The 104,406-nt window shown below is 45.6% G+C and overlaps 1 protein-coding gene across 3 annotated transcripts; it reads left to right on the top strand.

Moving 5' to 3' along the window:
- Positions 1–12,518: 12,518 nt before the first annotated feature.
- On the top strand, positions 12,519–61,092 carry ARFGEF2 (ADP ribosylation factor guanine nucleotide exchange factor 2). Of its 3 annotated transcripts, none has more exons than XM_056548869.1 (39): positions 12,521–12,876; positions 18,626–18,656; positions 18,755–18,878; positions 21,813–21,959; positions 24,545–24,724; positions 25,304–25,469; positions 25,762–26,304; positions 26,456–26,574; positions 27,743–27,870; positions 28,250–28,484; positions 29,095–29,194; positions 36,203–36,342; positions 37,111–37,219; positions 42,162–42,357; positions 42,447–42,558; positions 43,747–43,952; positions 44,044–44,128; positions 44,208–44,379; positions 44,599–44,750; positions 44,824–44,952; positions 45,127–45,285; positions 45,392–45,539; positions 45,621–45,720; positions 45,853–45,893; positions 45,986–46,155; positions 46,749–46,900; positions 46,975–47,147; positions 47,224–47,384; positions 47,585–47,715; positions 47,988–48,117; positions 49,297–49,432; positions 54,609–54,747; positions 54,822–54,876; positions 55,332–55,446; positions 56,818–56,957; positions 57,085–57,253; positions 57,824–57,962; positions 58,086–58,203; positions 58,637–59,351. In XM_056548869.1, the coding sequence occupies exons 1-39, from the start codon at positions 12,744–12,746 to the stop codon at positions 58,688–58,690; spliced, it is 5,637 nt and encodes a 1,878-aa protein (XP_056404844.1). In that variant the 5' UTR covers positions 12,521–12,743; the 3' UTR covers positions 58,691–59,351. The 3 variants fall into 3 exon arrangements, with proteins under 3 accessions (XP_056404845.1, XP_056404844.1, XP_056404843.1); XM_056548868.1 differs by lacking the exon at positions 58,637–59,351 and adding an exon at positions 59,408–61,092 and having other exon boundaries at positions 12,523–12,876; XM_056548870.1 differs by lacking the exons at positions 57,824–57,962; positions 58,086–58,203; positions 58,637–59,351 and having other exon boundaries at positions 12,519–12,876; positions 56,921–56,957; positions 57,085–57,220.
- Positions 61,093–104,406: the final 43,314 nt, after the last annotated feature.

A 104,406-nucleotide genomic window follows, 5' to 3' on the forward strand; every position in this document is an offset into this window, starting at 1 on the left:
AAGAAATCCAAAGTCACTCAACAATATACAAATGAAGACAAACAGGTACCCACACTCACCGCGAGGAAACAGCAAACCGACTCTCCTGGACTCTAGGAAATTCCCGGCATCAGGGCGCTCAGAGTGGAGGCGACTGCCGGCAAAGTTTCGCGCAGGACGCGCTTCTTCCGGCCTCGTATACGAGTCCAGGAGAGTCGGTTTGCTGTTTCCTCGCGGTGAGTGCGGATACCTGTTTGTCTTAATTTGTATATAGGTACAAAATAGTACACTCCTTAGATGTACGTATGTGGAATGCACGTATGAGGGGAGAAAAATGCGCTACAGTACACTTAAAAAAGTATTTGAGTACAACACCAGCCGGTGAGTACTGTTGCCTGGACACTAGATTGACCACTAGATTGCAGTGGTGCTTTAAAATTACAACTACTGTGTACTTTTTACGTTCCTCTAATCAATTTCTTTCAAGTCTGTTACACAGACTATTAGGAATGGACTTCTGGGTATGTATTATACCGTCTACAGACTAGTATAACCAGCAGACCATTTGTTATGGAACAGAGTTGCGCCAAAAACGTATTCCTCCCTCCTCTCCTAACGTTTCTCCAGCTGAGCCAGTTTGTTCAAACGTATGAGGCAACACACAGCTCTCTGCCCCTCTCTATAATACAACGCTGTAGACCAGCGGTACTCAACTGGCGGACAACGGTCCAGATCCGGACCGCGGCAGCCAGTCATCCGGACAAACAGAAGGAGGAGGCAGCCGCTGTCCTGGCATTCATATTACAAATGAATAGCTGAGCACCGCCAGAGCAAAGGAACGCTCTGCTCCCTGCGCCACTGCGCTTCTCCTATGATGCAGGTGGCGCGATTAGCGCTGCCTGCATCATCTTCTCTGGCCAGGCCTGAGAAGAAGAGGCCAGAGCAGCGGAGCAACGCGGGACCTGAGAAGCAGCAGGACCGGCCCGTCCGCAGGGCTACCCATCTGCGCCCGGTGCCATAAAAGTGGAAGTAAGTATGCAGGGGTCTTGGGGTTGGGGGGGTGGTGGTGTTAGGGCAGAAGGGGATAAAGGGGTCTGGGGGGGGCATAGAAGTAAAAATAAGAATGATTCAGGGGTCTTATGGGGTGGGGGAGTGTTAGGGCAGAAGGGGATAAAGAGGTCTGGGGGGTGTAAAAGTGAAAATAAGACTGATGCAGGGGTCTTGGGGGGGGGGTGTTAGGGCAGAAGGGGATAAAGGGGTCTGAGGGGGCATAAAAGTGAAAATAAGAATGATGCATGGGGTCTTGGGGGTTGTTAGGGTAGAAGGAGATAACTGGGTCTGTGGGCATAAAAGTGTCAAGAAGAATTATGCTGGGGTCTTGGGGGTAGGGGGTATTAGGGCAGAAGGGGATGGCGTGGTCTGGGGCAAAAAAGTGAAAATAAGAATGATGCAGGAGTCTTGGGGGGGGTGTTAGGGCAGAAGGGGATAAAGGGGACTGAGGGGGCATAAAAGTGAAAATAAGAATGATGCATGGGGTCTTGGGGGTTGTTAGGGTAGAAGGGTATAACTGGGTCTGGGGTGCAGAAAAGTGTAAAGAAGAATGATGCAGGGGTCTGGTGGGACTTAAGGCCCATCCACATTGATGACATTCCTCCGGTGGAAATCTGCTTGCAGCAGTGTCCAAATGTTTTCAATGGTTTTCTGCTGCTCAGTGCAACTGTGGAATGCCACAGTGGAATTCCCCCAGCAGAATGGACGTACACCCAAATAACGAACATGTTCTCTAGGTGGACGTTCATTCTACTGGTGGAATTCCACCGGACTGCAATGTCATCTATAGAGATGGCGCACATCCATGCAGGGGTCTGCAGGAGGAGGGGAAAATTGGTCTGGGGGGAGTACAGGGTGGGATTCTGACAAACAGAGGAAACAGTGTCTGGCAGTATTATTTTAGGGGGTCATAATGTCTGCAGGGTTATAATGATTATTGTTGTCATAAAGAGGATGAGGATCTACTAACAAAGTAACCAATGATGTCCAGGCGTCAGAGTCTGCAGAGAAGATGGAGCTGAAAGAAGATAAAGACCAGAGGAAGAAGAAAAGGAAAGACAACAGAGAAGATGTCTCCTGTGAGTCATTATACAATTGTGTATGCTGCCTGACGGTGTCCATCAGAGCTGGAGTCACTTGTAATTTCTACAGAGATGATGGGTGACAATGTACCCCAATCTGTGTTACAAAACTACAACTCCCATAATGCCTGAAGCTTTTCAGGCATGATGGGAGTTGTAGCTTTGCAACTGCTGGAGAGCCACTTAAACCGAGGTGATTTTAGAGTATGCAGCCTATTTTATTTTAATGGGTGTCTGACTTTTGTGACACCCACCATAAAAACAATGGGCTGCATAGTCTAATATGCCCGGGCCTATTTTTGCTTCCAGTCCGGCCCTGGAAGTATATTTATTACAGGAATTTCCTAACCTTTATCTCTACAGTTATTTTAAAACTACAGCTCCCATCATGCCTTTCTGTCTGAATGATGGCAGTTGTAGTTATGCAACAGCTGGAGAGTTCACATGGGCGGGGGGGGGGGGGGGGGGGGGGACCTCATTCATTGTTTTAAGGGACACAGAGGTATAATTCACTTCAGGGCAAGTGGCAATATAATATTTGGGGGCCCAGCATGTGGTAGTTTTATACTAGGGCACAGTGTGAGGCAGCATTATATTAACCCCTTAAGGACTTAGCCCTTTTTCACCTTAAGGACGTTTTTTGCAATTCTGACCACTGTCACTTTAAACATTAATAACTCTGGAATGCTTTTAGTTATCATTCTGATTCTGAGACTGTTTTTTTCGTGACATATTCTACTTTAACATAGTGGTAACATTTTGTCGTAACTTGCATCCTTTCTTGGTGAAAAATCCCAAAATTTGATGAAAAATTTATGTCTACTTTATGTTTGCATCATAAAATTGACGTGTTTTTACTTTTGGAAGACACCAGAGGGCTTCAAAGTTCAGCAGCAATTTTCCAATTTTTCACAAAATTTTGAAACTCGCTTTTTTTCAGGGACCAGTTCAGGTTTGAAGTGGATTTGAAGGGTCTTCATATTAGAAATACCCCATAAATGACCCCATTATAAAAACTACCCCCCCCCAAAGTATTCAAAATGACATTCAGTCAGCGTTTTAACCCTTTAGGTGTTTCACAGGAATAGCAGCAAAGTGAAGGAGAAAATTCACAATCTTCATTTTTTACACTCGCATGTTCATACTTATATTTGTAGCCCAATTTCTCTCGAGTAAGGACATACCTCATATGTCTATGTTAAGTGTTCGGCGGGCGCAGTAGAGGGTTCAGAAGGGAAGGAGCGACAAGGGGATTTTGGAGAGTACGTTTTTCTGAAATGGTTTTTGGGGGGCATGTTGCATTTAGGAAGCTTCTATGGTGCCAGAACAGCAAAAAAAACACATGGCATACCATTTTGGAAACGAGACCCCTTGAGGAACGTAACAAGGAATAAAGTGAGCCTTAATACCCCACAGGTGTTTCACGACTTTTGCATACGTAAAAAAAAAAATAAAAAAAAATTCACAAAAATGTGTTTCCCCCCCAAATTTCTAATTTTTGCAAGGGTTAATAGCAGAAAATACCCCCAAAATTTGTAACCCCATCTCTTCTGAGTATGGAGGTACCCCATAAGTTGGCCTGAAGTGCACTACGGGCGAACTACAATGCTCAGAAGAGAAGGAGTCATATTTGGCTTTTTGAGACCAAATTTTGCTCAGGGGGCATGTCGCATTTAGGAAGCCCCTATGGTGCCAGGACAGCAAAAAAAAAAAACACATGGCATACCATTTTGGAAACTAGACCCCTCGGTGAACGTAACAAGCACTACATATACACATACCCCTACACAGCCCCCCTCCCCTCCCCAATAAAAATGAAAAACGTCTGGTACGCCACTGTTTCCAAAACGGAGCCTCCAGCTGTTGCAAAACAACAACTCCCAGTATTGCCTGACAGCCGTTGACTGTCCAAGCATGCTGGGAGTTTTACAACAGTTGGAGGCACCCTGTTTGGGAATCACTGGCGTAGAATACCCCTATGTCCACCCCTATGCAATCCCTAATTTAGGCCTCAAATGCTCCGCTGCAGGTCAGTCCCTCGCCGCGGCTGTCGCTCCTGGGGCCCCGATCCCAACAGGGACGCCGGGGATCGGGGTCCCCAGCACCCGGGGTCTTCTTCCCGCGCCCGCTCACGCCCTCCGGAAGAGGGGCGGAGCGGGTTGCGGGAGTGACACCCGCAGCAGGTGCCCTGATTGGTCGGTCGGTAAACCGGCCGACGAATCAGGGCGATCGTGAGGTGGCACCAGTGCCACCTCACCCCTGCTGGCTCTGGCTGCAGAGACAGCCCCCGATCAGCCAGTAATTCCGGGTCACCGGGTCACTGGAGACCCGATTGACCCGGAATCGCCGCAGATCGCTGGACTGAATTGTCCAGCGATCTACGGCCATCGCCGACATGGGGGGGCATAATGACCCCCCTGGGCGATATGCCGGGATGCCTGCTGAACGATTTCAGCAGGCTTCCGGCTCCGGTCTCCAACCGGCTAGCGGTGGGGACCGGAATTCCCACGGGCGTATGGATACGCCCTGCATCCTTAAGGACTCGGAATGCAGGGCGTATCCATACGCCCTGCGTCCTGAAGAAGTTAAGGTGCACAATTTGTGGCAGTATTATACTCAGGAGCATGGTGTGTGGCAGTATTATACTCAGGGGCATGGTGTGTGGCAGTATTTTACTCAGGAACATGGTGTGTGGCAGTCTTATACTCAGGGGCATGGTGTGTGGCAGTCTTATACTCAGGGACACGATGTGTGGCAGTATTATACTCAGGGGCATGGTGTGTGGCAGTCTTATACTCAGGGGCATGGTGTGTGGCAGTCTTATACTCAGGGACACGATGTGTGGCAGTATTATACTCAGGGGCATGGTGTGTGGCAGTCTTATACTCAGGGGCATGGTATGTGGCAGTCTTATACTCAGGGACACGATGTGTGGCAGTATTATACTCAGGGGCATGGTGTGTGGCAGTATTATACTCAGGGGCATGGTGTGTGGCAGTATTATACTCAGGGACACGATGTGTGGCAGTATTATACTCAGGAGCATGGTGTGTGGCAGTATTATACTCAGGGGCATGGTGTGTGGCAGTATTATACTCAGGGACACGGTGTGTGGCAGTATTATACTCAGGGGCATGGTGTGTGGCAGTATTATACTCAGGGACGGGTGTGTGGCAGTATTATACTCAGGGACGGGTGTGTGGCAGTATTATATCAGGAGCATAGTGTTTGACAGCATTCTATTTAGGTATACAGCATGTGGCAGTATTATATTCAGGGTCATAGTGTGCGACAGTATTATACCAGGAGCACAGTATGTGGCAGTTATATATTTAGGGGCACAGTGTGTGGCAGTATTATACAAGGGATACAGTGTGTGGCAGTTATATATTCAGGGGCACAGTATGTGGCAGTATTATTCCAGTGGCACAGTGTGTGTCAGTTATATATTCAGAGGCACAGTATGTGGCAGTATTATACCAGGAGCACAGTGTGTGGCACTGTGGCACTGTGGCCGCTAGGTGTGAACCAGGTCTTAGGGTTTTGCTCAGACCTTCACTGGATGGCAGACCTGGAAAAGCGGACCCCTACTAAAAGTAGTTGAGTACCCCTGCTGTAGACAGTGACTGGGAGGTTAATCGCTGCAGTAAGAATTCTTTTCTGTGAAAAACGCACTGCTCTCTGTCTACCAGAACGCTGACGTGACTAGGAGGTGAAACGCTGCTGGAAAAAGCTTTTCTGTGTAACACAGAGCGCAGTCCTTTCTATCTGCAGTGAAAGGATAAAGTGACTGTCCGGAATATGGCTGGATTATATAGGGCTATGACATCACAGGGGTGACTGGCTGCTGATAGGCTGCATCCTGCATGTGATTCAGGGTCATCCTGCCTACCCTAAATGGAGTTTAGTTACAAATAAAATTTTTCATGAAATTCGTAACAAATTTGGATTTGTCAGATTTGATTTGCTCATTTCTAACAGTAATATTAAAGAAAAGACAAGAAACTGGATGAAAGCATAAACTAGTCAAAATTGGTGAATGAGTTGGATACGATCTATGATTAGAAGCTTCTATATGATTTTTAAAGGAAAACGGTCATCCTGTTCACCCACACTAAACCCAATACATGTGGTTATAATGTGGGTAAACAGGAGACCAATGCGGGGTCTCTGACTGATATACATACCTGCAGTCTGGCGCCCGGTCCCTCTGAAGATCGCTTCTATCTGCACTGAATTGCGCGCTGGAGACGGGCCTGCCAGCTGAATTTGAATATTCATGGTCGCTGGTCACGTGAGATAGAAGAGGATCTTCATAGGGACCGGGCGCCGGACTGCAGGTACGTATATCAGTCAGAGTTCCTGTATTGGTCTCCTGTTTACCTGCACTATAACCCGGTGTATTGGGTTTAGTGTGGGTTGACAGGATGACCATTTTCCTTTAAGTATAAATTCATATAAAAAATCGTGAAATGTGAATGCAGCCTAAGTTAAATCCTTTAAAACCATAAAATAAATGCCAAAAAAACAAAGGACTGCAGTTCGTAGTGTGAACTACAATATGCTTTCAAATAAAAAACAATAGGATGTGCATTGCACATGTTTTTTTAAGCTTATTTTGGTATGTAATATGCACCAAATATGCTCCAAAAAACAACACGAGAACATACACTTAGGCTATATTCACACAATGGCATTTCCGTGTGGAATTTCTATGCGGAGTTCTCCTGCGCTGTTCACATAGCAGAATTTCCGTGCTGGGAACATCTGGCGCGGAAATTCAAATTCGGGTGTCGTAGAAAATGTTCGTAGAAAGTCTACTTTTTCTGAGGACTCCGTATGGAAATGCATAGCTGTCTATGAGACAACACATTTCCGGGCGGTCCTAGCGCCTGCATGTTCTTCCGGCACTCAGCTGTTTTCAGTGCGGACATTCCCCCGTGTGAACATAGCGTTACTGTGATCAGCAGACAATATCACAGAAAGGTTTAGATATAGCAGCTTAGCATACAGTATCACATGACAGGATCAGATACGGCTCTTAGCAGAGAATTCTCATCCAACATCCTAAATTTTGCATGTACTTATCCACATGTACCAACCAAAGTTTATCCCAATGCCATCACCTGTCTACAGTAAAAGGTACAAATTATCTAATCAACCAAAAAAACAGAGGTCCTAACCCCCTCCCCCCCCCCCCCCCCCCCCCCCCAAGTTATATGGTATCAAACCACAGGTGTACACAGTGTAGGGGGCATCTTATCTTAATCAGTGGCGTAGCTATAGAGGTCGCAAAGGTCGCCATTGCGACCGGGCCCCTTAGCACAGGGGGCTAGCACTATACTATACTACAGCCGCAGGTCAGGCCCTGAGGTCCCAGGCCTAAAGGGGTGGCTTGCCGCCGGGGACGCTGTGCCAGGCCCGGCGCCAGCCTCAAACCCCCGCCCCTCCCTTCCCCCGCCGAGGTCCCGGGCCTGAAGGGGAGGCTTGTGGCAGCGGCGCTTCCAGTACCAGGCCCGGCGTGACACTAGCCTCAACTCCCCCCCCCCCTCTACCACAACCCCTAAACACTTGTTGCCGAGACATACACCCTCTCCTCCCCTCACCGTATGCAGCGCAGGCACTGCAGACACGCTCCTAATGCCTGCAGCAACGGCCTAGGAGTGAGCGCAGAGGAGGGTCCGGATCACCAGCAGGTCTCCTCGCTGAACTTCATGGCTGCCGCAGGTGAGTGAGGAGGGGTTAATTTAATTTTGGATCTGGAGGAGCGGCGGGGGGCTTAATTTGGGGTCCGGTGGAGCGGCAGGGGTGGCCAGGTGGTCGTGTTGCTGGGGCTTAATTTTGGGTCCCGAGGCAGAGTGTGAATGTATGATGTGTGTGTATGTACTATATGTATGGTGAATGTATGATGTGTGTGTGTATGTACTGTATGTATGGTGTATGTATGATGTGTGTGTATGTACTGTATGTATGGTGTATGTATGATGTGTGTATGTACTGTATGTATGGTGAAGGTATGATGTGTGTGTATGTACTGTATATATGGTGTATGTATGATGTGTGTGTATGTACTGTATGTATGGTATATGTATGATGTGTGTATGTACTGTATGTATGGAGAATGTATGATGTGTGTGTATGTACTGTATGTATGGTCTATGTATGATGTGTGTGTATGTACTGTATGTATGGTGTATGTATGATGTGTGTGTATGTACTGTATGTATGGTGTATGTATGATGTGTGTATGTACTGTGTATATGATGTATGAATGATGTGTGTGTATGTACTGTATGTATGGTGCATGTATGTATATACTGTATGTATGATGTGTGTATGTACTGTATGTATGATGTATGTATGATGTGTGTATGTACTGTATGTATGGTGTATGTATGATGTGTGTGTATGTACTGTATGTATGATGTATGTATGATGTGTGTGTATGTACTGTATGTATGATGTGTGTGTATGTACTGTATGTATGGTGTATGTATGATGTGTGTATGAATGATGTGTGTAAGCAACATGTATGTATGATGTGTGGAGATGTGTGTAAGCTAGAAGGATGTATGTATGACGTGTGGAGATGTATTATGCGGGGATCTGGAGGCGGCGGGTGTGTATATGATGTGTGTATGTATGATGTGTGTATGTATGATGTGTGTGTATGTATTATGCATGTGGGGGGAGGCGGCGTGTGTATGATGTGTGTGTATGTACTGTATGTATGATGTGTGTGTATGTACTGTATATATGATGTATGAATGATGTGTGTGTATGTACTGTATGTATGATGTATGAATGATGTGTGTGTATGAATGGTGTGTGTATGAATGATAGATGTGTGTAAGCAAGATGTATGTATGATGTGTGGAGATGTGTGTAAGGTAGAAGGATGTTTGTATGATGTGTGGAAATGTATTATGTGGGGATATCTGGAGGCAGCAGGTGCATGTATGATATGTGTTTATGTATAATGTATGTGTGTGTATGATGTGCATATATATGTATGTATTATGCATGTGTATATGTGGGAGGGGCGGGGGGAGGGGTGGAGGAGGCGGCGGGCGTGTGTTTGTATGATGTGTGTATGTTTGATAGATGTTTGTAAGCTAGATGTGTGATAGCTAGATACATCTGTCATACACGCAAATATCATAACCTTACTTCTACCATACATACACGAGTCTCATACACATCTATCATACATAAATACATATACTGTTCATCAATGTGGGGGGACAGGAGGTGATTGGGTATGGGTCAGACTTTGGGGTCTGGAGAGTTTGGCAGGGGAGCCTAGAGCACAATTCTGGGGTCTGCGGAGGGGACAGAGGAGTCTGGAGAGGATTTAGAGGTCTAGGGAGGGAAGAAGAGGAGCAAGTAGGAAGACTTCTGGGTCTTGGAGGAAAGTGGGGTTTGGACAGAGGAGCCAGGAGGAGGACAGAGGGGTATAGAGGAGGACAGGTGTGATTCAGCTAAACTGAGAAGAAACAGTGTGGAACAGTATTAGTATTATTATTATGGAGGGATTATTATATTTGGAAGGTAGTGTGTGGCAGGGTTATATTCAGAGGGTACAGCATATAGTATGGTTATTTTTGAGGGTTTATATTCAGGGGCACAGTGTGTGGAAGTATTATATTCAGGGGTACAGTGGGTGGCAGTATTACATTCATGGGCACCGTGTGGCAGTATTATATTCAGAGGGTATGGTGTGTGGTAGTATTATATTCAGAGAGCGCAGTGTGTGGCAGGATTATATTCAGGGGTAACAGTAGGTGGCAATATTTTATTCAGGGGGAACAGGAGGTGGCAATTTTATATTCAGGGGGAACAGTAGGTTGCAGTATTATATTCAGGGGTACAGTGGGTGGCAGTATTATATGCAGGAGGTACAGTGTATGGTAGTTTTATATTCAGGGGATACAGTATGTGGCAGTATTATATTCAGGGGATACAGTGTGTGGCAGTATTAAATTCAGGGGATACAGTGTGTGGCAGTATTATATTCAGGGGATACAGTGTGTGGCAGTATTATATTCAGGGGATACAGTGTGTGGCAGTATTATATTCAGGGGATACAGTGTGTGGCAGTATTACATTAAGGGGGTACAGTAGATGGCAGTATTATATTCAGGGGGTGCAGTGGGTGGCAGTATTATATTCAAGGGGTACAGTGGATGGTAGTTTTATATTCAGGGGATAAAGTGTGTGGCAGTATTATATTAAGGGGGGTACAGTATTTAGCAATAATAATGATTATTGTCTTCATGCAGAGGATGAGGATCTATTGACAAAGTGAGAACCTATGATGTCCGGGTGTCAGACTCTGCAGAGAAGATGGAGCTGGAAGACGTCTTGACATCTGGGCCAGATGAAGAAGAAAAGAAAAAGACAACAGAGAAGACATCACTCAGGTCACTGATATCATTGTGTATTCTCCTGACTGTCCCATCAGAGCTGTAATCACTTGTTGCTGATGATATTCCCTAATCTGTGGCTCTCCATCTGTTGCAAAACTACAACTCCCATAATGCCTGAGGCTCTCCAGACATGATGGGAGTTATAGCTTTATAACAGCTGGAGAGCAACTGGAACCAAGGTGATAGGTGGGGGTTCCAGCAGTTGGACCCCCAGTAGAAAAATGGGCTGCTTATTCTTAAATGCCTGGGCATATGTTTTGTCTGTCCGGCTCTGCCTGTTAGTCACTTATATTGTTCTGTATTCTCCTGACTGTGTCTCATCAGTGCTGTAGTCACTGATATCTTTGAGCAGCCGAGTAAGGGGTCACCCGGGATTGGCGAAGCGGGTCATCAGGTAATAGGGGGGCCCTGAGCAAATTTTTGCACTGGGGCCCTGTGGTTTCTAGCTACGCCCCTGATCTTAATGTTGGGGGTAGAATGCATAATTTGTGGCTATTTCACTCCACTTTTCAAGCTTGCACTTTTAATTGCGCAAAATGTATAATGTTGCCGCGTGATGTTTGATGAATTTGCACATTTTTTTAAATTAACTTTTTGTAGATTTTTACCCACTCAATGAGGGATGCACACATTTTGGAACTTTTAAGAAAGTCAACTTTAAAAAAGTATACTGAATGTACCTAAATTGCAGTAAACTCAAACCACGCACCTTTTACGCCAAAGCTCTACCCCCTTTTGTCAGGGGAGGTGCAGAAGTGTCTTAAACACAGAAAAGTGGCACATTTCGAGCAAAATGTGGCTTGCATAAAAATGTGCGACCTTTTGTACGCCAAAATACTAGCATACCTTGATGACTTCCCCTCCATTGTCTCTAGACGAGCGAAGTTTGACCACATGATGTGAAGTGACTAGAAACTGTCATAACAAACGATAAATTATTCCCAGATCTTAGTGTCAAATCACATGACGTGTTAAGCCACAAGTCCTTTCTTTTTTGCTTTCTTTTTTGCTTTTTTTAACCACATAATAATAATAATAATCATGTGTCTGATAACTCAATACAGAAATAACCCCAACAATAATATATAGCACATAAATCACTGGATAATATCTCATAACCCCTCACATATAATATACAGTAACATAGAGATAATCATCTTATCATAATAATTATTACTACATTAGTGTCTTCCAAACAGTGTGTCTCCAGCTGTTGCAAAACTACAACTCCCAGCATGCTCAGACAGCCTTTGGCTGTCAGAGCATGCTGGGAATTGTAGTTTTGCAACAGCTGGAGACACACTGTTTGCAAAACACGGCCCTAGATAACACCTGATATCCCCATTAAGGGTGGGTTCACACCACGATTTTACTATACGGTTTCATTAAAAAAAACGGATGCAACCGTACAGAAAACCGTGTCCATAGACTTCCCATTCAAAACCGTAAGCACCATAATGTATACGGTTGTCTCCGTTTTTCAAACCATACGGCTTTTTCCTTTTTTTCGGACAGAAAACCGTATACCTTTTTTTTTTTTTTTTTTTTTAACATGGGAGTCAATGGGAACCGTACAGAACCGTATGTGCGTACGGTTCCATTCTGTTTTCACCATACGGTTTTTGGCTTTGCTCAGTTTTTTTTCTTGGAATTTCAATCAAACAAGTAAAACTTTATTCATAATGGAGTGAAACGTTAAAAACGTATATGTTTTTTTCTTAAGTGCAACATCATTTTTCAAACCATATATAGCGTTTTCAACCGTATACAGATAAAAATCTGTCAACTTTTTGATACAGTTTAGTCAGGTTTTGAGGAATCCGTTTTTTTTAAAATCAAAAACCTGATACAAAACTGTATTGCAAAAACGTGCCACCCTAAGAAACTAACTTGAGCGCTGAGATTTTCCCGTCCTCTCAGTTACTTCGCTTTTCCACTAGGTGGCAGAAGGTGATGACACAGGAAAGGACACGCCCATCCCGGAAGAAATCTGCGCTGTCAGTTGACCCCGCCCCCTCTGACCGCAGAGCTGTCACTTTTCAGACTCCACCTTCTTACAGGACTGTAGCCCCGCCTCCTTCCCTAGACCTTTGGTTGCCAGCCTGGAAGGGGGTGGAGCTGGAGCTTGTCATGTGATGATCTGAAAGATGGCGGCGCTGTGCTGAGTATCCCGGTGCGGGCAGAGTGACAACGGGCCCGGGACATGCAGGAGGCGGGGGAGGGAGATAAGACGAAGAGCATGTTCCTGTCCCGGGCGCTGGAGAAGATCCTGGCCGACAGGGACGTGCGCAAAAGCCAGAACTCTCCACTGCGCACGGCATGCCAGGTGGCCCTAGGTGAGAGACGGGCCCGGGGACATGAATGGGTGGATGACGTATGGCAGACGTGTGATAGACGTATAAATGGGGGGGACGCGTGACGGACGTATGACTGGGGGGACACGTTCAATAGATGTGTGACAGCAGGAGGGGGATGTATGACATGTATGCAAGGGGAGGAGGAGGGGACGTGTGACAGATGTATGTCAGCAGGAGGGGGACTTATGACATGTATGCAAGGGGAGGAGGAGGGATGTGTGACATGTATGCAAGGGTAGGAGGGGGGACGTGTGACAGATGTATGTCAGCAGGAGGGGGACTTATGACATGTATGCAAGGGGAGGAGGAGGGATGTGTGACATGTATGCAAGGGTAGGAGGGGGGACGTGTGACAGATGTATGTCAGCAGGAGGGGGGACGTGTGACTGATGTATGATAGCAAGAGGGGGACATATGACATGTATGAAAGGGGAGGAGGGGGACGTGTGCCAATCCTATGGGGGGGAGATGTGTGATAGATGTGCGAGATGAGGAGGGCGGTACCTGTCTCAGGTGTATGTCAGCAGGAGGGGGACGTGTGACATGTATGCAAGGGTAGGAGGGGGGACGTGTGACCGATGTATGTCAGCAGGAGGGGGACGTATGACATTATGGGGGGGGGGACTTGTGACAAATGTATGTCAGCAGGAGGGGGATGTGTGACATGTATGTAAGGGGAGGAGGGGGACGTGTGACAGATGTATGACAGCAGGAGGGAGACTTATGACATGTATCCAAGGGTACGAGGGGGGACGTGTGACATGTATGCAAGGGTAGGAGGGGGGACGTGTGACAGATGTATGTCGGTAGGACGTGTGACAGATGTATGTCAGCAGGAGTGGGACGTATGACATGTATGTAAGGGTAGGAGGGGGGAACGTGTGACATGTGCAAGAGAAGGAGGATGGGGGGGATGTGTGACAGTTGTATGGGTGGATGTTTGACAGATGTGCGGAAGGGGGGATGAGTTGCACATATGCAAGCAGAGAAGGAAGGATGTGTGACAGATGTATGAGAGGAGCAGGATATTGTGTGACATGTATGAGAGGAGCAGAGGGATGTGTGACAGATGTATCAGAGGAGCAGGATGTTGTGTGACAGATGTATGAGAGGAGGAGGGGGATGTGTTACTGATGTATGAGAGGTGCAGGGGGATGTGTGACTGCTGTATGAGAGGAGCGGGGGGATGTGTGACTGATGTATGAGAGGAGGAGGGGGATGTGTGACTGATGTATGAGAGGAGGAGGGGGATGTGTGACTGATGTATGAGAGGAGCAGGGGGGGTGTGACTGATGTATGAGAGGAGCAGGGGGGGTGTGACTGATGTATGAGAGGAGGAGGGGGATGTGTGACAGATGTATGAGAGGAGGAGGGGGATGTGTGACAGATGTGTGACAGATGTATGAGAGGAGCAGAGGGATGTGTGACAGATGTATGAGAGGAGCAGAGGGATGTGTGACAGATGTATGAGAGGAGCAGAGGGATGTGTGACTGATGTATGAGAGGAGCAGGGGGATGTGTGACTGATGTATGAGAGGAGCAGAGGGATGTGTGACAGATGTATGAGAGGAGCAGGATGTTGTGTGACAGATGTATGAGAGGAGGAGGGGGATGTGTGACAGATGTATGAGAGGAGGAGGGGGATGTGTGACAGATGTATGAGAGGAGGAGGGGGATGTGTGACTGATGTATGAGAGGAGCAGAGGGATGTGTGACAGATGTATGAGAGGAGGAGGGGGATGTGTGACAGATGTATGAGAGGAGGAGGGGGATGTGTGACAGATGTATGAGAGGAGCAGGGGGATGTGTGACTGATGTATGAGAGGAGCAGAGGGATGTGTGACAGATGTATGAGAGGAGGAGGGGGATGTGTGACTGATGTATGAGAGGAGCAGGGGGATGTGTGACTGATGTATGAGAGGAGCAGAGGGATGTGTGACAGATGTATGAGAGGAGCAGGATGTTGTGTGACAGATGTATGAGAGGAGCAGAGGGATGTGTGACAGATGTATGAGAGGAGGAGGGGGATGTGTGACAGATGTATGAGAGGAGGAGGGGGATGTGTGACAGATGTATGAGAGGAGCAGGGGGATGTGTGACTGATGTATGAGAGGAGCAGAGGGATGTGTGACAGATGTATGAGAGGAGGAGGGGGATGTGTGACTGATGTATGAGAGGAGCAGGGGGATGTGTGACTGATGTATGAGAGGAGTAGAGGGATGTGTGACAGATGCACAAGAGGTGGAGGGGGATGTGTGACAGATGTATGAGAGGTGGAGGGGGATGTGTGACTGATGTATGAGAGGAGCAGAGGGATGTGTGACAGATGTATGAGAGGAGGAGGGGGATGTGTGACTGCTGTATGAGAGGAGCAGGGGGATGTGTGACAGATGTATGAGAGGAGCAGGGGGATGTGTGACTGATGTATGAGAGGAGCAGGGGGATGTGTGACAGATGTATGAGAGGAGCAGGGGGATGTGTGACTGATGTATGAGAGGAGCAGGGGGATGTGTGACAGATGTATGAGAGGAGCAGGGGGATGTGTGACTGATGTATGAGAGGAGGAGGGGGATGTGTGACAGATGTATGAGAGGAGCAGGGGGATGTGTGACAGATGTATGAGAGGTGGAGGGGGATGTGTGACAGATGTATGAGAGGAGCAGGGGGATGTGTAACAGATGTATGAGAGGAGGAGGGGGATGTGTAACAGATGTATGAGAGGAGGAGGGGGATGTGTGACTGATGTATGAGAGGAGCAGGGGATGTGTGACAGATGTATGAGAGGAGGAGGGGGGATGTGTGACAGATGCACGAGCTGGAGGGGGGACATGTTACGGGTGTGTGAAAGGAGGACATAGGAGACATAATCGAGGGTGGGATGTTGGAATGACATTTGAGAGGAGGTCGAAACTTCTTTCTTAGGTTCTCTGAATTCTATTCCATTCTCCACACACTGTAGGGGCTTCTGCTTTCCCATTTTGCTGATGGACTTTTCTGCCGCTGTCCTTCCCCCTATAATCCTTGGAATAAAATAGTCACCATCTACATATATGTAAATTAACGTCTGGGCAACTCTTGCTAATTTCCAAGCTCTGATATTGTTTTGTTGGACATATGTGGTAATAGTGCCCTCTAGTGTGTGTGGCGTGTACCATCCACAGTCCTGTGACCGTAGCAATTGCTGTCATCAGTGGAGTCAGCTTTCAGTTATTGAAGTAGCCCCTCATAGAGTCTTGGGAAGGGCAGCGATAGAGCCTGTCAGACAGGATTATCTGGAGAATCCTGAACGTCTCTTATCTGCTGTTTGAACATTGTGACAGCCCACACGCTCAGTCTCAGTCAATGATGTCACAGGACAGTGAGCGTATAGCAGGTTGTTGTCAGAAAATAACCACATGCTCCATCTAGTCTGCCTTTATATTGTATCCTTTGTATTTTAGGTTGGATATACAGGTGAAACTCAAATAATTAGAATATTGGGCCAAAGTCCATTGTATTTCATTTAAGGGGTACTCCACTGCTCAGCGTTTGGAACAAAGCGCTGATAATTCATTCCCAAGGGGGAGGGGCCCAACCGGTATTGCGGTATGGGAAAAATTCATATAGTGCAGCCCAAAAATGTCGGTATTCGGTATGAACCGGTATACCTCCCAGCACTAATGTGGACTGGGAAGATCGCCTGACTTCATTACATTATTATCACAAATAAATGGTAGGGGTCTCCTGCTGCTCTACAGTATTATTATATGTGGGCAGTGGAGATCTCCTGACTCTTCTACATTATTATCACCCATGAACGTTGAAGAGCCCCCACAAACCTACATAATTATCATACGTGAATCCCCCTGGCCCTCTACTTTATTACTACATGTGGACGGTGGAGATCTCCAGACTTCTACATTGTTATCACACATGAGTGGTACAGACTAATGGTGGAGATCTTATAGCCCCCCTACATTATCACAAGTGGACGGTAGGGATCAACCTATATGGATTTTTAGGGCCAATACCAATAATCTGTGGCCTTTCAGGCCAATAGCCGATAACTTATACCGATTTTCCGGTATAAGTTATCGGCTATTTCTCCATAATTTTTAAATCAATGAACTGCAGCGGCTTCGGCTTTTGCGGGGCCAGAGACCGCCACCACCCGCTTCTCTCCTCCTGCCTGTCCTGGGGTCCTCCTGAGTCCCCCCCCCCCCCCCATCCTCTGGCCAGAGACCACCGCCGCCCGCTTCTCTCCCCCTGCCTGTCCTGGGGTCCTCCTGAGTCCAACCCCCCCCCCCCATCCTCTGGCCAGAGACCACCGCCGCCCACTTCTCTCCCCCTGCCGGTTCTTAGTCCAACCACCGCCGCTGCCCCATTGCCTCCCCCATCCCCGGTTTTATAATTACCTGTTCCTGAGGCCAGGGGTCCGCGCTACTTCTGGCTCCGGCGGCGTCCTGAGCTGTCACTGTGCGCACTGACGGTGACGTCGCATTGAGGACGTCACTCGTCATTGCACAGTGTAACACAGGACGCCGCAGGAGCCAGAAGTAGCGCGGACCCCTGGCCTCAGGAACAGGTAATTATAAAACCGGGGATGGAGGAGGCAATGTGGCAGGTTGGGGGGGGGGGGGGGTGCGGTGTTTGGGGGGGGGGGGGGGGTCGGGGCATTATCGGATTATCGGCAAGGTAATTGCCGATACCGATAACGTCCAAAATTGTGAATATCAGCCGATAATTTCGGTCAAACCGATAATCGGTCAATCCCTAGTGGACGGTATAGAACTTCCACCTTCTCTACGCTATACCGGTCGGGCCCCTCCCCCACCCTCCGAGTCAATAAAAAAAATGTAACTTACCTGGGGGTGGTCCGGCCCATCCATCCTTCCTGTAGTGTCCGGCTCCATTCCGGGTGGAGGGTGAACCGGTCCGGGCTGTCCTTCTCCGGGGGTCATCTTCTCCACTCCGGGCAGGCTACGCTGTGACATCAGGTGCGTCGCTGCGCACGGGCGTCACTGCGCAGCGGCGTCTATGCAGCGTACTAGGCCGGAGCCTGACCGGAGTGGAGAAGATGACCCCGGAGAAGAAGGACAGCCCGGACCGGTTCACCCTCCACCCGGAACGCCTCCGGACACCACAGGAAGGATGGATGGCCCGGACCACCCTGACAGGTAGGGGGAGAGAAGCGGGTGGTGGTGGTGGCGGTGGTGGTGGTGGCGGCGGCGGCCTATGGCACCGCAAAAGCCACTGCAGTGCATTGATTTAAAGCGCCGCTTTAAATCATTGATCTGCAGCGGTGTCGAGGGGGGATAAATAGCCGATAACTTATACCGCAATATCGGTATAAATTAGCGGCTTTCGGCCCTAACCTCCACCGATTATCGGTATCGGCCCTAAAAAAACAATATCGGTCGATCCCTAGTATAGACCAGTGGTCTCCATCCTGTGGACCTCCAGATGTTGCAAAACTACAACTCCCAGCATGCTGGGAGTTGTAGTTTTGCAACATCTGGAGGTCCGCTGGTTGGAGACCACTGGTATAGACGATGGTGTAAGGTAAGTGGGTGGATAACCCTAAGGCCAGTAGCTGTATGACGTCTCTCTGCTCCATGTGTTGTTTTCAGCCTGTATAGTCACATTGTGGACAGAGCTAGAACGGGCTTTGTACATATTACGGTATGGTGTCTGATCTGGGTCCTTGTTGCATTCTTTTCATTGTGTATTTTAATTTTCTGTTTTGCAGATGAACTTAAAGCTGAACTTGACCAGCAGAAGTAAGTGTAATCTGTACGGTATCTGCCATGTCCTTCCATGAAGCATTTTTTTCATTTATAATAAGCCTCTTTTTTTTTTTTCTTCCCTTTTGCCATAGAGATGGATCTGCACCGCCATCTAAACCTAAATTCATTGAAGCCGACAAGTATTTCCTTCCCTTTGAGTTGGCATGCCAGTTAAAGTCTGCTCGAGTGGTCAGCACCTCCCTCGATTGCCTGCAGGTACCTATGACCACACACAGGGTAGGAGTACAAGTATCAGCTTGACTAGCTAGCTGGTGCAGGCACAGATCTTGCCTCCTTGTTAAGCGGGATAAACATTAGGTCATATTCAGTCGAACCCATTGATTTTGGCAGAATTGGCTGATCATCTGATGTCCATAGTGACCTCTCAATTGTCCCCAACAGTAGTTTTAGTGGATAGAAAACAAACAAAGAAAGTCCTCCAAGGACAGACGGGTAATCAAGTGCTGATAAACTCAGGTAAGAACTATAGATTTATTTCTTGAGGAAGCAATCGAATGAGTGTGAAACATGTTGCATTATGGGAAATAAATCTATAGTTCTTACCTGAGTTTATCAGCGCTTGATTACCCCTTCTGTCTTTGGAGTATTTTGTTTGTTGCATGTTGTTTGTGGAGGGGAAGGCTGCAGCAGACTCACCTGTATACGTATTCCAAAGTTGTGCTTGGGGTGCAGAACGCTTTCTGGTAAGTTAAAGGAGTAGTCCAGTGGTGACTCAGTGGTGAGCAACTTATCCCCTATCCTAAGGATAGGGGATAAGTTGCAGATCGCGGGGGGTCCGACCGCTGGGGCCCCCTGCGATCTCCTGTACAGAGCCCCGACAGCCCGCGGGAAGGGGGTGTGTCGACCTCCGCACGAGGCGGCGGCCGACACGCCCCCTCAATACAACTCTATGGCAGACCCGAAGCGCTGCCTTCGGCAATCTCCGGCTCTGCCATAGAGATGTATTGAGGGGGCGTGTCGGCCGCCACTTCGTGCCGGGGTCGACACCCGCTATCTGGGCTGAGAGCCGGGGCCCCGTACAGAGAGATCGCAGGGGGCCCCAGCGGTCGGACCCCCCGCAATCTCAAACTTATCCCCTATCCTTAGGATAGGGGATAAGTTTTTCAACACTGGATATCTCCTTTAAGGCAAGGAGTAGTGGTGGTCCGGCACTTGCAGGACCAGGGCAGTATGTGTAAGCAAGGATAGGTGTGAATGCAGGTGAGGCAAAATGTGGACCTCGGTGGTGCATCTCAGCAGAAGTAAACGTAATGCAGCAAAGAAAAGTCAAAAACGAGGTTGCACTCACCATTCACTGGTTTATTCAACACGGTACAGGCATAGATGAGCGGAGGCAGGGGCACACCGGGACAAGTTGGCAAGTTGTTTTGCGCTGTTTTGTGCTTCTTTTAGCTGGAGTGTGACGTTCAAAATTCACGCCGCTCTTAAAAAGGCGTCGGGAACTGACGTCAGCACTAGCTGTCATGTACCTGCTGACGGGAACGGCAGTCATCTGACCTGAATCGGGAGCAGGTAAGAAGCAGCGGACTGCATTTGAAACAGGGAATGATCAACGTAATACATGTGAACAACAAGAAAAATACAAGGAACATAAAATAGGTAATAATAAATCGGAAGGGAAGTAAACCGCAGAGTAGGAATGGGAAACAAAAGTTTATGTATATATATCATTAAAGAAAAGGATCAAGTTCAATCCGTTCATTGAGTCTCAGGGGACCGGTAGCATCCAATTCCACGATCCAGTATGCTTCCCTTCTTAACAGATAGGAATGCCAGTCCTTGCCTTTCGGGGAGGACAGCCATAGTACAAAAAACATCAGTTGGATCTAAATGGCTTACAGATTTTAGCCCTACTGGTAACCACCCATGCAGGTCATGCTGTTTTTGTCCTCATAACTTAGCTGCCAACTCTTTCTCATTAGGGAGTCATCTATTTTTAGTTAGGGACCTAATTACTTGTCGCACATCCTTCGTTTTGTATGCCATCATTTGCTCTTGTGGCTTCTTCTATGTGGTCAAAACAATTCGACCGTTATTTATTCGTTTTCGGGAACATGTCCGTTCCATTCGCACCGGAATCGGTGCCCCGCGACTGGTTGCCCACATGAAGGATGTCCACAATAGCAATGTTAATCATATGAAATTTACCGGACTTGAAAGAGTTAAATCCTCCCCGAAAGGCAAGGACTGGCACTCCTATCTGTTAACAAGGGAAGCATACTGGATCGTGGAATTGGATGCTACCGGTCCCCTGGGACTCCATGACCGGATTGAACTTGCTCCTTTTCTTTAATGATATATTTACATAGACTTTTGTTTCCCATTCCTACTCTGCGGTTTACTTCCCTTCCGATTTATTATTACCTGTTTTATGTTCCTTGTGTTTTTCTTGTTGTTCACATGTATTACGTTGATCATTTCCTGTTTCTAATGCAGTCCGCTGCTTCTTACCTGCTCCCGATTCAGGTCACATGGCCGCCGTTCCCGTCAGCAGGTACATGACAGCTAGTGCTGACGTCAGTTCCCGTCGCCTGTTTAAGAGCGGCGCGAATTTTGAACGTCACACTCCGGCTAGAAGAAGCGCAAACCAGCGCGAAACAACTTGACAACTTGTCCCGGTGTGCCCCTGCCTCCGCTCATCTATGCCTGTGTCGTGTTGAATAAACCAGTGGATGGTGAGTGCAACCTCGTTTTGGACTTTTCTTTGCTGCTTTCTGGTAAGTGATATTCCACCTGCGCTTACCGTTGTCTGTAAGGCATGGCACGAAGGAGCACTGTTTTTTCTGTTGATTTAGGGGATGGAAAGGTAAGGTTTGTTGGATTACAGGATGGTTGATCTTTTTGTTCATGGTGAGGTAAGATGCCACCAGAAAAGACTGGAGGAGACAAATGTGTTTTTAAGGTGTCTAGCAGCAGCTTTCTCCTCTATTTAGCCTACGTACACACTTAGCTGAGTCAAGTGTGCACTTGTACGGATGATTTTGGAAAGCGAGCTTTTGGCTGACTAAACATTTACCTCACTACTACCTTGGATGTATGGCCACCTTTAGGCCAGCAGTAGGATAGAAGTTTTCCTGGTGTTGATGTAAGTAGCGTTCTGCAGTGACATGTTGTTTTTTTGTCTATTAGAAACTAATTGCATATGGGCATATAACTGGAAATGCTCCAGATAAGGGTATTGCCGGGAAACGTCTCATTGATCGCATAGTGGACACCATCTGCAATTGTTTCCAGGGCCCCCAGACAGATGAGGGGGTACAGCTCCAAATCATCAAGGTGAGCATTCATCCTGTGTATGGATAACCCAAAATTAAACAGGATCAGCCAATCTATTGAAGCTCTGATTCCTTAAAGGGGTACTCCACTGGAAAACATTATTATTATTTTTTTTATCAACTGGTGCCAGAAAGTTAAACAGATTTGTAAATGACCTATTTAAACATCTTTACCCTTCCAATACTTATCATCTGCTGTATGTTCCAGAGGAAGTTCTTTTCATTTTGAATTTACTTTCTGTCTGACCACAGTGCTCTCTGCTGACACCTCTTTCCATTTTAGGAGTAGGAAAAAAAATCTCCATAGCAAACCTATCCTGCTCCAGACAGTTCCTAAACTGGACAGAGGTGTCTGCAGAGAGCAAACGTCCTGAAAGGGTTAAGATTTTTAAATAGAAGTAAATTACAAATCTTTTTAACTTTCCGGTACCAAGTGATTTAAAAAAAAAAAAAAAAAAAATATATATATATATATATATATATATATATATATATTTTATTTTCCAGGGGAGTACTCTGTTAAGCCCTTAAGGACTCAGCCCATTTGGGCCTTAAGGACTCTTGGTTGTATGGCACAACCAAAAAATTACTATTTGTTTGGGGAAATTGAAAAGAAAGCCGAAATTTTGCTAATTTTGGAATGTTTCGTTTTCACGCTCTGTACATTTTATGGTAAAATAGACATGTGTTCTTTATTCTGTGGGTCAGTACGATTAAAACGATACCCATGATTACATACTTTTCTATTATTGTACCGCTTTTAAAAAATCTAAAACTTTTTTACCCAAATTAGTACGTTTAAAATCCCTCTATTTTGACGACCTATAACTTTTTCATTTTTCCATATAAGCGGCGGTATGAGGGCTTTTTTTTTCTTGCGCCGTGATCTGCACTTTTTATTGATACCACATTTGCATATATAAAACTTTTAATACTATTATTATTATTATTATTACCGTACATGATCATTAACATTATATTTTGATAGTTTGCACATTTCCGCACGCGGCGATACAAAATATGTTTATACTTTTTTTTTTTTTTACACTTTTTGGGGGTAAAATGGGAAAAAGGGACACATACATTTTTATTGGGGGAGGGGATTTTTCAAATTTTTTCCTTTTATTATTTCCTTTTTTTTTTTTCTTCACGATTTTTATGTCCCCAAAGGGGACTATTGATAGCTAATACTGTTCAGTGGTATGCATAGGGCATAGCACTGATCATTATTATTGGCTAGCGTCTGCTCAATCTCAGACCAGAGCAGAAGACCCCGGGAGATGGCCGGAGACTGGTGAGGGGACCTCCATCCACCATTATGGATGATCTGATCCTTGCGGCAGTGCTTCGGGAGATCCGATAATCCATTTTTCTGACCGCAAATGCCATTATCTGTATTGAGCGATCGCTGATGTCCTGCCGCACATGACGTGAGCACCACCCCGGTGAGTGTGGTCATGTACAGGACGTAAATGTACTGGTGCGTTAAGTACCACCACACCAGGGCATACATTTACATCATGCGTCGGTAAGGGGCCTTTAAGTGAAAGCACCCCTTATTCCAGTGCTTCTTTTTAAAGAGATATTCTGGCCATAGACATCTCAATACCCTATCCAAAGGACAGGGGACAAGCCCATTCTATGCTGGGCGGCTGCTCCAGTCTCGGAAACCTTTGTGTTTCCGGGATTGGAGATGTCTATGGCCGGAATTTCCCTTTTTAAGGTAGTTTTTATCCTGCTTTTCAGGTGTTGTTGTGATTTTTCCAAGCTCCCATTGATTTTAGGTTGTCAGAACGGAACTGCTCTGAAAAGTGTGCTCAGTTTCTTTTTTTCAACTGTTTGGTGAAAATAATGCTCTTTTCAACACTCTCCACTGAAATTTTTTTTGGGAGAAGCGGGGGTAGTACATAACAGTGTAGCTTTAGAGATAGCAGCAGAGAGGGGAAGGGGGTTTCACACCAGCTTAGATTATGGAAAGAAAAGAGAGAATCCTAGGAGAACAGCTCGCAAACTGGAGAGAGAGGAACGGATACAAGGCTTTGTGCAAGTAAATAGAAAGCGCTTACAGAGCAGGCGCAAGAAGCAGAAGTAAGAAAAAGTTTTAATAGAGACCTATTAAGGAAACAGCATGCAATATCTGTATATCAGCTCACTTGAGGGTCGCCTCAGCGATCAACCCAGTGGAGCTCAGAGAGACATGGAAACCGTCTTCTACAGTATTTTAGAAGAGAAGGGAAACCCATCACTGCTACGAGTACAGTCAGCTCCTTTAGTCCAAAATGATGAAAACTATTTTAATAAAAAACAAGCTAATTCACACCAACACATTTCATGCGTGCATTCAGCTCTGTCTTATGGTTCAAGTTAAACTTGACCCATGAGACAGTTTCCTTTTCTTGTGATAAGTACAAAACAGTAATAAAAATGCTTTTCAAAGGTGTCGGACTGTCGGTAGCCATTAAAGCCACAGGCTGAAAGGCTTTATAGAGGGTATCCACCCCAAAATAGTAATAGGTGTGCAAGAACTAGCTGGGACGATTAAGAATACCTTGCACTTGATAACATTTGGTGTTGTGTCTTATCCAGGCTCTCCTGACTGTGGTCACCTCTCCGTATGTAGAGATCCATGAGGCCACCGTCCTCCAGACTGTCCGAACATGTTACAACATATACCTGGCAAGCAAAAACCTGGTGAACCAGACCACTGCCAAGGCAACCCTGACTCAGATGCTGAACGTTATCTTCACGCGCATGGAAGCTCAAACAGTAAGGGAGGAATATGTTCATCTGTATCTGCCATACTGTACTGATGGTACACAATGTAGTACTACATACGGATCACTTGAGTGAAATAACTGTCCCCTCTGGATAAAGTATATGGGTTCTGGACAGAAAATCCCCTCCCCCTATTGGGCATGTGAAATAAGTTGTGACATTTTTCTGGATGTACAGAAATGCTGTGCAATAGATCCAGTCCTCAGGCTGATACCGAGTCCAGGAGAGAAGGTGAATGTTCTCACATCTGATCCCCCGTCAGCAACAAAGATCAGCATGACACCGCTGCTGTACAGAGATGTGAGATTCATGTGTTCTTGTCACAGTTTTGGGTGCACACATTGCAGCCTGATATTTGTATGACTTGTATTAACTGAAAGTCCTTAACCTTTCACCATTTTTCCATTTACTGTATCTTTTTTAATAATAATAAAAAAAAAACACCCATAAAAGTGTTTTTTATTTAGTTTTTTTTACAAAACTACTTTCCTATAAAACAAATCCTGTTTCCACTGCTCCTGTCCGGATATATAAAGGGCTAGCTCTAAGGGTTTAATTTTTTTATCATAGACCCAAGAACATAGAGATTACACAAGACAGCAGATGCTTCGTTCCCCTGCGGCTTACAAACTACCTGGATCTCCAGGGACAACATCAAGGAGAGGCAGCTATCAACAGAGTGCCCCCGCCACACCAACCATTCTCAGCAATGGCAGCCAGCACAGAGAAGATGCAGGTGAGAAGAAGCTTCTTTAAAAGAGCCAGAAAACCATTAACTAGTGTTCTGGACGGCTCTATCAATGCTTTAGCCGGTCTCGTGTTCTGTTGCCTATTGTAAGGATAGACACCACTGTCTGAGCTGTGTTTTATTTGGGAGGGGAGTGGGGGCCCCCAGAGACTGAATAAGGTTCCCCAAGAAGCACAAGGTAGTAATGGGGTAAGAACGACAGATCGACAGGAAGCCAAAGTCTGTAATAAAGTAAAAGTGAAAGCTCCAGTTGTGATGTGAATTTCTTTTACTAATCTAGTGGTGAAGGAGCCATTGCAGGTGGACGGGGCACAGAAGGAGCCATTGCAGGTGGACGGGGCACAGAAGGAGCCATTGCAGGTGGACGGGGCACAGAAGGAGCCATTGCAGGTGGACGGGGCACAGAAGGAGCCATTGCAGGTGGACGGGGCACAGAAGGAGCCATTGCAGGTGGACGGGGCACAGAAGGAGCCATTGCAGGTGGACGGGGCACAGAACGAGCCATTGCAGGTGGACGGGGCACAGAAGGAGCTATCGCTGGTGGAAAGGATGCCGGAGGTGCCGTCACAGGTGGAAAGGATGCCGGAGGGGCCATCACAGGTGGACAGGATGCCAGAGGCCCCATCACAGAAGGATAAAGCGCAGGAGGCCCCAGCACAGGTGGACAGGGCGCAGGAAACTCCAGCACAGGTGGACAGGGCGCAGGAAACTCCAGCACAGATGGACAAGTCAAAGGAAATGCTGTTACAGGTGGATGGGGCACGGGAAGAGCCAGCACAGATCCATGGGGCCCAGGAGGGGCCAGCTGAACCTTATGTTACAGGTATGAGGTTGATAATTTCTTTGAATACTTTGTGGGATGTTTTCTCATGTAAAACCACATACTTCGCATAACTGTGACAGCTCTTAATGACTGTGACCATGAAGAAGAAATGCCAGGATTATACTTTGAACTTTCTGATTCCCCACCACAGGGGCTGAAGAGAAGGTTCCGGAAAGTGACTCTGAAGCTGCAGATCTTCCATCCTCTGAGAATATCCACACCAATGGAATAGGAGATGATGGGCAGTCAGTGTCTTCCACAGATAATCTGGTAAGTGCCCCCCCCCCCCCACCCTCCTGGACTTGGGCAGAGTGCTGCAAAGTGCTGTTAGCTTGGATCTAGGACTTCAGTACTGATTAGTTGTTTATTTTTTCGATTAATCAGATAAATATAATATCTAAAACAAAAATTACAACTTGACTGGATTTTTTAAGCATACTCCTTTTCAATAGATTATGATCTATCTTTTCTTTGTGGCTAGTGACCAATATATATCTATCAGGACACATTGGGGCCCCTAACATTGAATTGATCTCTTCTGTTACATATACATTGCATAATATATACTACTGTCTACTAGACCACTTCCACATAAGGTGAATATAGTGTTAGAAGCACTACATGTCTCCACATATTTGTACAGTAATCAGAATAATGGAATATGAAGATATATATCTCAATATATATTCATTCACATTGGGTTTATATATACACACATCACACATGTGTATGCTTTAGAGCAGTGGTCTTCAACCTGCGGACTTCCAGATGTTGCAAAACTACAACTCCCAGCATGCCCGGACAGCCATTGGCTGTCCGGGCATGCTGGGAGTTGTAGTTTTGCAACATCTGGAGGTCCGCAGGTTGAAGACCACTGCTTTAGAGTGTAGATCAAATTCAGCATAAGGGGACTCCGGTATATTCCATCTGCCATATATTGGCCACACATAGAAATATGTGCATTTTAATTCACTAACAAGTTGTATTCCTAACATCCTATATATTAAATACCCCTAGAGTGAGTGTGGTCACAGTGCAACAGTCCTAGTGTGTTTGTCATCATCCCCGCTCTCTTACTGTTGTACGCAGCCACAATGCTCATGTATCTGGTGACAGCCGGAGTAAGGACACTAGAGGAACGGGTCCTTTGCTGCTGCAGCCATTCCTATAATGTGTAGCTTGTATCCTGCTGCGGCCTGCTCTAGTGACTCCCTTCAGTACTGCAGCAGCCTCCTGCTTCCAGATTGCGCTTGAGGCCCCTAGGATTTGTAGCCTGCTTCCAACGCAAGAGTTGCTGCTTGCTACAGGGGATTACATGTGGGGGACCTCTGCTGAATCTGGCAACAATTTAATGAATAATATGAATTAATCATTGCAGCCCTACCTAGTTCTGAACATCCTGGACCCAGTGTAATGTTATCTGTTTTCTTCCATTTAGGAGTCTGAATCCGGTCAGCATTCTGGTTCTAGATTCACCCACATCCTACAGAAAGATGCTTTTCTGGTTTTCCGCTCACTCTGTAAACTATCCATGAAGCCCCTGGGTGATGGACCTCCAGACCCAAAGTGAGTGCACCCCACCATGTGAAACAGTTCAGTGTTCTTTGTTACATCGCATTCTGAGACCATGAGAATAGTTATATATAGAATCACAGTTTCAGATTGTGTCCTGCTCCACTCTCCTACATGTTATCATGGACCTCTGGCACAAGTTCAGGTGGAGATTTTATACTAGTGGGGGAGTCATATCCATAGTCATGTGGGTTTTATCACTGTGTAAGCAGTTGTGCAGCCCCCTCAGGACCTGGACATGTCCCTGCAGATTTTTGTATAGTCTGTTCTCTGGTCCACTGGATTATGACTTCCCTTTACACCCATCTATCTTGTGTAATGCCTGAGTCTGACATATTCATAGATTTCACCTATGACTTCCCTTATTTTGCAGGTCCCATGAGCTTCGATCGAAGATCCTCTCCCTCCAGCTCTTGCTGTCAGTATTGCAGAGTGCTGGCCCCATTTTTAGGACCCATGAAATGTTTATTAATGCCATCAAGCAATACCTCTGTGTAGCCCTATCAAAAAATGGGGTGTCCTCTGTTCCTGATGTCTTTGAACTCTCCTTGGCCATTTTCCTCAGCCTACTGTCTAACTTTAAGATGCATCTTAAGATGCAGGTGGAGGTAAGCATAGGTCGCAGGTGCCTTAAAGGGGTACTCCGGCGCTTAGACATCTTATCCCCTATCCAAAGGATAGGGGATAAGATGCCTGATCGTGGGGGTCCCGCCATTGGGGACCCCCGTGATCTTGCACGCCGCACCCCTTTATAATCGGTCTCCGGAGCGTGTTCGCTCTGGGTCTGATTACTGTCGATCACAGGGCCGGAGCGTGGTGACGTCAAGGCTCCGCCCTGTGTAACGTCATGCTCCGCCCCCTCAATGCAAGCCTATGGGAGGGGGCGTGACAGCCGCCACACCCCCTCCCATAGGCTTGCATTGATGGGCGGAGCGTGACGTCACACGGGGGGGGGGGGGCGTGACGTCACACGCCGTCGGCCCTGTGGTCACCGGTAATCAGACCCGGAGCAAACACGCTACGGAGACCGATTATAAAGGGGTGCGGCGTGCAAGATCACGGGGGTCCCCAGCGGTGGGACCCCCGCGGTCAGGCATCTTATCCCCTTATCTCCTTTGGATAGGGGATAAGATGTCTAAGCACCGGAGTACCCCTTTAAAGAAAGGGGGCTGATCTGTCAAATTTTTTACATTTTATCTTTTTCTTTTATCTTGAAAGGTGTTTTTTAAAGAAATATTTCTGAACATATTAGAAACTTCATCAAGTTCTTTTGAGCACAAGTGGATGGTGATACAGACCCTTACAAGGATCTGTGCAGGTAAGAGGTAGATGGTGGTACCCACCCTGTGACTTATAATGGGATCCATCAAGTTATGTCACAGTGTCATGCAATAGTACTGCAATCTGCTTTATTATTTCTGTTAAATCTGACGAAAGGACCATCGGAGACTAATAGTAATGGGAGTTCAGCTTTGGGCTATGTTCGCAAATAATTTTTTTCCGCTGTCTTTTGTACTGAAAAACTGCAGTCTATTCCCTGTTATTGAGTTCAGTAAAACCATTTTTTTGGAGGATAAAAAGACAGGACCAAAAACTGTGTGTGAACATGGCCATACACAGATATCACATTGTTAATGGGCACCATGTAATGCTCCACTCCTGGCGTGGTGGTGCTCTTGGGTTACCCAAAATTGACAGCTGATGATGCTGGCCTTGTGGTCCGCTCATCTTTTGGGGACCCTTTTAACAGAAAAGGGCTAAAATGGGAACTACCCATGTTGTCTCACTGTAAAGAAAAAAAATCTGATGATTTTCAGTAATGCCTAGGATGATATTGTCGATGATCAAGAATGACTGATAAATTGGTGTGTTCATTAATGATGGTGGTGGTGATGATGATGAAGCAGCAGTGGGTGGTAGTATGTCCACTAGTGAAGTTTATGTTAATGATTATTGATGATGATGATGATGATGATGAAGCAATGTGACGAATGATGATGTGTGCTGTTGTGTTCACTAGTGATGATGATGAGGGAGCTTGTGATCCCACTGTGTAAACCATATCTGGAACACTGTGTACAGTTCTGGATACCTCACCTACAAAAGAAGATTGATAAAATATACTGGTTGGATCGTCAGATTGCTGTAAAACTCTGCATGCAGTTAGGTCTCAGGTAGAAATGTACATTTTTACAGAGATGGTGTGCATACACACACAGTCTTGCCATGTTTTAAAGGGGTACTCCGGTGCTTAAGCATCTTATCCCCTATCCAAAGGATAGGGGATAAGATGCCTGATCGCGGGAGTCCCGCAGCTGGGGACCCCCGGGATCATGCACGCGGCACCCCGTTTGTAATCAGTGCCCGGAGCGTGTTCGCTCCGGGACTGATTACCGGCGACCGCAGGGCCGGCGGCGTGTGACGTCACGCTCCGCCCCTCAATGCAAGCCGACGGGAGGGGGCGTGACAGCTATCACGCCCCCTCCCGTAGGCTTGCATTGAGGGGCAGAGCGTGACCTCACACGGGGGCGGAGGCGTGATGTCACACGCTGCCCGCCCTGCGGTCGACCATAATCGGACCCGGAGCGAACACGCTTTGGATAGGGGATAAGATGTTTAAGCACCGGAGTACCCCTTTAAATATTTTTTTAAAAATTACACAAAGTATCAAAAAGAATACTTTATTTAAGGGGTACTCCTGTGGAAAACAAATGTTTTCAAATTGACACAAGACAGAAAGTTATACAGATTTGTAAATTACTTCTATATAAAAATCTTAATCCTTCCAATACTTGTCAGCTGCTGTATGCTCCACAGGAAGTTGTTTGACCGCAGTGCTCTCTGCTGCCACCTCTGTCCGTGTCAGGAACTGTCCAGAGCAGGAGCAAATCCCCATAGCAAACCTCTCATGTTCTGGACAGTTCCTGACATGGACAGAGCAGGGGTGTGGAAATTAAATAAAAAAACTACTTGTCCTCTGGACTAAAACGGAGCAAAATCTACTTGTCCCTCATGACGATCCACTTGTCCGGCCAATTTTCGCTTTTACACTCTTGTTTTTTCCTTCTCGCCCTATAATAGCAATAACTAACTACTATAATGATACCTTTTCATTTTTCCATAACGTGCTCTGAAACAAACCAAAAAATATATTGGTGAAGTGAAATTAAAATAGTAAAAGATAATTTTGCTAATTTGGTAGTTTTCTTTTCTATGCCATTTACCTTGTGGTTGAGATAACATGTTATTTTGATACTTTAGGTCGCCAGATTACAGCAATACGAGTTTCCGTCATGTTTTACTCATTAAAAAAAAATTCTGACCTCTGTAGCTTTTTTTTTTTTCCCGCATACCAGGCTGTATGAGGGCTAATTTTTTTGTATTGGTACCATTTTGGTATTGATCTGACTTTTTAATCGCTTTTAACTTTTTTTCTGCAATATTATAAAAATTGCAATTCTGTGTTGAATTAAAAAAAAAATTTTTTTACATTTATGTAATTTACCGTTCAGGATACATAATGTTATATTTTAATAATTTGTACAATTACGCACTCAGCAATACCAATATATTTATACACTCTACAACAGATAATACCCGGCACTGCTACTTCACTAAATTCTATCCCGCTAGGCTTCTCTGGTGCAATAACCTTTCCGGTGCTCACATGCGACAGTCCATGACATATTCCATGAAAGAAAGGAGCACTCACCAGGTCTCAAGGAACAGCCACTAGAGGGGCCTGACGAAGCGCTGATTGTCGCCCAACCCACTCCCCCACCCCTCTGCATCCGTCCGCTCTCCTGCACATGTGTGAATGCTGCCAAGCAAATATGATATAAAGAAGTTTGCTGTTCCTTGAGACCTGGTGAGTGCTCCTTTCTTACGTTTTCTTTCATGGAATGTGCCAAATATGTTTATTTTTATTATGTTTTTATATAGAAAAGGGGGTGATTTGAACTTTTAATATGGAAGGGGTTAATGTGTGTCTTTTAAACATTTATTAAAATATTTTTTTACACTTTATTACCGTATATACTTGAGTATAAGCCGACCCGAATATAAGCAGAGGCCCCTAATTTTACCCCAAAAACACAGGAAAAGTTATTGACTCGACTATAAGCCTAGGGTAGGAAATACATCATCCCCCCCATGTCATCATCCAGACCCCCGTCATCATCATCACCGCCTGTCAATCCCTTCATCAGTGGTCTTCAACCTGCAGAACTCCAGATGTGCTGCAGGGACTGTCTGGTGGGGATGGTTAGTCGTTGCAGGCTGTCCATTTTCACCGGGGGGGGCCTCCTCTCCGCGATTCGGCGCCGGAGTAGTGACGTTGCCTTGACGACGACGCACAGGGATGTTCATGCGAAAAGTCCCTGTGCGTCGTTGTCAAGGCAGCGTCACACACCAGGCCTTAAGCGCGGAGAAAAGGCCCCCCCCCCCCCAGTGAAAATGGACAGCCCGCAATGACTAACCATCCCCACCGGACGGTCCCTGCAGCATAGATTGCCCGGACCAGCTCACCCTAACTTCCCACCGAGGGGAGGTGAGTGCAAAACAAAAGGGGGGGGGGGGCTGGATGATGACGAAGGCCGCAGTGGTCTTCAACCTGTGGACCTCCCAGAGGTTTCAAAACTACAACACCTAGCATGCCTGTCCAGGTTTGCTGGGAGTTGTAATTTTGCAACATCTGGAGGTCCGCAGGTTGAAGACCACTGATGAGGGATTGACAGGCGGAGAGTTCACTCGAGTATAAGCTGAGGGGGGGGGGGGGGGGGGGGGCATTTTCAGCACGAAAAATCGTGCTGAAAAACTCGGCTTATACTCGAGTATATACGGTAGTCCCTTAGGGGACTTTAAGGAGGATTCATTAGATTCTTCATACAGATTAATGGAACTCAATAGAACTCCATTGATCTGTGTGCTCTGCGATCCATTGATAGAACCTGGCTGGACTTGGCTCTATCAATGACAGATTCACAGACACCAGGGAAGCAGAGGTAAGCCCTCCCACTACCTCTATAGTGGATCAACCCCACTAGTCCACAGCGGCGATCTAAAGGCATAATAGCCGGCATGCTGGCTACTAGCGGCGGCCCCAAGCTACTGAAATCAGCTGGGGGGCTGCAGAGTATGGAGCGGGCAGGAATCCTGAGCCCGCTCCATACACCCCTCTGAGTGCCGCCATGCTTGTCGGGGGCTTTCAGGTCCGGCCCTGCTTGCCCGAAGCAGGGCTAAGGACCTTTAGAAATTCACCTGCCTGACGCCCGGAACTGCATGTCTCGGGCGATAGGAATTCCACATCCCTGACAGAAGTGTCAGCAGAGAGCACTGTGATCAGACTGGAAAGAACTATACATCTTCCTCTGTAGTATACAGCAGCTCATGAGTACAGGAAGCATTAAGCTTTTTAAACTGAAGTAATTTACAAATCTATTTTAACTTTTTGGCACCAGTTTATCTGAAAATATCTTTTTCACCAGAGTACCCCTTTAAATATATACAGAAATACATAATGGATTAAAATGGTAACACCCTACCTACCCTATATGGGTACACCTGTTACGTCCAGCGCTCCGGCCAGACATGCTGGCCATGAGCACTTTCCTTCTCTGCCCTCCTCAGCCAGCGGGGCCGGGATTCACATTGTGGGACTCGCCCACATGCGAATCCCATCCCGTCACTCACCTCCACTCTCTGCTGTCCCTTCCATCCTCTCGCAGTGCCGGCGCACGCACGCGCTCTGGAGCTTTCAGATTTAAAAGGCCAGTGCGCCCGTAATTATGACAGACACCTGCATCTTTTCTATAAGTATCTGCACCTCCTACTAACCCCTGCCAGATCTTTTGTTTGCCTCAGTGCCTTAGAGAAAGCGTTTTTGTCCTTGCTATACCGTGGTCCAGACCCTTCCATTCCGTGACCTGACCTTGCTCCTATGCCGCCGGCCTATTGACCTTTTGCTACGTCCTTACCTCACACCTGTGCCGCCTGTCCTGACCTTCTGCTATCCAGACCATGAGTTGCTGTATCCCTCCTGTGCCTCGAATCTCAAGTCGTGCCAGGGGTAGCGACCTGGGTGCTGCCTGCCGCAGCAAGTCCTTCCCGCTTTGTGGCGGGCTCTAGTGAAAACCAGCGCCACCTTAGACTCCGCTCCCTGGCACGGCCCACATCATCTACCACACAGGTGCAGGGGATCCACTACTACCCAGAGTGCTACAGCCTACTACCGTGAGTCTTACAACACCTAAGGAAGGAGGAACAAAAAAATCTGAGGGATAGACAATAAGCTACTCGCAGATTGTAATGGCGAACAAATGTAGAAGTGGGCTAGTTTAACATGAATGCAAGGTAAACATAAGTCCAGCCAGCACAAGGTATAATGAACCACCAAGAAGGCAAACTACCAAATATCTGCCATGTAAGAATCCTCCCCAAAAGGTGTGTGTAACCCAACACGCATTCCGCTCCTTCTGAGCTTCATCAGGCAGACTATAAGGTATAATGTGAGGTGACAGTGGTGGTGGTGGTGGTGGTAAGAAAGCATTGTATGTGTGGTGATCCTATTCAGAATGTAATAGCATATGAAGAGGCATGTGACCATATATCATTACTCGTCCTCCTTAACTGGCCCAGTTTCTAGCACACAGGGATGGGTGATGTAAAGTCATAAGATTAAAGAAAATCCCTCCAAGAAGGTAAAATAATTAAAATGTGAATACTGGGAAATCTCTAACCATTTATTTCAGGGGACCAAGACAATCAATTTAGTGTGTTGGGGATAGGTGTGTCTGTTGAATGTACTGATGATGATGATGCAGCATTATGAGGGGATATTACTGTTGATGATGATGATGATGATGAAGCAACATTGTGAAGTGATATCTCTGTTGATGATGAGGATTGGTCTATTGAATGTGATGAAGCATAATAAAGTCACTGTATATACTCGAGTATAAGCCGTCCCGAATATAAGCCGAGGCCCCTAATTTCACCCAAAAACCCAGGAACCCGACTATAAGCCTAGGGTGGGAAATACATCATCCCCCTCATGTCATCATCTAGACCCCCGTCATTAACCCCCTCCCTGTCCTTATCACCCCCGTCATTATCGCCCTCGTCAACATCACCGTGTCATCATCCCCCCCCCCCTTTAATCATCACCGCCTGTCAATCCCTTCTCAGTGGTCTTCAACTTGCGGACCTCAGTGGTCTTCAACCTGCGGATCTGGAGGTCCGCAGGTTTAAGACCACTGTGGCCTTCGTTATCATCCAGACCCCCCTTTTGTTTTCTACTCACCTCCCCTCGGTGGGAAGGAAGGGTGAGCTGGTCCGGGCCGTCCATATTAAACCACCTATGCTGCAGGGACTGTCCGGTAAGGAGGGTTAGATCGTTCCGGGCTGTCCATCTTCACCGGGAGGCCCTCTTCTCCGCTCCGGGCCGGCCCTAGACTAGTGACGTTGCCTTGACGACAACGTGCACAGCAGACGTCCGTGACGCCCCTGCGCATGAAAGTCCCTGCGCGGTGGCGTCAATGCAGCATCACTAGTTTGGGGCCGGCCTGGAGCGGAGAAGAGGGCCTCCCAGTGAAGATGGACAGCCCGCAAAGACTAACCCTCCCCACCGGACGGTCCCTGCAGCATAGGTGGTTGAATATGGACGACCCAGACCAGATCACCCTTCCTTCCCACCGAGGGGAGGGGAGTAGAAAACAAAAGGGGGGTCTGGATGATGACAAAGGCCTCAGTGGTCTTCAACCTGCGGACCTCCAGATGTTTCAAAACTACAACTCCCAGCATGCCCGGACAGCAGTGGTCTTCAACCTGCGGACCTCCAGATGTTTCAAAACTACAACTCCCAGCATGCCCGGACAGCCGATGGCTGTCCGGGCATGCTGGGAGTTGTAGTTTTGCAACATCTGGAGGTCCGCAGGTTAAGGACCACTGAGAAGGTATTGACAGGCGGAGATGGACGGCTGGGACAATCCCCTTTACAGCTAAAGCCAGAAACGTTTTTTTGTTCACTCGAGTGTTATCCGAGGGGGGCGTTTTCAGCACGAAAAACTGTGCTGAAAAACTTGGCTTATACTCAAGTATATACGGTATGTTTCTATTAGTTTTGGTAATGCATTGTGGGGTGGTGTTTCCATTGAGGAGGATGGTGATAATAAATCGGAGGTGATGTGTCCATAGATGATGATGATGATGATGATGATGATACTTATTATGATGGGAAAGCAGTGTGAGGTGATGTGTGTCTATTGTTAATGATGAAGATAAAGCAATGTAGGCGAACATGTTAATTAACGGTGTTATTCTTCCCCAGATGCTCAGTGCGTGGTGGACATCTACGTAAACTATGACTGTGACTTAAATGCTGCTAATATATTTGAACGACTTGTGAATGACTTGTCTAAAATCGCTCAGGGAAGGAGTGGCCACGAGCTGGGAATGACACCTCTACAGGTGAGCGGGGTGATGGGCCATTTGGGGGCTGATGAAAGGGGCATGGGCTGATAACACCTGCCTGGAGCCAGTCTTCTGTACTCTGTCGATCTCCTCCTTTTGTATCACATGTTTGGTTAATTTTTTGTTGCACGCAGTTCTGCTGCAGCGTTTTAATGTACCCCTAGTGTGACCAGCCCATAGACCAGTGTTTAACAACCAGGGTGCCTCCAGCTGTTGCAGAGCTACAACTCCCAGCATGGCCGGACAGCCAAAGGCTGTCCGGCCATGCTGGGAGTTGTAGTTTTGCAACAGCTGGAGGCACCCTGGTTGGGAAACACTGCCATAGACACTGCACTATGATTTGTTGGATCTGGTATTATGTATTGAAGGAATGATAACCATCACAGTCGAGAGATTATAACTGTACAGGGGAGCCGCAGATACCAATGACATATATACAAGGTTCTCAGCACTGGAGATATGTGACATAATGGAGTATTACAATCAGCTTCTCAAAGCACTGAAATGGCTGAAGGGAGCAATAGGTTGTATTTACCTGCCCATAATAATGTTTAGATGTCTGATAACAGAATACAATAGTTTGTACTTGCCCAGCACATGGGGTGAGAGATGAGAAATAGTATAGTCTGTGGGCAGCTGTGGTGGACCAAAGGGTCTGTAAATTGTGGTATGCTCATTGTGGTATTCTAAGGGGCCTGAATCTGTAGTGCATTTATTGTGATCATCCAGGGACACTGTAATCCAACACACTTACTGTCTTTGCAGGAGCTCAGTCTCAGGAAGAAAGGTCTGGACTGCCTGGTGTCCATCCTGAAGTGTATGGTGGAGTGGAGCAAGGACCTGTATGTCAACCCCAACCATCAGTCCAGCCTAGGTAAGGTGCCACTTCCCCTTCCTCCCTAAGGATGGTGTAAAGCTAGACATACACTTTTGACATATGGTAGTTGAATTTAACGGATTTCTGAGGAATCAATCTTTAAATGTGTTTAGAGGCCTATTGACTCTCCCCTGACTGCAGATGTTAGTTGAGAGAAGGATTGGACATTTTTTTATTTAAAGGGGTTATCCAGGAAAAAAACTTTTTTTTATATATATATATCAACTGGCTTCAGAAAGTTAAACAGATTTGTAAATTACTTCTATTAAAAAATCTTAATCCTTTCAGTACTTATGAGCTTCTGAAGTTGAGGTTGTTCTTTTTTGTCTAAGTGATCTCTGATGACACGTGTCTCGGGAAACACCCAGTTTAGAAGCAAATCCCCATAGTAAATATCTTCTTAACTGGGCGTTTCCCAAGACACGTGTCATCAGAGAGAACTTAGACAGAAAAGAACAGAAGCTCATAAGTACTGAAAGGATTAAGATTTTTTAATAGAAGTAATTTACAAATCTGTTTAACTTTCTGGAGCCAGTTGATATGTATAAAACAAGTTTTTTCCTGGAATACCCCTTTAATCTGCATGATCCTTTTGTTCTTAGGAAGATAAGAGGCCACCACAAGAACCGTCTAGCGCACCCTCTCTCCATACAGAAAACGTGCAATTTTGGCTGACCATAGCATTCATGTGTATGGGAGGATGAGGAAAGAAATCTGTCAGCAGAATGAGCATCCAGCTGACATCTATCTTATGTGTGTGGCTGTAATGCTAACCTACCAGAAGTATTGCTGCAATTTAATATGTTTCATCCCAGCTCAGCTGCATCCTCTTATCAGCTCTCAGGCCAATCCCCACCAAATTATACACTTTATGTTCCTCTTTGTGTCCCTCTTCCCCATTTATAGTGTACTGCTTAAAAATCCCAAGGAGACAGGCTGAAACTTTATCACATAGGGATACACTGAGATTCTATAGTGTGAGCTAGAGAACTGAAGTTCTATGTCACTGGTCTATCAAAAGGAGACAGGCTGAAGCTGCATCTCATAGGAATACACCAAGACAGTAGGGCAGGGGTTCTTAACTGTTTTTAATAAGGGTCTGCTTATGCATGTCTGCCATCTAGTGAAGGTCCAAGCTGAACGCTAAGGCCTGGTTCACCTAGCGGCCATAATGCCATGCAAGAGAAAGGCACTGCTTGTTGTAGAACATAATTTTCCATAGTAATAAGCCACAGGGTTTAAATGAATGACTGAAGTGTGGAACATGTAAATCTGCTGTTCCCTGTATGACCTGAGTGTTTTCACGTACTGTGCTCCTAAATATAATTCAGTGGTCCCTCAAGTTACAATGGTCGTCCTGGAACCAATTAATATTGTATGTTGAGACCATAACTCTATGGAAACCTGGTAATTGGTTCTGAAGCCATCAAAATGTCATCCAAAAATAGGAAAAAGTGAGGATTGAACAAAAATAAGTAGATAACTAATATAGATAAAGCAAATCCTTATATATAAAAGTAATAAAGATCTGCTGGGAGCTGTAAATCACTGTCTATGTAGAGGACAGGAGCTTCTTCAGGGTCCTGTATAGTACAAGCAATGTCCTAAAAAAGTAAAATGGAGCCGCCCTTACTTCAAAGGAGCAGCTAACTGTGGCACAGGTAAATAGTACAGAACATGTAATACCTCCCTGTACTGTAGGGGGCGCTACCAGAAATGAATTCAGTGCATACGCTTCAGTAATTCAGGTGTTTTACCAGTGAATGCCCATTCTGATTGGTCAGTTCTTCCAGCCATTGACACGTTTTGCAGATCTGGACTGGACCTTAGCATTATATGTTGAGTCTGGTTTCAAGTTACAATGGTACTGAAAAGACCATTGTCTGTTGAAACTATTGTATGTTGAGGAATCACTGTACTGCTGCACACTGTGCCCCTGGTATAATACTGCAATATGCTATGCCCCCATATATAATATTGCCAAACACTGTGCCTTGAACTGAATAATTGTACCTCTGTGTCCCTTAAAACAATAAATGATGCCACTATGCCCCCACATGAACTGTGCCGCTATGCCCCCTATGAACTGTGCACTCACGGGAGACAATGGGGGAACGTAGGAAGGTGAGCTAAAGTTTTTGTTTTTGCAGCCTGGGCACAGGGGAAGGTAAAAGTTTTCCACCATATTTCTCCTTTATATCATTTCCTGTGTCTCTCCAGCTGATGAAAACAACAACTCTCATCATGCAAAGATAGAAAGTCATGATTGGAGCTGTATTTCTGCAACAACTGGAGAGTCATAGGTGGCGGTACACAAGACTTCACCTGAGGATGCTGGCGGTCTGGATGACTGGCAGACGCCATCCGCCAGTTGAGTTCCACTGCTCTAGGGTATGGGTTAGGGGATATAGGTTCCCAATCACTGAGTTGCCCGCTACCTCTTGATAACGCTACGTCGTAGCGAAACATGTTGAGGGGGGCAGAGTGGATATTTTAAACATGGCAGCGCTCCTGCTCCTAAGCATTAACCCTGTATGACCTGCAGGCATACAGGATAGCTGCACTCACAAGCAAGGAGGAAATTAGCAGAGAAGTCTGCTCTGGAAATTCAATAATCAAAAGGATAATTTGGAGCAAACAGCGCTGTTTGATTTTAATATAACATGTGTAGAAACCAATAAAGCTTATGGGAATTTTAATCACAACAAGTAGTATATGGGAAATTAGGGTTTTTTTGGATTCCCAAAGGGGAATCTATTGGAAATAAACATATAAATTTAACCCTCCATATGCTGGTCTTACCAGGTATGCCCAATCACTGATGGTCTCATCACAGATCTAATCTGCAGGAAGTGACAGAAGTTCCTTCTGCCTTTGCAAAGCCAGAGAAGTCAATGGATATGAAGGCTGTTATGAGAGAGCCATATCTGTGGTGAAGAAGAAATTAAGATGACAAACATGTAAATGACCCTTCATATTGTGCCTGAGGGCAGTAGGTGCATGTTGTTGAGATTAAGCAAAGCTATATTCCCTCCCCGCTATCATGTGACTCAGTGTTACAAGGTCTCAGGTGCAAGTCAACATTTACGTCAATTGCCGACTCCTGCTGTATGAAGCGTTCTCAGGAGCTGAGCGCTCTTCATTACCTGGTGGTTTCTGGTTGCTATCAGCAACCGGGAGCCCCCAGCTGATACCTGTCATTAACCTTTTAGACGCTGCAATCAAAGTTGATTTTGGCATCTAAAATGGGAAAAATCAATCTGCGGTAGCTTAGTGGAGCTGATCGGGCACCTGTGGCAAAATTGCGAGGTCCTGATCAGCTGAGGCCTTACCTGCCTCCTCGCCATCCGGTCAGCACTGCAATGCTCCAGAAAGCCATGACAAACTGGAGCAATGAAATGCCAATGACACTGATCGATGCTGTTCTATGGAGCAGCAATATTCAGTGTTTGCAGTCCAAAGATTGCAAACCATTTCCCTTTTTTTTTCAAATAAAATATTGTAAAAAAAAAAAAAAAACAATATGTGGTATCGTCATGTGTGTAAATGTCCAAAGTATTAAAATATAAAGTTAAATATACTACACAGTCAATGGCATACACATAATAACAATGCCATAGTCCCAAATTTTAGGTCACTTCATATACCATAAAAAATTTATAAAAACCGATCAAAAAGTCCCATCAAAACGATAAAACTACAGAACACATCGCAAAAAATTAGCTCTCCTACATCACAGTATATGGAAAAATAAAAAAGTTATAGGGATCAGAAGAGGCCAATTTTAAGCAAGTATAAATAAATAAATATAAATATGGTTATCATTGTAATCATATGGAACCACAGGATAAAGATTTTTTACTGAAAAGTACACTGCTTAGAAATGGAAGCCCCCAAAAGTTACATAATAATGTTTTTTCGGTTGTTTTTTTTTTTTTTTGTTTTTTTTTTCAATTTTGCTCCACAAATAATTTTGTTTTTGTTTTGCAGTAGATTTTGTTATGAAATGATTGATGTCATTACAAATTACAATTGGTGGCGCAAAATACAAACCCACATCTGTAGGTAGAAAATTGAAAGTGATATTATTATTAGAAGGGGTGGAGGAAAAAAGTTGGAAAATTTAAATTGACCCGGTTCTTAGGGGGTTAAATTTGGTGTTATCGCTCACACTTTCAAATACTGGTCATTTTAAGGTCAACTTGGCACCTCATTGCAAAGAACTATATGAGGATCTGAAAAAATAAATTGTTGCTCTACATAAATATGGCCTAGGCTATAAGAAAATTAATAAGAGCCTAAAACTGAGCTGCAACACGGTGGGCAAAATAATACAGCTGTTTCACATGAAAGGTTCCACTCAGAACAAGCATGTGCTAAGCATCAATTCCAGAGGCTGTCTTTGGGAAACAGACATATGCGTGCTGCCAGTATTGCTGCAGAGGTTTAAGGGGTGGGAGTGTGCAATAACATTAAAAGGGTTATCCAGGAATAGAAAAACTGAGGGAATTTCTTCTAAAACGCTCCCTGTCTGTCTCCAGGTTGTGTGTGGTATTACAACTTGGCTCCATTCACTTACATGGTACTAAGCTGCAGAACCACACCCAACCTGGAGACAGACATGGAGTGGTTTTGGAAATAAATTACCTCTGTTTTTCAATTCCTGGATAACCCTTTTAAGTTCAGGGACAATCCTTTTTTTTTTTTTTTTTTTTTTTTTTTTTTTTTTTTCCTGGCCAGTTTTATTTTTTAATTTTTTTTTAAATGATTCTGTTGAATCATAGTTCAAAAGCAAAGTCTGATGTGTTAATTTCATAACATTTTTATTCATTTTGTCAGTTTCAAATTATTTCGGGAAGAATTGTGGGTTTTTCTGTCTTTAACAGAAGCGTACCAACAATTTAATCCATGTTTGTGTATGTAATTTCTTCTATTACAGGTCAAGAGAAATCCTCTGATTTTGAAGGTGGAGAAAATAAAACCCCAGAAATCTTGGGGCACAGAAGCAGCCCAAGCTCTCTGGACTCCACTGCCTCCTCTGGCATCAGTAGCGCACCGTCCTCCGTCCCTGACGACCCGGAACAGTTTGAAGTGATCAAACAACAGAAGGAGATTATCGAGCATGGCATTGAGCTGTGAGCAGATGGGCGGGCTCATGGATGCAATGGGGGGAGTCCCATTTGCCCTTTGCAAGTTCTAAGCTCTTTTTTTAATTTTTTTATAGATTTAACAAGAAACCAAAGAGAGGAATCCAGTATCTGCAGGAACAGGGCATGCTGGGGACCACCCCACAGGACATTGCACAGCTCCTGCACCAGGAGGAGCGCCTGGACTTTGTAAGTGGCATATCTGTTCATTGTATTGTACAAAGTTATTAAATGAAGCCTATCAGTTTAGATATGGGACCCTCCCCGAAGGCAGCAAAATATAGCAACAGACATGCTGTTTCCAGGGGGTCTGTCGCTTATTCCAATACATAGACCATTGTTGGAGACCTTGTTAAGGACAAAGTGCACACCTGGCACTACAGCAGAAGAGTCACCAGTATTCATGAGGGGCTGCTGACCCCACCCACTAATGATTGCCACTTATGCATAGAAAACAGTGTGTCTGTCGCTTTATGCTGCACTCATCGTCAGGAGTAAAACAGTTCAGACATTCTTCTTTTATTTTCAGCTCGTGCAGTGTAGAGGTCACACTGAGATTCTGACACTGAGTAAAGGGAGCAGTACTGCACACTTTATAAGGAATATAATCTGATATTTGTAGGAGACAACTTCTCCATTCCCCCAGGCATTCACTGTAGGCACATTGAGGGGCATTTATCAAATGTCAACTTGCTTTTTGGTCACTTTAGACCAAAAAAAGTTACCGGTAAAGTGGCGTCCATGCTCCAAATTTATCAAATGGCGCACGGATGATGATGCCCTGGTTAAATTTTGCAGAGCAGTGGCAGGCTGTGCCACAATTGTATTAAAATGTCGCACAGACTTCAATACAATTGTCGCATGGAGTGCTATAGGGCAGGGTTGAAATGCCCTTTGATTTCTCTATCGGCTCCATTGGGGGACACAGACCGTGAGCGTATGCTGCTGTCTCTAAGGAGGGCAGGGTGACCACTGCACAAATTGATCTAAGTCAGATCACTTTGTGGTCATAAAAATGTAATATTTTAAATGAAATGTCGCATGAAAAGTCACACGGGATCAGCCTGCAACTTTTCCTGCGACAAATTTAGACAAAAAAGCCATCTAAATTGTTTGATAAATTCCCCTCATATAGTTCCATATGTTCATCCCATAATATTTCTAGAATGTGTAGTAACCTCAAGATCAATGGTGGACCAGTAACAGGGTTCTACCACACTGCTGACAAGGACAATAATGTTCTCCTTGGATATTACATCTGCATAGCTGGATAGAAGATTTCTTGTGCAGAGAAGATCTGTAATGATGCTGTAGCACTTATAACTATTTCCTGCCGGTTCTTTTCTTAGCTTAGTGCTTTCCTTCTTTTTGACTTAGACGATGATCGGAGAGTTTTTGGGAGAAAACAACCGCTTTAACAGAGAAACGATGTACGCTTATGTAGACCAGCTGGACTTTTGTGACACAGACTTTGTGTCTGCTCTGCGACTCTTCTTGGAAGGCTTTCGTCTGCCTGGAGAAGCTCAGAAAATTGACCGTCTCATGGAGAAGTTTGCAGCCAGATACCTGGAATGTAATCAGGGGTAAGATATGCAAGGATATATATATACTGCTCGGTTGTGTCATGTGACAGGGTGCTGGTACTAGCTGAGCCCATGTGTTCTCTCGTCGCAGACAGACATTGTTTGCCAGCGCTGACACAGCCTATGTCCTCGCCTATTCCATCATCATGCTGACTACAGATCTGCACAGTCCTCAGGTGATTATTACCTACAGGAATGCAGGGAATATGTCCTCTGGTGTGACCACTGAAGTGACAATCTTATTTTTATTAACAGGTGAAGAATAAAATGACAAAGGAGCAATATATTAAAATGAACCGTGGTATCAATGATAGCAAGGACCTTCCTGAGGAATATCTTTCCAATATTTTTGATGAGATTGAAGATAAGAAGATTGCAATGAAAGAGACGAAGGAGCATACCATTGCTAACAAATCCACAAAACAAGGTTAGTGATGAATATATGTGCTGAGTATATGTCAGTAATGGGGGCGGGGCGGTGACAACCTCTCAAACATGATATACAGTCTAGTTGTCATCAGTAATAGATGTATAGCTGTTACTATAGTATAAGGTGTGTGATTCTCATGTTTGTTCCCGATGTCATTATATTTATATCAGTGATGTCATACAGGGGATGTGGGGGATATCTTGTTCTCATTCTCAGGTGCTGCTAGTGAAAAGGAACGTCGGTTGCTGTACAACATGGAAATGGAGCAGATGGCGAAAACTGCCAAGGCTCTTATGGAGGCTGTGTGCCATGCCAAGGCACCATTTACCAGTGCCACCCACCTGGAGCATGTCAGGCCCATGTTTAAGGTAAGTAAAGATTTTATTCATGTGCGCAGGACAGGTCAGGATTCTCTTTTTTTATGTCTGGAATTCTCTGCAGCTTGTGTGGACGCCACTCCTGGCTGCTTACAGCATTGGTCTCCAGGATTGTGATGATAATGAAGTGACCAACCTTTGTTTGGAAGGGATCCGCTGTGCTATCAGGATATCGTGTATCTTTGGCATGCAGGTCAGTTGTCTCTAGGGGCTATATTGCTCTTAAGTTCTTTGTTCTCTCCATTATAGCCTCTGCCTGGCACTATGCCTTTAGTTATAGCCAGGTTATCACCATGCCTGTTTGCTAGTGGGCATTGTGGACTTCAGCTTTTCTTACATCTGACTTGATTTCACTTTATCCGGGCAGCTGGAAAGAGATGCATATGTCCAGGCTCTGGCTCGTTTCTCTCTGCTGACGGCCAGCTCTAGCATCACAGAAATGAAGCAGAAGAACATTGACACCATCAAAACTCTCATCACCGTGGCTCATACTGATGGCAACTACCTGGCTAATTCATGGCATGAGGTTAGTGGTGCCCCTCTCATAGAAGAAGCCTTGCATGACCACATAGCACACAACCTGCTCCTCATGGTGTACAGCCATGCTTAGAGATTTGTGTGCACTGTTATAGGTTCTGAAGTGCATCAGTCAGCTAGAACTGGCCCAGCTCATCGGTACAGGTGTAAAAACGTGCTATATCTCAGCAAGTGGCCGAGAACGGGAAGGTATTATTAAAAGCCACACCAGTGGAGGAGAGGAGTTCATGAGCCTTGGACTTGGTGAGTTTCCCTTGGTGAGGGTTCCCGGGTGAGAGGGAGGCTTTCTGTCACAATGGTATTCTTATAGCTGCTCTTTTCTAGGCACATTGGTCGGCAGTGGAGTTGATAAGAAACAAATGGCCAGCTTCCAGGAGTCTGTTGGAGAGACAAGCTCACAGAGTGTAGTGGTCGCTGTAGACAGGTGAGGATACATTTGATCTCCTGTACACCCACAATATTAGTGCCAGGGGTTCAGAATAGTTTTTTATCTCCTAATTTAAGTATTGGACACATTTGTTTCAGTAGTAATAATAGGACTTGCTTGGTTTTGCAGGATCTTTACTGGCTCCACACGGCTGGATGGCTATGCCATTGGTATGTATGAGCACTCAAAGTATAGGAGTCTCCGCTGAGGGTTTCGATCAGCATGCTGTGACAGCGCTGCTCTTGCCTCCTTTGTCTTTCAGTTGACTTTGTGCGCTGGTTGTGTGCGGTGTCTATGGATGAACTGGCCTCCATCCACCAGCCTCGCATGTTCAGCCTCCAGAAGATAGTGGAAATCTCATACTATAACATGAACCGCATTCGACTTCAGTGGTCAAGGATATGGCAAGTGATTGGCGACCATTTCAACAAGGTGGTTATAGTTGTTACTCTGTGTTCTGTACCGTGGAGGAGGGGGGAGCTGTATTAGATTATATGTTTGGGATGTTTGATGAAGTAGTGGGAGTTATGGGTTTAAAGGGGTACTCCACTGCCCCAGCATTCAGAACATTTTGTTCCGAATGCTGGATGTGGGCTGCAGGGGTCGTGACGTATTGACCACACCCCTTGTGATGTCATGTCATGCCCCTCAATGCAAGTCTATGGGAGTGGGCGTGGCCAATACATTCTGAATGCTGGGGCAGTGGAGTACCCCTTTAAGGCTTGCAATAGCCACGTCATCACTATCCAATGTTGTCATTTGTGGGGTGTCATAAAAGCTACATATGTGTGTGATCTCCTTAGATATCATGTGACTACTCCACCCAGGTCCCCTGTATGTGGTTCATGGACTGCTTAGTGATGAGGTCACCTCATGCCTGGTGATGCTAGTAGCCATATTTTGTACATGCAGAGGATTGAAGAACATGATGTGCTGCCTGGATCCTAATCATTTTATATTTGGAGCTTGTGATGCTATATTTCTAAGTCCCAGTGAATGATCCATGGTTTGTTTCTCTCTGACAGGTTGGCTGCAATCCTAATGAAGATGTTGCCATATTTGCTGTGGATTCTCTTAGGCAGTTATCCATGAAGTTTCTGGAAAAAGATGAGTTGGCTAATTTTCGCTTTCAGAAGGATTTCTTGCGGCCTTTTGAGCACATTATGAAGAAAAACAGGTGACTGTTTCAGGTGTCATTGCATCCTTTGGTTGTGCTCTGGGCTGTAAGTCTAATCTCTTTTCGGTCTCTAGGTCCCCCACTATTCGGGACATGGTGATCCGCTGCCTGGCACAGATGGTGAACATGCAGGCTGGGAACATCCGTTCTGGCTGGAAGAACATATTTGCAGTATTTTATCAGGCGGCTTCGGACACCAATGGAAACCTTGTGGAGCTAACATTCCAGACTGTGAACCACATTGTCAGTAAGTCAAGAGTCTTGTTTTGGTACGTATCTGCCTGATGGCTGTGGGCTTGTAATAAGTCTGTCTTTCTTCTCAGCCAATGTTTTTCAGCAACACTTCCCAGCAGCCATTGACTCTTTCCAGGATGCAGTGAAGTGTCTGTCAGAGTTTGCTTGTAACTCTGCTTTCCCAGACACCAGCATGGAGGCCATTAGACTTATCCGTTACTGTGCGAAGTATGTCTCCGACAAGCCTCAGGTGGGTGGTGTTTGGCACTGATCTCTGTTTTTGCACCATGCTCTGTTGAGGGTCCTCTGCACGAGGGTCCCACCACTGAATACATCACTGACTTAATATTATGTATTTGTGGTCTGTAGATGCTGATATATTATCCTTTTCCAGAGAGATAATTCATAAACTTATCCAGTTAATGTTTATGGGATATTTATCTTTTACAGGCACTGAGGGAGTATACTAGCGATGACATGAATGTGGCCCCCGGGGACAGGGTCTGGGTCCGTGGCTGGTTTCCTATTTTGTTTGAGCTTTCCTGCATCATCAATAGGTGTAAACTGGATGTACGAACAAGGTACTATATGACGGCCTCTTGGTGTCTGCATTTTAGAGAAATAACTCTCTTCAGTGTAAGCACCCCTGCCGAAATCTTCTAATGTCTCAGCTTACTCTAGATATTGGGAACAAATACAGTTTTGATAACATTTTCTGAGAAGTTCAGCTATAAGAAAGTAATATTGTAGGAGATCTTGTAGAAATTATCCTTTTTTCTTTACATGGTTTTAAGCTGTAATGTTCTTTCGTATGTTTTTACTTTTGTTAACTTCATTCTTGCTCCTTTTGCAGAGGCCTCACCGTCATGTTTGAGATTATGAAAAGTTATGGGCACACCTTCGAAAACCACTGGTGGCATGACCTGTTCCGCATTGTTTTCCGAATATTTGACAATATGAAACTTCCAGAGCAGCAAACAGAGGTGAGAAGACGACAAACCAGATCTGTTCATCCACTGTAGTTTTAATATTACTGGGCCTCCTGTACTTAGGAGCATGGCATGTGCCCCCTATATTACCAGAAGCAGCTCAATAGGACAGTGAAATCCTGATCATCCAAAGTATGGCAAAACTAGTCCCGGTTTCTGGTTCTTCCTTAAGACAGGTGTTATGGCCCTAAAGCCCATGGTAACATCTACACTATAGGGTGTACAGTACTGGAGCCTGAAGACATCACATTTTTTTTACAATGGTGCACAGACATTGTCATTCAGACATCATACTAGCACTTCATGTATGTGTGTATAAACTCAAAAAGGATGCAGGAAGTACTTATACGCCCTGGCTGCCTGGTATTTGGTGCACCGTATGTACTGAATCTCTACCAGATACTGAAGCGAGCGCAGGAGCCAGTGACTCGCCGCTAATGGCAGACATCAGGAATTATGTTGATGTCCACTATTAACCTCTCAGATACCATGATCAATACGGATTACGAAATCTAAAGTATTAGGGGGCTTTAAGAGACTTATTGAACCACCCGTGGTGTGAGAGCGGGATTCCTAAGAAATTTACAGGGGGTCAGAATAGAGCAATTTTAAACTTAAACTTATTTTGTTAAAAAAGCTTGTGTTGTTTTAAAAGTAGTTCAATACAAAAGCATGTAACCATGTATATGATTTTAATAATATTAACACACGGAATAAAGAGAATATGTCAGCTTTACCATAAAGTGCATTATGTAAAAACAAACCACAACCCACCCCCACCCCTCCATGTTGCAAAATTGCAGGTTTTTTTTTTTTTTTTTCAGTTTCCCACCACAAATACTATTATTTTTGGTTGCACCTTTCTGTTAATGCTAAAATCAAAGGTGTCATTACAAAGTACAATTGGTCGCACAGAAAAACCTCAAAGAAGCGAAAGTCCTGATATGGGTCTGTGGATAAAAAAATTAAGTGTTATGGCTCTTAAAAGCAGAGAAGGAAAAAATTAAAATTGTCTGTGTCCTCATATAGATGTGCAGTTTGGTATTTCTGATAATGATGTACATTGAGGATTTAAGGCTGCAGGACTGTGAATATCCCTTTGGTCCTGTTGTGGTGAATCTGCAGCTATAGTGTGAGTCTTTGTGGTGAACCTAATTCTTTTTTTCTTGGTAGAAATCGGAGTGGATGACCACAACGTGTAACCATGCTCTCTACGCTATTTGTGATGTCTTTACCCAATTCTATGAGGCCTTGAACAGTGTTCTGCTCTCGGATATCTTTACCCAGCTACACTGGTGTGTGAAACAAGGTGCGAGCTGCGTCCTCTGATGTCTAGTATATGTCATTTATATATAGAGGAAGGTTTTGTGCAGGTGTAATGAAAATTGCTCGTTCGGCTTCATTGAGTGACACAGACCTTGGGTATATGCTTCTGCCACTAGGAGGCTGACTCTAGGCAACAAAAGAAAGTCGGCCCCTCCCAGCAGGATATACCCCGCCTACAGACTCCTAGCTATCAGTTTTAGCTTAGTGTCCGTAGGAGGCCGACACACCTCTGAAGTTCTCCAGACCTGGTCTCTTATTTTCTTATTTTTTAGTTTAGGGACGTGTATATAGATTTTTTTTTCTCCCTTCATTTCTCTCTTTTTAGGTGGGGTCTCTGGAGCATAGCACTCACTGTTCCGCCATTTGCGAAGAAGGGGCACAGTGATCAAGTTATGCACTGTCAAACCCTTCCCGCCACCGGTCAGCGCCTGGGGTTGCACCTTTGGGTCCTACCTACCCTGCTCCTCTCGCTGTCTCAGCCCGGCACGATGCAGGTGTATAATAGCTAACTGAAGACTTCAGTATGTAAGCTTTCCCTGGACAAGGTGAGTATTTCCTTCTCTTTTCCTTCTCCCTCCCCCTCTCTTTTTTCCTAGGAATCTATCTTTTATTCAGGATTATCAACCTGTAGTTCCCCTGTTTTGGGCCCACTCCTTTTTATTCATTCTAGGTACAGTTCCTGCTTGGCCATTCTGAAGCCAGGGGACAGAAGCAGTGGTGCAGAGGGCATTGTTACTGTGTTTATTCACTGGGGCATTTTTAAAGCCTTACAGTTTTCAGGCGGCTGCGCTATGTGCGCACGGCTGTCATTTTTCTTTCGCTTCGGCTGCCTCCACGTGTGAGGCGACCGGAGTGTCGGGGTCCTTAATTGAGGCCGCAGCTGCGGTCTAATCGCGGCACTTAGCTCCACCCACTCCCCGCCAGCCAGCATTTCGGCGCAGGCGCAGTTTCCCTATTCTCAGGACCTGATTGCGAAATGGACATCCTCCGGTTTCCCATTTGTCGAAAACAACTACTCTACTTTTGGTGGATGTAGCATCCTTTAAGGACCCGGCGGACAAGAGGATTGAAAATCTGGCTAAATTCGCCTTTGAAGCGGCGGGTTCATCTTTGACTTCGCTTCTGCTTGGGTGTCCAAAGCCCTTTCTGTCTGGGTTTCCCAGCTCCGCCAGGGCATTTTGTCCTGGGCACCTACGGAAGATTTGGCGGATCTTGCACTTCAACTCTCCAACGCCGCTTCAAAGAAATCTCTCACTGAGCTTCCTTTCTCTGGGACCTGATTCTTCGGGGAAACGCCTGGATGAGATTATCTCCGAGGCTACTGGAGGTAAGAGCGCCTTATTGCCGCAGAAGAAGTCTCGCCGTACTGATTACGGATAGCTTTTTTTGATCCCGCCATCCGCGCTCTCCTTCCTTGGCGGTAGCTTTTCGGATCGTGCTTCGGACCCTTCTTGCTCAGGGAGTGATCGTCCCAGTTCCTCCCAAGAAGCGTTTTTCGGGGTTCTATTCCAATCTGTTCGTCATCTTCAAGAAAGGGGGTTCCGTCTGCCTGATCCTGGATATGTAGCTCCTCAATCTTCACCTATTCCTGCGTCATTTCCATTTGGAGCCTCTCCGTTCTGTGGTGGCATCCATGGATTAAGGGGATTTTCTTTCCTTGGTGGATATCAGAGACTCTTACCTTCACATCCCCATTTTTCCGGCGCATCAGCGCTATATCCGCTTCGCAGTTCCGGAGGGCCATTTTCAGTTTGTGGCCCTTCCTTTTGGCCTGGCCAGAGCCCCAAGGGTCTTCACCAAGGTCCTGGCGGCAGTGATCGCCATTCTGCGAGCCTGGGGTGTGTCCTTGATCTCCTACCTTGACGACCTCCTTGTCAAGGCTCCAACCAGGGCCCAGAATCAAGAGTCTCCGTCCCACTCTTCAGACCTTGTCCCGTTTCAGCTAGGTGTTCAATAAGGACAAGTCCAATCTGATTCCTACCCAGTCTCTCTGATCTTTTTGGGACTCCAGTTCGACACAGCAATCGCCCGGATTCGGCTTCTGCCGGACAAGCGCCGCGCTCTGTCATCAGGAGTTCGTCTTCTCCGTCGTCCAGTTTCCATTCTGTTGTGCATTGAAGCCCTGGATCAGATGGTGACGGCCATGGAAGCTGTTCCTTTCGTCCAGTTTCATTGTTGACCTCTTTAGATTTCTCTTCTGTCCTGGTGGGACAAGTCTCCACTATACCTCGATAGCAGGATTATTCTTCCCCCAGGACTTGCCAGTCCCTCCTGTGGTGGCTTTGGTCTCCTTTGACAGGGGCGATCTTTTCTGCCCCTCCACTGGCAGGTCATCACGACGGATGCCAGTCTCAGCGGTTGGGGGGGTAGTCTTCAGAGATTGGACGGTCCAGGGCAGATGGTCCTCTCAGGAAGCCCTCCTCCCCATCAATATCCTGGAATTTCTGGCAATTTATCTTTGCCTCCTCCATTGGAAGCGCCTTCTCCGGGACAGTCCTGTTCGTGTCCAGTCGGACAACTCCACGGCTGTGGCACATGTCAATCACCAGGTTGGCACTTGCAGTCCCGCAGTGATGACCGAGGTCTCCAGGATCCTTCTCTGGGCAGAAATCAGGGTTACCTCCATCTTGGCGATTCACATTCCGAGGGTAGAAAATTGGGAGGCGGACTTTCTCAGTCGCTCCTCGGCCGACCCCGGCGAGTGGTCTCTCTTTATCCAGAGGTGTTTGAGGAGACCTGCAACCTCTGGGGCACTCCTTACGTAGACCTCTTTGTGTCCAGCCACAACCAGAAAGTTCCTCACTTCGTTGCAAAGTCCCGAGATCCTCTGGCCTAGCCATAGACGCCCTAGTAATCCCCTGGTCGCACTTCGTCCTTCCCTTTCTCTTCCCTCCTTTTCCTATTCTTGCCCCGGGTCCTGAGGAAGCTCAAAGTGGCTCAGAACTGGCCCAGGCGAGCATGGTACGCCGATGTTGTTCACCTAGTGGACAACGTATCACTGTGCCTCCCAGATCATCCCGACCAGCTCTGTCAGGGTCCCCTTTGCCATCCCAATTTACTGTCGCTATATTTGACGGTGTGGCGGTTGAGACTGCGGTTCTGAGGGCCAGGGAGTTTTCTCCCCAGGTGATCCACACAATAATGAAGGCGCGCAAGCCTTCCTACAAATATTTATCACTGTACTTGGCGGTCCTACTTTTGGTGGTGTGAAGCTCACTCATTCTCCCCAGTTTTGTTCTCCCTTCCACGCCTTCTTTCCTTTTTACAGTCTGGGCTGGAACAATGCTTGGCTCTCAGTTCCCTTGAGGGTCAGATGTCTTCTCTCTCCATTCTCTTACAGAGTCCCCTTGCGTCCGACCCTCACATCCGCACTTTTCTGCAGGGTTTTGCTCATGTGGCTCCACCATACAGATCCCCTGGTTCTCAGTGCCTTGCAGGGTATTCCCTTCGAACCACTCTGGGATGTTTCTCTTCGTATCCTTTCCTGGAAGGTGGCCTTCCTCATTGCGGTCACTTCCATTAGGAGAGTTTCGGAGTTGGCGGCTCTATACTGCCGTACCCCCTACCTGGTTTTACACCAGGACTACGTTGTTTTCCGTCCAGTCTCGTCCTTTTTGCCTAAGGTGGTCTCCGCCTTTCACCTAAATGAGGATTTCGTCGTTCCGTCCTTTTTGTCCAGCTCCGTCCCATCCCAGAGAACGGTTGCTTCATAGTCTTGATGTGGTACGGGCCGTTCAGATTTACCTTTTGGTCACTTCATCCTTTTGCCAGTGTGACTCTGTGCTTATGGAGGGTCGTCGTAAAGGATTTCCTGCTTCAAAGGCGACCATTTCGCATTGGATCCGTTCTCCCATCTCGGAAGCTTACCGCTGCAAAGGGAAGACTCCTCCTTTCCGGGTCTCAGCTCATTCCATTCGTTCCGTCGGGGCCTCCTGGGCTCTCCGCAACAGGGCTTCGGCCTTGCAAGTCTGTAAGGCGGCCACCTGGTCGTCCTTGCACACGTTTACAAAATTTTACCAAGTGCATACCTTTGCATCTGCTGATGCTGGTTTGGGTCGCAAGGTGTTGCAGGCAGCTGTGGCCCAGCCTTCCACCTGAGTTGCTTGAGTTTTCTCCCACCCCGGGGACTGCTTTGGTACGTCCCACAGTCTCTGTGTCCTGCAATGGAGTTGAACGAGAACAGTATATTTTTGTGCTTACCGTAAAATCTCCATTGGGGGAAACAGCACCCACCCATTTGTTCTGGTGTCCTTGGTTCGGTTGCCTGTCCGAGGGTTGGTTCTGGTAATTTTTGTCTGTGGTTTCCTTGGACATTTGCTGTTTTTTCTTTCCCTGTCGGTCCACTCCTACTGCTTTTGGGTCTGAACTGATAGCTCAGAGTCTGTAGGCGAGGTATGTCCTGCTGGGAGGGGCCGACTTTCTTTTGTTGCCTAGTTTTAGCCTCCTAGTGGAGCAGCATATACCCATGGTCTTTGTGTCCCCCAATGGATCCTCTGAGAAAGAGATTTTACGGTAAGCACAAAATCTACTTTTTGGTGCCTGCCATCTACATACAGAACATGAAGGAGAGGGGGTTCGGTGATCGCATGCAGAGAGGTAGCCATGTAATACTGGTGTTGTAATACAGGCGTCTGCCATCTGTATACAGAACATAGAGATCGGTAATCGCAGACTATGAGGTGCCTATGTAATAATACTGGTGTAAGAACACAGGCGCCTGCCATATACAGAACATGGGGTTTGGTGATCACCAAGAGAGGATTTGAGCAGTCTTTAGCCAGAGCTTAGTTGTTCCAGGTACAAAGCGTGGGACTGTTTCAAGTTATGGCTTCATTCACACTGCAGTTGTGACACTGCAGTGCAATACACAGGGTAGAATAGCGGGAGACGGGTAGAATAGCGGGAGAGAAAATACATCATGCAACGACTTTTTCTCCCGCTACTCCCATTAAAAAACAACGGTGCCCAATGGACTCCATAATAGTAAATGGGATCTGTTGGGACCCGTTGTTGCCCGTTGTGCCCCGTCCGATAAACGGACGTTAAAGCCTAGCGGGCAGGAGGCCTAAGATGATGGGAGATGGTTGGGCTCTCTGCTGACTCCTCACATGGAGCACATATTCACAGGTCCTTGGTTTTCTGTCTCCCATTCTTTTCAGATAATGAGCAGCTGGCAAGGTCTGGCACCAATTGTCTAGAGAACCTTGTCATTCTAAATGGAGAGAAATTTAGTCCTGAGGTTTGGGATCAGACATGTCACTGTATGCTGGACATCTTCAGGACCACTATACCCAGTGTGTAAGTTTCGCCAGTCATCTGCATGTTGTACTGGACAGTGTGACATAATTATAACATCTAATTTTTCTCTCTAGACTATTAACTTGGCGACCATCTGGGATTGAAGACGATGCGGTGGAGAAGCGCTATGTGAGTTTAACACATTGGTGGTTATTTACTAAAGTGATCCTGACAGTTTATCGAGTTTTATGCCCAAATTGTGTTGCATACTTCGTGTGCCAGAATTTGTAACAAAAAAAATCCAACAAACCCAACCAATTCTCCACTTTTCTCTGAAATCCTGAAAAGGGGGCGTTACCGCTGGGGGAAAGGGGCGTGGCATTTTCAAAAACTCCCAACATATTTACTAATGTTTCCACAAAAAATGTGGTGGATTAGGTCTCTGAAAAACCCAACAGCTCAAAGCAGTTGTAATAAAATGCAAAACGTAAGGAAATATTAGTAAATACCATGGGGAAATGTCTGTTGGGGAAAAAAAAACATAAAGAAAACTACATTCACCTCTTTGGGGCCATTAAGTGGTATCTCTCAGGTGGTATTGTTTTTTTTTGTTTTTTTTTATTCTCTTCCTTTTGTCTTCACAGGATCTGGATATAGATCGTCAGTCAGTGAGCAGTCAGGACAGGAATCCCTCAGAGAGGGCTTACAGCCAACTATCTAATACTACTGAGGAGAATTGGAGAGGGAAGTCCAATGAGAGTAAGTTTTCTCTGTTCTCCCCTCCCAGTATAACATGCACAGTCCATTCTCTTTCTAAGGATTAATAAACTGTGCACAGTCAGCCCAGTCCGTCTGGAGTAACATACAGTGCATAATCCATACTCTCTCTCACTGGAGAAATATACAGTGCATTGTCTCTATTCAGCCACAGTAACATGCATTGCATAGTCTATGATTTTATTTATCAGGATATAACAAAAAACCATTTGGTCCTTAAAAACTCTTAAAATTAGGTAAATATGCTTTAAGATGAACAACAGATTCCACCGTGCCATTATGTAACAAAAATGAAGCGAGAATTGAAAATGTTAACCCCACAAATCAGTATTTTGATTCATAATCAGTTATTGTTTCCTGTATCAGCCTCTCATCGTTCTGGATAAATTTTGCCAACTCTTTACATCTTTGGTTCAGTTCATTGAGATTTGTGGGCATTGGTTTATGCATTCTGGTGAACACATTTGAGGAATATAACACCCTTTCCCTCTGGACTAACATAGGGTTGACAGTCCTCTCTCTTTTTCCAAAATAACATACAATGTGCAGTCTAGTCTTTCGCTCTTAAGTAGCATACAGTCAACCTTAATAGTAGGCAGGGGCGTAGCTAGAAACCACAGGGCCCCGATGCGGAAAATTGTCCTGGGCCACCCTACCCATACATCCCCCCTTGCGACCTGCTTTCCCAATCCCTGACGACCCCCTTACTCGGCCTCAGACGCACAAAGATATCAGTGACTACAGCACAGATGGGACACAGTCAGGAGAATACACAGTGACTTAGGTGACTTATAAACAGGGCCGGACTGGGACCAGAAAGGGGCACAAAGATGATGGTCGCTTCCTCAAAAGATGGAGAAATGGATATTACTGCACTTGGTGAAGCATACTCAGAATGACAATATAGAAAAATTCTACCAATGAGGCAAAGATAAATAAAATATAACTTTTACTAGATTCACATAAAAGTACAAAGTACACGTTTTACAAAACAATAACTGGGCTCAATGATAACAAGTATTCCTGGTATGGAGGGAGTGTAGGGTAGAGGTGAGTACCTAACAATGACTAACCCCTGCTTAACAGCATACTAGTCTCAACCTAAGTGTGGATTGGGGTAAGGGAATGGCTATGTGATTATTACTGCTAGGATGAATATAAACACATAAGCCCTCAGTCTCCTCATTATTTCACCGGGACCTGTTGCTGCAGCATAATAGTATAGCCCCAGTGTATATGGGGCCCGGTTGCGGTTGCGACCCCTATAGCTGCGCCACTGATAGTAGGTGGTGCTGAATCTGCGCCTGTTCCTGTATAGTTCCTGGCTGACTGTCACTTTGTATCTCTGCTCAGGGCTCGCTGACCAGAAGTTGTTTGCTGGGCTCCTCATAAAGTGTGTTGTGCAGCTTGAACTCATCCAGACCATCGATAATATTGTCTTTTTTCCAACTACCAGCAAGAAAGAGGATGCTGAACATCTAGCTGCGGCACAGGTCAGACCCCATCTTACTATGTGATGTAGGTTTCTGGACTGTGGGGTTAGGCTATATGTGATAGCAGTCTGAGTGGATATAGCAGTGCTATTTGTCAGGCTGTAGTTATACTATGTTATTTATACAGAGGGACACGCTGGACCATGACTTCCATGCTGAATATGAAGACCAGGGAATGTATAAGTACATGTCCACGCCGCATCTCTTCAAGCTGCTGGACTGTCTCCAGGAATCGCACTCATTTGCAAAAGCCTTTAATTCTAACAATGAGCAGAGGACGGCGCTATGGAGGGCAGGTAGAGTGAAGTGTTCATTCTTTACTTGATGTGTGTGACTAGAGCTCCTGATCTCATAATCCTGACACCCTCCTGAGCACTATCCTAAATAGGAAAAAGCAGTCTGACACCTGGCATAAGCAGCCATTTAATTTCTCACTTCTGTCACTTTGCTTCCTTGGCAGTCAATCTATGATAGTGCCCGTCTGTCTTCTTACTGAAATGCTTACCCTACTCTCTGTCCATAAATGGAATAAGATTTAGTATCTGTGATGAACTGGATATTTGTTCATCCAGGACATGTCAGAAGGGGCTGAGCCTTAACCTTGTTTATATCCAATGAGTCTACCAGGGTTTTTTGGTTTTCGCATGTCAGAATTCAAGGAATGCTGGGACGTTGAATACAGATGATATAGATTTCCCTGTGGGATTTAAAAAAAATAAAAACTTATATGCAGTAGCTCCTCCCTATTGGTTCTTTGCACTCCATGAGATTTGGAGTCAAGGGGATATTGTGGCAGAAGTGCCTCTGTATGTGTATCAGAGTTCTCTGCCCTTTACTATAACAAGTTTTTGTTTTCTGTTCAATAGGATTTAAAGGAAAATCCAAGCCTAATCTTCTGAAGCAAGAAACCAGTAGCCTCGCCTGCTGCTTACGTATCCTGTTCCGCATGTACACAGATGAGCGTCGCAGAGACTCCTGGGAGGTTATAGAGCAGCGGCTGCTTAAGTAAGATACTTCTGACAACCCAAATGTCCTATCACATGCCAGAGTTGATAGAGTTGACCCCACAACTAGAATTCTTAAGGATGGATATCTTTCACTCATGTGTCTTTCTCTCTGTTATTACAGTGTGTGCAATGAGGCTCTGGCCTATTTTATTAATGTAAATTCTGAGAGCCATCGAGAGGCTTGGACCAGTCTACTGCTGTTACTGCTGACCAAAACCCTTAAAGTTAGTGATGAGAAGGTATGTTGTTCTCTTATCATAAGCTTTCTCCTTTGATAATGCATACTCTACTTTCTTTAGCAGAGAAAAGTTACAGAAACCATCCCATAATGGAGTTTTGTAGTGTTACACACCTGGTGTGAAACTGTAGATACGGGTTAGAAGGTGGCAGAGATATAGCATTGGTGTTCCTGATCATTAACTGCAATTGGTCAGCCTGTCACATGATGTGCATGGTTTTTATTGGTTGACAGATGTTCTTAAGGCCATATTTAATTCTACAGAGATGGACCCCCAACCTATTTTACTTGAACAGCAACTACATATTTAACAAACTTTAGTAAAAATGAATGTAAGAAACTTTGTAATACACCTTATTAGAGTAGTATGTGTCTTTATCCACTTACAAGGCTCCTTTCCTCCTAAATGCATCATTCACTCTCTGAAATTGCAGATATGTCTCCAGACAGAGCAGCCCACTGTGGAATCAGGTTACAGCTGCCCATAGAAGTCAATAAAGAGAGGAGGGTGAGGAGGCAGCAGCTGCAGTGAGACAGACAGGCACAGAGAAGTTGCTGAAAGCTCTAGTGTTAAATCTACCCCAGTGCTGGCTTCATAGTGTGTACTGCTCTTTATTGTACTTCATGCTGTTGTTGCTTCTGCAGGTCTGTTACAGAGATAAAGGGGAGCAGGACCTCTCTTCTGTGTATATTGAAACATCAAAGCAGCTAGTCTACACCCACTAGCTTAGGAACAATTGAAGATTAGAGATGGAGCATATAGAGAACATTGCCATGTATAAATTATACAATTCTATTATATATAACCTATATAGGAATGCCATTTATAGGTTATATAATAGAAATAGTGGTACTCCTCATGTACATATTATATAGGACACTGTATCTTGAGAAGTAACCTAATATGCAGTTATGCTTTTATAGCATTGCTATAATTTTAGCAAACTTCATTTGAATAGTAGGGGACCAGGTGCCAAAACCCAATAGTAGGGGACCAAGTGCTCTTAGCTCAGTGCTTAGCCAGTTTGTTTCACTTTTTTAGAGGGCGTTGTGAATGGTGTCCAGATTTCTAGACAATTTAAGACTACTATTGGAATCTGTGTGTCTGTAGCACTGTCTGTAAGAAGTTATTGTCTGTAGTGCTGTGTTTATTAGAGTGCTGGATGATGCCGGCCATGTTCTGATGTGTTTCTTTCTCTCTATAGTTCCGGGCTCATGCCTCAAGGTATTATCCACACTTGTGTGAGGTCATGCAGTTTGACCTGATCCCAGAGCTGCGTGCTGTCCTGAGGAAGTTCTTCTTACGCATCGGGATTGTATTCCGGATCTGGATCGCAGAAGAGCAGATGAGCGGAGGACATACATCTTCCTAATTGTTGGTCCAGGGGGGCGCTGTTGCTGGCTGCCGCTCTTCCTGTTTCAGCTCTGTGCGGGTTGACTGTATCCTCTGCACACTCTGAGCCTGCTACTTTTAGAAGGATGAGACAAATGTCTTGTATATTTTTATTTTTGCTACTTTTGGGTGTGAGGCTCTTGAATATATTTTAAGGTTGTTTGGGTTGATTCTTCCTTCCTGTTGGGTTGGTGTTCCATTGACTCCAAGAGTCGGCGCTGAGCTTTATTGACACATGGCTCCCAAAAATCTCCTGCACATAGTTACATCTAGAGGGGCTTTGTTGATGCTGGATAAAATATCATTGAATAGAACTTTCTTATATTCATCTTGTATTTCTTGTGACCCTGTTAAGGCTGATACCAACACCTGTCTGCCACAGCCTTGGAATACTCTACTACAAACATGTTGGGCATTCATGATGGAGCCACCCATCCACACCTGCTGAATCATTACACTGGATATGTCAGGGGCTCTGCCAGGGTCACTATCTGGCTTCTGTCTCTAATGTTCCTTATTCTTTAGGAGCCTTGTTTTTATTTTCTCCCCTTTTTTTTGCCCCATTCATCCATGTAAAGATTTTTTTTTTTCACTGGCTTTAATCAACAAATGTCAGATCTCTGATCTGGGATTAGAACGTGAGGGGCTAAACTGTGGGATATCTATACACTGTAATTTGCTTCTAGGACACACAGCCTTAGGAATCTTTTACATAGGGTGATTATTTCCCAAACAGACCAGGATTGCCCTGTGTAACAGAGTCAGCGACCAGCTGCTGAACGAGCAAACATTTGTTTTAGTGTTCTAGCAAATCCTAGTTTATCAGCCGCACATAATAGCGGATGTGTGGCTGATAAATTCGGGAAGGAACGGGCCTCACAAACAATCCACTGATCGGTGGTGCGGCCCTTCCTGCATCCTGGTTGAGCTGTATTAAGGCACTTGTTAACAGGGCTGTAGATCTTAGGAAATCTGCATGTTCAGGACAAGTTGGTATGTGATCGATTTATTATTATTTTTTTCTTTTTATAGGGCTTCCCCCCCCCCTGTATTTTCCTAGGCTGCTATATAGCACATGAAGCTTGGCTCCTCAGTCTCCTACTTGATGGTGCAGTATTATTGATCATTGAGGGGGTCATTCACTATACCTCTTAGCCAGTGTTATAATATTGTGTAGGATGTGATCTAACTCGAGAGGACAGTGTGTCAGAGGATCTAACTGCATACAGATATATATATATATATATATATATATATATATATATATATTTATGTATTTACACACACCCTCCCTTCCCCAGGAATGTTCTCTGTATAATATGTCCGCTGTCTAAGTTATTCCTTCTCAAACTCCTGATTTTAATGACTCTGCTGGATGTAAACATTTTCAATAGAGACCTATGAAATCCTCTGTAAAGTTTTCTATGTAAAATAGACTGTACCATAAGGTTATTATCTACTTTGCCATAATCAGGTGTCAATAAAGCTTTAATGGTGCCTGCTGGTGACTTAATATTTGAGGGAGGGGTCCCAGAAATATTTCCCCATCGCAGTCCTGTGGAGCTCATTCACACCTGTCTGTCCCACCTATTACTTCTATTAATTCTGTCTTTGCCTCACTGTTACTCTATGGCGCTGTTCACACTTTGCTATGCAGCTGGATCACACCTCATTCTGTACGTTACCCAATGAAGTTTGAAAGGAAAATTGTAATCTAGGTCCATATTTTACATCTAGAACATGGTGAAATGCTGATGAAAGACCTACGTACACAGATTTACAGATGAGAATCTGCATAGTTCATGTCTATGTTACAGAGGCTGCTACACTGAACAATGGAAAGAACAGAAGAAATGCTAAATTTCCAGATCATACTACTTCACATTCTTTGAATTTAATTTAAAGGAGAACTCCAGAGTATAAAAATTGTCGCCCATACTGCCGGCAGTAAAAAAAAAATAAAGATGTACCTATTAGGGATCGACCGATATCGTTTTTTTAGGGCCGATAATCGGCGTAGGTTAGGGGCTGTAGCCGATAACTTATACCGATATTCCGGTATAAGTTATCGGCTATTTAACCCCCCGCGACACCACTGCAGATCATTGATTTAAAGCGGGCGCTTTAAATCAATGCACTGCAGTGGCTTTTGCGGGGCCATAGGCCGCCGCCACCACCCGCTTCTCTCTCCCTACCTGTCAGGGTGGTCCGGGGCATCCATCCATCGTTCCTGTAGTGTCCGGGGGCGTTCCGGGTGAAGGGTGAACCGGTCTGGGCTGTCCTTCTCCGGTGGTCATCTTCTCCACTCCGGGCAGGCTCCGGCCTAGTACGCTGCATAGACGCCGCTGCGCAGTGACGCCCGTGCGCAGCGACGTAGCGGCGTCTATGCAGTGTACTAGGCCGGAGCCTGCCCGGAGTGGAGAAGATGATCGCTGGAGAAGGACAGCCCGGACCGGTTCACCCGAAACGCCCCCGGACACTACAGGAGCGATGGATGCCCTGGACCACCCCCATTACGGGTAAGTTTAATTTTTTTATTGACTCGGAGGGTGGGGGAGGGGCCCGACTGGTATAGCGGTATGGGCAAAAATCCATACCAGTATACCGCCCAGCATCACGATGGGGGGGTGCGGTGCGGCGGGTCGGGTAGCAGTCACGGTGGGGGCGGTGCGGGGCATTATCGGCTTATCGGCAAGGTAATTGCCGATACCGATAATGCCCAAAATCGTGATTATCGGCCATACCGATAATCGGTCGATCCCTAGTACCTATCTTCCTCCGCTCCCCCGGGGCCTCCGGTAACCGGCTCCGGTCTCCGCCGTGATCCTCTTCCTGGTTGCCGGTGGTCGGCGAGTCATACTGCGCTCAGCCAATCACCGGCCGCAGTGAAGTCCCGGCTCGGCCGGCGATAGGCTGAGCGTCAGTGTGACGTTTTCGGCCCCGGCAGCAGGTGCCGGTGTAGTGAAGAATTTTGTGTCCTGAAGCGTTCTCACACTGCCGCTCAGCCTATCGCCGGCAGAGTCGGACTTCGCTGCGGCTGGTGATTGACTGAGCGCAGTATGATTATCCGACCACCAGCAACCAGGAAGAGGATCGCGGCGGAGACCGAAGCCGGTTACCGGAGGCCCCAGGGGAGCGGAGGAAGGTATGTACATCTTTATTTTTTTACTGCCGGCAGTATGGGCGACAATTTTTATACTCAGGAGTTCTCTTTTAACAAAATTGTAACCCTTTAGGGTCTATTCACACATACATTATCCTGGGAATATTTGATGCGCAGAATTTAAAGCTGTGTTTAGTCATGTAGTTGACATTGAAATCTGAAACATCCACAGACCCATATGAGGGCTTTTTTTTTCTTGACCAATTGTACTTTGTAATGATATCACTCATTTTACCATAACATGTATGGCGAGCCTAAAAAAATATTATTTGAGTGAGGAAATTGAAAAGAAAACTGAAATTTTGCAAATTTTGGACGTTTTGTTTTCACGCTGTACACTTTACACTAAAAATGACGTTTTCTTTATTCTGTCGGATAATACGATTAAAATGATACCTATGTTTTGATACTTTTCTGTTATTGTACTGCTTTTAAAAAGAAAAACTAATTTTCACAAAATAAGTATATTTAAAATTCCCTATTTATACCAGGCTGTATAAGAGCTAATTTTTTTGCAACGTGATATGTAGTTTTTATTGGTACCACTTTTGCGTATATGTGATTATTTGGTCACATTTAATTTTTTTTGGAATGTGATGTGACCAAAACAGCAATTTTGGACTTTCATTATATTAGATTAACATTATACAGTCATGGCTGTAAATGTTGGCACCCCTGAAATTTTTCTAGAAAATTAAGTATTTTTCACAAAAAAGGATTGCAGCAACACATGTTTTGCTCTACACATGTTTATTCCCTTTGTGTGTATTGGAACTAAACCAAAAAAGGAGGAAAAGAAAATTGGACATAATGTCACACCAAACACCAAAAATGGGCTGGACAAAATTATTGCCACCCTTTCAAAATTGTGGAAAAATAAGATTGTTTCAAGCATATGATGCTCCTTTAAACTCACCTGGGGCAAGTAACAGGTGTGGGCAATATAAAAATCACACCTGGAAGCAGATAAAAAGGAGAGAAGTTCACTTAGTCTTTGCAATGTGTGTCTGTGTGTGCTACACTAAGCATGGACAACAGAAAGAGGAGAAGAGAACTGTCTGAGGACCTGAGAACCAAAATTGTGGAAAAATATCAACAATCTCAAGGTTACAAATCCATCTTCAGAGATCTAGATATTCCTTTGTCCACAGTGCACAACATTATCAAGAAGTTTGCAACCCATGGCACTGTAGCTGATCTCCCTGGGCGTGGACGGAAGAGAAAAACTGATGAAAGGTGTCAACGTAGGATAGTCTGGATGGTGGATAAGCAGCCCCAAACAAGTTCCATAGATATTCAAGCTGTCCTGCAGGCTCGGGGAGCATTAGTGTCAGCGCGAACTATCCGTTGATGTTTAAATGAAATTAAACACTATGGCAGGAGACCCAGGAGGACCCCACTGCTAACACAGAGACATAAAAAAGCAAGACTACATTTTGCCATAATGAACTTGAGTTAGCCAAAATCCTTCTGGGAAAATGTCTTGTGGACAGATTAGACCAAGATAGAGCTTTTTGGTAAAGCACATCATTCTACTGTTTACTGAAAACGGAATGAGGCCTACAAAGAAAATAACACAGTATCTACAGTAAAATATGGTGGAGGTTCTATGATGTTTTGGGGTTGTTTTGCTGCCTCTGGAATTGGGTGCCTTGAATGTGTGCAAGGCATCATGAAATCTGAGGATTACCCACAGATTTTGGATCGCACTGTACAGCCCAGTGTCAGAAAGCTGAGTTTGCGTCCGAGATCTTGGGTCTTCCAGCAGGACAATGGCCCCAAACATACGTCAAAAAGCACCCAGAAATGGATGGCAACAAAGCGCTGGAGAGTTCTGAAGTGGCCAGCAATGAGTCCAGATCTAAATCCCCTTGAACACCTGTGGAGAGATCTTAAAATTGCTGTTGGAAAAAAGGCGCCCTTCCAATAAGAGACCTGCAGCAGTTTGCAAAGGAAGAGTGGTCCAACATTCCGGCTGAGAGGTGTAAGATGCTTATTGATGGTTATACTAAGCGACTGATTTCAGTTATTTTTTCCAAAGGGTGTGCAACCAAATATTAAGTTAAGGGTGGCAATAATTTTGTCCAGTCCAATTTTTGGAGTTTGGTGTGACATTATGTCCAATTTGCTTTTTTTCCTCCCTTTTTTGGTTTAGTTCCAATACACACAAAGGGAATAAAAATGTGTATAGCAAAACATGTGTTACTGCAATCCTTTTCTGTAAGAAATACTTAATTTCCTTGAAAAATTTCAGGGGTGCCAACATTTACGGCCATGATTGTATTTTGATAGTTCAGACATTTACGCACACGGCGATACCAAAGATGTCTGTTAATTAATATTTTTTTACGATTTTGGGGGGTATAATTGGAAAAAGGGGTGATTTACCTTTTTATTGGTGGAGGCGATTTTTTCAAATTTTTCTATTAAATCTTTTTTTTTTTTTACATTCTTTATATCTTCATAGGGGGCTATTTGATTGCTAAAACTGTATAGTGCTATACATAGGCATTTCACTGATTAGTATTATAGGCAATCTTTTTTTCTGATGCCAGACCACAGGAGAAGAGCGGCGGAGGCAGGTGAGGGGACCTCCATCTGCCATTTTGGATGGTTGGATCTCTGCGGCCATGAAAAATTCTGCTAAAATGAAGAAACCAAAAAAAAAATGCAGGGAAAAAAGCATTGGCAGTTCTTTTTTGTGTTTTTGAGGTAAAAAAAAAACACCAGTAACAAATTGTGTGGCAACTTAGCCTAAGACTGAGTTTTCTCTTTCCTGTTTGGCACTATTCTGAGCTTGGTAGTCCTGCACACTGTGCTCTTTAATGCTTAGCCCTGTAGTGCTGTACTCTTTGTGCTGTTATGCTGGATGCTGATCTCGGCTTCTTGCTCTGACTGTGTGTAGCCAAATGAAGTAAATGTGGCCATATTCCTTTCCTAGCCTGTGGGGGCAGGTTTCGGAAAGTCATGGTATTTTTTTGAATAAATTATTTTTACTCCGGAGTCTGATGTCTCTTCTGGGGCCTTTCCAACGGGCACCAAAACTTGCTCTTTGGTCTTGATTATAAATTGCCAAAAGTCGGACATTTCCAGAATTCCTGGGGTTTATCGTCGACTGGCCAGATGTCTCTCTCTCTCTCTCTCTCTCTCTCTCTCTCTCTCTCTCTCTCTCTCTCTCTCTCTCTCTCTCTCTCTCTCTCTCTCTCTCTCTCTCTCTCTCTCTCTTACAGTTTACAAACAAACGACAAAACAAAACTATAAACCCCAACCCCCCACCCACATAAGGCACCCACCCCCAGCCCCAAGTCCCGTGTCACACCCTCATAGAAGAATAGAATATACAACTCCAAAATATAAAAATAGTGCAGTATCTGTCCATTGGGTATATATTAATTACAATCCAAACGGAAGAGGAAGAAAAAGGGCAGGGAAAAAAGTGGAGAGAGGCCGCAACAGCAGCAAAGGGAGGGCCGCCACCCTCAATAGTCCGCACAGAGTTCGGAGAAGCACACTTAGAGAAGGTAACGAGAGAGCAGAAAGAGGACTCCACAGAGGAACATAAAAAGGGTCGCACAGCAGGAAGACATAATATCGCAACAGACATATACAGAACTACAAGCCATGTAGAACAAAAATGATATAGAGAAGACAATATAGAACAGAAATCAGCAGATTATCTCTCCCCTCCTAACAACATTTCAACAGGGGTTCTCCACAAATATGTGGAAGGCAGACCCAGAGTGTCAATCCAGGGCCCCCAGATAAGCTCAAATTTATGTATGGCTTTCCGTTTAAGATACACACCCTTCTCTAACCTGATAACATGGTTCAATTTAGTAATAAGCTCGGATATAGTAGGTGGAGAGGCTCACAGCCAATGTTGTGCAATCAACTTGCGAGCCTGATAGAGAATTCTACTGGTACCAATGTATAAGCCACCGTCTTAGTCCATACCATCTATATACCCCAAAACACACAAGGCAGACAAGGGAAACGGACAACCAAACACTCTCTCGAGCAATTGTCCTACATCAGCCCAAAATTGCGATAGAGAAGTGCAGTCCCACATCATATGAAACAAATGGGCATCAGACATGGAGCACCTGGGACAACAGGAATCTGGGCGCACCCCAATTTTCTGTAAAAATGCTGGAGTGCGATACACCCGATGGAGCAGAAAAATTTGAGATACCCAGTGGGCCTCCGACACAGCAAGGCGCGGGGTCATAGTCAAAATCTGTACCCATCTGATAGGGGACCCACGTCTGCCTCCCATTTTTCTTTAGCATGTAAGGGATAAGCTTCATGGTAAGAAATTAACAATTCCTTATAGAGCAATGATATCACTCCTTTAGTAGAGACCCTACTAAACAATTCATTCACCACTGCCGAGGAACCGATAGTCAAGGCACCTGCTCGTGACTGCACCTCCAGTGCATGTCGTAACTGCAGATAACGAAAGAAAAAGGAGTGCGGTAAATGAAATTCCTCTTGCAGCTGAGCAAATGACTTCAGCACTGGTCCATCATACAGTTGAGAAAGATATAATATCCCATAAGAGAGCCATAGAGTGATATCAGGTAAGGAATTCAGTTCAGGAAGACCTGGGTTATACCACAATGGCGGGATAATGCAAGAGAGACTTAAACTTCAACCACACCTTAAGGAGAAGAAGAAAGGTAGGAGGGAAGTCTGGGGGGCGCGTTTGTGCAGCCATTTCCAAGAGATAGAGTGGGGTCATGCCCCCAATACGTTGTGCGACCAGAGCCCCTGTACGTCCCATGGTATCTAACTGCGCCCATCCCTTCAGCTGCTGGACCTGTGATGCTAAGAAATACAACCAGGGGTTAGGGACAGATAAACCACCCGCCTCCTTACCACATTGTAACGGTTCAAGGCGTATCCTAGCTAATATGCCATTCCAAATAAGTTCCCAAAATAAAGTCTGAATCTTATGAAAATATTTCATGGGAATCCAGACAGGAGTATTATGCAATATATACAAAAACTGGGGAATGAAAACCATTTTAGTCAAGTTACACCTGCCTATCATAGATAAGGGGAGCTTACGCCAGGTAGCCACCTTTTGGGAACTACGATCTAACAGAGGTACTAGGTTGAGAGGAATATAATCAGAGGCGGAAGCCGTTACATATATACCTAAATATTTAAACCCAGAAACTATGGGAAGCCCAACCCTAGTAGTTATAGGCATTGGGGGGAGAGGATCCAGGGGAAGTAGCGTGGACTTATCCCAGTTAATAGCTAGGCCCGAATAACTACCAAAGAATTCAATATGATCAATTAAAGTGGGTAGTGATTGCGGAGCATCGTCCAAAAAATGGAGCATGTCATCCGCATACAGAGCAATACGCTCTCCCAAGGTCCCGTAACAAAAACCCCGGATATCAGGGGAGGCTCTAACAAACGCCGCCAAAGGCTCTATAGCAATGGCAAATAAAAAGGGGGATAACGGGCAGCCCTGACAAGTGCCACGTCCCAACGGGAAAGAACGGGATAGCAGGCCATTAGCTCTAATTCTAGCACAAGGGGCAGCACATAATAATTGAACTCAATTTAAAAATACTGGTCCAAATCCCATGTGGCGCATAACACTCCATAAGAAATTCCATTCAATGCTGTCAAAAGCCTTGGCAGCGTCGAGGGAGAGTACGGCCCTGCGAGAAGCACCATCAGGGCGTAGCTGTAAATTTAGACAAAGTCTTCTAATATTATCAGCAGTGGACTTATCCGGCATGAATCCCGTCTGATCCCCGTGAATCAAAGTAGTAATTACCCTCAACAATCTATTGGCCAAAACCTTAGCTAGTAATTTAACATCTGAACACAAAAGAGAAATCAGCCTGTACCAACCTGCAAACAGTGGATTTTTACCCGGCTTCAAAAGCAATACAATAACAGCCTCTAACATAGATCTCGGCAGTCCCTCTCCCCCGGCTGCCGCCCTCCACACCTTAAGCAGGTTAGGAAGCAATACCTCTCGGTATTGCTTGAGATATTCATTAGGGAGGCCATCAACTCCTGGCGACTTCTCAGAAGATAATGTGCCCAATGCCACTTCCAATTCCACAACTGTAATGTCCAACATATCCCTTTGAGTCTGCGATAGAGTCGGGAGTGAAATACCAGTCACGAACTACGTCAATTTAGAGGAATAAGTCTCCTCATAAAAGGAGACTAGAGTAGTCAGAATAGTTTGATCATCCTGGATCATCACCCCGGCACCATCACAGAGACACGGAATACATGCCGAACCAGACTGAGCCCTGATGGTACGAGCTAGTAATCGACCCGTACTCTCACCACTTTCGAAGTAACGTTGTTGTTGAAAAAAGTGCTTATTGTCCGCCATTCGTAACAAATGTGCGTCCAATTGGGCCTGTGTAGACTGCCAATTCCTTCTATTGAAATCAGAGGGGTCGTCAAGGAACTTGCGTTCCTCTAGGAGCACCTGTCGCTGTAGGGAGGTTTGAATAGCCCTATTATTTGATTTACAGGCGAACATACGCTTTTAGGGAATCCCATACCGTACACATGGAAGCGCTCCCCACATTAATCTCGAGGAAGGCAACGATGTCAGATTGAATAGTGTCACCCACTGCAGGAACCTGAAGCCAAGACAGAGAGCCTCTCGACCTGGGATGGGGGTCAGTAGTATAACGTATAAGGATTGGAGAGTGATCAGACAAGGTACGGGGAAGAAATTCCACCGAGCCAACTAAGGGGAGAAGCAAATCGTTGCCTAACGCAAAATCAATGCGTGAGAGCATACCATGAGAACCGGAGTAGCAAGAAAATTGCAAGTCATTACGGTGTCGACGCCTCCATAAATCAACCCACCCCACCTTCCCAAAAAATCAAGCCAACCCAGTAGCCCCACTGATCCCAGTCAGGCCCCCGGCAGGAAATCTATCTATTGTACGGTCTAATACATTATTGAGATCCCCCGTACCAGGAGTGGAGTATCAGGCAGAGAAGAGATGAAGGACACTACTCTGCGTAAGGCATCACCCGAGTATGGGGGAGGAATATACAGAGCTACCAACACACAGAGAATACGATTAAACGTGCCATAGAGACAGTAAACTGGAAATACAAGAAAGGAGAATGCTGTTATGGATAAGTACACTAACACCCCTAGCATGTGAGGAGAAGGTGGCATGGAAAGTATGACCAAACCATGGTTTGTTCAACAAATGGGTAGTATCAGTAGTCAGGTGAGTCTCAGAGAGACACAATATAGCCAGCTGATACGGCTTAAGTGCCTGAAAAATTGCTAGACGTTTAGTAGGGTCATTCAGACCCCGTACTTTCCATGCCACCACCGTAAGGTGATTAGCCATAACTCCACCTAAGGAATATAAATGACAACCAAAGGAGAGAAATACGTAAAGCAAGCAATAGTTAAAGAACAGAATCAGGTAGGTCAGCAAAAGAACCAGGCGGAGACCAGGAACTTACAAAAGGGCCCTGAACAGGAGCAACAACACAGAGTGCAGTCTGCAGTGACGGAAAAGAAATTGGAAGCAAAGTACAAGAGAAAAAAGGCAGAGACCAACAGGAACGGACAGATACAGAGACCAAACACACATTAAAGGAAGACATCAGTGCACAAAAAATCGAGAGGGAAGACACGGTACCACATAAACACCCCAGACAAACAACAAACCAAACAATCACAACTTGCGACAACAGAGGCAAACAAATAGCCCATGTAGAGTGAGCAGGTAGCATAGGGAATAAATAGGTCACAATTCCAATATTCCTCGCTCAGGGTCGAGCATAAAAACCCTCCCCTCCCACAAAAAATTTAAAAGGGATATTTGGCAACAACATAAGGCACCTCAAGACAAGGAACATATTAAATCCAGCAAAAACAATGAAAATGGCATTAAACAAAAAATAACATAGGATTTTAGGAGGGCAGTCTCAAAGTGCCACACCAGACATGGGTCAGTGTGCAGTCTTCAGGAGATCCAAGCACGCCTCCTCAACCAGGAGGCTAGTAGAGCAGCCAAGAAGGGATCTCAAGGTCCAGCACTTCGGATCTGGGCACCATGTCCATCCAGCCACTCCACAGCCGCCATGGAGGTATCGAACATATGAGTAGTTCCTAGAACAACCACACGGAGGCGTGCAGGGTAAAGCATAGAGTACATGACATTTAATGCACGCAGGCGACGTTTGACATCAGTGAACTTAGCACGCCGTTTCTGAACTTCCGCTGAGAAATCAGGAAAAATGGAGACACGATGACCATCAATAGCAAGAGAGTCCATATCCCTGGACTTGCGTAGAATAATGACCCGGTCTTTATAGTGGAAAATCCGGATAAGAACAGCTCTCGGCGGAGCCCCAGGTGGAAGAGGGCAGGTAGGCACTCTATGAGCGCGCTCTACAGCAAATATAGGGGTCAGAGTCTCCTGACCGAAGGTGTTAAGGAGCCAGCTTTCAAAAAACTCACCAGGATTGCGACGTTCCACTTTTTCGGGAACGTATACCAAGGGTACATTATTCCTTCTAAGTCGGTTCTCTGTGTCATCCGACTTAGCGGCAAGAGCAGTCAATTGAGAAATCACACGGTGCATGTCCCTCTGTAGCGGAGGTACTTGATCTTCAATATCTCCCACCCTCTCCTCCACCGCACTGACTCTCTCAGACACTTTTTGCATGTCATGACGGATGAGATTAATGTCCTCACGTAGACTACCGAGCAATAGCTTGACATCTGCATTGCCCTTAGATACAGCCAGGAATACATCCTTCAAGGTAGGATTACAAGAAGGAGAGGAGGACACAGGCGCAGCCACAGGTACACCATCCACACCAGCAGAGGAGGGGTTAACATGGAAAGGAGAGCAGGCAGCAGTGGTATGGGGCTCCAGGATGGAAGCAGCAGCCGCAGGTGAAGGCTGGGGGGGGGGGGCTGGGAGATGGGTCCCCAGATATAGTAAGCTGCATCCCAGCACTGACAGGGTTAATGTAGGAGCTCTAAGCAGCAGATGATGGCTGGGGGGGGGGAATGGGATATGGGTCCCCAGATATAGCAAGCTGCATCCCAGCACTGACAGGGTTAAGGTAGGAGCTCTGAGCAGCAGATGATGGCTGGGGGGGAATGGGAGATGGGTCCCCAGAAATAGCAAACTGCATCTCAGCACTGACAGGGTTAATGCAGGAGCTCTGAGCCGCGGCTGACGGCCCAGACCCTCTACTCACTGCGGGCACCGTAACCACCAGGGGATCCATCACTGTAGCTGGCCAATCAGTCCCCTCACCGTCCGCAGCGCTCCAGGGGCTCCCCGGCTCCGACTCCATGATATCAGCCGGCTCAGCAGACACGTGCGCAAAGCGTTGTAGGCGCTCTGCGACTGAAGCTGGGCAAGCTGTCGCCGGCCCACACCGCACCTCCGTCTCCCCGCCGCCCAGCTGTTCCGGGGTCTTCTTATTACGTTTGCACCCTGTCATGATGATGGCTGCAGGCTCCAGGCACCGTAAGGACACTGCAGGTAAGTGCTAGGTGAGGTAAGTCGCCAAATATCAGGATAACAGAGAGGATGTCTGCGGAGCCCTGAGCTGGTGCGTCCTCTCACATGCCGTACGTAGCCACGCCCCCATCAAAATATATTGTTAATTATCCCGTACGGTTATCCAGAACAGCGTAAACGTAAAAAATAAAGTAAAAAATTGCTGCTTTTTTGTCACATTTTATTCCCCAAAAAATTTATAAAAAGTAAAACCTAAGCAAACGTGGTACAGATCACAAAAAATTTGCCCTCATACCGCCCAATAAACGGAAAAATGAGAAAGTTATAGGTGGTCAAAATAGGGCAATTTCAAACATACTAATTTTGTTAAAATAGTTTGAGATTTTTTTAAAGTGGTACAATTATAGAAAAGCATATAACATGGGTACATTTTAATCATATTGACCCACAGAATAAAGAAAACACGTCATTTATAACGGAGAGTATACAGCGTGAAAACAAAACCTTCCAAAATTTGATAAATTGTGGTTTTCTTTTCAATTTTCCCACATAAATAATATTTTTTTGGTTGCGCCGTACATTTTATGGTAAAATAAGTGATTTCATTACAAAGTAAAATTGGTGACACAAAAAACAAGCCCTCATATGGGTCTGTGGATGGAAATATAAGAGAGTTATGATTTTTGAAGGCGAGGTGGAAAATAAAAAAATGCTAAAATAAAATTGCAATGGAAAATGTGCAAAGTCCAGCTTCCTAAAACTTCAATGCTTTATTTCGATCATTAAAAATCAACAAAAAAGTGCATATTAAAAGCCAAGAGAAACACTGACGCGTTTCGGTTTGTAAAAAACCTTAATCATAACGGTATCTCTCGAGGAGAGAGAATGGTTTATATATCTGTTCAAAAATCAAACCAACTACTAGTGTGAGGATACGCCTACCTAGGGGCGTGTATTCATCCTTAGTCACTAAATGACGAACAGGTACATAGTTCTAATATACAGACTGAATCCAGGAGACCATATAGTATACAGTACAGATAACGATATATATCCATAGGATACCCACAATTATAGTAAATCAATATATATAGGAAAGGTCATTTCTGAAATTTAATCCCTGTGGGTATCTGGTGTCCAGACGGAGGATACAAAACGCCTCCCGTCTGAACACCAGTTTATTCCAGTCACCACCTCGTCTTGGTGGTTTAACCTTTTCGACCCCCTGCACATTCAGATTTAGTGGTTCTCCTGTATGTTTTTCAAGCAAACGTCTCGTAAGTCCAGATACAGAACGTGAGTGGACAGAGAATTGGTTGCATGGGGCCAAATGTTCAGGTTTATAACCTTTCAGCTAATATAATCACAGAACCACAATTACAAGTGCTGGAGAAAGGCTTATCATTCGTACCTAATCAATCATTCGACTTGTATTCTACCTAACTGGATATTAATAAGTTTGTCAGATTACTTACCATAAAGAGACATTTTTTCCAACAGGATAATACCACTACTCAAAATAATCCGGACCATCTGACATCTAACCATCTCTCCATTAGAGGAACCAATTGCATGCCTCTATCTAGCTCCTTCCAGGAACAAGCAGCTACCTTGATTCTCTCAGATTTACAGGACATACCTTCTGATTCCTCTCCTATCACCTCTACAAATAATATTTTTCTAATTTCTAATCCCACCTTTTATCCTATAAACTAGCTGAGTACCCGGCATTGCCCGGTTTTGCCTTCCTCATCCTTGTTGGGGAGGAAAATCAACAGAGGAGGAAGCTTTTGACTTCATATCCCATCCCCATAGATTGTTGTCATAGCCCAACCCCATATCCCGTCCTCATACCCCGACCTCCTATCCAGTCCTCCTATCCCATCCTCCTATCCCGTCCTCCTATCCAGTCCTCCTATCCCGACCTCCTGTCCCGACCTCCTATCCCGTCCTCCTATCTCTACCTCCTATCCCGTCCTCATATCCCGTCCTCCTACCTCCACCTCATATCCTGACCTCCTAACTCGACCTCCTATCCCACCCTCCTATCCCAACCTCCTATCCCATCCTCCTATCTCCACCTCCTATCCCGACCTCCTATCCCGTCCTCCTATCTCGACCTCCTATCCCGTCCTCATATCCCATCCTCCTATCTCCACCTCCTATCTCGACCTCCTACCCCGTTCTCTTATCCTGTCCTCATATCCCAACCTCCTAACTCAACCTCCTATCCCTACCTTTTATCCTGTCCTCATATCCCGACCTCGTATCACGTCCTTCTATCCCGTCCTCATATCTCCACCTCCTATCCCGTCCTCTTATCCTGTCCTCCTATCTCCACCTCCTATCCCGACCTCCTATCCCGTCCTCCTATCCCGTCCGCCTATCCCCTCCTATCCCAACCTCCTATCCCGACCTCCTATCCCGACCTCCTATCCCGACCTCCTATCCCGACCTCCTATCCCGACCTCCTATCCCGTCCTCTTATCCCGTCCTCCTATCTCGAGCTCCTATCCCGACCTCCTATCCTGACCTCCTATCCCGTCCTCCTATCCCGTCCGCCTATCTCGTCCTCCTATCCCGACCTCCTATCCCGACCTCCCGTCCCATCCTCCTATCTCGACCTCCTATCCCGACCTCCTATCCTGACCGCCTATCTCGACCTCCTATTCCGTCCTCATATCCCGACCTCCTAACTCGACCTCCTATCCCGACCCGTAATATGTGTAACAGGTATTGAAATATCTTCAGCCGTACGGAAGTTATGTGGGAACATATATTTCCCATTGATTTGCATGGGACATTAAACAAAAACCCCGACCCTCACAAATGGGGGTAGATAAGGGTTACATTAACTAACCTATATTTTAAGTGGACATATAAGTAACATGTGACCAAGTATTATCGAAATATCTCCAGCCGTTTGGAAGTTATGCAGTAACATATATTTCCCATAGAGTTGTATGGGACTTTAAACATAAACCCTGCCCCTGGCAAATGGGGGTGAGTAAGGGTTAAATCCCCTATCCTATGTTTGTTGTTGACATATAAGTAACATGTGTGCCAAGTTTCATGTTAATATCTTTAGCCGTGTGGACGTTTTTGTGGAACATACATACATACATACATACACACACACACACATTGAGTTTTATATATACATATTCAAGATGTGAGGTGATGGTCATATTCCAACAACGTATAGAAAAAGATCTTAAATCTCTGGAAATTAATAAAAATAAAATACCACACAACTTGACTTGGAAACAAAGAAATGCATTAAAAGAACTTACCAACAATACAAATATTACCATACGCCTGTCACGATGCCGGCTGGCAGGTAGTGGACCCTCTGTGCCAGAGAGGGATTGGCGTGGACCGTGCTAGTGGACCGGTTCTAAGCCACTACTGGTTTTCACCAGAGCCCGCCGCAAAGCGGGATGGTCTTGCTGCGGCGGTAGTGACCAGGTCGTATCCACTAGCAACGGCTCACCTCTCTGGCTGCTGAAGATAGGCGCGGTACAAGGGAGTAGGCAGAAGCAAGGTCGGACGTAGCAGAAGGTCGGGGCAGGCAGCAAGGATCGTAGTCAGGGGCAACGGCAGAAGGTCTGGAAACACAGGCAAGGAACACACAAGGAACGCTTTCACTGGCACTAAGGCAACAAGATCCGGCAAGGGAGTGCAAGGGAAGTGAGGTAATATAGGGAAGTGCACAGGTGAAAACCCTAATTGGAACCACTGCGCCAATCAGCGGCGCAGTGGCCCTTTAAATCGCAGAGACCCGGCGCGCGCGCGCCCTAGGGAGCGGGGCCGCGCGCGCCGGGACAGAACAGACGGGGAGCGAGTCAGGTAGGGGAGCCGGGGTGCGCATCGCGAGCGGGCGCTACCCGCATCGCGAATCGCATCCCGGCTGGCAGCGGGATCGCAGCGCCCCGGGTCAGAGGACGTGACCGGAGCGCTGCAGCGGAGGGAGTGAAGCGAGCGCTCCGGGGAGGAGCGGGGACCCGGAGCGCTCGGCGTAACAGTACCCCCCCCCTTGGGTCTCCCCCTCTTCTTGGAGCCTGAGAACCTGAGGAGCAGACTTTTGTCAAGGATGTTGTCCTCAGGTTCCCAGGATCTCTCTTCAGGACCACAACCCTCCCAGTCTACTAAAAAAAATTTTTTCCCTCTGACCTTTTTGGCAGCCAAAATTTCCTTGACCGAGAAGACGTCCGAGGAGCCGGAAACAGGAGTGGGAGGAACAGATTTGGGAGAAAAACGGTTGAGGATGAGTGGTTTGAGAAGAGAGACGTGAAAGGCATTAGGGATACGAAGAGAAGGAGGAAGAAGAAGTTTATAAGAGACAGGATTAATTTGACACAAAATTTTGAAAGGACCAAGATAGCGTGGTCCCAACTTGTAGCTAGGGACACGGAAGCGGACATATTTAGCGGAGAGCCATACCTTGTCTCCAGGGGAAAAAACGGGGGGAGCTCTTCTTTTCTTATCCGCGAACCTCTTCATGCGTGAAGAAGCCTGTAAGAGAGAATTTTGGGTTTCTCTCCATATAATGGAAAGGTCACGAGAAATTTCATCCACAGCGGGCAGACCAGAGGGCAAGGGGGTAGGGAGGGGGGGAAGAGGGTGACGGCCGTACACCACGAAAAATGGGGATTTGGAGGAAGATTCAGAGACCCTGAAGTTATACGAGAATTCGGCCCATGGAAGGAGATCTGCCCAGTCATCCTGGCGGGAGGAAACAAAATGTCGCAAATAATCACCCAGGATCTGGTTAATTCTTTCTACTTGTCCATTGGACTGGGGATGATATGCAGAGGAAAAATTTAATTTAATCTTGAGTTGTTTACAGAGAGCCCTCCAGAATTTAGACACGAATTGGACCCCTCTATCCGAGACAATCTGCGTAGGCAACCCGTGAAGACGAAAAATGTGTACAAAAAATTGTTTAGCCAACTGAGGCGCAGAAGGAAGACCAGGAAGAGGGATGAAATGTGCCATTTTGGAGAATCGATCAACGACCACCCAAATAACGGTGTTGCCACGGGAAGGGGATAAATCAGTAATAAAATCCATACCAATCAGAGACCAAGGCTGTTCGGGGACAGGCAGAGGATGAAGAAAACCAGCGGGCTTCTGGCGAGGAGTCTTATCCCGGGCACAGATAGTGCAGGCTCGCACAAAGTCCCCAACATCCGTCTCCAGAGTCGGCCACCAATAGAAGCGGGAGATGAGTTGCACAGATTTCTTGATGCCCGCATGACCTGCGAGATGGGAGGAGTGACCCCATTTGAGGATTCCGAGGCGTTGGCGTGGAGAAACAAAGGTCTTTCCTGGAGGAGTCTGCCTGATGGAGGCAGGAGAAGTGGAGATCAGGCAGTCAGGTGGAATGATGTGTTGCGGAGGGAGATCAACTTCTGAGGCATCCGAGGAACGAGAGAGAGCATCGGCCCTAATGTTCTTATCGGCAGGACGAAAGTGAATCTCAAAATTAAATCGGGCAAAGAACAGAGACCACCGGGCCTGGCGAGGATTCAGCCGTTGGGCCGACTGGAGGTAGGAGAGGTTCTTGTGGTCGGTGTAGATAATAACAGGAAATCTTGATCCCTCCAGCAGATGCCTCCATTCCTCAAGTGCTAATTTAATGGCTAGAAGCTCTCGATCCCCGATGGAGTAGTTCCTCTCCGCTGGAGAGAAGGTCCTAGAGAAAAAACCACAAGTGACAGCATGCCCGGAAGAATTTTTTTGTAGAAGAACAGCTCCAGCTCCCACTGAGGAGGCATCAACCTCCAATAGGAAGGGTTTGGAAGGGTCAGGTCTGGAGAGCACGGGAGCCGAAGAAAAGGCAGACTTGAGTCGTTTAAAGGAGTCTTCTGCTTGAGGAGGCCAGGACTTGGGATCAGCATTTTTTTTGGTTAAAGCCACGATAGGAGCCACAATGGTAGAAAAATGTGGAATAAATTGCCTGTAATAATTGGCGAACCCCAAAAAGCGTTGGATAGCACGGAGTCCGGAGGGGCGTGGCCAATCTAAGACGGCAGAGAGTTTGTCTGGATCCATCTGTAGTCCCTGGCCAGAGACCAAATATCCTAGAAAAGGAAGAGATTGGCATTCAAACAGACATTTCTCAATTTTGGCATAGAGTTGGTTGTCACGAAGTCTCTGAAGAACCATACGGACATGCTGGCGGTGTTCTTCTAGATTGGCAGAAAAAATTAGGATATCGTCCAGATATACAACAACACAGGAGTATAACAGATCACGAAAAATTTCATTGACAAAGTCTTGGAAGACGGCAGGGGCATTGCACAGTCCAAAGGGCATGACCAGATACTCAAAGTGTCCATCTCTGGTGTTAAATGCCGTTTTCCACTCGTCCCCCTCTCTGATGCGGATGAGGTTATAGGCGCCTCTTAAGTCCAATTTAGTGAAGATGTGGGCACCTTGGAGGCGATCAAAGAGTTCAGAGATGAGGGGTAAGGGGTAGCGGTTCTTAACCGTGATTTTATTAAGACCGCGGTAGTCAATGCAAGGACGTAGGGAGCCATCTTTTTTGGACACAAAGAAAAATCCGGCTCCGGCAGGAGAGGAGGATTTACGGATAAAGCCCTTTTTTAGATTCTCCTGGACGTATTCGGACATGGCAAGAGTCTCTGGGGCAGAGAGAGGATAAATTCTGCCCCGGGGTGGAGTAGTACCCGGGAGGAGGTCGATAGGGCAATCATAAGGCCTGTGAGGAGGTAGAGTCTCAGCTTGTTTTTTGCAGAAAACATCCGCGAAGTCCATATAGGCCTTAGGGAGACCGGTTACTGGAGGAACCACAGAGTTACGGCAAGGGTTACTGGGAACCGGTTTTAGACAGTTCTTGGAACAAGAGGACCCCCAACTCTTGATCTCCCCAGTGGACCAATCCAGGGTTGGGGAATGAAGTTGAAGCCAGGGAAGTCCAAGGAGAATCTCCGAGGTGCAATTGGGGAGGACCAAAAGTTCAATCCTCTCATGATGAGATCCGATGCTCATAAGAAGGGGCTCCGTGCGGAAACGTATGGTACAGTCCAATCTTTCATTATTTACACAATTGATGTAGAGGGGTCTGGCGAGACTGGTCACTGGGATGTTGAACCTGTTGACGAGAGAGGCCAAAATAAAATTTCCTGCAGATCCAGAGTCCAAGAAGGCCACTGTAGAGAAGGAGAAGGCAGAGGCAGACATCCGCACAGGCACAGTAAGACGTGGAGAAGCAGAGTAGACATCAAGGACTGTCTCACCTTTGTGCGGAGTCAGCGTACGTCTTTCCAGGCGGGGAGGACGGATAGGACAATCCCTCAGGAAGTGTTCGGTACTAGCACAGTACAGGCAGAGGTTCTCCATACGGCGTCGTGTCCTCTCTTGAGGTGTCAGGCGAGACCGGTCGACCTGCATAGCCTCCACGGCGGGAGGCACATGAACAGATTGCAGGGGACCAGAGGAGAGAGGAGCCGAGGAGACGAAACGCCTCGTGCGAACAGAGTCCATATCTTGGCGGAGTTCCTGACGCCTTTCAGAAAAACGCATGTCAATGCGAGTGGCTAGGTGAATAAGTTCATGTAGATTAGCAGGAATTTCTCGTGCGGCCAGAACATCTTTAATGTTGCTGGATAGGCCTTTTTTGAAGGTCGCGCAGAGGGCCTCATTATTCCAGGACAATTCTGAAGCAAGTGTACGGAATTGTACGGCATACTCGCCAACGGAAGAATTACCCTGGACCAGGTTCAACAGGGCAGTCTCAGCAGAAGAGGCTCGGGCAGGTTCCTCAAAGACACTTCGGATTTCCGAGAAGAAGGAGTGTACAGAGGCAGTGACGGGGTCATTGCGGTCCCAGAGCGGTGTGGCCCATGACAGGGCTTTTCCGGACAGAAGACTGACTACGAAAGCCACCTTAGACCTTTCAGTGGGAAACAGGTCCGACATCATCTCCAGATGCAGGGAACATTGGGAAAGAAAGCCACGGCAAAACTTAGAGTCCCCATCAAATTTATCCGGCAAGGATAAGCGTATCCCAGGAGCGGCCACTCGCTGCGGAGGAGGTGCAGGAGCTGGCGGAGGAGATGACTGCTGAAGCTGTGGTAGCAAGTGTTGTAGCATAACGGTCAGTTGAGACAGCTGTTGGCCTTGTTGCGCTATCTGTTGTGACTGCTGGGCGACCACCGTGGTGAGGTCAGCGACAACTGGCAGAGGAACTTCAGCGGGATCCATGGCCGGATCTACTGTCACGATGCCGGCTGGCAGGTAGTGGACCCTCTGTGCCAGAGAGGGATTGGCGTGGACCGTGCTAGTGGACCGGTTCTAAGCCACTACTGGTTTTCACCAGAGCCCGCCGCAAAGCGGGATGGTCTTGCTGCGGCGGTAGTGACCAGGTCGTATCCACTAGCAACGGCTCACCTCTCTGGCTGCTGAAGATAGGCGCGGTACAAGGGAGTAGGCAGAAGCAAGGTCGGACGTAGCAGAAGGTCGGGGCAGGCAGCAAGGATCGTAGTCAGGGGCAACGGCAGAAGGTCTGGAAACACAGGCAAGGAACACACAAGGAACGCTTTCACTGGCACTAAGGCAACAAGATCCGGCAAGGGAGTGCAAGGGAAGTGAGGTAATATAGGGAAGTGCACAGGTGAAAACCCTAATTGGAACCACTGCGCCAATCAGCGGCGCAGTGGCCCTTTAAATCGCAGAGACCCGGCGCGCGCGCGCCCTAGGGAGCGGGGCCGCGCGCGCCGGGACAGAACAGACGGGGAGCGAGTCAGGTAGGGGAGCCGGGGTGCGCATCGCGAGCGGGCGCTACCCGCATCGCGAATCGCATCCCGGCTGGCAGCGGGATCGCAGCGCCCCGGGTCAGAGGACGTGACCGGAGCGCTGCAGCGGAGGGAGTGAAGCGAGCGCTCCGGGGAGGAGCGGGGACCCGGAGCGCTCGGCGTAACAACGCCCATTGGATAAGGGAGGTTCAGTTGTAATTATGGACTCTGGACTCTATACAAAATGAATTGAAGAAATGCTTCAGTATCAAACAACATACAGACCTATACGATCAGATCCTAGTAACATAATTTGTACAAAATTGGAAAAACTACTGGGGGAAGGGCTATCTTTAAATATTATAACTAACCAGCAAAGGGATTTCCTATTACCTTCTGCCCCGGTATGCCCGATTTTTCATGCTTTTCTGAAAACGCACAAGTGTGTATTCCCACCACCCTTGAGGCCCATTGTGGCAGGGATTGACTCCCTTTTGGAACGCCTTGGGGCATGGCTAGATAATTTACTGCAACAACTTGCTACACGCACCCCAGGCTACATTAAAGATACGAAATCACTGTTGCAAGCAATTCAAAATATGACCTGGTCGGACAAGGCAACTTGGCTATCAGCCAATATCATGGCGCTATATATGTGCATTCCCCACTATCTTGCTATTCAAACAGTGTCATACCATCTTGACAAATACAGCAATTATAGCACAGATTTAAATCAATATATATTGGATGTCTTGTAATTTCTCCTTGCACACAATTTTTTTCGTTTTAATACACAATATTATTTACAGATCACATTATGCCCTATGGGGGCAAAATACTCATTGGCTAACCTTTATATGGCCCACTGGGAGGAGGTCGTCTTGCTTGATACCACTAACCCATTTTTCCATCTCATTGGGTGGTATGGTAGGTATCTGGACGACCTCCTCCTGGTGTGGCATGGTACAGAGGCACAAACACAAGATTTTCATAATTTTTTTTAATGAAAATCAATACAACCTGCGTTTCACCATACAAAGCGACAGCCACAGTACCAATTTTTTGGATGTTACACTTATGGGCAATACACTAACAAAGCAGATACAGACAAAACTGTATAGAAAAAAGACAACAGCGAACAGCCTACTACATGCCGAAAGCTGCCATCCCCGACGTGTAATAAAAAAATTACCAATCGGAGAATTTGTGCGAGCTAGAAGAACATGCTCAGAGAAGCAAGATTATCTTTACACTTGTAAAGATATCTGACACCGATTAAAACTTAGAGGATACACACAAACCTATATTCAGCGAGCAATAAATATTGTGGACTCTAAACCCCCAGGTTACTATCTAAACAGCAAACCACAAATGCAAGAAAGGTCACTTACCTTCAGTACGGCATACAGTACGGACTTTGAAAAAATTTAACAAATCGTATTGAAACACCTTCCTATTCTTCACCATGATGAAACCCTATCTAAAATATTACATACCGGTGTCAGAATAGTCCCACGAAAAGGAAAATCATTGTATAATCAACTGTCCCCAAGTGACCTCAGAATGGAACAGAAAAGAAAACAAAATTGGTTGAACTGCACTGGAACATATAAATGTGGCCACATACGATGCAATGTATGCAAATTTATTAACAACTCGAAGAAATTTTTATCTACATCTACGGGTATAACCTATAATAAAAAAACATTTATCAATTGCCACACAACACGTGATTTATTTGGTGACTTGCATACCTTGCAATCTGCAATATGTCGGTTGCACAACTAGAAAACTTAAGACAAGAATATCTGAACATTTGGCCCCATGCAACCAATTCTCTGTCCACTCACATTCTGTATCTGGACTTACGAGACATTTGCTTGAAAAACATACAGGAGAACCACTAAATCTGAATGTGCAGGGGATCGAAAAGGTTATACCAACAAGACAAGGTGGTGACTGGAATAAACTGGTATTCAGACGGGAGGCGTTCTGGATCCTCTGTCTGGACACCAGATACCCACAGGGATTAAATTTCAGAAATGACCTTTCCTATATATATTGATTTACTATAATTGTGGGTATCCTATGGATATATAACATTATCTGTACTGTATGCTATATGGTCTCCTGGATTCAGTCTGTATATTAGAACTATGTACCTGTTCGCACACCTGTAGTCATTTAGTGACTAAGGATGAATACACGCCCCTAGGTAGGCGTATCCTCACACTAGTAGTTGGTTTGATTTTTGAACAGATACATAAACCATTCTCTCTCTTCGAGAGATACCGCTATGATTAAGGTTTTTTACAAACCGAAACGCATCAGCGTTTCTCTTGGCTTTTAATATGCACTTTTTTGTTGATTCTTAATGATCAAAATAAAGCATTGAAGTTTTAGGAAGCTGGACTTTGCACATTGCTGATTACCTGGGAACCGGCCCTCTACCTCTCCGAGCTTCCTTGTTAAGATTACAGACTCTCCAGGATTGAGATGTGATTATACCAGATGGTGAGCTGACTCTACTCTTTTTTTCTTTTTTGTAAAATAAAATTGGCCTGGTCCTTAAGGCCAAAATGGGCCTGGTCCTTAAGGGGTTAAAGAAGAAGTCTCATGTAGCAATTGTTTTCCATAGTGCCCGGGCTGTCTGCAAATAAAATAATAGAGAGGATTCACCTATCGCCGCTCCCCCAGTATCTCGCTCTGCTCCTGGCGGCAGGTGTGTCCTCTTTATTGTTTTATTTGCAGGCAGCCCGAGCATTACGGGGAAAAATTGCTACATGAGATATCTCCAATAAGGATTCGCTTGATCATAGGAACTTGAGTGATGGATCTTCCTAGAAAGGCTGAAAGAGCCGCCACTTGCACCTTCAGTGTATCCTGAAGAAACTAAAGAATTGAAGGTGGAGGAGGACCTGAAGCCTTTACCTGCCTAGTATAGCACCATCCCTCGAAGATACACTTGATTTTGGCATAGGCTAACCTCCAGGCTGTTAGGTTGAAGTTGTGCAGATCCAAGCATAGCCGAGTGCCCTGAGACACCAGGTTCTGCTGTTGAGAAAGTCTCCAATACTAACCCAGACTCATCTGCATGAGCTAAGTGGACCAAGATCTTTTTGGTCAGAATGGAATGATGGTCATTACTGAGGCTCGTTCTTGCAGATGCAGATGACACCAAACAGCCAATTTTGACATTTTTAGATCTACTCAGTGGATACGGTCAAGGGAATTAAAAGTGTTGTAGATTTTTGGAAGTTTTTTTTATTTCTCTTTGGTAATAGGGATGTGCATCTGGTAAATTATCCGCGGGGTACTTTTGATATATTTTTGTGTTATATCAATCAAGTAAACTTTGGTACTGTTTGTGAATTTTGAATAGAGAGAGAGAGATATATTGTACCAATTCAGTAGATGTGCCAGAATGCAACTTTTCGTACTGCTGAGGTGATATGCCAGTTCAATAGATGTACCAAATAATAAATTTTGTGTATCGTACTGCTGGTAGCTCCAGTCCAATATCTTTTTCATGGTATCCATGGTATATTATTAGCGTACTGCTGATATGTATATTGTTGTTTTATATTTTTGTTAAAATTTTTAATATATATCAGTTCAGTATACTTTTGTACCAGAAGATTAGCATCAGGAGGCAAACTTTGGTTGTCACTATATGCACCCTTTTTTTTTTGTTTGGCACTGAACACCAATTTGTGTACGGCAAATCCACTGAGAGATCTTGCTAATAGGGTAATTTGCAAGCCTCACTCTTCTGAGACTTCAAAAGCTGTAAAACTGGACAATTCCTGAACTGGTTAACTTTTTAAAGATAAAAATGAGCCGTTTGCCCTCTGCATTTAAAGATTCAATTTCCACCCTCCCTTGGTGTGAAGAGGCACGTGACATAGTGATGCACCGGGAGGGAAAGAAATATGTTGATAAAATGAAAAAACTAATGTCTATATGCAATTTGCATGAAAAGGGAAGATTACACCCATACTTAAACAACATAAAGGGATTTTAGAAGATAATGATTTGCTGGCATCTACCCAAGCATGGCACCGTACTTCATGCGCTATTGCTAAAGAAAGATATGTGGAGGAGGAATGCAGGAAAAAAGGGGAAAGTGACTATGTATTTGTGTTACAAAGATAAATAGCTATCACTGCCCTTTAATGATGGTGATCCTAACTGTTGGATATGTGTCCATTGTGGTCAGCAAAACCTGCCCTCAGCAAAAAACTGTGTTTCCTGTGGCCAAGCCTGGCCTGTAAATGCTCCACCTTGTACTGCCACAGCCCCTCCGTATACTGCAAAAATGGAAACCCCCCAAAATGCACCGGCCCCACTATATCCCGTTCTACCTCCTCCTACTGGTGGCCATGTTGCTGCACCCACTTCCCGTGATGTCAGCCATCTTGGTGTACCCAGAAGTACTGCTCCACCCACTTCATCCGCTGGCAGCCATCTTGGTCTACCCGGAAGTGCTGCTCCACTCACTTCCTCTGCTGGCAGCCATCTTGGTCCCAGAAGTGCTGCTCTACCCACTTCCTCTGCTGTCAATCATCTTGGTCTACCAGGAAGTAAAAATATGTTCCATTTACCCCGGTGCAAGTAAATAATCTCTTAACCCAATGCCCTGATCCAGAGAAACAGCCAATGCCTTTCTACAGAAGAATTAAGCAAATCCAACAAACCTATTCATCAGTATGGATGAAGGATTTATATAATCTAGTCTCTATCAGAACTGGAGACACCTTCTGGCCTATCATTTCCGCCAGCCTTGATAGTTCTCTAATTTTGGACGAGGAGACATACTCTTCTGGAATGGAATTCTGCCGACAACCACAAGCCTGGGACAGAGACAGACTAGCTTCAAGTTCCACCAATTTCACTGATACCTCTCAGGAACCTACGTTATCAGCTGAAAAGTTTTACTCCAGACAACTTAATCTGTTCCAGGGTCAAGGTTATGACCTAGGAAGCAAATTCCATAAGACACTCTTCATTAGCACCTTTGTTACTGGCCTCCATAATGCTACCAAGAAAAGGCTTATAGACACTAGGCCTGAATATGTGGAACTTGAACCAAAACACCTCTTACTCATTGTCAAAGCTATTGAAAAACAAACTGAAGTGGTACCTAATAAGAGGAGCTTGGATGTGTCAGTCTGTCAAGATGCACCGATGATGCTTAATGCAACAGAGCACATACCCGGTTCAGAATTATGTCCCTCAGTTCCAAACCCTTCCTGCTCAATACCGTGTTATAAACATCATCTGCTACAGATGTGGTAAACCCGGACATTTCAAGCAAAAATGCAAAACCAGACTTCCTCCTTCCAACCATGGAATGGATTCAGCCACTGCAAGGCCAATGATGTCACAAAACCGTTATTATATGAACCAACAACAATCTGGACCTCTCTCTGGACACCCAACCCACTACAGGATGAATCAATAATGAACACCTGACAACAGAATGACTTCACAGAATCCAGCTAATCATGTCTCATCTAGAAATGATCAAGAATCTGGATCTGAGAATAATCCTCGCTCTTCCTACAATTCAGACTTCCAGCAACCACCTTATCTCTCAAGTACATACTTATACCGACTTTACTAAATCAGGACCAACCTCTTTTGTAAATCTTACAGTCAGTGGCAAAACTCTTCCTTTTCTAGTGGACACAGGTGCAGCCAGATCTGTAATACGCTCTAAAGACCTACCATATCTCCTCTGATCGCCTTTCTTGTGTAGGCGTAGATGGCACACCTGTTGCTACAAACCTCACCCACCCTATACCTATTGGAACACAGCAAGACATCCTTTCCCAACTGCTTATATCAAATACTTGTCCACTCAATCTGTTAGGTCCTGATTTTCTCCTGAAACTCAAAGCCACCATTAAAAAATTATGATGGCATGCACCTTGAATTATCCCAGCCACTCACACCTGAAGAATTTTGTGTTCTGCAGGCCTCTCCACTGATGGTCATAAACATCAAAACAAAGACTATACCCGATGTCTATCTGCAACAAATTCCTAACCGTGTCTGGTCCAAAGGCCCAGATGATATTAGACTCTTGCCTGTTCCACCTGTTAAAGGGGTTGTGCGCTGCCCTGCAGTTCGGAGCTCCGCTCACAGCGTCCAGAAGTTCATTACTCTGAACGCTGTGTGCGGGCTTCCGTGTTCGCAGCCACCGGGCTTGACGTCACGCCCGCCCCCTTCATGACGTCTCGCCCGCCCCCTTGGGACGTCACGCCCGCCTCCTCTACCAAAGTCTATGGGAAAGCGGTCGCGCCCCCTTCCCAAAGACTTTCGTTGAGGGGGCGGGCGAGAAGTCACGAGGGGACGGGTGAGACGTCACAAAGGGGCCGGGCGTGACGTCACGCCCAGCGGCTGCGAACACGGAAGCCCGCACACAGCGTTCGGAGTAATGAACTTCCGGACGCTGTGAGCGGCGATCCGAAATGCAGGGCAGCGCACAACCCCTTTAAGGTCTTTTTGAAACCTAGTGCCAAGATTCCAAAAGTACCCCAATATCCTCTAAGAGCCAATCAAGAAGCTTCTCTATCTGAACAAATTAAAACTCTTCTCAAGAATGGAGCGTTAATCAAATGTGTTTCACCAGCAAACACCCCTTTGTTTACGGTAAAGAAGAAGACCCCAAAAGGACAACCTGAGAAGTTCCGCATGGTACATGATCTTCGTGCTATTAATGCTGTCACAATTCTAGATACTCCCATTGTTCCCAATCCACATATTCTGCTTAGCTCTATACCCCCGAGTTCTTTACTGTCCTGGACTTAGCTAATGCTTTCTTCAGCACTGATGCAACCTCTGTATGATGCCATTTCAACTATAGCTCAGAAGCAACCACTTTCATGGGAGGCCATACAGTGTTTGAACCGCCTAAAAGACCTTATCATGTCCGCTCCAGCACTTGGAATCCCAAACTATGAACTACCATTTTATCTGTTTCTCTCTGAAACGAAGGGCCATGCCCCTGGAGTACTTGCACAAAAATATGGAGGCAAATTGAGACCTTAGGGATACTACTCATGCAGACTAGACCATGTTGCACAAACTGCACCAACCTGCCTTCGAGCTGTGATAGCTGCTAAAGACCTTTTGGACAAGACCTCGGACATCATTCTTGGACATTCTATCATTATCCTCGCTCCACTTGATCTGAAAGCCATTTTAACTCAATGCCAAATAAATCCGCTTTCTCTGCAAAGACAAGTGAGGCTTCTATGCTCTCTGTTACTCCCAGATAATGTAACTTTTCAAAGGTGCACAGTTCTGAATCCAGCTACCCTGCTTCCTCTCTCGGGGGGATGAGGAAGGGAAAGAAACTGAACAAAATTATGAAGACCTCGGTGACCCTAAGCACAATTGTTTAGAGGTTATGGAAATGGAGACATTACATCTACCAACGATCCAAGAAACACCATTGGACAATGCAACCTTTACTCTCTACACAGACGGGTCCAGATATGCTGATGAAAGTGGCAACTTCCACACAGGATACTCAGTAGTTAGTCCATTCGAAGTTCTGCTGGCAAGACCACTCCCTCCCCACGTTTCAGCACAAGAGGCGGAACTTATTGCCCTAGCTGAAGCCTGCCGCATCTCGGAAGGACAAACCGCCAACATCTACGCAGACTCTGGAGTGGCGCTGGACTTTGGATTGAAATGGGCCTTGAGTTGGTACATAACTGCAAATGGGACCCCTATAAAGAACTTTGAAGCTGTCAGGACCCTGATTGAAGCCTTAAAATTACCTAAACAACTGGCGATCATCAAAGTGAAAGAGCACAGAAGACAGGACTCTCAGGAAGCCGAAGGCAATTTCTTGGCAGGCAAAGCAGCTAAAGAAGCAGCAATACTGCCCCTTGCTCGAGAGGAAGCAGGGGTATACGGGGTGACAAGAAAACAGAAGAAAGAATCAGAAGAGGAAAATGAAAACCCTGGACTCAAGACACTGAAATAGTTCCAGACTCAAGCCTTGGACAAGGAAGGAGTATGTGGGAGAAAAAAGGAGCTGAACTCAGTGAATCGGATGGCCTATGGAGAAAAGCAAAACAAGATTTGTCTTCAACAAGCCCTTTACCATGGGGTGACTTAATGGGCTCATGGAGTCACCTACAGAGGGAAAAAAACAAATGATCACTTCTATCAATAAAATCTACCTTGCACCAGGAATAACGGCACCAGTTGAACAATATGTCAAGAGATGTGGCATTTGTAACACCTGTAACCCTGGAAGAACAGAAGTTACTCCTAAAAAACACTTGGCTAAACCTTGCTATCCATTTCAGAGGATCCAGATTGACCACATGCAATTGCCTAAAATTGGAAAGTTTGAGTACGTGCTAGTAGCGGTGGACATGTTCTCAGGATGGCCAGAAGCCTACCCGGTCACTAATATTACAGCAAAGACTACTGTAAAGAAACTACTAACAGAGCTGGTATGCAGATTTGGAGTCCCTAAAGTAATTGAAAGTGACAAAGGACCGGCTTTCATTGCGGATATTACGAGAACTTTGGAAAATGATGGGAGCATACCTTGGACTCCATACCCCATATGATCCCCAGAGCAGTGGGAAAGATGAAAGACTAAATGGCACCCTAAAGAACAAAATACTAAAAGCCAGTAAAGAACTGTCCCTTCCATGGCCAGAAGTGCTGCCCATAGGGGGGGGTGTCCCTAAGCTAGGATGTTACTACTCTCAGCAGCTTAGTGCAGGAAATGATAGTTTGGTGAAGTTTGTTATCACACTCTGTAATGAGCTGAAAGTAACACATCCTGCAGTTTATTCTTCCATTCCAGACCCAGACACTGAACCAGGAAGTTTCAATCCGCAGCCCGGAGAATTTGACACGTGAGGGGGCCGCTGGAACCTAGATTCGTAGGGCCCTTACCAGGTTTTACTGACAACTCCAACCTCAGTGAAACTGGAATGAAAATCAACATGGATACATGCCTCACAATGCAAGAGGGTTCGTACACCATGCTCCTGATACATATGCTTTTTTGTATAAATGGAGTGCTAACCCAGCAGAGTAGGGCTTATATAGGAGTCTCAGGTGAAAGATCAGTCTGGGTACAAAGGGGGGTGTTTCACATGAAGCCGCTCGTCTCAAACCAGTGAAGCATCCCATACCCATTTTTTATCTTTTTCCCACCTGAACCTGAGACTATTGGTGCAGAACATTCAGCCAAAAGCTGTCTGGGCATGCTGGGAGTTGTAGTTTTGCAACATCTGGAGGGTCACAGTTTGAAGACCACTATTACAGTGGTGCCCAAACGGTAGCCCTCCAGATGTTGCCAAACTACAACTCTCAGCATGCCTAGACTGCCCAAGCATGCTGGGAGTTGTAGTTCTGTAACATCTGTCCCTTCAGATTTTGCAATTTTCATGAAAATTTGGAAAATTGCTGCTATACTTTGAAGCCCTCAAATTTTTTCAAAAAGTACAAATATGTCCATTTTATGATGCCAACATAAAGTAGAAATATTGTATTTGTAAATCAATATAAAATGTATTTGGAATATCAATTTTCCTTAGAAGCAGAGAGCTTCAAAGTTAGAAAAATGCCAAATTTACAAAATTTTTGATACATTTTGGGATTTTTCACCAAGAAAGGATGCAAGTAACGATGAAAATTTACCACTAACATAAAGTAGAATATGTCACAGAAAAACTATTTCAGAATCAGAATAATCGGTAAAAGCATCTCAGAGTTATTAATGCATAAAATGACAGTGGTCAGAATTGCTAAAAAGGGCTGCATCCTTAAGGTGAAAATGAGCTGCGTCCTTAAGGGGTTAACTGTGGAAGGGACTGATCAACCTCCAGGCTGTCAGGTTGAACATTCATAGATTAGAGAAGATATGAGTGTCCCCCGACACTAGTACCCGCTTTGGGGAAGCCTCCAAATTTGTCCCTGACTTATCTGAATGAGTTTGGTAAAATTTGGGCCAATATGGAATAATGGCGATGACTGACGCTTGATCCTGCCTAATTTTCATCAATTCCCTCAGAATCAAGGAAATTGGAGGGAAGATGTAGGCCAGCCTGAACCTCCACGGGGTTGACGGAGCATCTATTGTCACTGGATTGTTCTCCCTGTAAAAGGAGCAGAACCTCTCTACCTTGGTGTTGAACCTGGTCACCATGAGCTCGATCTATGGCATGCCCCAACTAGGCATAATTTCTTATAAAAAATCCAGATGTAGAATCCACTCTCTAGTTGGAAGACCTCGACTCAGGCGATCTGCTATCATGTTGTAGTTCCTCAAACATCAAAGGACAATAAATAGGTGAGGTTCAACTGTGCCCAATCCATAATCACACCCATCTCTCTCAGGAGACATTGTGACTTTGTGCCTCCCGGCTTGTTGATATATAGAACAATGGTCATGCTGTCTGACTGAATGCTTACCGATTTGCCTTGGATGCAGGGAGCAAGGCAAAGGGCTAGCCTGATTGTCCTGATTTCTAGGAGATTCAATGACAATTTCTCTTGAGACGTCCAAGTTCCTTGAACTGTTTTGTCCAGCACATGCGGTCCCCAGCCTACAAGGGATGCGTCTGTGGTAAGTATGATCCAAGTTAATTGGATCAGGGACTTGCCACACTCTAGATTAATCCACCATCTCAGAGATCACTGTACCCAATAAGACAGGGAGTGCACAGAATTTAGTCCCATCGGGCTGTGATTCCACTTGGCTAGTACTTCCAGTAACAAAAGTAGGTGCCACAATGCCCTAGGAAACACTTTCGTGGTTGCAGACATAAGTGTAGACATTCTCATCAGCATTCAAATGGTTACCCTATGGGGTACTGAGAGAGAACGAGCTGTATCCTGTACATGTAGTCATCGCTACTGAATCTATCACAAACCTCAGGAACTTCACTGAGATGGATGGAAATTAGACTTGTTCCAATTAATCATCCATTCTAGCTGATGGAGGAAGGATACAGCCATATGAATGTGTTGGGATAGGATTGCTTGGGAAGGGGCTCTAAAAGGCCAATCGTCTAGATAAGGAACTATGTTCAGACCTTGGAGTCTTAGAGCTACTAACATGGAAACCACCACTTTGGTAAATGTGTATGGGGCCGAAGAAATTCCAAACTGGAGTGCCACAAACATAAAAAAAAATTTTTAGGACTCCCTTGACCTGAACCGCGATCCTTAGACATTTTCTGGATCCAGCATCCTTGACATACAAGATTTCCAGGAAGTCCCCTGGCAATAGCAGATTGGTCACTAACTGCATTGTTTTCATCCGAAAGCGCTTGCGCTTTACGAACTGATTGAAGAATTTCAAATCTATAATCATCCTTTAGTCTCCAGTTACTTTGAGTACCAGGGGAGTAGATACCTGCTCCCTGTTCCTGAAGATATGAAGATACTCCAGGATGTGGTCTTCTGCTTGTTGGTATAAGCAGTCTGGTCGTCACAAATTTGTCAGAAGGATAACTGTCCAGATCTACGGAATAACCCTCCGTGATGATGCGAAGGACTCAAGGATCTTGAATATGGATCTTTCAGGATTCTAGAAAGTGATGTAGGGGACCGCCTATAGCGAAAAGGGGAACAGAGTGTTGGACGGGTCTAGTCAGGCCAGCAAAATTCCAAGAGCCTCAAAGAGGCCCTCAATCAGATTGTCGAGGACTTCTTGTCTCTGGAGGATTTAGCGCCCCTACCTTGGGTACGCCAATTTCTTTGGCCTCTGGGCTGTAGTCCAGACCTTCACCCAAAGCGCCTGCCCTGACCACCAAAGGGCTGCTGAGGAAGGGACTTGCCTTTTTTGTCAGACAGCCCCTCCTTAACCCCTTAAGGACCCAGCCAATTTTCAGTGTAGGACCCGGCATTAATAACTCTGGGATGCTTTTAACTTTCATTCTGATTCCGAGATTGTTTTTCCGTGACATATTCTACTTTATGTTAGTGGTAAAAAAAAAAATTAATTTTGAAGCTCTCTGCTTATAAGGAAAATGAATATTCCAAATAAATTATATATTGATTCACATATACAATATGCCTACTTTATGTTTGCATCATAAAGTTAACATGTTTTTACTTTTGGAAGACATCAGAGGGCTTCAAAGTATAGCAGCAATTTTCCAATTTTTTACAAAATTTGCAAGATTGAAATTTTTCAGGGACCAGTTCAGTTTTGAAGTGGATTTGAAGGGCCTTCTTATTAGAAATACCCCATAAATGACCCATTATAAAAACTGCACCCCTCAAAGTATTCAAAATGACATTCAAAAGGTTTGTTAATCCTTTAGGTGTTTCACAGGAATAGCAGCAAATTGAAGGAGAAAATTAAAAAAAGTCCTAACTGCCCCTTTAGTGTATTCTTTCCCTGACTAATGGAGGCTTTTTCTTCTGTGAGGGGGCTCCAATCTCACAGAGGGGGGGTCCCTGGCTCCTTCTTGCAGCTCTGCCCCCTGACTGAACTCAATAAGATGGCAGAACGTCAAGAAGAGATCATTAACCCCTCCCCTGCCGGCTGCTATTGGCCGGACGATAGCAGCGATCCTCGGGGGTGACGAAATCGACACCTTCCCATAGATACAGGAGGTGATTGGGGGTGTATCCTTCACCCCTGATCACATGTATCTCCAGGTCACCCGCAACACCGGAATCGCCGGTGTGAATTCACCGGCGATTTGCGGCAACTGCCGACATGGGGGGGGGTCTGATGACCCCCTGGGCATTTGAGCGGGGTGCCTGCTGATCGATATCACCAGTCACCCCGGTCTGGTCCCCACCCGGCGAGTGGCAGGGACCGAAATTCCCATGGGCGTACAGGTATGTCCTTGGTCCTTAAGTACCAGGGTGTCAGGACATACCCGTACGCCCTGGCTCCTTAACTGGTTAATGCGGTTGAGCTCTGCACCACAAAGTTTACCAGGTTCAAAAGGACGTGTCCGCCTTCCAAGGCTTGAGCCATAGGGGGCGTCTGCCTGCAGAAGATAATGCCATTGTTTTAGAAATGAGCGGGGGGGCGTGGTCAACCGCCGATGAGAGCAGACGCATGTCTGAGTAGCTCCCTCGCAACTCCTGATATATGCGGCTAAAACCGGCTACTAACCTGAAAGATTTTCTTCAAAATCAACCCTGAGACCTGCGATAGTTCTGGGACTCCCTTGGTTCCGGTTCTGGGGATCTTGGACACTGCTGTGACCTGTGTCAGACTGCGGGAGGCGAGAGCCCGGGAAACTAATTGGCGCCATCTTACTTTCGCACCCCCTCTGAATGAACAGAAAACAGACGGTTGAACAGGCACCATCCTCCCTCTGCACCTCCTCTTCAAAAGCGGAGTACAAGCAGCGTAACTCCGCAACTCCGACCACGACACACCGGGAGGACAGGGGGTTCCCTGCTACACCTCACTCCCGGCTCTCAGACTGTAAATCTGTGAGGTAGGAGACAGCAGCCCCGCTCACAGCAAGACACCAGTGAGGGGCCCATAGCTTGCCGGAGCTCAATCCCGCAGCACCCGAGCGGCCACAAAGCCTCACAGCTGCCCATAGTGAAATACCCCATCTCTCTAGTGTTAAAGCTACGGTACTACTGGGACCGACTCCGGTACTTTCAAACTGAGCAAGCGGTGTTCTAGGACAGCCTGAAATATTGAAAGCTGAGTCACTTACTTGTACCGCCATCTTGGGACTCTCCTGCACTTACTCCCACCACCTCTGCATTGAACACTTGCAGCTCCGGACTCGGGTTAAACAGTGAGTAATATCTCAATTTGCTGACCGCTTTTTTCAGAGTGCCGAGAGAGGCAAATATAACAGAGGGATCTATATCAACCTGTTGGACTATATACTTACTCTGTCTTACTCAATCTTACTATACACTGAGCTGGGGACTTTTTTTTGCTTGGTTTGCCACTCCTTGCCGGTCAAACACGACACTCCAGCAACAATATCTAAGCTCTTTTATAACAAGGAACTATCTTCGCTAATTGCAATACCTGGCTGTTTTTGGTAACTTTATTGGAAATTATCTAATTGTGCTCATTCTTCAACACATTAAAGAGACTATTGCTTTATTGAACATTTTCCAACACAGAGTAACTGCACTGTTCTTCTTCAGCCATTGGGTGGTGCTATTATACAGCAAAACGCTGTGAACTCATCTTTTACATATATCCTGTGCTGCATCTTGACTCTGCCTATATAACACTGTTAACTTTTGATCAAGCCCTATCTTTGACAGCTTGTACCAGCCCGACAGAGACAGAAATCTACTCCCTCTACCTAATTGTGCTACTTCTCTAAACATAATAAGACTATTGCCTTACTGAACAGTACCCAGCAAAAAGTTACTGCACTGCTTTTCCACTGCCAATAGGTGGTGCTATAGCACAGCAAAACGCTGTAAATCCATTGATTACATATACCTTGTGCCTCTTCTTTGATTCTGCCTATATAAAACTGATAACTTCTGATCAGTATCTGTGACAAGTTATGCCCGCTAGACGGGGGGAAAAAATCTACATCCTCTAAACTGACCAAATTTTACTCACCCAAATCGGGAGGGACAACATCATTGCCAAACCCACGCAGTGAGCACACAGCTCCGTCTCCTGCTAAGTTGATCTCTTTCTCACCTAAGATATCTTCTTCTTCACCCCAACCAGCCATAATGGCATCCCAGCAAATAACAGATGACTGCAAACTACCGCCTAATATAGAGGCTGCAATGAGATCCCTTTTTCAGGAATTTAGGGAAAATCTCCAAAAAGACTTCTTGACTTCTTTGAGTTCACTAACAAAGGAAGTCACAGATATTGGCGAGAGAACAGGACACTTAGAAGAAAAAATGGGTGAATTTATGGAGGCCCATAATGCTCTAGTGGGCGATCAAAATGAGTTAAATGAGGACATGTTCGCAGTCAAACTAAAACTTGCTGATTTGGAAGATAGATCACGCAGGAACAACATCCGCTTCCGCAGCATTCCTGAAACCGTGCAGGCGGCAGATCTCAGAGAATTCTTAATTGATTATTTTACTATACTCATTCCTGAAGCAGACCAAAGGGATATGGTCATAGACAGAGTGCATAGGATTCCAAAGCTGTCACACTTGTCTGCTGATGTACCAAGAGATGTCCTGGCACGACTGCACTTTTATCATTTTAAGGAAGAAATACTTAAAAAAGCTAAAAAACCTCCTGCTCTTCCTGACAGATTTTCCCGGATATCATTGTATGCTGACTTATCCGCAGCCACTCTCAAGAGAAGAAAAGCATTTTCAGTTTCTACAAGTATTCTCCGGGATAAAGGATTCCCCTACAAATGGGGATTCCCTGTTAAGCTTCTGGTCACTAAAAATGGAACTTTACATGAACTGTGCTCTCCATCTGAAGCTCTAAAGCTGATTGAAAAATGGTTCCCAGATTCTGTCCCGGATAAAGAAAAGTCACCGAAAAGAAAAGCTGAACCTCTAACCCAAGATTGGAGAAAAGTTTGACCGATCCCACACAAACACCCCTCATCTAAAGTGCATTCTCCACCCAGATCCCCGAACTCTGCCCGTACACATGATTCTCCAACTTGATTTATTTAAATCTGATAGTGGTGTGATGCAATTTATCTCTAGCTCCTTGTGTTTGAGATTGTTATTTGACATGTACTAATATAAACTTTCTGAGGGTACTTTTGTTTATTACACTAGGTTAACCCAATTTTAGTTTATTCAGGATCTGTAGATTGTTAATCTACTGTTACTACTGTCTTGCACTACTGTTTGTACACCTTATTGTACTTAACCTGTCTTCCCCCCCCCCCCCCCCAATTAGCCTAGTCTATGTTCGACGATAGACATTGGCGAGTTCAAATTGAACAAATGCTACTTGCTCATAATTGTTACTGTTTTGTTATATTTTTTATTCAATACAGCTCTGCGGGTGCTCCATTCCTCTTTTGTATTAAAGGTCACATGAGAACTAGATGGTCAAGGGCTGGGGTAAGTGACTCGATCACACAATTCCTCCTTATCACACAAAATGGTTTTTAAATTGTCCTCATTAAATGTTAAAGGTCTTAACAGCCCATTTAAAAGGTCTCTATTCTGGAATTGCGCTCAGGAAACACACCTTCTTGAATTCGACACCATGAGGGTTAAAAACAAAAGGTTTCCTTTTATCTTCTTCACCCCAAATAAAACAAAAAAGAAGGGTGTGTTAATAGCTGTTAAGAATACAGTAGCATTCCAGTTAATTGAAGCTGTCTATGACTCATATGGTAGATACATACTGCTAAACTGCAAAATTAATAATGAGAAATTTACACTAGTCTCACTCTATGCCCCCAATAGAAAACAAACAACATTTTTTACCCATATAATGGAGATGATTAATAAACATAAATACGGTTCAGTATTATTATCGGGCGATTATAACCAAGTCTTATCACCGGCAATAGATAAATCCCTTTCTAAACCCTCGGAGAAAAATACCACCCTTTATAATACTTTATTTAAAGAAGACTTATTTGATGCATGGAGAGTCTACAACGCAAGTGATAAAGACTATACTTTTTACTCCCATCCACATAATATCTACTCCCGCATAGACCTCATTATTACTGACAAATGGCTTCTCCCCAAAAAAATTTCGGTTACAATAGGAGTCATTAGTTGGTCAGACCACGCTCCTGTCTCGGTGTCCATTCGTGAGAAATGTAATTCCCCCCCCCCCCCCCCCGTTTTCACCATGGCGACTTAACAACTCCCTTCTTAATGATCTCGTGTCCAGGTCCACTGTTGAAGGCGAGTTAACGAATTTATTTCAACATAACGATCCAGAAGATACAAGTGTACTTACTAACTGATGTGCTCATAAAGCGGTATTAAGAGGAGTATTTATTAAGATAGCTGCGACTAATAAGAAAAATAGACTAGCTAAAACACAAGAACTCCTCCGAAAAATAAAAGATTTAGAAGACTCGCATAAACAGAATCAGGACTCCCAGATATTAAAGGAACTCAAATCCCTTCGTTTTCAATTGTATCAATCCTTACAGTATAAATTCGATTACATGTTGAAGAAAACCAAAACTCAATTCTACTGGCACAGCAAGTAAGCTTTTAGCCAATAAATTCAAAAATACAATGGCGAAAACAAAAATCCTATTTATACTTAATGCCCATAATGAAAAGATAATTAATCCCCAAGGGATCTCTGAGGCATTTGCTATTATACTAAATTATATAACTTAAAAACGGATCCTAACACCCCACAACCTACTAGTGAAGCCATTAATAACTTCCTGTCCTCCATCTCATTACCTGTGGTGGATGAGGAGGCTCTTGTTTCCTTAAATGAGCACATTTCCCTTATAGATATTTCGACGGCGATTTCCTCGCTAAAACTTTGTAAATCCCCTGGCCCAGACGGCTTCACTGGTGAATACTTTCAGAAATTTTTAAAGATTGTAGCACCTCAATTGCACTTAGTTTTTAACCATATTTTTCACTCAGGACATATTCTCCCTGAAATGCTTGAGGCCTTGGTGGTGACCCTTCCAAAGCCTGGCAAGGTCCCAGATAAACCTGAAAACTTCCACCCCATCTCCCTCTTAATTAACGACTTAAAACTTTATGAGAAAATCATTGCCAATAGACTCAATAACATCTTCCCAAACTTATAAATAGCGATCAAGTTGGATTTGTCAAAAATAGACAAACGGTGGATGGAACACGCAGGTTCATTGACCTTGTTCATGAGGCTTAGACTCGTGGGTTGCCTTCTCTGCTGCTGTCCTTAGACGCGGAGAAGGCTTTCGATAGGGTCCATTGGGGATTTCTCAATTCTGTGCTAACTAAATTTGGTCTATTGGGATATATCCAAAAGGCCATTGGTGCCTTATACTCCTCACCGAAAGCTTCGGTTTATTCATCTGGTTTTCTCTCCCGTAAATTCCCTATTACGAATGGGACCAGACAGGGGTGCCCCCTTTCCCCCTTAATTTTCGCTATGCTAATGGAACCTCTGGCAGAAAAAATTAGAACTGATCCAGACTTAAGCGGATTGAATGTTGGAGGCAGGGATCACCGAATTGGGTTGTTTGCAGATGATGTTATCATGTTCTGTTCCAATCCTGAGTTGTCTCTTCCTTCTATTACTAAGATCCTTTCTGAGTTCAAAGATGCCTCGTATTATAAGGTTAATGAATCCAAATCTCAGATACTGAACCTGGGTATTCCCGATAAAAGAGCTAAACTCCTTAAGGCTAGATTCCCTTTTAGTTGGTTGGCCTCGTCCTTATAATATTTGGGCATCAAATTATCGTACCCTTCCTCACAACTCTTTAATGATAATTATATTTCATTGTTGAAAGATATCAAACAATCAGTGTCACATCTATCCACAGCCAGTATTTCTTGGCTGGGTAGACTGGCAGCAATAAAAATGATGGTCCATTCGAAGATATTATACACTTTCTGCAACGTCCCTATCTTTCTCCCATTATCTTATCTAACAAAGTTGCAGTCTGTCCTGATATATATGGGGAAATAAAGCACCCAGAGTCAAAGCAACCATCTTGTACAAACCTCTTCGAGAGGGGGGGGGGGGGAGTGGGTTGCCCCTCGGTGTTACAATACTACAGGGTGGTGCTTTTGGACCAACTTAAGTATCTCTGGTCTAATGATATATCAAAACACTGGGTACATATAGAATCTGCTATCATGGGCAGACACTCCCTACGTGACCTATTAGTGGCAGCATATTTATTTAATAAACACCCTACAATAGGTGCAATTATACATTTATGGATCTCGTATAAACTTCCTAAACAATTATTCCATATGACAGCTTCCACAACCTCTTGCTCAATTCTTGAAGCCGCTATCCCAAATTTCTGCATTATTTCTTGGATGGATAGGGGGTTAACTTCACTTGCTGACTTCTGGAAAGAAGGTGTTTTTGTATCTTTTGAAGACATTAAACATAAATATGATCTCACCAGCAAAGAATTCTATAAATTCTTGCAAATAAGACACTTGTTGTTCTCATTTAACATTGAAGCACAGACTCCGCCTTCAGTATTAACAAAATGGTTGAATTCCCCGAACACTGTTATAAAGAGGATTTCCTACTGCTACTCTATCCTCCTAGATTCATATATTCTACTACCTGATATATATAAAATAAAATGGGAGGAGGAACTTGGTGTTCAATTTTCTGATCACCAATGGTCTCGAGCCCACTCAATTGTACCTTCACTATCTAAATGCATTAACCATCTAGAAAATACTAAAAAATTATTATATAGATGGTACTTAACTCCCCAGAGAATGGCTCAATTCACTGACACATCAGCCTCTTGCTGGAGATGTAATGGAGAGGGTACTCTATCTCATATTTGGTGGTCATGCCCACCTTTATTGACTTTTTGGAGAAAGTCATATTAACTGACTCCCTGGCCATCCTCAATATAAATCTAAACTCTTTCTCCCATCTTCACAGAACTATTATTTTACACACTATATTAGTCACTAGGTTGAAAATAGCACATAAGTGGAATTCTCCTAATATTCCTTCATTGAAAGAAATGATTGTTGGAGTCAATAATAACTGCTGGCACGAATATAAAATTGCTGATTCCCAGGATAGACTGTCTTCTTTTTTGTACAGATGGGATGTCTGGCTTCACAGCCCACAGAATACAGTCCAGATTTAGTTCTTTTAACAATGTTTCCTCTCCTTAATCCAGTCTCTCATTATATGTTGATTCACACTCGCGGAGCTGCTACTCTTTTTATTTTCTTTATTTTCTGTTTGATATAGCGTGTTGATTGTTGTTTCTCTACTGAATTGATCATACAGCTGAACCAAATGAGATGTAACCTGGCTTCCTTAGTTACTATTGTACCTCGTACGTTACCTAAGTGTTGCGAAGCTGTTTTGCACTTCTTGATACTCTTTGTATTATTTTGAAAAATGTTTAATAAAATGTAAGTTTAAAAAAAAAAAAAAAGAAATGAGCTTACCTGCACTAACCTTTCGGTACCAACAGGTAGTGCAGGTGACACTGATAACAACAGCACTTACCTTATCCCTTTCCGTGCAGGGGTTCTCCGGTAATCTTGTCCGTTAACTTCAGCTCCGGGCCCAGAATGGGGCATGGACGGAACTTAGTGACATCACCTCTGCTGTTCCCTAGCAGCGGGACCCAGCAGAAAGCAGTAGTGGTGACGTCACTAAGCTCCGCCCATGCTCCAAGCCAGGTGCCCAAAGCTGAAGCTAACGGACAAGATTACCGGAGATCCCTTGCACGGAATGAGACAAGGTAAGTACCGTAGTCATCAGTGTTTCCTACACTACCTGGTTAGTGCAGATCACACTGGTGACAGGTTTCCTTTAACCTGCTGGGGAGCTGCTTTGTACAAAAAAAAACAATTGCCAAACTTGCAGTCATGCAAGAGGCCAGGATATCGTCCCTAGGGACCCCACAGTCTAAGACTGGATTTGCTTAAACCTGGTCTTAAAAAGTACCTGTCACCAAATAAACTTTTCAAACTAACTCAGGCTATGTTCCCTAACTACACCTAACACACCTCACACCCTTAAAAAAAATTCAGAGCTTTAAAAAGCTCTGTATCTTACCTTTATTTTTGCTCATTGTTACTCCGAGCGCTCCGGGTCCCTGCTCCTCCCCGAAGCGCTCGCGGCGTTTCTCTCCCTGCAGCGCCCCGGTCAGACCCGCCCCGAGATTGGTGCCTTGCCCAATCTCCCTGATTAGTTTCCACCTGTGCACTCCCTACTTATACCTCACTTCCCCTGCACTCCCTTGCCGGATCTTGTTGCCTTGTGCCTAGAGAAAGCTACTCTGTGTTTACCACTACTGTGTTCCTGACCTTCTGCTATTACCATTGACTACGAACCTTGCCGCCTGCCCCGACCTTCTGCTACGTCTGACCTTGCTCTTGTCTACTCCCTTGTACCGCGCTTATCTCAGCAGTCAGAGAGGTTGAGTCGTTGCCAGTGGATACGACCTGGTTGCTACCGCCGCTGCAAGACCATCCCGCTTTGCGGCGGGCTCTGGTGAATACCAGTAGCAACTTAGAACCGGTCCACCGACACGGTCCACGCCAATCCCTCTCTGGCACAGAGGATCCACCTCCAGCCTGCCGAATCGTGACAGTAGATCCGGCCATGGATCCCTCTGAGGTCCTGCTGCCAGTCGTCGCTGACCTCACCACGCTGGTCGCCCAGCAATCCCGACAGATCGCCCAACAAGATCACCAGCTGTCGTACTTGACCACCATGACACAGCAACTTCAGTCACAGCTACAGCAGCTTCAGTCACAGCTACAGCAACTTCAGTCACAGCTACAGCAGCAACAACCATCTCCTCCGCCGGCTCCTGCACCTCTTCCGCAGCGAGTGGCCGCTCCTAACCTCCGCTTGTCCCTGCCGGACAAATTTGATGGGGACTCTAGACTCTGCCGAGGTTTCCTGTCACAATGTTCCCTACATTTGGAGATGTTGTCGGACCAATTTCCTACAGAACGGTCTAAGGTGGCTTTCGTGGTTAGTCTCCTGTCTGGGAAGGCTTTGGCTTGGGCCACACCGCTCTTGGACCATGATTAAGACTTGTTAACAAGTCGAAACGCGTTGGTGCGTTTCGTTTGTGCTTTTACTTCATCCCCCATTTCTATTTTTGGATTTTAATATGATTCATTAAAGCCTATTTTTTATCCAGTCCTGGGAGCCGGATTTTCCTCATTTTTGCTTCATCCACACCGCTCTGGGACTGCGATGACCCTGTCGCCGCCACTGTACACTCCTTCTTCTCTGAGGTTCGCAGTGTCTTCGAGGAACCAGCCCGAGCTTCTTCTGCCGAGACTGCCCTGCTGAACCTGGTCCAGGGTAATTCTTCAGTAGGCGAGTACGCCATCCGATTTCGTACTCTCGCTTCCGAATTATCTTGGAACAACGAGGCTCTCTGCGCGACCTTTAAAAAGGCCTATCCAGTAACATCAAAGATGTGCTGGCCGCACGAGAGATTCCTGCCAACCTGCATGAACTTATCCATTTGGCCACCCGCATTGACATGCGTTTTTCGGAAAGACACCAGGAACTCCGCCAGGAAAAAGACCTTAATCCCTGGGCACCTCTCTCACGGTATCCCTTGCAATCTACCCCTGTGCCTCCCGCCGAGGAGCCTATGCAAGTAGATCGGTCTCGCCTGACTCTTGAAGAGAGGTCTCGCCGTAGGGATAAAAATCTATGTCTGTACTGCGCTAGTACCGAACATTTCTTGGTGGATTGCCCTATTCGTCCTCCACGTCTGGAAAATGCACGCACGCAACCTGCTCATGTGGGCCTCGCGTCTCTGGGTACGGAGTCTGCTTCTCCATGTCTCACTGTGCCCGTACGGATTTCTCCTTCTGCCAACTCCTCCTTCTCTGCTGTGGCCGTCTTGGACTCTGGTTCTTCTGGAAATTTTATTCTGGCCTCTTTGCTTGATAGGTACTGCATCCCGGTGACCCGTCTCATCAAGCCACTCTACATTTCTTCGGTCAACGGGGTCAAGCTGCACTGCACTGTGCGTTATCGCACAGTGCCCCTGCTTATGAACATTGGACCGCATCTCGAGAAAATTGAATTTTTGGTTTTGCCCGGCTGCACCTCTGAAGTCCTCCTCGGTCTGCCATGGCTCCAGCACCATTCTCCCACCCTTGACTGGACCACCGGGGAGATCAAGAATTGGGGTCCTGCTTGCCGCAAGAAATGCCTCACGTCTGCTCCCAGCCCCATCTGTCGGGCCTCAGTGTCTCCTCCTGTGCCTGGTCTCCCCAAGGCCTGTCAGGACTGTGCCGTGCCTCCTCATAGCCCCCGTCCTGGTGACACTCTGCCCCGTGCCAAGCCTCACCCTCTGCCCCCCCTCCCCATTCCCACTCCTTCTGACCGGTCTGCCATTCATGAGTATACCTAGGACTTCACTGTCCCCCAGAAGGAGACTCTACAATCGCTCCCAATGTCCTCGTCCCAGGTGGAGCGACATCCCGACAAAAAGAGGGGGAGACCTAAGGGGGGGGTACTGTTACGCCGAGCGCTCCGGGTCCCTGCTCCTCCCCGAAGCGCTCGCGGCGTTTCTCTCCCTGCAGCACCCCGGTCAGACTCGCTGACCGGGAGCGCTGCACTGACATTGCCGGCGGGGATGCGATTCGCATAGCGGGACGCGCCCGCTCGCGAATCGCATCCCAAGTCACTTACCTGTCCCGGTCCCCGGCTGTCATGCTCTGGGGCGCGCGGCTCCGCTCTCTAGGGCATGCGCGCGCCAGCTCTCTGAGATTTAAAGGGCCAGTGCACCAATGATGGTGC

The sequence above is a fragment of the Hyla sarda genome, chromosome 12 (assembly GCF_029499605.1).
Source record: "Hyla sarda isolate aHylSar1 chromosome 12, aHylSar1.hap1, whole genome shotgun sequence".
NCBI classification, from domain to species: Eukaryota; Metazoa; Chordata; class Amphibia; order Anura; family Hylidae; genus Hyla; species Hyla sarda.

Bases quoted from the DNA above. Each gene is read 5' to 3' on its own strand.
- ARFGEF2 (XM_056548868.1), top strand. From the start codon at position 12,744: ATGCAGGAGGCGGGGGAGGGAGATAAGACGAAGAGCATGTTCCTGTCC. The intron at 12,877-18,625 runs GTGAGAGACGGG...TCTGTTTTGCAG, and splicing joins GGCATGCCAGGTGGCCCTAG to ATGAACTTAAAGCTGAACTT. The intron at 45,721-45,852 runs GTGAGGATACAT...TTGGTTTTGCAG, and splicing joins GTAGTGGTCGCTGTAGACAG to GATCTTTACTGGCTCCACAC.